General features: G+C 38.4%; 1 long non-coding RNA gene across 1 annotated transcript; it reads right to left on the reverse strand.

Annotated features, from left to right (window-relative positions):
- Positions 1-10,715: 10,715 nt before the first annotated feature.
- LOC144372458 (uncharacterized) lies at positions 10,716-81,115 on the reverse strand. The gene is made up of 3 exons (XR_013432461.1): positions 80,945-81,115; positions 16,587-17,136; positions 10,716-10,915 (listed from the first exon to the last, which is right to left on the reverse strand). It is a non-coding gene; the product is annotated as an uncharacterized LOC144372458 (long non-coding RNA).
- Between the last annotated feature and the right edge of the window lie 63,064 nt (positions 81,116-144,179).

The following is a 144,179-nucleotide window of genomic DNA, read 5'->3' on the forward strand; positions in this document are numbered from 1 at the left end:
AATATATTATTATGTAGAGCTCTCCTATACTGTTGGTGAGACCATATCCTGGGACAGCCACTGTGCAAAACAACATGAGAATACTCAGAGTATTAGAAATGGAGCTTCCATATCATCCAACAATCCCACTACTGGATGTGTATTCAAGAAAATAGAGTTAGTATGTTGAAGAGACTTCTGCATTTCCATGTTTATTGCAACACTGTTCAAATATCTAAGAAAAGAGCCCAATGTCAGTGTCCATCAATGAATGAATGCATAAAGAAAATGTGGTATATTCTGTATATACAATGGAATACTACTCAGTCACAAAAATGTTGAAATACTGTATTTGCAAAAACTGTGATGAACCTGGAGGGTATTGTGGTAAACAAAGCCAGGCATTATGCATTATTTTTGAATAAGCCAGGCACAGAAAGATGAATGCCACATGATCTCACTTACACGTGGAATAGAAAGCATTTGATTTCACAGAAGTTGAGAGTAGAATTGTGTCTAAGAGAGGCTGGGGAGGGGCGTAGGGATGGTGAGATAGAGGAGATTGATCAACAGGTGCAATATCACAGTTAACATAAATAGGTTCCCGTCTTCTATTGCTCTATAGGATAACTATAACTAACAACAATGTTTTATGTATTTAAAATAGGCAGAAGAGGATTTCCAATGTTCTTACCACAAAGAAATGATAAATGCTGAATGGTGACAGATAAGCTAATTACCATGATTTGATGATTATGTAATATATACATGGATCAAAAATCACAGTGTAAGGTGTAAAACCATTGTACCAATAAAAAATAGAAAAAGATATAATTACAATCTATAGAAGATATATTTCTTAGAATTGTTCTTAGCAATTCATAGTGTTCCACAGCAGTGGTCATTTCTTGGGGTTGGCAGTGTCTGGTGTTTGTGGACATAGAGGATGTGATTTATTTTAAGGTAAGGACTCTCTGGCTTGATTTTTCAAGGATGCAGGGACTGACAAAGTTATCCTTTTTGCTCTACTCTAAATTCTCCTCCATTCCAACAGGCCCCTCTTCTGAATCTTCTTTTTGGTCCCAGCTGGATATCAGCTAATCAAATTCAAAGACATTAGATGATAATGGCTTCACGCCTTCATTTTACAAGAGATAGCTAAATTTTAAATGAAGACTCTAGGGTAGAAATTTTGTCTTGCTTATCTATCCTCTCTTCCCAAGAACAAGAGCATTATTACATGACAAATCATGAAACAAAGGAATTGAAGAGATAACCAATGACACAGCACATTCTTAGATTCCAAGTAGCATCAATTAATTAATTTAATAACAATGTAGCTTTGCTGTAGCTCTGGGGTGATGAGGAATCCCTATTGCTACTCTTCATGATCTCCTGGCATTCTTAAGGAAATAAATCTAATTAATGAGAATTAATGTAAAATTTCAAGAGAAAAAGATTGTTTTCTTCTTATAGGAGGAGCATTAAATCCGATTACTGCAAAGATTCTGTTTTAAATGTTGGACACTCACACAGCTGAACTTGATTATGAAGAGAGAAATTGTTTGGTTCATTAGGCTTTAATTATAGAGATGAATTATTATGGATGAAAAGAGGGAGCCACAGAATTATGGAGATTGAATTCCAGTTCAATAAACAACTTCAAATATCTTTACTGGAGACACAAGCTGGTCATGTTCTTTTTTTTTCTTCCAATTTAATTTGATGCCTGTTGACAAATGATGTTAGAATATCCCTGGTAAAAAAAATCTTAATATCTTCAGTGCGTGAGTGGCGATCATTTAAATGATACTTTTCTCCTTAATTATATTTTCTGATGGTGGTATGAAGATAGATGGGTTTTACTTTCACTTCAATTCATTTTGTATAATGACAAAATGTTACATTCTTGTTTTGCCACTACCCATGAAGCCAAATTGCTTTTATAATAGTTCAAGGGCCTTAGGATGCAAAGATAAACTGAAAACTCTTGAGCTTCATACCGAAGACCTTTCAGAATCAGACACAACTGAAATATCTCATGTTGTCATTCATTATTTTGTTGTAAAGGTACCAAACTTCTGCTGTCATGATTATGTTATTCACCAATTCATGTCTCTAATACATATTTGTATCTGAGGTTTGAGGCACATCTCTTCCTATTCCAAATTTTTCTATTTCAAATTCTGCTTGTTTGAGTCCTAATTTTCAAGTCCCAGGTAAAATTTTACTTTCCTCTACTTTTTCTTTTTCCTAAGCATAAGACTGGGTATCGACCCTACTCTCTGATTTTGTAAAATATCTATCAGCTAGAACACTATTCTTAGTAGTCTTTTATTTTGAAGTCATTCAGCCAGATTGGAATTTACAGATGCACAATGTCTTACATTTCTTATGACTTTAAAATAGTAGTTCTGAAATATGATGAAAAATAATGCCTGTGTGACAGTTGAAAATTACATATTCGGTAATACCAAAGAAATATAGTGAATATTTAAGTGTGATAGTAGTATGACGGTTATGTGGCTATGAGGGACACATAACCGTCATATAACTCATATTCTTTTACATAAACACAATTGTTATAAATGAAATAATTTAATGTCTAGGATTTGCTTTAAATTTGTCCAGGAGAGGGGAAATTGGGTTTGGATATAGATGAAATGGAGGGAAGGAAAAATATTGTTCCTTCTTTCCATCCTAAGTTCTATGTCCCTAGAACAACGGGCAGACTAACACAAAAAAGGCAAAGATATCCTAGTTTTATTGGCATGAGAGGAACTAGTGAATATAGTGAATATAGTCATCCTTTTCTCAACACCCTGGGATCTAGGACTTGTTCCAGGACCCTTTGAAGATACCACAGTCCATGGCTGTTCCTGCCCCTCATATAATAAGGTGCAGTATTTTTGTATAACTTTTGCATAGCCTCCTGTACACTTTAAATCATCTCTAGATTGCTTACAAAGCCTGATACAGTGTAAGTAGTAGGGAAATAGTTGTACTGTATTATTTAGGGAATAATGAGACAGAAAAAGTCTGTACATGTCCCATACAGGTACAAGTTTTTCCTTACTGTGTTCAAGCCCAGTTGGTGAACCCATTTGCAGAAACTCTAGACATGTGGACTGACTGAACTCTTATGCCACAGCTGATAAAGAATGGAGAGTTATGGAGAAAAAGAGCTCTCCAAACAGGATAGGGTCTGATGGTAATAAACTGCCCAGGCTTAATGCCCGTATTCTTCAATGTACTAGTATCTACAGTGGCAAGGATGCTTCTTTTCCCCAGGAACACACAGGGCACGTCTTAGATGAGGGTTCTTGGGGAAGGTCAAAAATTTCTTTTCTGCATCAGCCACTTTTTCAAAGTAGTCTAAGATTCCATATAGTGAGATTTTATGATCTGAACTTCTTTAGAAATAAGAGTAACTATGATCTCCAGGCCGACCCACATGGATCAGCAAGGTTAACTGAGACTGACCAACTATTATTGTTAGTTATTAAATTGAAATATTGAGCATTTGTTTCCCATGCTATTTTATCTACCCTTATGTTTGAAATTTTTCTCTTTGTAAAAAATGATTTTTAAATTGAAATAATAAAATAAAAGCTATTGGGGACAGCAGAAGGACATGGGGTGGGGGTCTTCTGCCACCAGAAAAAATCATCACTTGGACTTGGATAGATCACTTGGCCTTTTTGAAACTTCCGTGTCACTTTTTCAAGATTTTCTCCTGAATGCCTACCCTCAGCCACTTCCAGCTCTGGAGCCATATAAATATAGGTGTTTAGGGATCCAAAGTTGGCTTTTAGACAATGGAAGGATATATATATATATATATATAAACTCTCTGGAGTGATCACATTAACACAAAAGAAGTGTGGCCCCTCTTGGGAGGGTAATAAATCACAGCTGGAGATGGATTGATAGGAGCTTGTTTTGAGAGCAGAGATTTGACAAGAAAATGTCCCCTCTCTTAAGATTGGAATCTCAGCCTCAGAATCTCAGCCCTTCATTCAGGTCCATGGGTTTACAAAGTCACTCTGGACACTGGGTCAATTTGAAATGTTAAATGGTGGAGTATGAAGAGACCAAGCAAAACAGGTGAGACCGGTAAGAACTAATCCAACCAGAACAGGTTGTGTTTCATGGTAGGAGAGAGCCAGTTCTGTACTTTCCATAGATGATTCCATGCATTTTCACTCTGTGACCTGGGAGTGTTCTTTAGGTGCAAATGGACACTTTCCATTCTTTCTTCATAGATCTATGTCTCATTGCCATGTTCTCTGTGGATACAGAGATAACAGTCCACCAGCTTTGTGATTACCCAAACCCCTTAAAATAGTTGAACCAATATAATGAATCATTTTAAGCCTTGCCATGGTTAACTTGTTTCATCAAGAAAGACTTATTCACACAGATAAAATGTAGAAGAAACATCGGGGGACACAGGACTTGAATTTCCCTGAATGTTCCGAAGGGAGTTACTGGCATCTTACAAGCGTCAGACATCTGAAGGCAATGACATTCACTATACTTGTTATTGCAATGGCGTTTTATCAATCACCAGTTTTGCTTACTGTAGGGTGTTCCTTTGACACGTCAAATATACTCCTAAGTGCTGCTGAAGCCTAGAATGCTAGCTATATGCACTAAGATTAATGGAACACAAAGCAAAATAAAATCCACTCTTCTCACTTTGACCTTGACAGCAGCTAATAGTCCAAAAGATAACTATTAATTGATGAAGCTCTTCCAATTGTGCCAGAGGTCTTTAAAAATTGTTGGTACTATACTCATCTCAATTGAAATGTATTTCCCTCATAACAGGTGAGGGGATATCAATAGACATTTGGAATTTCAAAAAGTGACCCCTGGCCTTTCTACTATCAATGGCTCCTCATTAGAATCACCTGGAGTTTGGCCAAACTCTGACATGTGAACTCAATTTACCTTGGATGAGGTCTCAGTTCTTTCATTCCAGAGCTGCTCAACACAAATGGAAGGATTCACCAGCCAGCAAGAAGTGGCTCTGTCTTCTCCTGGGTCTATACAATGGGGAGATGAGAAGGAAATATCACCAAGGTGAAGAAGTCACTTCATGGAGAAGCATAGAAGCCACCGGCTGGGCTTCCAATTCTTCCTCAGCATTTGAGAGCCTTCTCAACTCTTAATGCCTCTTTGAACAATGGCTATCACACAAGGTTGTGTTGGGAGTGTAAGTGACTCAAGTATTTAGAAACGCTATCAACTCAGTCACATTATATGTGACTGCTATTACCAACGCTATAATTGGGATCGTAAATGTCCCCCAAAGGTCCCCAAAGCAATCCAGGGATTGGTCCCTGAAGTGGCACTATTGGGAGGTGACAGAACCCTGAAGAGGTGGTGCCTATAGAGAGGTCTTTAGGTCTTTAGGGGTGTGGCTCCAAAGGAGATTGGGGGACCTCAGCGCTCGTGAGCAGTTTTGTTGCCCCAAGTGCTTCCTCCATGAAGTGTTGCCTCCTCTCTACCCCAGAGCAATAGAACCATCCAATCAGGGACTAGAACCTCCCCAAAATGTAAGCCACAATAAACTTTTCTCCTTATAAATCGGTTGTCTCAGGCATTTTCATTATAGTGACAGAAAGCTGTCTAACACAATCAATGTGCAGCTCATCTCACCATGAACTGTATAGAGCCCAGCCTAAGACAATTTCTTCACTTAAATCTGCAAGGGGAGCATTTTGTTCCTGATATGCTGGTGACTTTCTGGGTTTAATGTCTTACCTCATGCTTCTCTGATCCTCACTGTGTATATTTTGAACCACTGTCTTCACCCTAAACTTTGGCTCCAACAAGTTTGAGAGTTCATTACTCTCCTCTCTCTTATTTTCATCTGTTTAAAGTTTTTTTCATACCAAAAAAAAACTTTAAAAAAATATTTTTACATGAAATAAAATAAAATAATGTAATAATCCTGGAACTGTCTCTCCTTTCTAATGCATGTATCATCTGGTTTTAGAATGTTTTTTCAATGATTTGGATCTCCTATTTATTGTTATTACAAGTCATTATTCAATAAATCTATTATGATACTTCATTGTAATGCTTCTTCACTTGGATTTGCCGTTTAATCATTCAGTATTTATTTACTTGAGAATAACATGTCTAGAGAATTTGTTGGCCTTAGTAATGATATTAATACACTATCTTTAGTGTACGTCCCAAGAATGCAGACTGATAAATCTAGACATGTGTATTTGTTATAGATCACCCTTCCTGTTTCAGATAGTGATGTCATATGCATTTTGGGGGGGGGGGGCTGAGGGTCTCTATCCACAAGGCCCCCATTGTTTATTGTGCTGCTGTGTCAAAGAGTATTTTCAGACTCCCTTCTCTTTTTCTTGTGCCTCTGTAACATGTGGAGCAGTAATGAACATTTAGGGTTCAGAATAATAGCATGGACAACTGATAGGACCATATCATATTAACTCTAAAGCATCCCTTAGAGATTTTCTAGGCCAGTTCCTCATTTTGGTGATAATGGAAACTGAGGCTCAGAAAGTGACTGGACTTGTCCCAAGTCCCATCAGCTATCAAACCACTCAGACTATCTCTTCCTACTCACAGGCTCCCTTCATAGTGAGCAGCAGTGATCAAAGAGAGTGTGACAAAGATGGGCGTCAAGTACCATGGGGGTCAAGTGAGCATGGAAGAACAGATTTCAGAAAGTACAAATCGCAACTGGCCTGACTTGAGGCAATTTCTTAGCCAGTGGTTCTCACCACAGTGTGCACCACCAACCTGCTTGGAGAAGCTGTTAAATCACACATGGTTGGGACATGTACGCAGTTTCTAAGTCAGGGATTGGGGGAGCCTGAGAATTTGCATTCCTCACAATGGGACCATTCTTTGAAAACCAGAATAGGTCACATACAACAAAAATCTTGTCTCTTATTCCCTATAATTATCATTGTTGTTGTTGTTATTGTTGTTGTTGTTGTTGTTATTATTATTATTATTATTATGGTACTAAGGATTGAAATCAGGGGTACTCGACCACTGAGCCACATCCTCAGCCCTATTTTAAATTTTATTTAGAGACAGGGTCTCTCTGAGTTGTTTAGCACCTCGCTTTATCTGAGGCTGGCTCTGAACTCACAATCCTCCTGCCTCAGCCTCCCAAGCCACTGGGATTACAGGCAGAGGCCCCCATGCCTGGCTCTCAATTATTATTATTGCTGTTGTTAGTAATTGTTATTATTCTGAAGACTAATGTCTTTCTCAATACTTCTCCTTGCCTACTAGAAACTCGGTGGTTCATATTGGCACCTACTCAATAGGGTTGTCTCCCTCTTGGTCCTCCTTTTCACTGTTACCCTTCTTCATCTCATTACTTATAAACAGAGTCCTGTTGGAATAGCCCAGAGGAGCCACCATGCCAGGGTGGTCACTTTGCATCCTCATGCACAGTTGATAATTAGGATCTCATAGGGGGTCGGTGGTGAAGAGGTGGGAGAGGTATAGGATTTCTAATTCTTGGTTATGAAGGGTCATAGGATGACTTCCTACTCTTGATAAAAGATTCTGTTGAAGAAATCCTCTAGTTGTGACTCAGTGTCAAAGGACATTCAAAGAGCAATGCGACCTAGAGACATAGCTTACTCAAGTTGTTAGGACACTGATGGAGAACCCAATACATAGTGAGCATCCCTAATCTAAAACTCCCCAATCCAAAATACTCCAAAATCTGAACTGTTTTGAGCATCAACTGATATGACCTTACAAGACTGAAATGTCACATCTGACCTCCTGTGACGAACCAGTCAAAATGCAGGTTTATTAAAAAGATTACCTTTGGATTATGTATATAAGGTATATAAATTTAGTGAATAGTGTTGGAGTTCTATCCCCAACTAAACTCATTGTATACATATAAAATTCCAGAATCTGGAAAAATCTGAAATCTGAAACACTTTTAATTCTAAGTACTTTGGGTAAGGGCTCTTCCACCTATGTTAAGACTTGTTTCCTTGGTGATAACTTCCAGTCCTCTTTTCCTTATAATAATGATCCATGTAGATATGTTTCCCCTACCTAAAAAAGACCAAGAAAGCCCAGACTGAACATAAGAGGCATGTTGCCATCTATGTTATGTATAAAGTAATGCATAAAGGACTTAATAATGTATTTCAATCTAAGCAAGCACTTTATGACATCTATTCATAGGAAATACAATGGAGATACTCCGAAGTTGTGAAAGGATCTTTCTTTGTCCCATTGCTAAAAAAATCATTGAAAAAAAACATTCAGAATCAAACAGATAGAAACAAATTCAATCTCCTGGGGAGAAAACATAACTGCATTCAAGGCACTGATAAGAAAAATGTTTCAAAAACTATAACTACTTAAGGCTCATAATACCTGGGTAATCTGATTCCTCTACAGCTCCGTGACTTCTAAATGTTCCTTATTGATTAATGATGTGTGTGTGTGTGTGTGTGTGTGTGTGTCCCTCACTTATACAGTTTTGCCAACTCTGTTTTCATCTAATCCAGTGAATTTACCAAGGCTTCACAGTTGTAGAGTGCATAAGAAAACGAGGACACAGTAAGTTCTGTCCCACTGAGGGGGTCTGAAACAGAGGATACCCAGTGACAGACAGCCCGAGGGGTGACTCAACACAGCTCCGCTCCTTCCCCCTTTCTCCCTAGCCAATGCTACTACCTTGTGTCACATCATGTCAGTCTGTCCTTTCCAGTCTCTAATTCTTTCCAGCTGGGAACCAATCAAATCGTTGACACCCCTTCATGTGTCTTACAGCACTATCTAGGGATTCATTATTTAAGAAGCCAGTTGACCTGTATGTGAGCATGCGCGCACGCGCACACACACCCAGAGAATAAAGTTCCTCTTGTGCTATTGGTATGATGTCAGAGGCCGTTTCTCACTCCCTTCTACAAAGCTTTTCTTCTTCTGATTCAGCAATTAGTCGACTATTAATAAAAAGACATTAGGTTATGCTTATTTATTTTTAAAGAATGACATCATTCCCCGGCCTTAATGTCTAGCAATGGAGCAATTCACAGGTCTTTTCCATTTATGACGTCATGGCAGCTTATTGAACTTGGCAATTACCTTGCTGTTTTCACAACAGTGTGACCAAGGTGCTGAAAGGGGGTTAGTTTCAAGGGGCTGAATAAACATGGTTGGCGATGTGTCCTCTTATTTTGTTAAGTGAGTTTGTAACCAGTGAAAAATACCTACAGACACCTCAGTTCAGAGTAAGGGTAGCCTCATTTTCTTCTAGACCAAAGCTATGACTCTCAGTCTCAAAGGTTAGAATACATTTAGATCAATCGCCAAGCCATCAGAGTTGGTGGCCATCAGAGACCATCAGAAAACTAAAAATCTGCTAACTTAAAAATTATCTACAAACCTCCAGGGTCTAAGTTGAACTATTATAGCCACTGCCAGCTTCAACAACCTCCCAGATGCATCGAATTTTGAGAAGAAAAAGGACTTTGAGTTTCAAACGTAGACACAGGGGAATTGAACCCTAAAGTACTGAGGAAGCTTGATTAATTCTGCACAGTTAGCAAGTGGCAGACGGGTCTTATTTCCACTATGTGATAATGTCCCCCTCTTAAACAGGCTGCCTCTCTGGACTAATCCAGACACTCCTTTCACAAGGAGAACTTGTGATTTTTACCTGAATTAATCTGGCATTTTGTATTTACTTAAAAAAAAGAATAACTGTCTCATTACTGGACCAAATAAGTCATAAGGATACTTTTCATGTTGAATAACCCTACACTGTAATCCAAGGGTCAATGGCAAAACCTCTGTGGGCAGCAAACCTATGGAAAGGAGAGCATGTCACCTCCCCCCTTCCTAAAAGATTCCACATCTTAAGGACACAGATTAGTCTTCACTAAAAGAATCATTTCCACCCCCTGGTTTTCATTACGGTTGAGTGCAGAGCAGTGGCTTTTCAATAAAGGATAGGATTATATCCGTCATTACGCAGGTAATCAGATCTATTGTGCTCCCTGATGAAACTGCCAAAGGTCTAACTAATTGAGTATAAGGACATGGCCTTTGACCAAAGCCAGTAAAGGGAGACTTCTTTCTTCACACTCCCGGCTTCTGCTTAAAATAAAAGGCCTTGCTGTGACAGATAAGGCCCATATCCAGGAACCGATCAGCACATATGAGTCCTCAGAACCAAATCTCAGATGTAAAATGTGGACAGAGCTGTATACCTAAGGCTTAATGTTCTAGGAGTACACTTAAAAGAGATGGTCATCCATCTCAGTAACCTACGTGTTTCAAAGATTTGCAGTTTGGACTACTTTTACATGTCTGGGAGACAGAATATCATTATGGACTGTTAGGCAATCCAAAAATATCACTGTTTCCATGTGAGGATACTTATTTATTTTTAGACTTAATAGTGAGTGCACCATCTACATGAATTGGACTCACAAAATGAATCGTATTACCCCCAAATCCAGATAGTCGGTTCGCATGAAACCAAGTTTCATCAGTTGGGTATGGTGCTTGGTACAGGACACAAATGCTACACAAACACACCAGCACCACCCCTCCAGGGCTGAGAGGTGTGACCTCTTCACTCTGAGCTCCTCAAGCAAGACAAGCTAACAAGAGAAATGCATAACAAATAGGTTTGTCTAAAGTTGCTCATGTTCCATGACACAGCAGACTTCAGAAATGAAGACCCATGGGCCTAGAGAAAACTGACGTCTTTATTTGTAGATTCAAGGAAGATGAACAGCTAGGTAGAAATGTGATTTGACAGAAAGAAATGAGTTCATGGTATTAGACTAGGGAACCCAGAAAGGCCCGTGAGTTCAGATTTGTCTTCTTGGCCTCTCTGTGTAGCATTTCTTCCTCCAGGTATAGGGCAGGGCTCCTCTGGAATGATACCCTGGGGGGCAGAAAGGAGAAAATGATTTTTCTAGGTTTTATGGATGGCATTGGGAGAGAGGGGTTCTAGTTTCCATGATCTGCCCTGGGAAAGAGGAATCCTGATTTCTATGATTCTCTTTGGAGGAAAAAGAGGAGCAAGACACAGGAGGACTGGAAAAAATCAGGACTTGCCTCTGAGATCTTCCAATCCTCTTCTGTTCAAAGTGCCCAGCATGCCAGGGTGTTATACTTTGGGGTACCATGTTCTGAGCCCCAGCACCAAAGACTTTAACACAAGATCCTGTTTCTATACCATATACAAGGCCAATGCCATCATGGATGGGTCTATTGTGGTCCCACTAGAATTTTATGACTCAAAGAAAAGACTGAGGACCTGGAGCCACAATGTCAGTGGGAACTCGCAGAGGAAACAGAATCTTGAGCCTCAACTAGGACCTACTGCATCTGAATCTATATTTTAACAAGATCCCTAGGTGATTCCTATGCAAGTTAAAGTTTGATAAATCCTGTTTTTTAGAAAAGTAGTTATCAAATTTGTACACATGTTGGAATAATGGAGGGTTTTAGAAATGATTCCTGCCTGACTGAGCCTGACACATTTTTTTCTGATCTAATTGGTAGGAGAATGCAACCTGGTACAACTTGGGCCTTCAGGGTTTCATGTGCACCAGAGTTTGCAAACCTCTGCTATAGAGAGCAGTCAGTGTCTTTTAACAGGTTTTTATTTGTTCATTTTAGTTATATATAATTTGAGATTTCATTTGGATGTAATTATACAAAGTATGGAATAAAATTTACTCCAATTCAGTTCCCAGTATTTCTCTGTACCCTCTCCTCCTCCCTCCCTATTTCCTTTTCTCTACTTTACTGATCTTATTTCAATTACTATATAATTTACTTCTATGTATTTAAAGGTTTTTAATAAATTAGTGCATGCATACATACAGGTGAGATTCACTGTGCATATATGTACATAGGAAAGCCTTGTCAGATTCATTTCATCTTTCCTCCCTTTTTCTAATTCTCCTCCCTTTCCCTCAATCCCTTAACCTTATTCCACTAATGATTTTTTTTTCTGTATTCATGGAACCCATACCCCTCCCCCATACACACACACATTTTTCTTCCTCTTCTTTCTTTCTCTCTCTCTCTCTCTCTCTCTCTCTCTCTCTCTCTCTCTCTCTCTCTCTTTCTTTCTTCTCTTCTCCCTTATTTTGGTCTAGCTTCTGCATAACAGAGGAAACATTTGACCCTTGACTTTCTGAGTCTGGCTATCTCACTTGGCATGATGTTCTTCAGTTCCATCCATTCATCAGCAGATACTATAATTTCATTCTTCTTTATGGCCGAGTAAAATTCCATTGGGTTCTTTATCCATTCATCTGTTGATGGGCACCTAAGCTAGTTCCATCGCTTAGCTATTGTGAATTGTGCTGCTATAAACATTGATATGGCTATGTCCCTATTGTATGCTGATTTTAAATCTTTTGGTTATAGAGCAAGGAGAGGGGGACTTAGTTATATTCTGGTTTCATTCCTAGTTTTTTTTTTTTTAAGAATCCTCATACATTTGACTAGAGTAGTTGTACTAATTTGCAGTGTTTTCCAAGCTTTGCTGATAAAAAAGCACCTTGAGGTATTTGTTGGTTGTTCAAATTCTCAGGATTCCTCCTGGACTTGCAATTTCAATATCTCCAGGAGCCAGGATTGAAAGGCTACAAATTGGCTAGTTCCTTATGTAATTCTTAACATCAGAAAACAAAATATTGCTTTAGAATACTTTGGATACAGAGAGCTCAAGAAATAAGAATCTCTCTCAAAAGTATGCATTTTTCAGTCCTTCTTCTCTGGGGCATCTTTAGATATGTCATCTTCATCCATGAGGAACCATTATAAATTTATTGTGCTTCGTTCACTAAGGAATTACTTTATTAGCAACTACTATATTTTAGGGCAGGATCTTTAAATTCATCATTTGTTCATTCAACAAATATTAACGAAAGATGATAATGATTAGATAATGTTGTCAAATTCCTAAGGACACAATGTTGAACAAAGGCGCCCTCCTTAATCCTATGACATTTTCATTCTAACCAGGGAATAGAGAGTGAAAAATTATAATAAACAGGATAATTTATAAGTGCTGTGAAGGAATAAACACCACTGAATAGTAGAAACTGGCTTAGGGTGAAGGTAATCTGCTTCAGATAAGGGTGTATTAGAGTTCTCCAGAGAGACTTTACCAATAGGATGCATATATAAATATATGAGAGGGGATTTATTAGGGGAACTGCCTCAAGCAATTATGGTGGCTAAGTTCCACAACACATCTTCTGCAGGCCAGAGACTCTGGGATGCCAGAAGTGTGGCTTGGTCCAAACCCAAAGACCTCACAACTGGAGGACCATTGTTCCAACTCTCAGTTTGAGGCCAAATTCTGAAAATCCATGGCTAGGGTTGGGAAAGTAGTGTAAGTCCTGGAATTCAATGTTTGAGGAGCCAGAAGTTCTGGTGTTGATGCCAACTTTCAAAAAAGAGACCAGCTTGCTATCTATATTGGTTCTCTACTGTCCCCAGTCCATTGGATGGAGCCCATGCATATTGAAGGTGGATCTCTCCTAATTAGTCCACTTAGACTCATGGAGTAATCACCGACACACCAAAAATAACACTAGGTCTTCCTTCTTTAATCCAGTTAAGCTAGCACCTAAAACTGCCATCACAAAAGGTTAATGAGGACATCTTGTGTGAGGTAAGGTTTAATCTGAAATTTACAAGATGAGAATTTCTGGGGGGGGGGTCAGAAAACAAGTGATTCAAAAAGAGGAAGTAGCCAGTACAAAAGGTATAGCTGGAATGACCTCAGTGTGTTCTGAGAACAGCAGGTCACATGGTGGTTCCACGGTGAGTAGAAGAAAGGTCCCAGATGAGGTTGTAGGAACAGAATCAGATCTTACAAGGGCTTGTTGGATTTGGAAAAGGGGTTAGGTTTTATTCCAAGAACAGTGGAAAGTCATTTGAAGATTTTAACAGGGAGGTGACATGGCGGGGTGGACATTTGGAGAGTGGACTCTGTTACAAAAAGCAGGAGCCAGAAGACCAATTGGGCATCTGTCATAATGAAGATGAAGAAGATGAAGACGAAGATAACTTGGGCTGGAAAAATAGACACAGAAAAGAAAAAAAAATGTTTCCACTGTCCAATGTATGATACACCGAAATATGTCTATGAGTTGGCTTTTATTTCCTTTGTTAAAAAAAAAGAATTTGTTCCTGTAGTGTTTATTTGTCTTGTACAGGCCTGTTTTGTCTTTGCATAACTATCCAGAGTGAGTAAATTCTCAACACCTTGGGTGTGAGACCAAGGGAAGACTGTCCACTCATTCCTAATGACCCTTTCACTCTAGTTTAGGTAAAGATTGTCATTCATAAATCTCTCAAGTATTTGCTTTTCCTGATATTTCCCCCCACCCACCTCATTTTGGTTTCGAACCCACTTAATGCTTTTTGTGAATAGTGCAATGCTTTCCGTGTGAGTGGAAGGAGAATTCATACCGTTTTGAGCAGTTAAGTGCTTTTAAATATTTTAAAGTGCTGGGAAGATATTTAACTTTTTGGCAGGGAGATTTGGAGAACATGTTATTTCCAGCTGTGGAATAGATCCATGTTTGGAAGGAAGAAATTCGTAGCATCCAGAATATTACAGGCTACATCCAGGTGTTTTGAAGAGTCGAGGACTTTCCATTGTTTCTTCAAAATGCCACTCTTCTTCCTCCGTGAAAATGGATCCCCTGAATTGAGCCTCAGAAAGGGCTCTTGGAATCCTTCCAATCGTCTAGGAGGAAAAAGGGGCTTCTGAGAACATTAAAAGCAGGAAACCAGGAGCAAGAGAGTTTGGGCACTTGCAAAGGTGTTAAAGATGAACAAGACTTAGCTTTGTAAAGAAAGTGGTCTGGGGTAAGGTGGCAGAAAATTCCATTCTGGAAGAGCTAGAGGTAGAAAGAATGGGAATTAGGAGGGGGATTCCAGAAGTTATAAACCATCACATTTATGATGTTGGGTTAAGAAGAGGAGGGGGTAATAAAAGAAAAGAAACAAGACTAAGTCTTAATGGCTGAAGTAAAATAGTAGCTGTTGGGACCCCAATGAATAGTCAGCTCTCAGAAATTTACACTTAATACTATTCTGGAATATTGTACTCAATACTATTCTGGGAAGTTATACTCATGACTATTCTAGGATGCTGGTGTATATGCCTGCATTTTAAAGTTTTAAGGCCAGAAAGACAATTGGACAACATATTCCTTTAAGTTGCTTTCAGAGACAGGACCCTGGGATGATTGAACCTTGGACCATTTCAGACTGAAGATTGAATTTAATCTGCTGGTCTGTGATCCAATTAATAGCAAAGCAATTCAATGTAATTGACCCCCAAACAGTTGACTTGGTGACACAGGGATAGGACTTTGACAGCTTAGCAAGTGAGATCAGGAAAGGAAATTAATATGTGATTTGAGTTAATTTGGGCACCTGGTAGTTTAATAGACACTTTCATCCTTTGTTATTGGATTGAATCTGGCCCAATTGGGAGTTATTGAAAAATTTATTGCCGTAACCTGGCATCTGTGATGGGCCACTTCACAGCTCAAAGCTTCTTTCTGGATCACCTAGGGTAAATGATGCAACCAGGGCCCTGGCACACGTACACACACGCATTGAACTCACACAGAACCACCTTGTGTTTCTTCCTAGGAGGGTGGTGTAAAATGTGATAAATGGTAAGACATTTTGGAACCAAAAGCAAGACTCACCAATTCCCAGAAAGACCTGGGCTGGATATAGTACAAGCAACACACTTTTAATTAAAGAAAAAAAATGGTCTTACACATCTGGTTTCTTGCAGACTGGGGTCTTGCTTCTGATTTCATGTTTTCACGGCTGCTCTAGGAATGTGTGCTCTTTAATTCACTCTATTTTGAAAGATCTGCTTATTGTTTGGGATTTTAGACTGTGTCTTGCTAAGCCTCATCTTCCTCGATCTAAGCACATGTGATGAGTTGTGCTTATTGAGACATAATCTATGGGAAGACAGCAGGTTTAAATCTTTCATTCACTTGCTACTGCAGGATACGAGATTATAAAATTTCAAACAATATGGAAGGAGTTGAAGCAAAAGGCAAAAAACATTTTTCATTGAAACATGCATCGTCCGATTGCCTTCTAAAAAACTTTGTACCAATTTTTGCCCCCACAAACAATATGAGAAACTCCTTTCCTTTTCATAATTTTGGGTAGATTTTATATAATAGTTTAATGTATCTCTATCTAAACTTTGTGGCGGGAGGGCTCATTTGAGTATGGAGTTTTGGGTTTATTTGCTTTTTGTTGTTACCTAAATGGTAGTGCTCATTATTTTCCAAACCCGCTTTTCTCCTGAACTTGCTGAACAGCAAGCCCTCAGCTAGTTGGAGGTCTATATCCTTCTTCCTTCCCTGGCCCAGAAGTCTGCTCTAATTCTTAGATGGTGTCATCTCATCTTTCAAACCTTAGCTCCAATGAAACCTCTGGAAGAAATTCCCCCTGTAGATTTTTTTTAAGGAGAAATTCCAATTCACTCTAAAGAACTATCTGCTAGGGTTAGAATATGGTTTGTCCCCTCTGAAACTCACCTTTGAAAGTTGATTGCTGTTGTGGCATTGTTGGATCAGGTCATTAAGAGGGATAAGTCTCCTTCTCTTGGGATTTGACATCTTCTCACAGGACTGGATTAGTTATAATGTGAGTCTTCCCCCTGTGTTTTTTCTCTTTTAGGCACACAGATACACTTCCATTCTTCTATCATATTATGTCACAGTATGAAAGTCCTCTACAGATGTTTCTGCCATGCCCTTGAACTTCTCAGCCTCTGACACTGTGAACTTAATAAACTTCTTTCCTTCATAAATCAACCAGTTGCCAATATTTAGAGCAATGAAAAACATACTAAGACATGGTGTATCACATTTTCCCACTATTTTCCCTTAAAGAATTACCAGAAATCTCTCTGATCATTTTCTCTGTTTGTTTGTTTCATGCCTTTCTCCATCAGTACCTTTTCTTTGGAGACTTGTATGTCTTTTACAACATTGTTTTCCCAGTCTGGCACAGTGACCAACCGAATAATTATGAATTTTGTTGAATTGACGGATGAACAGCTCTTTCATCTTATTCTTGAAGGCTCTAAGTGGAGAGGAGAGAAGCAGGTGAAGAAGATGTCATTGACTCCTCTGACATTATAGCTTCAAACCCACCAGGTTTCTGATGGTATTAACATGAGGTTCCCTGTGAAATCATTAGGATTTGAGGAAATGAGTTTCTCTTCATATTCTCCTTTCCTGATGAAATTGAGGAGGATTCTGCCACATTTTGAGACTAATTATTTTTTCCTATTTAGTTCAATGCAACTCCCAAATTATAACTTGGGCCACAGATAACTAAGATAATTTCCTTTTTTATTTTATTTTATTTTATTTTGCAGGGAGTGGGGGTGTAGAGGAGGGAAAGGATTTATTCATTTGCCTTGTTTGTGAAATTTCCCTGTTTCTAAGAAAAATCAAGAGAATGCAATGTGATATGACAGATGTTTTTCTCATTGATGGCTTGATTTTTTTTCCTGGTCAAATACTCACTGTAGACCATTTAGACAGTCCTGAAGAATATAAAGAAGGAAATGTAATCCTTACATTACCTTTTATTGTCAAAATAAACATTTTGTCTTAAGCTCGATTCCTCCAAAAGCAGATGCTGAGAGGACTGGAATGTAAGTTGTTTATTTTGGAAGTAATCCCAGGAATTGCCTGCAGGAGAGTGGGGGAGTAAGAGGAGGAAGGAAAGGAAATCAATTCAGGGTGTGTTAAAGAGCAGGTCACCCTCGTGAGCAACTGGGCTTAATCCTGCTGGAGAGAGCACATAATGCCCACCTCTGAGCTGCCTCATGTGACGGAAAAGAAGTTAGTGTATTCATTTCCCATTTCCAGTTCATGATTGGTGGAGGGCTGCTGCTAGGGACATTTACTCTCTCAGCCCCATTCCCATCCTTTGGGTCCTGCTCCCAGCACAGGCTGAACAAGTTACCATGGTCACAGAGAAGCCCTCAGGCAGAGAGTTGTGAGAACTTACAGCAAGAAACCAGCATGCCCCAGAGCCCTGTGTGCTGCAGAGACTCAGACAGGGTGTGGACAGCATCTGCTAGATGATCATTAGAGGAAGTCTGGGACAGACCCAATCCGGTGTCAAGTTCTCCCCTGCCTACACACAGGCCATGCTCAACAAATACAGAAGCATAGACACAAGCTTAGGAAACTCAAATTCAAGATTGAGCACACAAACAAAAATCAACATTGGCAGGCATAGGAGCGAAAGGCGTCCAATGTGCTTTAAGCAATAGACTTGGTCTTTTGTATCCTTGTGATGGGAGAAGGTGCCCCCAGGTGGTTGGTCCAAGAAGAACGTGAAGTGGGGCACACCTAAATACAACCTGAATCTGGGAGCCTTTGCTAACTGTCACCTGAAACAGCGCTCTAGTCTGCAGAAGCGTGGGTAAGAACAATCCATGTCTATCACAGTAAGTTACAAAGTTTCTGGGTTATTTGTTATGCAGCACGATTTCAACTAATATCTGAGTGGTACATTCAAGAGAGCAGATTTAATAGAGCAATGAGAACAATAGTTTAAAAATACCCTTGTAATCCTCACATATGAGGAATGAATAGGATCGATTTCCTTCTCCTTTTTTAAAAAAGGAATTAATAACTCGGGCCAACAACTTGATCTGACATTGAACACCAAGAAAGATAGAAAAAAGATAAAATTGTGAAAAAAAAATTGAAATATCATGAGTAGAGCCAAGGAGGGGAGCAGGGAAATATGGAAAGCAGTGGTGGGGGAAAAAAATCCCAGAATGAAGAATTCAACAAATATTTGAGCAGAACAGAATTTAAAAGTGCTGTCATCTAGATACATCTTGGCAAAATTTTATTAAAATAAGAACTTGAAAGAGAAAGAGACAGAGGGAAAGAAAAGAATACACTAAGAAAGTAAAGTAATTTAACTTTAAAGTTCTCATCAACAACATGGGATCTGAACAATTAAGGGGAAAAGAAAGACCTTTGAAAAGTCAAGAACAAAGGAAAATCTCATCAGTTCACTAAAGGATATTCCCATAAACCAGTAGTGAACATCATAATTACGAGTGAAAGAACTAAATTATTCCTTCTCTAGTTTGTTAATTTTTTTAAATTTTCAATGTGCATCACACATATCTTTCCAATATAAGTTGATATAGATTGATGTAGACATTTTGAATGGTTGCAAATTATTTCATTCTATGCACCAATGTATTCTAACATGTTTACTCAGCTCCTTTTTAACTGATATTGATTATTTCTAACCGGTCATTTATAAGGTAGGTGTCATTATTGTAATTTCCTATATACTCTATCTCTTGATATTACTAATATTTTTTATTTTGATTAAAATAATTTAAAGATAAATCCTAGAAGGTTTAAAAATACTCTTTAAACAATACTACTGCAGCTAATAATAATCTCATGTTTATCCATTCAGCAAATCATGCCAACTCTGAGCCACATCTCACCATGCACTTGGCACACGTCACTGAATAAGACCCATTTACTGTCTCATGAATTCTATGTATTTGTTCTTTTGTGAATTATCCATTAAACTATTCAACTAGTTAATTTGTTTCTTTTGATTTTTAAAAACTAAGCATGCATCGGGATAGTAACATTTTGTCATATGCATTACAAAAATGTTTACCTTGTTGTTTATATTTTAATTCTTCATCGTTCTTTCTTTGCAACTCAGTGAACTTTTGATTTTATGTAAACACATCTTTCAATATTTACCTATGTTTTTCTACTCACTTATCACCAGAATATGAAAAGTCACATACATTTTTCTTCTAATATGTTTATAATTACTTATATTTTAACTTTTAAATTTACCAAATAATACTCAAAATAGATTCATCTACTGCCTGGACATGACATCAGAATCATACAGAAGATGAATCCTATTGGATACCTTATTTGGTACTGGAAGTGCATTAACATATTAAGGGGGGTGTGTTTTCTCCTTGCTTCAAATTCTCCCTGTGTTAAAGCATGGTGATATCCACAGAACTTCACAGAACCACTGACCAAATGCTTTTCTTGGGAGCAGAGTTATTGCCTTTGAAATAAAGATCTTAGCACAGCCCACATCATCCTTCACAACAGACCTCCCAGAACGGCTTGACTTCCCCTTCCTGGTCTGCACCCCCTCTGACTTTGGGCCCCTGAAAGTGAAATGTCCTTTCCGCTGAAGTCCTTAGAAAACATGGTTTTTCTCCTGCCTGATTTGACCTGCTTCTTCACCTTCACTTGGCTAACTCCTACTTTTCCTTCAGTTTATGCTTCAGTGTTGCCTGCTTGGTAGAAAGCAGGCAGTGGATTCCTTTAATATTGATTGGGCCACTACTCAAAAGTTAACCTTTGGTGAACATCTTCTCCACACCTTCTAAATAAGGCTGCTGAAACACCAGTCCTGAGCACAACCAACCAGGCATCCCATCAAATTACAGAAGCCAAAAACTGCGGGTTGAGCATCCTTCATCTTAACATCCAAACTCTGAAATGATCTAGAATCCCAAACTTTTCAAATGCCGTAAGTGGAAAATTCCATCTCTGACCACATCAGATAACAGGTCTTAGCCAAAACTCAGGTGCAAGGGGAAACTGAGGTTGTCTATATCAGGATGTACAATTAGATAAAGGAGTTGGAGGTGAGGAGAGAGTTCCAGGATTCCCTTGAATTGTTTCAACGCAATTCAAGTGTAAAGATCAACATATACGATGTTTGCCTCCTAAAAGTCATTATAATGGGTATTAGAAGAAGAGGGAGAAATCCAGGTACAGACAGCAGGTCTGAGTAGACCAAATGACATGCTTGGGGACTCTTGGTTCTAAAGATATGAAATGAGGAAGTCAAAGTTTTCAAACCCCTGCACGCTTCAACAAGAAAAATCTATATTTGTCTTCTGTTCTTCATTCATGATGTAAGTCAGGTAAATACCTCTTCTTTACTTCATTTTGGTTCTCTCTCTCTCTCTCTCTCTCTCTCTCTCTCTCTCTCTCTCTCTCTCTCTTTATTAATTTTAGTTACAAACAGCACCAGGAAACACCCTGACATAATCAAAAGCGTGGAAACAACTGGCTCCAATTCAGTCTCCAGTTGTACCCCCATCCCAATTTCCTCCCTTTACTCCTCCAGATCCCTCTTCAATTCAGTTACTTAGTTACTTACTTTATTTACTTATTATTTTTTAAATTAATATCCTGCAGATACACCTGAAGCTGGGACCCAGGTGCCACCACCACTCATGCACATGTGAAAGTTTGGTCAGATCCATTCCACTCTTCTTCCCTCTTCCTGCCCTCCCTTCCTCCTCCTCAATCCTCCTTGTCTACTCTACTGGTCTTTCCTCTATTTTGATAAAATTCCCTTTCCTTCCTTCCTTCCTTCCTTCCTTCCTTCCTTCCTTCTTTCCTTCCTTCCTTCCTTCCTTCCTTCCTTCCTTCCTTCCTTCCTATCCCCCTATCCTTATTTTGGATCAGTTTCGGCATATTGAAGAGAACATTTGGCCTTTGATTTGGGGGGATTGGCTTATTTCACTTTGCACAATATTCTCCAGTTTCATCCATTTACTGGCAAATGCCATAATTACATTTTTCTTTATGGCCAAGTCATATTCTATTGGGTATATATACACCACATTTTTTTTATCCATTCATCTGTTGAAGGGCACCTAGGTGGGCTCCATAGCTAAGCTTTTGTGAATTGTGTTGCTATTGTGAATTGGGCCACATCATGTGGCTGCATCACAGTAAGTGTGTTGATTTTAAATCTTATATATATATATATCTCCAAGAGTGGGATAGCTGGGTCATAGGGTGGTTCCATTCCTAGTTTTTTGAGGAATCTTCATACTGTTCTGCAGGATGGCCTTATTAATTTGCAGTTCCAACTACAATGTATGAGTGTTCCTTCCCCCCCCCAGACACATCCTCAACAACATTTATTATTATTATTTGTATTGTTAATATTTTCCATGCTGACTGGAGTGAGAGAAAATCTTAATGTAGTTTTGATTTACATAACCCTAATGGCTAGCCACGTTGAACATTTTTTTTTCATGTATTTGTGGACCATTTGTATTTCTTCTTTTGAGAAGTATCTGTTCAGTTCTTTTGCTCATTTATTGATGAAGTCTTTGGAGTTTCTTGGGTGTTAAGTTTTTTTTTGAGTTTTTTTGCATATTCTGGATATTAATACCCAACCTGAGGAGAAGGTGGCAAAAATCTTCTCTCTTTCTGTAAGCTCTCTCTTCATGCTCTTATTTCCTTTGCTTTGTAGAAGTTTTTTAATCTGACATCATCCCACTTATTGTTTATTTTATTTCTTGCACCTTAGGTGTCTTGCTAAGGAAGCTGGCTCCTCTGCCGGCATGTTGGAATGTTGGGCATACATTTTCTTCTTCATGCAGTGAGTTATTCAGATTTGCAATAACTTGAACACTGTTTATTCTTTTTCAAGTATATGCCTTCAGCAGAACAAATATTTTTCCTATATATTCCTTGCCTTAATTGATAAGCATTAATAAATAAACATAAATTTAAAAAATAAAACACAGATGCACTAAAAAACATCATATAAAATTATCTTCAGGCTATGTGCACAAGGTATATATGAAACATTAATAAATGTTATGCTTGGACTTGGGTACCATCCCCAGGATATCTTTTTCTGCCTATGCAAATGTTTCAAAATCTGAAATCCGAGACACTTCTTGTACTGAGTAGTAAGTGTCTTGAGGGGAAGTCCTGGTTTTTTTCATTAATGTGTCCTCAGCAATTTAGAAGACAAAGTGAATATGGACAAAATAGTAAACCAACAACTACCAGGGGAAAAGTTTGAGACAATATCTTTTCCTGGAGAGTGAACTACACAAAAGAAAATGTGCTCATTATTCAAAGCCTTGGTGCCTTGGAAAGAAGGCACTGGCTGTGAGAACTTGTTTCAACTTGGGACAGCAGCCAGTGCTAACTCTATGACCTTGGACTTACAAACTGTCTCAGATCTGGTTTCCTTCTCTGTGAATTGCCATAATGCCTACACTCCCCCAAATCTCAAGATTATATTTCTTGAGCTCTTAACTGTGTGCCACACATTACAATTATTTTATTAAATATATTACCTAGTTCACTCTGCATGCCCAAAGGAGATATTATTATTCTGCTCACTGAAAAAGTAAGAGAATCTAAGGTCACGGGGCCCACATGAGGGTCCCTTACAGTAACAAGAGCACTGAGAAGCTATTTAGTATAGTCTGAAGCTTGGAGAGGTTAGACCAGTGAACCAAGTTCACAGGCTTGAAAATGGGGATCCTAACCTAGGACAGCCCAGCTGCATGCACAAGGTCCTCTACACTGGTTTCTCGCTCTGGACAGAACCAGAGAGCTGCAAGTGGCCAGGCTTTGTAAACTGTAAGGCATCCAACAGCTGCTGGTGATGAGGAGCCCACTTGTTACAGGACAAAGAAGGGAGTGAGCAGCAGCATCTGGATCTACGTTTGCCTTCAGGGAGGAATGAATGCCTGGGATTTCAGATCTGATCCAAGTTCAATGTCTCTGGCCTGAGGTTGTTTTTGATTCAAGGCCACTGCACCCTGGTTTCCATCAACACTGAAATAAATACCACTTTGCAATCTGCACCTTTTATTAATGGTGTGACTGACTTAATGAGGGCTCTGCTGACTCACATCAATCTTCTCTTTAGGAGAGGCCCATCAAGGAATCCTTGACAGCTGCCAGGCTGGATCTACTCTGTGTCAGCATTTGGCAAGTCCAGCCACCCTTGTAAGCAACTTCTCCTTCCAGAAGAGGGAATGGGAGAAACCCCAAGACTCGAGATCAGCACACACACAAAAAAAACATGCACACGAGTTTAAGGGCTATTTTATTGGGTTTCTCTGGACTCTGTTGTTATTTTTTAAGTTTCAGGCAGACACACGGTCATGAATAGATTCCTCTTAAAACTTGATCATAAAATATTCTCCAAATGGGCAGAGAGAGGCACTAATCAAAACTGACAGGAAAGGTCTGCACAGAGAAACAGATTTCAATGAGACACCGAGGATTTTTTTTTCATTGCAAAGTTTTGCTTCCCAGGCTGACTCACAGAGGAAAAGAATATTTGCCCCTGATGACAAGATGTGATTTAGTGCATTCACATCACAGAATGGCCATCGCTTACAGATGGCAGCATGGTCTCCCCAGAGGTTGGAGCAGAATCTGTGGTTCTGTCTACACACAATTTCACGCTGGCTCTATTTTCCTGGGAAATTGATTTTTGTTTGTGAACAAAAGTCCTTGCCCAATCCACTCATTTTTAGGTCTGTTTTTTGTCACTGTTCACACAAAGTTCTTCAAAATCATTTCAGGCCAAACATAATTCTTTTCACAATAAACTACATTGCTGATTACACATAAGGTTGCTGGGTGCTCCCATCCCGCCTCTTGGGTGACCCGATCAGGTTGGAAACTTGTAGCTAAAAATGCCACCTTGGGGACTGGCATGCTCTCTTTTCCACTACTGTAGTCGTGATAGGACTGGAGGAGGAAAGGTAAAAAATGGGAAAGACATTTTATAAGCATCAGAGTAAAGGGGAAGGTGTTATTTAAATGTGAGACTACAAACTACACATACAGTAGTCTTTCTGAAAGAACTATCAAAGCTTGCCTTTGGAGAAAAATGCCTGTTTATTGAGAAACAGCTCTGCATATTTATAGAGCCAGGGGTGGTTTGACAGTTGGCATGGGGTGCTTTCTGATTGGTGGATAAGGATCAGGAGAGCCAATAGGGCTACTCTGATTGGTGGGTAAGGATCATGTGAGCCAGCAGGGCTCACCATTGGATGGCTCTTCTTGGGGGATGGGGAAATTAGTCTTTTGGAGCAGGGGTGACTCCCAACAATTTCCCCCATCCATGATTTTGCTAAGGTTTACCCACAGTCCACCATATTTTGAAGATATTAAAAGGGAAAAATTCCAGAAATGCACAGTTGATAAAGTTTTAAATCCTATGTCCCTGTGAGTAGGGTGAAGAAACCGCAAGTCATTCTGTCCAATCCTACCTGGAATGCGAATAACCCCTGCGTTCTGTGTAGCCATGTTTTATATATATATGTAGATAGGTACAGACACACACACACACACACACACACACACACACACACACGTCCATGAGAGATTGCACTGGCTGTGAGATCAGTCATGTGAAATTCACAACTGGACTTGCTGGAACCCCTGGCCTTGGGATTAAAAGTCAGCAAAGTCAAGGGAGATAGGATAGAAAACTGTCCCCAAAACCTGATTCTTTATTGCACCAGGCAATGGCCACTGCATCATGTGTGGCACTTGACTAGATACAGAGAAGAAAAGGCGCAGAGAGGAATGTACTTGGCCAAGAGAGTCAATGTCTGAAACATCACCCACCTCCATCTGGCTATCTGGCTTCTGAACTGGTAACCAACTGTATTAGTCAACTTCAGCCTGAGATAATCAACTTATGAGGAGGTCTATTTCCTCCTGGCTTTAGTGGCTTCGGCCTGGGATCACCAGGCCCTGCTGCTTTGGATCTGGGATGGTGCATCATGGTGGGAACAAAGACATTCCACTCATAGTTAGAAGCAAAAGAAAGAAAGGCAGAGAAGGACCTGGGTTCCCTTAATTCCCCTCCATGGGCACACCCCCAGTTACCTCAAGACTCCCACTAGTCCTCACCTCTTAAAATTATCATCTTTCAGCAGCACCTCACTGGAGACCAAGCCTTTACACATGGACCTTGGGCAAAACTTGAAGGATTTAAATATCCAAACATTATTTAAACATCCAAACAAAATACATCTCAGGGGAAAAGAATATTGCATTATCCAAGTAGAGGAGGAATTAAGGGAAATGATGAAAGTCAGATGAGTAGCATGTGTTGGCTGGCCCTTCTGACCAGTGTCCTATAAGAAAGAGAAGACTTTCCCCTAACAACCAGCCAAGCTGCAAAACAGATGGAAAGGAACACAGCTCTTTGCAGGTTAAATATTTTCCACCGGAAGTATATAATCTGAGTCGATTGAGTTTGGCAAGAGGGAGCCTTCCAGGGTTGCAAAAGATAAAGCCAATTTTTCTTAAACTTTAACCTGAAGCAGTTTTAACTAGTAACTGGAAGCCCTGGAGTCAGCAAGAGAGAAAACTCAACCCTAAGTCCGTTCAAACATCCTCCATTCAGGGTTCCTTACCAGATGACTTCCCAGGTTCGTGGGAATGGTCACATTTCTCAGGATTATGAGCAAAGCCTGTTGTTTCAAATGACTTTAAAGTTGGGAGAGTGGTTGGACAAAGCCGAGAGGCCAGTAAATAAAAGAGTTATTTGAACAACTCAATGGAAACAAGATATTGGATTGTAGATATCTGCACATGAAGCCGATGGGAAGCAAATACATAGGAAACCTACTAAAATATTGAGAGAACTGTATTCAAAGGAATTACAAGCTTAGACTCAAAAGCCAATATAGGACCCAGGCCTTCAAACCTAGACCAGTAGGAAGGGAGATGATCAGTTGCACCACCTACCAAAAGAACAATCTCATATGTGACCACAAAGTACTATGAGCAAGGGATAGAGGCTAAGGATGCAATATTGGATGACCAAACAATCCACTGCACTGACTGGTAGCAGGGTCTCTGCTATTCTTCCTCTGGCTTGGCTTGTTACAGATCCAATTGTGGGAAGGGACGTCATTAGAAACACACGGTAACCACTGATGAGTAACTATTGTGTGCTTGTGATTTTTTTTTCTCCAAAAATAAGCTTCTGGTATTGTTCTTATTGGCAGATAAAATTGTATTTTCACATACAAATGTAATGTTTTTAAGTATATGTCTGGCCATTGTGTTTTCCCTTCACTGATATATACATTCAATATAGGGGGGACAGAAAATGTGTGTTTTAGGCTAGAAATCAGTGGCCCATGAGGAGCCATCCCAGGCCTGATGGAGAATGTTATACAATACCTAGAAATCAAAGAGTTTGGGTAGGACTTAGTACTGCCTCCCTATGGGAAAAGAGTATGTCATGTCATTAGTGAAATAACCCAACAAGGATATTCATATGGCCACAAGGGCAGACTCACAGAGATAACAAGTTGACACCAATGTCTCTTCTGGCTCAGAAACAAATAGGTAGCTGAGCACAGGGCTATTCAGAATGAAGATCCCATTTTACACTGCCCCGCACATTGACCAGTTAATTGTATTCTGATGTAAGCCAATGTAGTGTATGCAACTTCCTGGGAGTTTCCTCAAGGGAAGAAGTCAGATTCTTGGAATTCTCTTCTTTGTGCTGGATGAAATTCAGATGCATTGGATGGTGCTGGGGCAGCCATTTTTTCCTGGGAATGGAAATAATAAAAGTGATCTGGGATCCTAATGGCTGTGGCCCTAAACTTTTATATCAGCTCCCAATGGCTTATGTCTAGACATGAAAGAAAGAAGTAAAACTGCAGTTTGTGAAAGATACTGGGTTTGTTTTTTTCTTGGTCCTTACAAACTTAATATAACTACCATACATGTATATAACCTAAAATTGTTTCAAGAGATAGTCTAATCAACTAGCAGATGAATCAAAATAAACAGGTCATGAAAAGAAATCCATGATACGAAAGAACTGATGGTAAGTGCCAAAACAATTTGCTAGGATTTGAATATGAGGAGTCCTTCAAAAGCTCCTGTGTTGGTTCAGGAATATTCACAGGTGAAATGGTTGGAGTGTGAGGGCTGTAACCTGACCAGTCCATCCTAGTTTAAATGGACTAACTGAGTGGTAACTGTAGGCAGGTGGGATGTGGCTGGAAGAGATGGGTCACTGGGGGTATCCATCTTTCCTGTGGCCCCTCCCACCCTCTCTCTGTGTTTCCTAGCAGCGGTACACAGAGCAGTGCTCTGTCAACACACCCTTCCACCACGATGTTCTACCTTCTGTTAGGCCCAGAGCAATGCCTTTGGTTGACCATGGGCTAAATCTCTGAAATTGTGAGTCCAAAATAAGTTTTTCTTCCTCTATGTTAGTCTTGTCAGGTATTTTGGTCATTGTGACATAGAGCTGAATGGCACAGTGTTCAAATAGAAAATAAAGTGTAAAAATTTCCAAAAATAATACAATAAGTCTGATTACTGACTGAAGTTCCATGTGATAGTAATTAAAAAAAACATCTTAACATTATATGAGATTCTATTTATGACTATGATGTTAGTACTCACTTATCAGTGCCAGGAACTGCACTATTTTGTTTTATTTTGGGTTTTGTGGGTAGATGTGTATGCTGAGATCAAACCCAGCATACACCTATGCTGGGCAAGTACTGAGCCACACACCCCCAGCCACAGGCAGTGTTCTGTTCTAAATGCTTCCTACAGATTATCTCATTTTATGTGCAGAATGACACTCTGATCATTTTATTGTACCCATTTTAGAAATGGGATTATTTAGTCATAGAAAGGTTTTTTTTTATTACTTCTATACTTTAGCTGTCAACCCAAACATGGCAGTTAGCAGTGCAAAATATGAAATCCAACAAGAGGGCTAATTCCATCATTTTACATAGAGAGCACTCAGAAATGCTATGCGACGCCTACCACTGTCAATTAAGTTATTAAAGAAAAAAGAAACAAAAGATAAAAACCCTTCTAAATTACTGAAGGAAAAAAATATTTAGGAGAAAGAATAACAGCCAAAGGATAACAACAAAAAAATTAAAAGTAAAGAGAAAATAAGAGAGCTTTTAAAATACAGTGGAAATAAGATAACACTCATTATATTAAAGGCAAATGCTTAAACTCCTCTATCAAAAATGTCCTATAAGCTGAAGAAAAATATAAAACATAACAATTAAATCAATTGATCACAAACTAAGAACCAAAAGCCATTCTGAATATCAGCACTAAAGTGACCAAAAGGTAATTATAAATCAATAGATTGATGATATAATTCACCAGATGGTAGCTTATCACTGCAACAAGTATTACTCTGCACCAAAAAGAAGTCCAAATCAATTGTAGGTGAAAAGATTTTAAAAGCAACTTTAAAAAAAGTCAGAAAAGTACCATCATCTAATTTAGAACTAGGATTGTAAAATATCTCCATATAATTTAGAACAGGGATTGTAGTAAAGAATAAGATACATGATACAATGAGACCACCTATAAACTATGTCACAAAACACCAAAAGCAAATCAAGAGAAAAGAAGTTGGGAAAAATTGCAATACTTACAGTTGGAAACACTATGGAATACAGGACATAGAAAGAGCTCAAAAAATGTTAGCTAATTTCTAAAATAAAGAAAGAAGAGAACATGATACTAAAATTTACAAAAGAAAAAAAATCATGGGACAAATAGCTATGTTTTAAAGTACGGTACTACTCTAAATCTAGAAGCAATTTTGATCCATAATCTTTTTTTTTTTAAAGCACTTTCCTGTGTTGACAAGGACATGGGAAAACATTTATCTAGATACTGTTTCTTGGGACATAAATTGGTTTAAATTTAGAAAGTATTTTGACATTACGTCAAACATATGCCAAAACTTTAAGACTGTTTACCCATTTAATGCAACTAACAATTGATATAATTCAGTTAATTATTCAGCTAAGGATTTGGTTCTAAGGATGGTCACTGTACATTAACATAGAAAAACTCAGGGGAAAAAAATAACCCCAAAATTTAAAAGGAATAGTAAGTAGTCACTAATAACTATCATGGTATTGGAAAATGTTTTAAAATAATTAGAAAAATGTGTATCATAATTATATATATATTGCACATAGCATATGTTTAACCACTGAACGTCTTTAACCACTATTCCTAGTTGGACCATACCTCTGTGCTATACTTTGGATAGGCTCATGTGTGGAAGGTTTGTTCCACTGGGAGTTGATAGAACCTTAAATGAGTGGAGTAGTGGAAGGAAGTTAGATAACTGCCCTTCAAGGGGCTATTGGGGCCCTGGCCCCTGCACTTTATTCTCTTTGCTTTCCAGCCACCACAAGCTGAGCAGATTGCTCCTCCAGGCACGCACAGCCATGATGCACTGTCTTGCCACAGGCCCGGAAAAAAACAGGACCAACTGACCCACAGACCGAAACTCTGAAAAATGACCCAAAATAAACAATGCCTTTTGGAAAGTTCATTATCTCCATTATTTTTTTGTAGGAATAGAAGCTCACACATTGTATAAAAGGAAACGCACACACATAAAACCACTAATTTGTGAGGAATGATTTATATCAGAGTGGTGGTATTATGGACAATATATTGAAATTTATTTTCCTTTATTCTTTTCTGTTCATTTCCATTTTTCTGCATGTGCTCTAATTACAATCAGAATATTTATTGCCTTAAGATATTAAATCAATAAGGATTTAAAATGATTTTTAAAATTCCAACTCTTAAAATAAAAATGAAGGTCTTCGGTGTGTCCCCAAATTAATCAATTATTTTAATCACCGGAACCTGATCCCTCTATGACATTTCCTGTTGTAGCACTGATAAGCCACAAGGCATGGGAATTGTCCTCACACCCGCCTCTGCCTGTTGCCCTCAGGACCCCCTAGGATGAATGCACATCCGATTGATTGATTGATTACCTTGTCCCCTTACTAAATTTTATCAAAAGAGGAAACTGAAGTCAGAGATGGGCAGTGACTGCTCAAGGTCAGAGCAAGGTCGACACCTAAGCATGGTCTACAGCCTGGTCTCTCAGAATCCATGCCATTTAAAATTTCAACAAATATCCTCAGAGAATGCCATGCATTCTCTCCTGCCCGCTTGCAGCTCTAACAACAAAGAGGTTTATAGCATGAAAACGCTGGTAGGATTGGGGGTACAAACTCTGGCTTGTAGCTGAACTTGCTAAGTGGCTGCTGCCGAGCCATAAAGCAACTTGGTCCTGGCTGCCCTCTTCTTTAGACTCAAATCTGTAAAGTCGAGTCATAAAGTATAACAGAAGCTTCCTTTGATTTAAGGCTGAGGAGGGGAGAGCCTTGAGTAAGGAACAGAGATCTGAGCTGTTTACTTAAATAAGCGAATGGAACTTTAACAGAACAGCTAATAAATAAATCCTCCACGAGGTCATGCCAGGCTCCCTGGGGCCTGAGGTGTTGGGTCTGAAATCCAGCCAAAGAGACCAACGCGTCCATTTGGCCTCCCAGAAGTCTCCAGTGGGTCTCCAGGGTCCCCACAAGGCCTGAGGTTTGAAATTCCTTCTGACAAGCCAGGCCTGGGGGAGCTTGATTTCACCCACTCTGGAAGGAGAGACGGCAGGGGGTAATCTGCCAACTGGGGAAGTTGGTGCTCCGTGGCACTGAGGTATGTCTAAGCTGCTTTTCTCAGACCACAGATCTATTCTCCCTCACTGCTGTGTCCTCCTTGAAATCCAGCAGAGGAATAAGAAGACCTCAGAGGCAGACCAAGTGACATTCAAATTTTAATTGAATTGGTTTCCATATTTACGTTCAGTGGGCAAGCTGACCTTGGAAAGACTCCTGGCCCCCCTCAGGGAGTTTTCTTCCTGAACCCTCCATCCTTGCTGACCCTTCTTTGTGGACTTATCTTTCTTCCTCCCTTATCACCCATATTCCAATATCCTTTTGAGAAGCCACCCTTCACTTAACAACTGGTCTGATTTGAGCTGACCCTTAAAAGTCCATGTGCTGGAAACTGCATGCCAAAATTCAAAGGTGAATGGTCTTTGAAGGCAGAAACTTGGAGAGGCAATTAGGATGAGAGTAGGCCATGAGGGTGGGGGGACCCTGTGATGGCAATAGTGGCTTTAAAAGAAGAGGAAGGGAGGAGGCCCAAGCTGGCCTGTTTGTGTTCTAGGTGCATGTGACGCCCTCAGCCATGCAGCAAGAAGGTGCTCTCTAGTCACAGGTGCCATGCTTTGGCACTGCCCAGCCTCCAGAACTATGAGCTAAAAAAAAAAAATCTTTATTCTTAAAAATTATCCATTCTGTGATATTCAGTTATAGCAACAGTAAACAGCCTAAGACAACAACTGAGACCAAAGTAAAACTTGTATCTTTCACTTCCTTAAAAGATTTGTGTGAACCTACAGATCTCCACAGCTATTGTCATATAGCTTCTAATAGCATCTAGGTATGAACGCAATTTTCATTTCCCTGGATGCTTTTCCTTCCATGAGTATCCAGTAAAGAGTTCTCAAAAAAAAAAAGAGAACTTCAGCAAGGTAAGTGGAGAGCTGGTCTCACCCACGAGCTGAGAGCCAAGGGAGGCCTAGATCTCTGACCACTTCCTGGAGAAAGTATGGCCCACCCACACTCCCAGAACAAGAGTGAGATGCTGTTTGTCTTTGGTTGCAGCAAGATAGGTGCACCTCAGTGCTTTCTTCCAGTTCCTGTGTCTTTTAAAGCAAGGTGGGGAGCTCTGATGTAGCAATTACTTATGACTCTCCATTGCAGTATATTTACTAAAACAGTCTTACTAATGGGCTGTTTACAGTCATTTCCCTTTCACAGATTGGCCCCAAAGTGAAATGAAAACAAACAAACAAAAAAATGATACCCAAGGGTTTATCAATTTTTCTTCCTTAAAAACTGCTAGTGCCTCTCAGCAGGAGATGTTCACAATCCCAGAATTTATAACTGCTTCCAGCAGGATTTGACTGCCTACATTGACTCAGTTTATGGAAAAACCCCAGATCCCTCCGGCTGAGTCTGGTACCCCTTGCTGAGGTTGACAAAGTCACTGTTGGGTCTGTGAAATCACTGGGGGGGCTGCAGCTCATGGGGCACTGGAGTCTTGCAGGGAAAAATGAGGACACAGTCTTCAACTAGCTTTATGGAAATTCTAAACAAGCAGAGGAGGGGCTTTGTTCCCTGCAGAGATTTCCTTAAGTTTCTTTTTTTTTTTAATTTTTGAGGAAAGAAAACCTATCTTTTATTACATCTAGTACACAGGAAGTAGGAAACAGTCTGCCAGCAGAACCTGAAATCCAAAGCCAGAGTAAGAGAGTGAAGGGGCAGAGTCCAAGATCAGCTGGAGAGGAAAATGTTGGACAGAAAGCACAGATAAGACATCAAAAGGAAAGAAGGTCACACATAGCCAAATACCATCAGAGTGGCATGTGAGAGGAACCACCCAGCTAAGCCATTACCTCTAGGTTTAGGAGTGAGTTTGTACAAAGGGCCATTTTATCCTTTACGTGTGCACTTTGTAAAACAATCAAGCCCATAGTTGTGATTAGCTTTAATGATGCTTGCTTTTTTTCAGTTTTTTTAATTATGCAAAAAGGAATATCCACTAAAATCTGGGTAAACAATAAAACAATCTCTGTTTCCATGCACCTTCAGTCTAGTGGTAGACATGGAAAAATTAGGTAAAGATGAAGCTTTGGCAATCAGAGAAATACAAATCAAAACTACTCTAAGATTTCATCTCACTCCATTCAGAATGGCAGCTATTAAGGATAAAAACAACAATTAATATTGGCTAGGATGTGGGGGGAAAGGCACACTCATACATTGCTGGTGGGACTGTAAATTGGTGCCGTCAATATGGAAAGCAGTATGGAGATTCCTTGGAAAACTGGGAATGGGACCACTACTTGACCCAGCCATCCCTCTTCTTGGTCTATATCCAAAGGACTTAAAAGAGCATATTACAGGGACACAGCCACATCAATGTTTATAGCAGCACAATTCACAATAGCTAAACTGTGGAACCAATCTAGATGACCTTCAGAAGGTGAATGGATAAATAAAATGTTGTAAATATACACAATGGAATATTACTGAGCATTAAAAGACAATAAAATCATGGCATTTGCAGGTAAATGGATGGAGTTAGAGAAGATAAATGCTAAGTTAGCCAATCCCCCTAAACCAAATGCCAAATGTTTTCTCTGATATAAGGAGACTGATTCATAGTGGGATTGGGAAGGGGAGTATGAGAATATTAGATGAACTCTAGATAGGACAGAGGGGTGGGAGAGGAAAGGAGGGAGCATGGGGTTAGAAATGAGGGTGGAATGAGATGGCCATCATTACCCTAAGTACATGAATGAAGACACAAATGGTGTGAATATACACTGTACACAACCAGAGATATGAAAAAAATGTGCTTTATATGTGTAATATGAATTGTAATGCATTCTCCTGTCATATATAACAAATTAGAATAAAAAAATTTAAGGAAAAAAAGATGAAGCTTTGGAGTTCACTTGGTAGAGATCATTCAATGCCCTGTAGTTCCCATTGGGAAATAACAACTGCTAAGGGAGGTAGGAAGCTATCAAAACGTATCAAATATATTAGTTTGAAACTTTCAAAGGATGGTATATTAGTTAGGGCTTTTCAGAGAAACAGAACTGAAAGTATATATGTAATTATTAGAGGGGATTTATTACATTGACTGATGGGGTGAGTAGTTGACTAGTCCCACAATGGCCATCTGCAGGCTGGCTGAAGAGCTGGGGACACCAGTAGCTGCTCAGTCCAAGAAGCTGGAAACCTCAGAACCAGAGAGAGAGGCCCATGAAGCAGTTTCAGTCTAAGACTGAAGGCTTGAAAACCCCTGAAGAGAAACATGGGTGCAAGTCCATGTTCAAAAGCTAAAAATAAAAGTCTGATGTCTACAGGCAACAACACCAAAATATATACCTGATTCAAAAGAGTGGATGCTTCTGCTTCTTTGTTCTCTCTGCATCCCTGGCCTATTGAATGGGGCCACCCATCTTCAGGGTGAGTCTTCCCCACTCTGTTCTCCAACCCATATGCCAACTTCTCTGGAAACAAGGTCACAGACACATCCAGACATATGCTTTCCTAATTTCTAGGCATCCATCAATCCAGTCAAGTCGATGACCAAAATGAACCATCATGAATGGCAAGACATGGTCAAATACACATATAATGGTGATCAATTTTCAAAGGCTAGCCTGAGCTAAGGTGATGGCAATAGAGAAAATTCAAGATGTATTTTAGAAATAAGCATCAACGCAGCTCGCCAATGAATGATATATGAGCAGGCTTCTGCCATGATGAGGATTTTCACTTTTTCCAAGCAGTACCTTACTTCCTGCGTCCCCAGACTTAGGTGGAGCTGAGGGGGAGTTTAATGAGCTTCTGTCTCTCCAGTTTCACCATCAGATGGTGCACAACCTCTCTATCTCCCACCTATATCCTAGGCCTCGCCACTTATCAGTTGGGTATCCTGGGCAAGATATTTAGTCCCCATGAGCTTCAGGGTCCTCCTCCGTAAAATGTGCGAATGTAAATGACAGTCTGTCTATGGAGCTCCTGAAATACAGAAGGCACTCAAAAAATGCATGCCCATTGGTCCCTGCCTTCCCTCCTCAGCCCTGTCCTTATATCTTGAATTAGGTACATTCCTTATCTAAATATAACCTTATGTTTGTAGCCTTCTCTTATTCCTCATCCCATATAAATTTGCTCTTCTCCCTTCTTTGGATAAATGTTCTTCTTTCCTCCATACATCTAGCTAATTTCATTTTTTACACTTGTTCCCTGCAGTTTCCATACACATTTCTGACATTGTGTTTGCTTATGATCTGCATTGACAATGACCTCTCTGTACCCTGGTGGGAGAAGCAGTCAAGTTCTTGAACTGGGGGACAAGAGGTGGTATGTGTGGGTCACACACAAATGCACAAGCATTTCAAAGTTCAAAGCCAGGGCAGACAGGGACGATGCTGGTGCCAAAGCCAATTCAGAAGCTAAAATACAGAATCAGGAAAGCTGTTAGGTGAGAGGAGGCAGACACAACCTGCCAAAGATAAGGAATCTTGAAATAAAAGCAAAGCCTGTCGCAGACAGGAAACCACTCAATCCCTTCTCTGTCACTGTTGTGGCTGGGCTTGGTGACCACCTTCCTCCCCAGCCTTGCTAACTGTATTCCTGGGGTCCTGGGCTGCTGTCTGCAGCCACTGTAGCCATCAGAGAAGACCAGACAGCAGGTTGGATGCAGTCTGGCTTCCCATAGAGATATCCCACCTGCACTAGCATGCTCTGAGAGCTTTCACGTCCCATTTCTTCCCTACCTTTAAAAACATGTCTGAATTAAGCCAGAAGTTGAAACAACTTCATCTCCGAGAGTCCTTCCAATTCTCAAGTTTGGGGGTTATTACACTTGAAATGTATTTACTGAATAGGTAAGGGTCACATGCCAGCTGGGTGTGCAGTGGCCCAGGCCTGCAGTCCTGTGAATAGGGAATTGGAGGCAGGAGGACTGCAAATTGGCAACATAGAGGAATTATGTCTCAAAATAAAAATATTGTAGGGGCATGGAATGTAGATCAGTAGTTAAGTGTACCTGAGTTCAATCCCCAATACAGAAAGAGGTGGGGTGGGTGAAAGAGGAAGGAAGGAAGAAAGGAAGGAAGGAAGGAAGGAAGGAAGGAAGGAAGGAAGGAAGGAAGGAAGGAAGGAAAGTAATAGAAACCACATACATGGTAAGATACACCGAAACACCATAAACGACCAAAGACCTTCATTTCCCCTTGTTTAGGAAGTCACTGTGAGAAATTGGGTATGTGTGTATGTACATGTGTGTGGGTGTGAATTGTGAATGTTTCCAGAATTATTCTATCCATTTACAAGCTGGGCACCTTTTCTTTTCACTGGTTATTTTTTTAAATTTATATATTTATTTTAACTAGGTATATATGACAGCAGAATGCATTTTGATTCACTGTACATAATTGCAGCACAACTTTTCATTTCTCAGATTGTACACGATGCAGCATCACAACATATGTGCAGGCATACATGTACCTAGAGTAATAATGCCCTAATTTTATTATCTTTTAATGCTGAGTAATATTCCATTGTATATATGTACCACGGTTTCTTTATCCATTCATCTATTGAAGAGCATCTAAGTTGCTTCCACAGTTTAGCTATAGTGAATTGAGCTGCTATAAACATTGGTGTGGCTGTGTTGCTATATATGCTGATTTTAGGTCCTTTGGGTATAGACCAAAGAGTGGGATAGCTGGGTCAAATCGTGGTTCCATTCACTTACTTACTTTTAATCATAAAATCAAATTGCTATTTACTGAATGTTTGTGTCCCTCCAGAATTCATGTGTTAAAATTGTCACCCCAAGCTGATAGAATCAGGAGGCGGGCCTTTCAGGAGGTAATAAAGTCATGAGGGCAGAGTCCTCATGCATGGGAGTAGTGCCCTATGAAACAGGCCCCAGAGAGGATCCTCATCCCCTCTACCATGTGAGGTTACAGTGAGATCTATCTAGGGGGCACAGACTGTTACCAGACACCGAAGCTGCTGGTAACTTGATCTTGACTAACTAACTTCCAGAACTACAGAAATAAGTTTCTGTTATTTATGGGCTACCCATTTGATAGAATTTGTTATAGTAGCCCAAACAGATCAAGGCACCCAGCCTTACCCCACCCACTTTATAGAATTAATCTCTTCCTCTATTGTATCTTCATTATACTTAGATTGATTTCACTATGCTGATAATGTTTTTCTGCTTATGTCTATTTCACCTCTGATATATTTTTTATTTGTTTTAATTAGTTATACATGACAGTAGAATACACCTATATACTTTGATATATCATACATAGATGGGATATAATTTCTCATTTCCCTGAGTATACATTTTATAGAATCACTTTGGTCATACAGTCACATACATATATACAGTAATAATGTCTGTTTCATTCTACTATCTTTCTTATTCTCACACTCCCTTTCCTCCCCTCCTTTCATTTACCTCTACCTAATCTAAGGTAATGCTATTCTTGATATATATATATATATATATATATATATATATATATATATATATATATATATACCATAATTTTTGTGTCTCTGTTTGTATATAAAGTATGTTGATACCCAATTCAAGTCTTCATACATGTACTTTGGATAATGATGTCCATCATATTCCACCATCCTTGCTAATGCCCTGCCCCCTCTCTTTCCTTCCCACCCCTCTGCCCTATCTAGAATTCATCTATTCCTCCCATGCTCTCCTCTCCCTCCCTACTCCACTATGAGTCAACCTCCTTATATCAGAGAAAACATTCTGTATTTGTTTTTTGGGGGATTGGCTGACTTCACTTAGCATTATCTTCTTCAACACCATCCATTTTCCTGTAAATCACATCTAATATTTTGTAAATAAACAAAATAATAAACAAAAAGTTAAAGGAGAAAATGTTAAAGGCAGCATCAGGAATTGATGATAAACAGGGAATAAAATTTCTCATTGATACATAAAGCTAAAGTCCATTCTTTGTAAAGATTAATGAACTAAATGAATCTTTGGCAGGTCTGATTAAAAGAATAAAAAGAAGTAAGCCATTCTGATAGCAAAAAATGTGATACAATGATAGCTATAAGGAGTTTTATGAATCATGAAAATATTTGGTACCACTTTAGGCCAAAAAAATTAAAACACTAGATAAAATAAATGGTTTCCTAAGAAAATAGAAAACACTCAAGAAGAGGTATAAAGCTTGAATATACTAATAACCATATAACAAACTATAAAGATAATCAAAGATTTACCACTGAATTCTCTAGGACGAGTTTTATAGATAAATCCCAGCAAGCCTTCAAGAAACATAAAATTCTATGACATTTAACATATTCTGTAGCATAGCAAAAGTCAGGAAATGGGTCAACATAATTTTTATGGATAGTACATTACAAAGGAGACTAGTTTCACATGTACATATATAAAAGTCTTAAAAAATAAATTAGCATATTAAGTCCAACCATTTAATAACTGAAGAGCAAAATAAGTGACTAACTCACCACTGTATAATTCACCACGTTGGTTGATTATATGTGATCAGCTCAAAAAGATGCCAAAGAGTACATCTGATAAAATTCAGCACTCTGCCTCATTCAAAATTCTTCACTAACAGTATTTTATTAGAATGAAACATGCTTGTCATCTAAAAGGATATTTACCAAATCCTACAGGAAATAGCCCACTTAATGGTGTCATATTGGAAGCAGCGTTAACTATCAAAACAAGGTAAGGATCTCCATTACCACTGTCATTTCAAGGGAAGGCATCAAGTGACTAATTTTTATAATTATCTACAAAGAAAATCTAAAAAAATTGTTATAGGTCAATAAAATGCAAAAAAAATAGCATTTGGAAAAATATAGCAAAACCATTTATTTTCTTAGAAAAAGAAAAGTAAAATTATATTTTCATATAATAGTGATGAAGCAAATATTTACATTTTCTTACTACATAAAAAGTGTAGCTCTAAGAATTGTTTACAATTTAGCCCATTTTATCTTCACAACAACCCTGAATGTTATACACCATGACCGTCACCACTTCACAGAGGGCAGGAACTAAGCCTTAGAAGGTAAGGAAAGCGTTTTTCCAACATCATAGAACAATTAAGTAGCAGTACCAAGCTGTAAACCTGGGGAATATGGTTGCAGGCTCCATGCTCTGGAAATTAAATTCAAAGTGAAGATCTTCATTATACAATTTTCTGAAGTATACAATGAGAGTTTCTGTTAGATTAGCAAAAAAAAAAAAAAAGATAAAATGGAGCAGAGATGGTCATTGAAGGATTCAGTCCTACCTATACTGTTACTTGAACTATAAATATAAATAAGTGAAGCCCTTTTAAGGCAATTTCTTGTATCTACCCCAGCTGAAAATAAACTAGAAATTTATACTAAATTAAGTTGGTCCTCCTTATGTTTGGGATTTCACATCTGCAGATTTAACCAACTATCAATCAAAGACATTCAGAAAATAAAGTGTCCATGCTTGAATATATAGACTTTTTTCCTGTCATTATTCCCTAAATAATACAGTCTAACAACTATTCGCATACATTTATATTATCTTCACTATTATAACTAATCTACAAGTGGTTTTAAGTATATGGGAGAATGTGTGTAGTTTATATGCAAATATTACATCATTTTCTCTATTGAGCATCTGTGGATTTAGTATTCCCATGAGTTTATAGAATTAAATTCCCAAAGATACTGAGGAACAACTGTACATTTTTTGTACATACTTAATTCATAATTGTTAGAAATAGAATAAGATGGATAATAAATGTCTATCCATAAAGTAATTTTGAAATAAGGTATGCTGTATCTTTACTGTAAATAGATGCAATCGTTAAAAAGAATATGGTATAGAAAAATCACCAAGCCATTTTTTCAGACAAACAAGTCAAATCATAGAACATTATGCACAGTTTGATTCCAAACTATTTTTTAAAAGCTTGACACATATATAGGTACTAAAGCACAGAGAAGGGGCTAGGAGAATGTGGTCCCATGTTGGCAGCGAGAACTTCTGGGAAAAAGGCTGGGGAGGGCAGAGGTGAAGGAAGACTTTTTAGGGTTTTTGAGTAAGTGACTTTATACTATTTGAATCTCATCCAAAAGGCTATGTCTATAAATTTAAAGAAGAGTTATTAGAAGGAAAGCAATTGTAGGCAGAAAATAAAATATTACTTTCAATATCAGAACAGGGGAAAGGAAACATTCATTTGACCAAAGAATGTATTTAAGCAAACATACAAGTAGTTGTATCTTTTTTTTAAAGAGTAAGAGACTGGGGGTGGGGCTTGGACATGTCCATTCTCTGACCACTTCCACCAAATCCTTCATAAATTGTGAGGGGAGCAAATTCTACTGTACCTTATTGTCACACAGAAGAATGTAAGAAGCCTGGGAAAAGCAGACTTTTCTATATCATTTAAGAATGCTGAGTGGTACATGCTTCCTCTTGGTAGCAAGATTAACAAGAATTGTTTAATGAGAGTTGCATTTGAGAAAGCAAATGAATGGAAAACCCTCTAGCCCATTTCTGGAGAAGTGACTCACATCTTTCTCAGAAGACAGTGGGATGCTTCAAGTGTACTTCTCTAAGGACGTGTTGGGGAAAGATCAGCATTCAAGGAGATGAATCCTTGTGAATACAGCATCATCCATACCTTTAAGAAGAGCTGGGGAAACACTCCCTCTACTCCCATACTTCAGTAACCCCAGTGTCATATCACCTTGGGAGACAATAATCAGTGCTCAGGACCACAATGGCAGTTAGAATGTAGAAGACCAAAAAAAAAAAAAATGAGCATTATTGCCTGATGCTTAGTGGTATAAAGACTCTGGAAACATTTTTTCCTGATAGGAATCCTGGCTCCACAACTCCAAAGCTCTGTCAACTGTGTGATTTTTCTGATCCGTGGTTTCCTTGCCTTGAAAATGAGGATCAAACAATATATCCACTTTTTCCCAGGTTTGTTGCAATGAACCAAAGAATCTTATTAAGCACTCAGCATGGGATCCAGAGAACCGAGTGGGTTTTCCATATATATTATTCTATATTATTTATGGTGATATTATAACCACTTTAGGAACAAGGAGAATAAAGCACACCACAGTGAGCTTTTGGTCTCCAACCTTGTGGTTGGTTTTGCTCATTTGCAGAGCATAACCCTGTGTTCATGGGAAGCATGTTGTTATTGGGTATGTCCTGGGAGGCGCTTCTCAGCTACAGGACAGGCAAAAGCTGTATGGCCTAGCATGAAAAGCACTGGAGCAAGGCGATTGTAGATAAGCTCTCACTTAAGTGAGAGCTGCTGTTAGCATGAAATATGCTCCGAAACTGAAAGGCTTCATGTGACAAAAGAATGTAAAATATTCCAATAATCTTTATATTGATTATATGTTGAGAATTTAGTCTGTTAGATACATTGGATTCAATGTGTTATTAAAATGACTTTCGTCTGCTTCATTGCACTTTCTTTAGGCAGATACTAGAAAGTGTAAAATCGCATTTCCATCGGACCGCCCTGGGCTGTGATCTGTATGTCCTGTCCACGACATCTTTAACATTTTCAAACTCCTTCATGAACATTTCTTTAAGTTTCTGGAAAGACAGGTAAGAAGAAATTATTTTCTCTTTTACGAAAATGGACTGAGTGTTGAAGTGATTCACCCAAAGACTTTCTCTATGTAACATATCCCCACATGGAGGGAAAATATTAAGTAAAATAGAAGTCCTCATTAAAAAAAAATTAAAAAACAGTTTTCTACTATAAATTCTATCCCACTACTCATAGGCAAATACTGTTTATATAGTGGGTACACACCACATACACACATGCACACACACACACACACACACACACACACACACACAAGTTTTTCTTATTGATGTTATTAGTTCCCTCAGTGTTACCTGTGTAATCCGTATTAATACTGATTATTTTCCAAGGTTCTCTTATGGTGTGACATCTGCCTTCACCAGTTCATGAAGGAGGTGGAAACCCTTAGATTGACTCAATTATTGAGCTTAGTCCTGGGTTGTGTCAAAAATTGAAGGTTGTTTTAAGAAAAAAAAAAGGAAGAAGGATATATTTCTAGAAAGTAAGGTGGGTTTGATTTTAGCCATCTTTTCCCACAGTGGTCTTGTTTGTGAACATAAAGGCTACCCCTGGTTTGCAGCACAGCATAATCAAAGCATGAATGGTTCTCCTGCTATCAGGATTCTCCCAACTTCTTAACCATAGATTCTTCTCAGAAATGGTGTGTTGACTTCCCAAAGTCCAAAATCAATATAGCAAAGATAAGGAGAGTTGAAGTTGATCACATAGATTCTTTAACAGTAACTACAAAAAAAAAAAAAAGAACTTGGCATTTGACAATTTTTTTTCTATAAGGGGCTAGATAGCAAGTATTTTTGTCCTTGTGAGCCAAACAAGTTCCTGTGGTCATTACTTGTCTCAGCTGTTGCAACAAAAAGCAGCCATGGACAATACCTACATGAATGGACATGCTCATGTTCCAATAAAACTTTACAAAAACAGGCAAAGGGCCCATTTTAACCAATTCTGATATTTGCCAACTCTTAAATTAAGGTTTCCAGCTGAAATCACATCCCAGTGGCAAAGAGCCTACGAAATTTGCTCAAAAAAAGGAAATACATGTTAACAGAGGGTGCATTCTCTGTATACTCCACTAGCACAGGATTATTGGGGAAGAATCAACTCAAGATTGGGAGAAGATTCAGACATTTTTATGAAGCAATGCTAACAGTGTGATGGCGGCACTGTTGAGGTTCATCATTTTAGGGTTGCCTTGAGATGTTGGGTGGAGAAAGGGTAGAAAAGGTAGCCAGAGGTGGCCATCTGCTGTTGGTTTTTCCCCTGCACAATGGAAAAGACCTATAAATATTTAAGAGTTTAAAGTGGTTGTTACAGAGGAATGATTAAACCATTGGGAAACTAGATGGCAGGTCAAGCCAGCATCAAGAGGCAGAAATGTTTGGGTAAAGAACAGCATTTCTTATTTTAAAAGAGGAAGAAGAAGTGAGTTGCTCCTGATCCTTTGCTTACAATTCATTTCTCTGAGTTCCTTGATTTTCCTTCCAAATAACCTTCCGCCTCATATCAACCCTGTTTATCTACATATTGGCCTTTCATTATTGAGAGAAAAGAACCATGCCAGGCATCTTCTTATGTTTGCCCTTGGCGCCCTCCAAAGAGAAGGTGTTCAATATTATTTTCACTGGAATTTCAGACCAGAGACAAGGAAGCATGCATGTCCTGAACACAATTTCAAAACCACAAGGCTGTTTTTTCCCCCCAAGGGTTGGACTTTAGGTTGAATTGAAAGCCATCTCAATTTAAGAGATCACCTAGAAAAATGCTGACCCACCACGTGAATGGATGAGCATGAAATATAGTAGGCAAGCAGGTATCTTTTCTGAGAGTCTGCAATCAAAGGATAAATGGAGATGACTGATTCTCCTGAACAGAGCTGGCTTGTATTCAAGATAAATGGCCAGCAAGGTAAGGTTTGGTGATGAATGAACTGGGATTAGCATTGCAAGCATGATGGAGAAAGGCTTTCTATTCTTGACACTTAAAATCATTACTCTTGGTTAACATCTGCCACAATAAATCACTCTATCCCTGTGTTTTCTCAGAGAACATTGTTTGGATCTCAATTTTAGCATCGGTTTTAGTCTATCTTCTATTATCTAGAGATGTATAAGTTTCCACTAGACCAGGATTACCTTCAGAATGGGGATTGTTTCAATGGATTTTAGTATCATACTGAAAACTCCAAAATTTCTTCAGAGCATGATTTGGGGAGTGGCAGTCTAAGGCCAAAGAGTGTGAGGAAAGAGTCTGTTTTCTGGGTGTGTGTTGCAGACTCATTTTCACATAGATTTTATATTTATTTTCTTTTTAGTTTTAGGTGGTAGAGATTATGTAAAATCAGTAAATCTTTGATAAACCACTCTTAGCACCAATAGAGTCCTTAAAGTGTCTTGTACATCATTTTTTGAATTGGATATATTTATATTTTACTTGAATTCCTTTAAAATACAAAAATGATGGAGGACATATTTTTTATAACCTTTCTCTTGCAAAGAGTTGCTATGCTTCTTGGAAGACATATTTTGATGAATCGTATTGACTGTGTCTTTCTAAGAATGGTGGAATCTATGTATAAGAGTCTGTCTTTGGTGTTTCTGGGAGTGGGTATGTAGTAGTAACCCAGGGACTCAGACATAGCAGAGACACTCAGCATAACAGAGGCAAGAAGCACAAAGGGCCATGCTGTGGACTGAACAATGTCACCACCACCCCGATTCATTTTGAAGCTCTGCTCCCTACTGTGACTATATTTGGAGCCATATGGTATTATATGAGAGGTGAATAAGTTTACATGAATCCATATGGGTGGGGGCCCAATCTGATAAGATCAGTGCCCTTATGAGAAGAAAAAGCATGGATGAGCCAAAAAGAGAATTCCCGTGTTCCCTACAGCACACACACACACACACACACACACACACACACACACACACACACACATCCTGTGGTGACAGTTGAAAAATAGACACAAGAGCAGAAATATCTTAAGGTCATTTCAATTTATTTTCCCGTGGGATGTCCAATGTAATTTTTCTGCTGAAAACACAGTGACCTGAACCATAGAGATTTGTGCTCCCATGAGAAGGACTAAGTTGAAGCAGAGAAGTGACAACACAGCCAGGGATGACATTTTCCAGCTTCCTTGCACCTAGTTGGGCTCATGTGGCTAGTTCTTGCCAAGAGATCAGGGTTGAAGTAAGGTGTGCCCTTTTGGGAAGAAGGGGTTAAATATTGGATGCTCAGTCCTCTCACTCACAGGTTGCATTTTGGTAAAAAGAAGATGGTAAATATTTGTAGGCACCCCAGTCTCTACAGTCTCAACTGCAATTACAGGAGACTTTCTTCGTTTTCATTTGTTTTTCATAAGAGGCACAATAGAAAATACACAAACAGAGGAGCCTAGCCGTGTCCCAATAAAACTTTACTTACAGACATTGAAATTTCATACAATTCTCACATGCTGCAAACAATACTATTGAAATGTTTTTCAGCCACTGAAAAAATGTGGAAACCATCATTAGCCTGGAAATCCTACAAAATCTGGCAGTGGGCTGATTCCGGCCCATGATCCTTCATTTGCAGGCTTGCTCTTGGTGATTTCTTCACACTACATCACATGACCTGGACACAGCTCACTGGGGGACACCGAGGTCCCACGCAACAGTGGACGGATAAGAAGAGAGGAAGAACAGCTAGGTGAGCTGCTTAGGACAAATGCCCAAGAAAGAAAATCTCAGAGCAAGCAAGAAATAAACCACTGTTTCATGAATCCAGAGATTTGGGAGAGTCACAGGAGTCGTTAATCAAGATGTGCTTACTCTAATAACAACCTTCCTCCATTTCTAGTCCCAATAAGAGTCAATCAATTCTACTTTGTTCCCTAAATATTGCAGTCTTGAAAATGTCAATAAGGGGATAGCAGATATCTAGGCTATGTAATGGTTTGTGTGAGTTAATGTCTACATCAATGCATTCTTAAGATAATTGAGTCTTTGGAAATGAGAAAATCATACCAAAGCTTGCCCAGACTATGTCCAAAGACTTTTCCCTTCTATTTTAAAGTAACCTCTGAGGAATCTACGCTAACACTTCATTTAGCCACACTATTTCCCCTATTTCCTTGACAACCTGCTGCATTTCTTGCAGTAGCTGATGGGAACTTATTCTACTTTTTCTCAATGTGTCAATCCTATTCCCATTTCTCCTTTCATAAACTGGCAGACTATATCATTTACCATGAATCCAGGTTTGTATATCCCGATTAGTTCCTCCCTTCCATAGGCAGTAGTTTCCTCATTTCCATAAAACCTCTTTGCCTAAATACCAGTTCTTCTCTTTCCTTCCTTTCTTTTTTCTTCTCCTAAAACCAGGGGTCCCCTCTCTGACAGACAAGTGAATTTTATCTTTTCTTCCTTTACCTTCCTTTCCCAATGCACTTTTAACTCCTCTACTTCTAGTTGATTCTTTCCTTCTGCCTTCAGTAACACTATAATCTTTCCTAGTCTTCCTTACAAGGTAGGAAATAAAAGTGTTTTTGAAATTCTCTGCTCAAATTATGACTTCTCTTTCTCTAACACATTGAGTCAGTGTTAGATAGGCAGCTTCCCTTTCTCATGCACATTGCCATTCTTTGCAATCAGTTATCATTTTTAAACCAGTGCAACAGTGGCTGAGGTCACCAATAACCTCTCTGCTGACAAATCAGTGGGCTTTCCTAAGTCTTTCTCCATCAAAACATCTGCAATCTTTGGCAATCTTATAACATCATGTGTCCCAAGTCTAAAATGGTCCAACTTATTGCATATAACCTTGGATCCTGAATGAAATAATTCAACAGCCATTAGTTCTGTGTATGCCTCAGTAGAAGAGTGGTAGTTTAGAAATGAATCTGAGTGTTAATTCAGGCAGTAACAAAAGTTTGCACAAATTGCTAGAGCTGTCTTCCAGTGTGCATATGTGTGCTCTTTTGAATTAAAGTGATCAAGACATGTAGTCACCTCTGACAAAGCCAAAGTCCTTCAGGAAGTAGAGGGAAACGAGTGAGAACAGAAAAAAAAATGTCAGAAATGTAAGGAAAAGAAGAAAGCACCGTATTAATATACCTCTATGGTAGCACTTACTAGAACCAGATTAAATCAAATAAAATCACGATATTTGACTTTTTTTTTTGACCCACAAAAATGGAAGTGTCATCTGTTGATCTATTATGTGAAGTGGCTTTTCCTTCTAACTGCCAATCTTGAAGATCTGGAACTTGTTTATGTTTTACCTCTAGAGCTTATATGAGTGGAATGAATGCATGTTGAGCTGATTCAGAATTCAGTTCAGAGTAATGACTATACATTGGGTAATCTGGATTCAAGTTGGCTGTGCCACAACAATATGTGTCAACTTACCTAATTCACCTTTGATTTGAGTCAGCATTCCTTGTCTGCAAAATGGGGATGGCCCCTGCACTGTCTCCTTCACAGTGTTCTTACAAGGATCAAATAGTATTGCACATATGACAGCATTTGGTCATCAACAAAAAGCTCTGAATCTTTATATAATTTATGAGCCAGTATTCACACATTATAGATCCTATTCAGGTGAACTAACATTGACATGAGACAAAACTACCAGTGTAACCTGCTACCGTTTTCTATTTCACAAATAAATTAAAGAGGACTTAGAAGGGACCTACCTAAGGTCACATACCTATGATGTGTATATGCTCCTAGGAATTTCCTAGGCTATTAACCTATTAACTCCAAACACCACTTTTAAGGAAAGCATTTAAAAATTTGTATTGTTTTCATACTTAACTAAAAACTTTGGCCCCAAGAAGCATACTAGTAAGTTTTTTTTTAACATTGAAATATTCCATCATCTGCTCCTTAAAACTTAAAACTTAAAGCTTTGCTCCTGTTTTCCACCCACCAGTGCCTCCAGGTTGCAAGAGATCTCCTGGACCCCTCCTGCTACCTAGTCAAATGTTTTTGACTCAATTCCAAGGAATTCACCTCTGTTTTATTAAAATCATTTTATCATATTACAACCTTTCAAGAAAGACATGAACTCTCACAGGGAAATAAATAGAACCAATCTATTTTATATCTTCAAAGTCCTTAAATGATGAAGATATGAAATACCAATTTCTTTTTTTTCTTCCTGTTCATCATTGTGCAGAAGGATTATTGAGGCTAATTGAAGCCTGTTTCATTTTTTTTCCTGCTATTGATGTGGGTTTTAGCTGAAGTGGAATGAAACATATCGTATAGGAAGGGAGATTACTTTTACAAATTAATCCAATGTATCTTACTGAGTTCTATTTCCAGAAATGTGACCTAATTACACTTCATAATTAAAAATGAGAGCAATAAAGACATGCTAGCCCACATGCTTTCTCATAATGCCTGCTGGATTTGAATTAAAGTTTGGGTCTTGACCATTAAAACATCACAAGGTACCCTGTGGGGAACTGTGATGGAAAGCTCCCCATTGCATCAGCATTCTTGGGCCACTCAAGACAAGGTGTCAGCCCTGTGTGCTCTTAGTAAATAAAAGGCTCTTGAGGATTCTTATCGGCGCTATAAAAGAAGAAAACAGGCTTCTCAATATGATTGCCTGCAAGATGGGAAAGAAGAAAGGGAAGGGAGAAGAGACTAAGGAGAGGAAGACAGGCAGGCTTGTAATCCTGGTTCATTTCAAAGAAGAAGAATGGGTGAGAAAACAGGGGAAAAGAGATTCAGGACATGGGTGCAGGCCAGCTGTACCCTTGCATGGAAGGGCTGGCTGGCAGAAGGAGCCACAGAAGAGTCGGAATATCATGGATGATCTGAGCAAAGGAGGGAGACGTTGTGCTATGAAATTCTTAGCAAAGAAATCAAACTTTTTTTACAACATCCAAAAAGATGATGAGATTTAGCAGGGCAGATTTGACTAGATAAAGAACAGGAGTGAAATGTAAGTAATCGTAATAAAAATGTTGTTCAGATTTGCCAGTAAAGCAGAGCAGTGCTAAACTCTTAACTCTATTTTCTCCTGGAATGAGAAAATAGAGTTAAGATGATGAAATCCTGGGGATTATAATACAATAATTTTATTAAAAAATAGGGTGCCTTTAAGGCAACACATCTAAAACTATTAGTCTGCATCCCTCGTGGTCAGAGAAGAATTTAGAAAAAGGAATTTAGCAACTTATCTGTAATCCCAAATCAAACTGGAGGTCCATTGGTCACATCTCTGGATTTTATCTCCATCCAATCATCAGCCGGCAGCTGGAAGTTTGCTGGCAGCTGGATCATCAGCCGGCAGCTGGAAGTTTGCTGGGGCCCCTTTGGCTGTGGCTCTCAACATCTCCCCCTCTCTGTTTAAACAACAAGCATGTGGCTTAGGGACCGTGCCTGCCTTATATGCTGGAGCTAGTTAGGTAGCTTGGCCAATGGGTTCCAGCTGCCGGCTTACCTCCCCTTTCTGTTTTATAGGAACAGCGTCATACAGCAGAGTTTTCAACTTTATCATAATGAAATTTTGAGCTGAATTAATCCTTGTTGTTTTTTGTCCTGTGCATTGAAGAACTTTATCAGTATGCAAAAATCTTTCCTACTGGATGCCTATAGCATTAGCCTAGTGTGGCAATCAAAAATGTTTCCAAATATGTCCCTTGACACAGGAAGAATGGGGTAGCAAAATCACTCCCAATTGAGAATCACTGTTCTAGAAGAAGAGAAAAATGCTTTCATTCAGTGGAAAAGGAAGATGCTGTGTTGAGCTTCTGTCAAGTCTCAATAGGAAATCACAATATGGACTCCCAAGGTGCTATAAAGAGCAAGACCAGACCACACCATTTATAATGTAATACTGTGGACCAATATGAAAGCCGATCCCCAGCACAGTATTTAGTCACAATAGAGATTAAACACCAGACCATGAAAGGTCCAGTGATTATTCAGTCAGAGTTGGCTATGATCTTTAAAAAAAGTTTGCATAAGCAGCAACCCATCAGATATTGGAAAGGGCATTTGAGATGAGAGTCTCTGCAGATCCAGAAGGTCTGTGCTTCATTAATGACTCACCCACACTTGTCCCTTCAACACTTCCTTCATTTGCACCAACATCTCTCCTTCATGCTTTGTGAGGAGTTCCCTAGGAATAGTTGATAGATTGATAAGGGAAACCCTGGAGTCATAATGGATTTATAGCCTTTGTGTTCCATAGGTTCATGAGATCTAATTACAGACTGTTTCCAGATTCTTGGATTGGCACTGAAGATAGTGAAGAGGATAATTCCTCTAACTGGGCTGAACTCTGGGTGGTCTGGCTGGTCATCATTTCTGTGTAGAGAGAAAGGTTATCTGTGGAATGGACCTAGCTGGACTCCTGGGCAGGAGAGAATAAAAGGAAACTTTTGGAACTAATGAAGGAATTTGCATATCCACATGCATGTGTGTATACAACATATACATAATAGACACATGATCAGTTAACTTTCCTGAATGATACCACTGAAGAAAAAGTTGGAAAATATATAGAAAATATACAGAATTTTCCTTTCCTGATTGCAAAAAAATTAAAAATAAAATTAACAAAATATGTTTGTATCAATATGAAAAGATTGTTAGACAAAGAAAATTTTATATGTATAATAAAATTACATATTTCTGTAAGTAAAGATTTAATGTAAGTATGTAAAAATATAGAAATATTTTTAAAATTAGAGATATAATACTTTCAATCAAATTGCTATTTCTCTTTTGACCCTGAAAATATTAGAACTTTCATATGAAAAATATTTTGTGTGTATGGTGCTGCAGTTGGACTCAGGGCCTTATACATGCTCAGCAAGTGCTCTAACACAGCTGTAATCCCAGCCCATGAAAGAATGATTACATTAAATTAAAATGAAATTGAAAAATAAAAAAATAAGGGAGAAGAGATATTATTTTCTCCAAAGTTTGGCATTGTCATAGAAAATATATATTCTTAATGGAAGAGAATATATTTATTCATAGCTTTAGAAAGAGTGAAAGTAGAATCCCAGTTTCTGGAAAATAACATGTTGTTTGATTATTGTTTGAAAAATTGGGAAAGAGACAGATCCCCACCTGACACTATATACTATTATGGATGGACTGGAGACTTGAATCAAATGCTTCATAATGCCCCAAGAGATGAATGAATATCTTCTTAGTCTTGAAATAAATATCAAAATCTATACAAGAAGATAATTATAAAGCCTGAAAATTTCAGAAAAGAGAAAATTCTCTGCATGATAAATTATAAACATAGAAGACTGGAAAAAATTAAATGCACACATAAATATATAATATATGAATAGATCCATACTTCATAAATCAATTAGAAAATAGTTGAACAAAAGGTAGAGGCACAGGAAAATCACTCACACGGAAGCTAAATCAAAACTGCTACACAATAGCACAAACAGAACAAAACAAAACAGTAGAGTAACCAAAGTCCACAACAACTTATTATCTATTTCAAAATAATTAGGAGTGAAGATTTTGAAGATTCCAACACAGAAAAATGGTAAATGTTTGAGAAGACAAATGCTAATTACCCTGATTTGACCAATATGCATTGTATTCATGTGTCAAGTTATCATATTCTAACCTCTGAATGAATAAAAATTCTGTCAATTGAAAAATTTTAAAAACAAAATAAAGCAAAACAAAATATCAGCCTTTGTTATAAACTGGAATCTCAGTATTATGCCCTTTATTTAATTCCTGCAAGGATATGCAGATATAATGTTTGCCAGAGACAATTTTTATATTAGTTGGTCATGAACGGATGAATTCCAAGGGTGGTAGAGGAAATGTTCTAATTTACTCCATTTAGTTGGCTTTCACTTAATAGAGAATTCTGAGAGTCCAGCAGACCACTGTGGAAGCCAAGGCCCAGCCCAGGCCCAGCCCAGGCCCAGCCCAGATCTGCCTACACCGACATGGAGTGGTAATATAGGCTTCACCTTTCTTCCGTCTGTTGATCTGCCATTTGCTTTATATATTTAGATTCTCTGATGTTGGGTGCATATATATTTATAACTGTTTTATATTTTTGGTGAATTTATCCTTTGTCATTATAATGATACAGATTTTTAGTTAAAGTATATTTTTGTTTGACTTAAGTATAGATAACACTGCTGTCTTTGGTTCCTATTTGTGTGGAATGCCTTTTTCCATCTGTTCAATTATAAGCAAAATGGAACTAATGAAGGAATTGGTCTCTTGTAGCCTATGGTTGAGTTTTTTGTTTGTTTGTTTTGTTTTGTTTTTATTTTTTCCATATTTTTTACTGGTTCATTATGGTTGCATATAACGGTGGGATTTGTTGTTATATATTCATACATGCATACAATATAACAATATAATTTGGCCAATATCATTTTGCAGTATTTCCTCTTTCCCTCTCCTCCTCTCTCCTCCTGGTCTCTTTTCTCTACTCTGTCTACTCTGTGATCTGCCTTTGGTTTTCATGAGATACCCATCACCATCACCATGTTTCTTTACCTTTTTTCTTCTCTAGCTTACACATGTGAGAGAAAACATATGACCCTTGACCTTTGGAGTTTGGCTTATTTTACTTAAAATAATGATTTCAAGTTTCATTCATTTTTCCTAAAAATGACATAATTTCATTTTTCTTTATGGCAAAATAAAACTCCACTGTGTATGTATACTACATTCTCTTTATCCATCTACTTGTAGATGGACAACTAGGCTAGTTCCACAGTTTTGCTATTGTGAATTGTGCTTCTATAAACATGGAACTGCTTGTATAACTGTGTTATGATGACTTTAATTCTTTAGAATTAAAGAGTGGTATAGCTGATTCATATGATAGTTCCATTCCTAGTCTTTTGAGGAAGATCCATATTGATTTCCATAGTGGTTTTTAGTATTTTACAATCCCACCAACAATGTAAAAGTTCCTTTTTCTCCACATTCTTTCCAGAATTTATTGTTTGTATTCTTGATGACTGCTATTTTGACTGGTGTGAGATGAAAACTCAGTGTAATTTTGATTTGCATTTCCTTAATTGCTAATAATGTTGAACATTTGTTCATATATACATTGGCCATTTGTACTTCTTTTTTGAGAGTGTCTGTTTAATTCCTTTGTGTATTTATTAATTGGGTTATTGTAGGTTTTTGCCATTAAATTTTTGAGTTCTTTATATATTCTTGATATTAATCCTCTGTAGCTTTCATCACATTCTGTGGGTTCTCTCTTCATATTCTCAATTGTTTTCTTTATATGCAGTAGCTTTTTAATTTGATACCATCTCATTTATTAACTCTTTTTTTAGTATTTATTCTTTATTTTTAGATTGGCACATTTTTTTTTATTTTTATGTGGTGCTGAGGATGGAACCCAGTGCTTCATGCATGCTAGGTGAACACTCTACTACTGAACTACCACCCTAGCCCCTAATTTATTAACACTTAAAATTATTTCTTAAACTTTAGATGTTCATTTGAGAACAACATCACCTGGACCTATATTCTGCAGTGTTGAACACACATTTTCTTCTAGGAGTTGGATAGTTTCTGGTCTTAATTCCTAAGTCTTTGATCCATTTTGAGTTGATTTCTGTACAGGGTGAGAGATTAGGGTCTAGTTTCATTCTTCTACATATGGGTAACCAGTTTTCCCCACAGTATTTGTTTAAAAGGCTATCTTGTCTCCAATTTATGTTTTTGGCACATTTATCAAGGGTTACATGATGATAGATATGTGGGTTTGTCTCTTTTATTCTGTACAATTGGTTTATGATTCTGTTTTTATGACAGTGCCATATAGTTATTGTTACTATAGCTCAATAGTTTAATTTGAAATCAGGTATTATGAAGACTCCAGCGTTGCTCATTTGTTTTCAAATATGTTCAATCACTCAGTTTCTCTTTATTAGAGATTTTAATTCATTTATATTCTAAAATACTATTGCTAGATAATGCTTACTATTGTATTTTCTGGTTAGTTTGTTGATTCTTTTTAAAAAAATTATAATAAATTTATTTATAGATCTAATTAATTTTATTCTGAACTCGTGAATTGGGGAAGTTTGTTGATTCTTTGTTCTTTTATTCCTCTCTTTCTGTATTATTTTGTAATTTGATGATTTCTATCATAGTGTGCTTTCAATTTTTAAATTTTTTTGTGTTTCTAGTAAATATTCATACTCTGTGGGTACCATGAAGTTTATATAAAACACTTTACACTAATGATATTAATAATAGGACATGTTACTCTGATAACATCTGTGTTTTGATCACTTGCACAAACTTTGCACTTTTACTCCTCCAATTTGCTTTTGTAGCTTATATTTCTTGAAAATAATTTGGAACTTTAAAAAAATGTTTTTAAATTTTTATATTTGAGATGTAATTTCCATACCAACATTTCAGTAGAGTGTTGTGGGGTTGACTATATAATTACTATTACTAGTGAGTTTTATATTGTCATGTATTTTCATATTGCTGCTTATTGGTCATTCCCTTCAGCATGAAGGATTTCTTTTAGCTTTTCTTATAAGGTAGATTTGATGGTAAAAAAAAAATCCTTTACTTTTTGTTTATCTGAGAAAGTTTTGATGTCCTCTTGATTTTATTTTAAAACAGGATACATGTTCTTGGTTAGCAAGTTTGTTCTTTATTCCTTCCTTCCTTTCTTTCTCTCCCCCTTCCTCTTCCTCCTCCTCCTCCCCCTCCTCTCCTCCTTCTCCTCCTTCTTTCTTTCTCCTCCTTCCCCACATCCCCTCCTCTCAAATATCAAACTCAGGACCTTGTGTATGGTACTCTAATGCCCTACCACAGAGCCACACCCCCTCCTTTAAATTTTAAAAGATGCTATCCTATTTCCTTCTAGTCTCTGGATCCTGTTGACAATTTTGTTAATATTATTGTGCATGTTTTCTTATATGTAACAAGTCACTTTTCCCTTGCAGCTTTCAAAATTCTCTCTTTTCCTTTAATTAGATCTTTACTTTTATTTTTTTCTTTCATTATTTATTTGAATATGTTTCCAATTTCTTTCTCTCTTTTTATATGTTCATGGATAATGCATACAGTATACTGCTGATGGCATTCCATAAGCTCCTTTGGCTGTCTTTATTGTCTTTTTTTTTCTTTTTGTTTCTTTGATTGGATGATTTCCAGAGATTTATCTTCAAGTTCACTAATCCTTTTGTCTGCTTGAGTTTGTCTGTTGTTGTGCCCTTCTGTTAAATTTTTGAGCTCAGATATTATAGTCTTCAGTGTGATGATTTATGTATGGTACATTTTAATATTTTCTATCTCTTTTCTGAAGTTCTCAGACTGCATTTCTCTCCTTCTCTTGATGGGCAATGTTTTGAATGTTCTTTAGCTAAATTACATATCTACACTTCATTATGGTTGGGGCTATGGCATGGATTTGCAGACTCCTGAGGGACTAAGTGGTTAGGTTTTAGCCCCCAGTGTGGTGATGTAGGAGTTCATGGAATCATTAAGATGTGAGACACAGTGGAAGATCCTTAGGTCACTTCAGACATTTTCTTCAATGCCTGGAGTAAATTCTTTTGAGAGAAAGTTGTAAAATTTGGATTCTGACGTTTGGATTTTTTTCTGCTTTTTACATCACCATAAAATCACTGGACCTGCATTCTTATAATAGAGTTGTACGGTAAGGTGATGCAGCTGGAACTGGGAAAGACCCTTACCAGAGCCTGTACAATGCTGTCTGAATTTTCAGTGTCCCAAACAATAAGCAAATTAAACATCTTTTTCTTTATAAGTACCTGCCTCAAGCAGTTTGTCATAATAATGAAAAGCTGAGTAGATTACTTGATTTCTGGAAATTGATCTTGTTCCTTTATTTGGAACATATTTCCTGGTTTTTTTTTTTTCATTTTGACTATCTGTGCTAGCTTCTGAGCATCAGATAAAGAGATCTTTTCTCCAATTCTTAGTACACTGATATTCCCAATAAGCCTGACCAGATATTCTAGGTACCTCTAATAGACTATTTGTGTTTGACATCTTTTTTAAAATAAAATTCACCCAGACTCAGGTATGCTGCAAATGTAATGCAGAACAAACTAATATAGGCACTGTATCTTACCACATCAGAAGGAAGCTAGGAGTTGGAGTATTCTTTCTGAGTGTAAGGCATGACAATCATGGTGGGGTTAGTCAAGCCAGATTTAAAGTTAGGTAGTCAGTGTAGTTAAGTCGGGTCTAATATCGAGTGAAATCTAAAATGGAGACCATGCTTGAAATGACTCAGGGAAAACACAGGACAATCCATAGAATGTTAATGAAGTCCCAAAAAGGCCCTAGGCCAAAGTTCACCTCAAAGAAGTGTTAACCAATAGCCCCAACAGATTTGGAGATAGCCCATCCCAGAGAAGTGATAATCCCATTCCAAATGGTGATAATTAGGTCCACCTGTGTCCTAACCCTTCCCCCTTGCATTCCATCACCAAAACTATAAAAAGGGGAAACAACTGCACTTCCATGGATTTCACCTCTTGGGTCCCCTTCTTCCTCCGGGAGAAGTCTTTTCTGCTGTCCTTTAATAAACTTCTAATTTCTACTCTGACCTTGCTTTGGCATGTGCTTTTCTGGTGTTATTCTTCTACCACCCTTTCACATGGTCATACCAGGACCCATCAACCACTGGGAGAGACAGGAACACTGTTAGTTCTCAGTATTGGGCTAAGACCACGGCATGAGATGATTTAGACACTTTGAAAGAGGTGTCTGTTTTTTTATTAAACTTAGTAAAGGAGAAGAAATTTCCTACTTTTGAAATCAGTCCATCTTTATAGTAGGAAGCAGCGATGCACTTACTGTACGTGATGTTGCCCACATACATTTATGTATAGGGATTCATTTTAAATCATTTAGGTGATGAAAGGCTTCACCTATTCCTGATAAAGAGTACTTAGTTTCAGATTCAATTGCCCTCTCAGGCAGTTAAGTCTTAGGGTCTTCTAGTTGCTTGTGCCTTCCAGCTGCCTGGTGGAATCTGCAAATGCATTCTCAGTAAGGGATTTCACTGCTGCAGAAAGAGAGGGCCCTTGAGAACTTCCATTTTCACTTAAGGTAAATAAGGAATAAATATTCTTTTCACCAATTTTTAAAGAATTGGATGGATTCCGGAGCTAGCCTGTATCATATTTAAATTTCATGCCACTTATGTTTTTGTGCATCATGGCATTATGGGTTTGATTCTAGGCATTCATTTCAAACACAATAGTAATCTCAACAGTGTTTACTATGTTGTAAGCATCGCATGAAGTGGACAAAGACTTGATTGAAAGATGATTGAAAATATTGTTCAAAAGAGAAAATTCCAAAGACTAAGTAAGCAAGTACATGAAATGTTCTCTTCTGAATCATTATGAGCAGAGATATGTGTTTGCAGTTAATCAAAACCCTGGTATGTATCATGCTGACTGATGCACATGTAAATCAGGGGAGTCCAGAAGCATAAGGCTAATAGGAGAATCAACAGGAGTGTGTGTGTGTGTGTGTGTGTGTGTGTGTGTGTGTGTGTGTGTGTTTCTCACTACCAGGGTAATTGGTTCCTGCAATTGTGTGGCCTGTAAGTTGACATGTAAATCAGTCTGGAAATTCAGACAGGATTTGATTTAGTCTTTTTTTTTTAATTTTTTTTTTAGTTGTAGATGAACAGAATACCTTTACTATATTTATTTTTATGTGGTGCTGAGGATCGAGCCCCATGCCTCGCATGTGCTAGGCAAGTGCTCTACCATGGAGGGGAATTTTCTAAGCAGATGATATTTATGCAAAGACCTGAAAAGCGAGTAGGGATTAGCTATGACAAGATGGGAGAGGATGCTTGAGTGTCATGAAAAGCATGTGGGAAGATCCTAGGTATGAGGAAGAATTGTGTGTCAAAGGACCTGCAGGATTTTCAGGTTGATTGCTGTGAGAACTGGGGGTTTCGTTGGAGGTTGGTTAGAGATTGGATTGGAGCTGAAGCAAGGCCCAGATGACTAAAGGCATAACAAATCATAGAAAAAAACTTGAACTTCATCTCCAGCCAACCTGTGGATGTGTTTAAAGCAGGTCTCTAAGTTTCTGACGATTTTTAAAGCAAGTCTTAGATTTTCATTTTAGGAAGAGTATGAGCTATGAACATTAGGAGGCTTTGGTGCCCAAATCTAGGGTTTGACTTCTTGACCCAGGAACAAGTTGACTTGGGAATGAAGTAGCCTGGCTGAGGCCACTGTTCAAGGAAGTCCTGTTCAAGGCACAACATGTGGCTTTGGTATCTGATGGAGAAGAGGGTTTGTAAGTGTTCAGACAAGAAGCAGCTAGGCAAATTGGGAGACAAAAGAGAACAGTGACCTGACTTGGGTATTGGACAAAGTGATGTTGTATAATGGGAAAATTAGAAAGATACTAAAGAATTAATCAAACTTTACTGGAGATTACATATGGAGGCAAGGGAAGTAAAAATGATACAAGTTTTTAATTTAGCCTACTGTGTGGATTTCGGAGACCTGGAAGCCTTGCTGGGAAGCAGATCTTGCACTTTGCTTTCAAGGGCAGAGGAAACATCCTCCAGTACGTTGGCAGAGCAAAGAAACTGACTTTCATTTTTAAACTTGTTTACCTCTATTCTGGGTCCTCCCTCCAATTTGTAGCAATACAGACTCTACTTTGAAACATGTGGCCAAGGAGTTATCATGCAATAAACTCAGAGGAAATAGAATATTAGAAGCCATGGATGTCTGTAGTTTTCAAACATGTGAAATACTTGATTTCAAGAAAAATAGCACATTATTTTGAAAGACATCTTCACTTATGTCATTTATATCACCAAGTTAGATAAAGTTTGAAAATCTCTTTCTTTACCTTGCAGTTCTGTTTCCAGATAGATGGTGGCAATAAATGCGAAGGAAGGTGAGTTTTTAGCATTTGTGGTGAGGGCATTTGAATAGCTATTTTCAAATCTGGAAAAGCAATGAATATTCTCCATTTATTCTTGCCATTCTTGGAAGATCCTTTAATTTATGTTTGTATATTATTCTAATGAGTTATTTCATTTTATTTTATTTTTTCACTTAGAGACAACAACTGTATATTCACAAGGACATGTGAAATATCCCTTCCTGGCATTCTGCTAAGGATTTCTTGTTTCATCTCATTCACTGAACTTCTACACTTTCAGGAAAGTTCTTTAGCTTGCTTGATTAGTTCTGTGAATGTCCATCATAATCCATTCTCCTCTTCTCTCTTTTTCTTCAGAAATCATCCATATACTTTTACAGTAGCTCAATGCTAATTTTCGAGTTTTTCACTGATTTGAGCACAAAAAGTAGAAAGAGAAGGAGAAGGGTATTTGCCAGCAGCTACCTGGGAAGGAGACAGACAAGAAATAGAAAGGATAACTGGTTGAAAAACTAAAGTTCATCAGCTGAGAACATTAGAGGCTCTGGTGTCCAAATTCAGGGTTTGACTTCTTGACCCAGCAACAAGTTGACCTGGGAACAAAATAGGCTGGCCCAGGCTGCTGTGGAAGTCCTGTTTAAGGCACAGCATATGATCTTGCTACCTTATAGTCAAAGCTTTTTCAGCCTCACTGCATGTTACTCATCATGCTTCTCTTTATGAGGGTATTTTACTTCAAGGGAGGGGTGTCTTTCCAGAGAAGCAGCTCGCCTGCATTTTGCCACGTCACCATCATTTTGAATCATGTCTAAAATTTCTTGCATCCAGGTTGTACCTCAAAAACATCAGAAATATTCTCTGATTTTTAGGTAACTGGCTTTTCATCTGAAATAAATGTAGATTTTGGAGAAAGGCAATAACATGATAATACTTTGAAATTAGATTAATGTTGCAAGGACAGAAAGGAAGCTTTCCTCCCTTCCCTGAGATAGGAGATGGTCACAGAATCCCCTGTGGTATAATCTAGAGCACTTATTCCAAACTTTTTATGAAAAATTTTAAACATACAGAAAATTTGGTAAAATAATATAAAAAAAACATACAAATACTTCAAGTTTTAAAAACATTTTGCTCTGTTGGCTTTGTCTATCTCCATCTATCATCTTTATAATCTGTCTCAAATCAATCAATCACTTACCTATCTAATCTAATCTAATCTATCATCCATCATCAGACAAACTGATCTGCTTCAGAGTAAGCCTCCGATAATGCTTCATGTCTAAGGACATAGCATGAATCTCTCAAAATGACATCCTTCTACCATGTTTCCTACATGTTTCTCATCACTCAAAAAAGAAAAATTAGAAGCTATTAAAGATAAACATAACACAGAGTTACCAGTATCTATGTTGGTGCTTTTAAAAAGTAAATGAGCACAGACTAGTGATGGACAACTGTAGTTCCAGTGACTAAGGAGGATAAGAAAAATGGATCATAAATTCTAAGACAATATTATATATAATATTGTCTTATATATGTTGTATTGAGCAACTTAGTGAGGCACTTAGCAACTCAGCAATACTTTGTCTCTAAATAAAATATTAAAAAAGGACTGAGGATGTGGCTTTATTGTTAAGCACTCCTGGGTTCAATCTTCAATACATTTTTTTATTGGTTGTTAAAAACATTACAAATCTCATGACATATCATCTTCCATACATTTGATTGAAGTGGATTATGAACTCCCATTTTTTACCCCAAATACAAGTTGCAGAATCACATCGGTTACACATCCACATTTTTACATAATACCACACTAATGACTGTTGTATTCCGCTACCTTTCCTATACCCTATTATCCCCCCTCCCCTTCCCTCTAATTTTCCCTCTCTACACCATCTGCTGTTGTTTAATTCTCTCCCTTGTTTTTTTTCCCCTTTCCTCTCACAAACTCTCATATGTAATTTTGTCTAACAATGAGGGTCTCCTTACATTTCCATACAGTTTCCCTTCTCTCTCCCTTTCTCCCACCCCACTCGTCTCTGTTTAATGTTAATCTTTTTCTCATGCTCTTCTTCCCTTTTCTGATCTTAGTTGCTCTCTTTATATCAAAGAAGACATTTGGCATTTTTTTTAAAAAAATGGCTAGCTTCACTTAGCATTATCTTCTCTAATGCCATCCATTTCCCTGCAAAATCCATGATTTTGTCATTTTTTAGTGCTGTGTAATACTCCATTGTGTATAAATGCCACAGTTTTTTAATCCATTCATCTATTGAAGGGCATCTAGGTTGATTCCAAAGTCTAGCTATTGTGAATTGTGCTGCTATGATCATTGATGTGGCAGTATCCCTATAGTATGCTCTTTTTAGGTCCTCAGGGAATAGACTGAGAAGGGCGATAGCTTGGTCAAATGGTGGTTCCATTCCCAGCTTTCCTAGGAATCTTCATACTGCTTTTCATATTGGCCGCACCAATTTGCAGTCCCACCAGCAATGTACAAGTGTACCCTTTTCCCCACATCCTCGCCAGCACTTATTGTTACTTAACTTCATAATGGCTGCCAATCTTACTGGAGTGAGATGGTATCTTAGAGTGGTTTTGATTTGCATTTCTCTGACTGCTAGAGATGGTGAGCATTTTTTTATATACTTATTGATTGATTGTATGTCCTCCTCTGAGAAGTGTCTGTTCAGGTCCTTGTCCCATTTGTTGATAGGGTTGTTTGTTATCTTATTGTTTAATTTTTTGAGTTCTTTGTATATTCTGGATATTAGGGCTCTATCTGAAGTGTGAGGAGTAAAAATTTGTTCCCAGGATGTAGGTTCCCTGTTTACCTCTCTTATTGTTTCGCTTGCTTAGAAAAAACTTTTTAGTTTAAGTAAGTCCCATTTGTTTATTCTTGTATATAACTCTTGGGCTATGGGCATCCTATTAAGGAATTTGGAGCCCGACCCCACAATATGTAGATCGGAGCCAACTTTTTCTTCTATCAGGTGCAGAGTCTCTGATTTGATATCTAGCTCCTTGATCCATTTTGAATTAACTTTTGTGCATGGCGAGAGAAAGGGGTTCAGCTTCATTTTGTTGCATATGGATTTCCATTTTTCCCAGCACCATTTGTTGAAGATGCTATCTTTTCTTCATTGCATGCTTTTAGCACCTTTATCAAATATAAGAAAGTTATAATTTTGTGGATTGGTCTCTGTGTTCTCTATTCTGTACCATTGGTCCACCTGCCTGTTTTGGTACCAGTACAATGCTGTTTTTGTTACTATTGATCTGTAATATAGTTTGAAATTTGGTATCGCTATACCGCCTGATTCACACTTCCTGCTTAGAATTGCTTTTGTTATTCTGGGTCTTTTGTTTTTCCATATGAATTTCATGATAGCTTTATCTATTTCTACAAGAAATGCCGTTGGGATTTTGATTGGCATTGCGTTGAACCTGTAGAGAACTTTAGGTAATATTGCCATTTTGATGATGTTGATTCTGCCTATCCATGAACAGGGTACATTTTTCCATCTTCTAAGATCTTCTTCTATCTCTCTCTTTAGGGTTAAAGCAGATACAATTAAAAAAGCACTAGCAAATTTGAAAATTCAAAAAATAAAAAAAATATATCAATTATATAGTATGTAATTGCAAATATAGGCATATATAATGATTTCTCGCTTTATGGAAATACACTTTGGAACATTTATCCTAAAAATCTTCTGCAATTTTCCAATTCTCTGAGTGCAATGACAGAATCTAGATGGTATAGACTAGTACATGGCTAATATATTTGCTAGATCCATGGTTGTACATAAAGTCAACTGCTGACCAAAATACCATGATGCCACATGATTGATTTTATGAAGTAAAATCAATCAGGGTAAATCTCATAATAATATAGATGGTGGAACTACAGAAAACACCATCAACAAAACTCTTAAAACATGCTAGGATATTGGGAAAAGAGTGTGATAATAAAATGCTATTTTATCCCTTCACTCATAAAACATAACAACATATTTTGACATATTAAATGCAGAATATAAGTTATTAATAAATAATACTGAAATATATAAGAAAGAACAAAGCCCAAAAGTTTATATACAAACGATAGGGTGCACACCTGAAATATCTACTATTCTGGAGTCTAAGGCATGAAGTTCAAAATTTAAGGCCAACTGAAGTAATTGAGCAAACCCCATCTGGAAATAAAATTTAAAACAGAGCTGAGAATATGCTCAGCATTAAGACACTTTGGTTGAATTCCTAATATCATAAAAGAAAAAAATAGTTTTTTTTTCAAAATTATATAATATAATAGACTTAAAATTATGAATTACAAAATATTAATAAAAAATGTATTCATCAAAATGATTACATTAAAAGCTGCAAAACTGACAAGGGAAAAAAACCCTAATTTCCTTACATATAATCAAATGCTTATAAGAAGAACAAATAAAACAGATTGCAAAAGAAAAACAAGAAATTATTGAAGAGTCACATTAAAAAGTATATATGTAAGTGTTCAATAATCATAAAAACTAAAAATCTTTAGAAATTAGATAACATTGAATAAAATCACATCATATAGATGAATTAAATAGTATTGATGAATATGTGGAATAAATGCATTCACAAAAAAGGAAAATAATAATTTAAGCTTTTATTATCCATTTGCAGAAAATATTTTGTAAATCATATGTATATGACACACCCACACAGTAATCAAAGACTAAAATTACAGCAACTGTACATGAGAATACAGCCACATTCTTCCAGAGTTGAAACCAAGGGGCATGGCTAAAGAGGAAGAAATAATTACTAAATTTTTTAAAATGTAAATTCTAGGAGCTAGAATATTTGTTGATATATTATATCCAGTTTGACAAATACAATAAAATACCATGTATATTTTATGCTGATGTCACATGAATGTTGCATTTCATATGCAAGTATGTTTACAAAAGAATATGCAGTATTTGAGAAAATAAAAATACAGAAAAGAACATAAAAGACTCAAATATTCAACATATTTACAAAGGATAAAACTATTATACAAATGATCACTTTTCTCAAGGTACCCTTTAATAAAAACTGGTCATAATTTTACCATTCTTTACTTTTTGTTAAAGAATAAATCAAAGCAACAACTTCTAAAATTTTCCTGGAAAGTTGACTGTATATAAAATTAGACAAGAACTCTCTCATATATAAGAGCAAATGTACTAGTGATCATTACCTGACAATAATGCATGTTAAAATATTACAACAGTGTAGTAATTTTAAGATAAAGAAATCACAATACAGAAAACTACTTAGGGCAATTTATATGTATGCAAATATCTTTTTACTGATAATTATTATAAGTGTATAAATCAAAACATATCAATAAAATATTTAATGTAAGTGAATGCTACAATCCAACCTCAAGGTAGATGTTAGAATAAAAGGCATAGATTACAAAAGCGACTTGTATGCAGAATGTGTGTGACACTGGAATTATAAAGAAGCATCCACCAAACATCAGATATAAAGAGAGATGATTTTAAATAATAAAATAAAAATAAATAAAAGCATAATATAAGCCTCCCTCCATTTATGGATACACCAAATAAATACATACTCCTGTTTTGAGTTCATCTAAAACCCATAAAGGATTTAGAGGCACACAAATTGGAAAATTGAAAATAAAAATATCGAGCAAGACATAAGTAGAGGGGCTGTGGATGTGGCTCAAGCGGTAGCGCGCTAGCCTGGCATGCGTGCAGCCCGGGTTCAATCCTCAGCACCACATACAAACAAAGATGTTGTGTCTGCCAAAAACTAAAAAAATAAATATTAAAAACTCTCTCTCCTCTCTCACTCTTTTAAAAAAAACCTCTCTCTCTCTTTCTCTCTCTCTTTAAAAAAAAGACATAAGTAGAATGCACTTGAAGATTTTTCTAATTTGAGCAATATGCAAAATTACTGGAACAAAATGCCCAAATCCAGGGTTAATATAAATAAAGGAAGATTGATTTGGGTTTGAAATATATTATTTAACTCTAAATTGCCTGTAGTTTAAATGCTAATTTATCTGTACACACAGAGGAAGAAATAAGATATACATGAGTATTTGCTCCAGGAAGGAAAAAAAAATAAGTGGTTTTCTATGGCCATGCAAGATCCAGTGGCTTTATTCCATTAGATCAGAGTGAAAGAGGTGTTAAATCTTAAGGGAACCCCTTAATCCCTTAGAGGAATTTACCAACATTTTCTAAAAATGCAAATAGCTGTTGCTGACAGTTGAACTTTTATCTAGACATTACCAAAATATTAAAAGAGGAATACAGATCACAACTGAAAGCCAAAGTGGCAGTTTAGCACTTCTTGAGCTCTCTCACCCAGCTCACTTTACTAATAACATCAGACCTAACCCATTCTTTCTGTAAGCAATTTCTCCAGATATTAGCTTTTTCCACTCAATGGACTACACCTGAAACCTCAAAGCATTGAAAGCACTGGTAACTGTGCAGGTGCAAATCTCCCTAGCACAAAAAGAAGTGTTTTCACATTGGTGTGCAAACATTGTAATGGGCTAAAATCTTGATTATTAGTGAAGAAAAATGGTTACAATCACAGATGCCTCTTTATTTCTAAAATAGGTGTATATCAATTTTTTTTTCCAGTGAGCATAAGGCACCCTGGAATCTAAAAAGCTTGCATCAGAATTTTAGTTCACCATCCAACTATAAGATCTTCTGCATGAGCACAGCTGTTAGAATGGCTACTCTCAAAAAGTGGAAAAGTAAGTAGTACTCCAATTATATGAATATGGAAGAAAGAAACACTGTACTAGACTATAAAATTAGTGAAGACATTTTTAATAAAATGGAAGATGAGAGTTCTATAAGTTATTTCTTGAGAAACTAAGCTCTCTACATTTATACTGCTCTTGAACAAGAAAAGCCCCAAGTACTGGTCTGGACTTATGAGAGACATTAGATATTCCAGCTGTGGCATCCTCATATTACATAGTTCTGAAACACAGTTCCAGGAAAATACCAGAGTATGGAATGAGAATGCTCTCATACACATTTCACAAATGAGCATAAAGACATTCTGACAGGTTGTCTGCCTTTGGAGACACAAAGGAAGAATAGAAACACATGGTTTTTCCAAGATCAAGTGATTCTTCTTTACTTTTCAATTATGTAAAATGCTTATAAACAACAAAAAAAAATTCTTTTTCTACAGTACTGGGGATTTGAAAGAGCAGCATGTTAATTCTGGGCTACATACCCAGCCATGTTTTAAAATTATGAGACAGGTTTTTCTAATTGTCTAATTAGTCTACCTAAGTTCCTGATGTTTACCTTGAAATTGCAATCTTAATGACTTAGCCCACTTGAGTCTCTGGAATTAATATGCATGTATAATTGCACCCAGAGAGATAAAAATACTTTAAAGTCTCATCCAGTTTTTGGTCTAACAATTGAAAATACCATGTTCATTTCAAATATAATATGGGTAAAATAACTGATAATACTGCAAAAATGTAACTGATAATACTGGAAAAGGGGGAAGTTGTCATTGAACAGAAAGCTAAAATTTTATCTATACAAGCAACTCACAATACAGAGGCATAAATTTAAAATCACACTCTGCAACTGTCTGAAGATAAAAAAAAAATTTAAAAGTACCAGGTATGTAGCAAAGTGGTACAGTACCTCTGGCTAAATCCACAATACCACAATCTCCAAAAAGAAGGAGAATGAATTAAGGAGAAAAAAAAATGAGATACCTATATAGTGTCTCACCCTGCTCCTGGAGGAAAAAACATATGGATTTGTGATTATAATGATCTCCTCACTCCAGAATCCACAACACAATCTGAGAAGATTTGGAAATATTGCCACAAATGTTCTCACATAGAATTTAAGATAGGGGCTGAAGATATTCTATAGGATACTATAGGACTTCCACTGTCTACTGTTAATATATGATCCAGTTGACTGGCCAGTGGAAATTCATGGCTGACCTTTCTCAGAAAAAGACACAGAAATGCAGAAACCAAAGATTACACCAGGGATTCTAGCAAACCATTGCCAGTTCCCACCATATTCAGTGCAGCCAGTTTCAACCTGACTCACCATCCAGTCTCAGGATTTCACTGCACACTCAACATTTACTCTATTTTTAAAAACCACATGTACTCTCTATAAATCACAAAGTACCTATACAAGAGAAAAAAAATCATGTTCACTGAACACAAGTGATGAAGCCTAGAAGTGGATACCCACTCTGGCAGACTTGACACCAGATGGTCAAAACTTGCTTCTCTTTACTGAATATGTGTAGATTGGGCAATGCTTATATAAGGGGTCCTGATTCGACACAACTTATGTCTTCATATGCTCAATCTGAACCTAGTAAGTTTTTTGAGAATCAGGAGATAACCTCAAATTCAGAAATAAATGATGTCACAATTGTAAGGTCTTGTCTGTATATTTATTTATGTATGTATGTATTTATTTATTTATTTATTTATTTTGAGGATCTGGGAATTGAAATCCAGATCCTCAGGCTGCATCGAATATATGGCAAGGTATCCTTGGAGAAGTAAAATCCAGCCAACCCAGAAAAGCATTTGCATTTAAACTTGCATATTAGGCCTTTTGAGTGTGTAGATTATATATGAAAATATATTATTTATGGATGGAAATAATACAGTGACAATCTTGTAAAATTTCAGTTAACTTCTCTTGTATGGAAACAGATTGAACATTAAAATTATATGAGGTGGAAAGATAATTATTTTTTTAGAATTCATATAAAAATAGTAAAATTGAATTTTATAGTATAACCCATAATTTCCACTATGTGAAAATTACCATTATGTATTCAAAGTATTACTAATAAAGTATATGTATTTTTGGAACAGCACCCTCAAAACTATGTCAAGACTCCAGAAAATCTCAGTTCACAGAACGATATTTGAGAGTTATGCTTATCCTGAGTTCAGGAAGATGAAGGACATAATCACTTCTTTTTATTCTACAGGTGAATGATACATTTATTTTTTTACCAAGATTTCTCCTGAGATATAAAAAACTAGAGATAAACTGCCCTGAGTCAGGGCAAGGAGATTTCACCAGAAAGTGTATGGTGTGTGTGTGTGTGTGTGTGTGTGTGTGTGTGTGTGTGTGTGTGTATGTATGTTTGTAATATATATATATTTCCCCAGATCCAAAGATTTTAGTCTATTATTTAAATTGACTAATAGAATATTCTTATTTTTATTACATGGCCTTAGACCCAATGGCCTGTCTATAATATTTTCTTTTTCTTTCTAGGATGAAATCCCCTCAAGAAAGTGAGCTTGAAATGAAGATGAATTGTGTTGCTATCAAGATGTCATACACCTGTAATCCCAGGTAGGGGATTTGAAATTTTGCTTCTTTAAGAATACTACTAAAGCACAAGAAATAGAAACAAGAGTCACTAGGTGGGATGAATTCAAACTGAAAATATTCTTCTCAGCAAAAAAAAAAAAAAAAAAAAAAAAAGGTGAGGCGAAAAGTGATAGCAGAGATAGCAGCAAATTTTTATCACATGCACATCAAGTAGAAACCTAATTTCCAGGATATATAAAGAATTTTAAAAACTTAATACTAAAAAAACAAATTTGCTAATCATTAAATGAAATGGACTAAGGAACTGAAGAGACACAATTTTTAGAAGATAAACAATCAATAAATCATTAAAAAAATGTTCAACATCTCTAGCAATTAAAGAATTGCAAATCAAAACTACTCCAAAATTTAATCTTACTCCAATCAGAATGGCAGTTATTAAAAATACAAGCAAAAATATATGTTGGTGAGGATGTGAGGAAAAAGCCCCATTGTAACAATGTTGGTAGGACCCTAAATTTGTGACACCAATCTGGAAAAGAATAAGGAGATTCCTAAGAAAACTTGGAAAGAAACCAAAATTTACCCAGCTACCCAACTCCTCAGTTTAGACCAACCAGAGCTAAAAACCGCATAATACAGAGGCATATCCACATCAATGTTCATAGCAAAACAATTCACAATAGGTAAACTACAGAACCAATCTATATGTTCTTCAATAGATGAATGGATAAAGAAAGTATGGTCTATTTACACAGTGGAATAATACTGAGCATTAATAGAGAATAAAATTATGGAATTGGAAAGTAAATGGATGGAGTTGGAGAATATCATGTTAAGGCAAGTAAGCCAATCCTCCTAAACCAAAGACCTAAGGTTTTCTCTGCTAAGTGGATGGTGATCCACAACCACAACGAGGGAAGTGGGAGGTAGCATGGAATAAATGAAGAAACTTTGAATAAGACAAAGGGGAGTGAGGTGATGGGAGATGGTATAGATGGCAGAATGAGATGAAAATCTTGTTGTACACAAAGTAGAGTTACATGGGTTTTGTAACTATACTTTCTGTACAACAAGAGAAATAAAAGTTTGTGCTCCATTTGTGTACTATGAAGTGAAATGTATTCTGCTCTATTAGCAAGTTAGAACAAATTAATAAAATTAATTGATTTTTAAAAATTCAGGAAAGAGACTTGCATTTCCCTAGATCTATATATAAACATACATGAGGAGATTATATATATCATGAACATATTTAGTGTATATAATTTATAAACAAATTTTTTCATATTTATATCAATTTTTTAAAGAAATGACAACAGAAGCATTACAATTCTTATTTCTTGTATAGAACACAATTTTTCATATCTCTGGTTGTATATAAAGTATGGTGATACAACTTTGTGTCTTTGTACATGTACTTTTGATTATGGTTTGCATCACCTTCCACCATTCTTGCAAATCCCGTATCCCTTTTCTTTTCCTCCCACCCCTCTTCTTTATTGAGAATCCATCTATTTCTCTCATGCTCCCCCTCCCTACCCCATTATGAGTCAGCCTCCTCATATTTGGCATTTTTCTTTGAATTGGCTAACATCACTTAGCATTATCTTCTCCAATGCTATCCATTTACCTGCAAATGCCAGACATGATTATATACCTAGAAGACTCAAATATCTCCACCAGAAAACTTCTAGATCTCATAAATAAATTTTGAAAAGTAGCAGGATATAAAATCATCATTCATAAATCAAAGGCATTTCTGTATATCAGTGAAAAATCTTCTGAGAAAGAAATGAAGAAAACTACCCCATTTACAATAACTTCAAAAAAAAGAGTCTTGGGAATCAAGTTAATGAAAGAGGTGAAGGGTCTATACAAGAAAAACTACAGAAACCTAAAGAAGAAAAATCAAAAAAGACCTTAAAAGATGGAAAGATCTACTTTGCTCATCAATAGGCACAATTAATATTATCAAAATGACAGTACTACCAAAGCACTATACATATTTACTGCAATTCTGATCAAAATCCTAATGGCATTCCTCATAGAAATAGAAAAAGCAACAATGAAATTTATCTGGAAAAATAAAAGAGATCAAGAATAGCTAAAGTAACCCTTAGCAGAAAGAGTGAAGCAGGTGGCATCAGTATACCAGACCTTAAACCATACTACAGAGCAGTGGTAACAAAAACAGCCTTGCATTTGAAAAAAAAAATACTGCAGATGAATGGTACAGAATACAGGTCACAGAGACTAACCCACAAAATTATAATTATTATATATTAGACAAAGGTGTCAAAACATGCACTGGAGAAAAGATAGCCTCTTCAACAAACCACCATCTCTCACGATGCACAAAACTCAACTCCAAGTGTATCAAGAACCTAGGAATTAACCCAGATACTCTGTGTCTAATGGAATAAAATACAGGCTCTAATCTTCATCATGTGGGATTAGGCCCCAATTTCTTTAATAAGACACTGATAGAACAAGAATTAAGACAAATAATCAATAAATGGGATAGAATCATACTAAAAAGTTTACTCTCAGCAAAAGAAACAATCTGTGAGGTGAAGACAAAGCCTATATTTTAGGAGGAATATTTTACCCCTCACATATCAGACAGAGCACTAATCTCTAGGGTACATAAAGAACTCAAAAGACTAAGCAAATAATACTAATAGTAATGATGATGATGATGATGATGATGATGATGATGATGATAAACCAATCAAGAAATGGGCCAAGGATCTGAACAGAGTTTTTAGAAGAGAATATACAATTAATCAACATTTTTTTAAATATATATGATTGGTTATGGCCCTCCCTTTTCAGTACCAAGAACACTTCTGGTTCAGTTTCTAAGGAGGGGAAACACGAGCAAGTATTATTCTCAACTCTCCTTTATAAATTGTCAAATACAATTATCTATGTCATTTTCTAAACATAGCTGGACATCGGAAATATAGGTTTAGAGCAGAGAACATTTTTATTAGAAATGCAGTGTAAAAGAAAGAAAAAAAACATAATTATTTGTACCACATTGAACCACAAGAGAAATGGAACCTGGAATTAAGAAAAGAAAGATTCAAACTTTTATACTTTGGAATGTGGATTACATGGATGCCTAAAGTGAAAAGGTTATTACAAGCTTTTGAAAGAAAATTTATGTGAGTGGCAGATAATGGTTAACCAAATAAAATCTGCAGTGTATTCCAGGGGCTTTGTCAGCTGTGCACTACAGAATATACAGGTATTTATAGCCTCATGAAGAGCATTATTCATCTGTGCCCTCTATAATTATTCCCATAGTACAGATGAAAAAACATGGGTATCTGGATACTAAATGGCAATTCAGCAGCCCAAAGAAAACTACCCAGAGACAGAACTGTATGGAATTTCTTCAAAGACCATCAATGTATTGTCAGCTCCTGACACAGGGATGTCAGTCTGGGGAAATATTATTTTCTCTGCATTTTGAAGAGAGTGCATTGAGAATATATTTCAGGGGCAACATAAATACTTTTTTCTCTTTCATATTAAGAAACTCTTCAGAAACAGAGCTCACAAGACAGATTTCTTAGAAGGGTAAATGACTCGAGATTAAAAAAAAAAAAAAAAAAAAAAAAAAAAAAAACCTCAGTGGCCCTGAGTGATTCAGTAAGGAAATAAATCTAAAAGGCTTATAAAAACTGAAAAGCAAAAAAGTAACTATTTCTAAAATTAAACATGTTCATTAGTTGCTATCTCCACAACATTTCATAAGGTAAACAACAAATTATGTATGAATATTTCTAGGATTGGCCAAATTTGTTCTATATGATTTTATATTAAATTCCAAAGTCTGCATAATAGAATTCATAATTCACTGCCAAAAATATTACAGAAAAAAATTTTTAAGGTGTGTATGTTTAGTAAATATCATTTAACAATTTTATTATCATATGATATTAAAGAAATTTATTTATTTTCCTGCAGCCATAGTGTAGAGAAATTTCTTATTTATTTTTCCTGTAGTAATTAACAAAGATAAGCCCTAGAATCCACTTTAAATAATCTACCCTTACAATTATACAAGAAACCTATAATAAATGATGAGTAAAAAAAAAGTCAATTTTAAAAAATAATTTAAAAGTTTTTATTTATTTGAAATCAATCTCTAGCTGCATTTTTGAATCCTTTTCTCATCTTTTAAGCCAAAATTATATAAAAGACAGAAGTTTGAACTTCAAATTTATAAATCAGATGTTTCTTAACTATAAAAATTCAAAATCTTCAGAAATTTAAGAAACAAAAAATAAAACCCATCATGAGAAAAATTAAGTAATATTGATGAACATTTAAAAAAATTAATAATCATTAACTCAAAAGGAGTTTAAATTAGTATCTATTTGTGGAAACTATTTTGCTATTGAATATACATGATACTCCCCATCACAGAGACTTACTGAAATTAGAGCATATGTGATCATGATAACATGTAAGTATGCAATGGTACTCATCCAAACACTTGAAGCCCAAGGGCATGGCTCAATACAATATACATCTTGGAAGATATAAATAATAATCTGTAGGAAAAATGGTCCCTTGGGACAGTCACATGTCATAATATATCCAGTTTAAAAAAGAGCATAAAACACTGTGTATAAATTTTACATAGGTGCCTTATGCAAGTGGTATTTCACATGTGTACATTTTTAGAAACAAAATATGTAGAACTTATGAGAAAATAAAACTCACAAAAAGCACATAAAAGACTGAATTATACATCCCATGTAAATAATAAAACTCATCATTACAAAGGTGATGATTTTCCCCCAAATTAACCGACAATATATCTCACCAAAACTTCTAGGTACAAATATGAATATATCACAGTGAAGTCTACTTTTATGTGTATTCTATAAAGCATTAATTCAAAAAACTATATATAAATATATGATAGAAGAAAATAGGAGAATAGGGAAAGGGGAACTACTGGATACTGAAGAGGAGCAAATTATATTTCATGTTTTATGGTTATGTCAAAATAAACCTTACTATTAAATACAAGAATAATGCAATAATAAAAAAATCATCAAGCTTTAAATAAAGTAAGAAACCAAAGCATAAATTTTTAAAATTTATCTACAAAGTTATATGTAACTTTAGCCAAAAACCTTTTCAATTATAAGAGCAAAAAAAAGAACTTATCATGGTCTACTATTCATATATGGTGTGAAATTATAATATTGCAATAATAAAAAAATTACAATATAAATAAGATCCCCATATGAATACATATGTATGTAAAAACAGTGTGCTTTATTGCAATAGCAAATACTAGATAAATCAAACCATAACAAAAATAATCTCAGCAACTTAGCTAGGGCCTTTCTCAAAATAAATGTAAACCTGCTAGGGCTGTTTACTGATGAAGAGTCCTTGCTTCCCCAATGCTGAAGTATAACACCAGAGTAGTGCACCAGGTACATTTAGAGTGGAAAGTAAAAGCTTTATTAAAGGACAGTAGAAAGAACTTCTTCCCAGAAGAAAAAGGGGACCAAAGAGGTAAAATCCATGAAAGGGATTTTTTTAAAACTACGGTCTTTTTAGCTTTTTTATACCTAAAGTCTTCCTTCAGCTATCCCACATTCCTGTCACATTTCTGTCCTTTGTTCTGTTATCTTGCAGTGTTGGAATGTAGGTTGGAAGACCCAAAGTGTGGAGGTCAGGTGGGCTGAAGGAGTAATCTGGGCTGGAAAGGCTTTTGGATTAGCATCACCATGATAGCTGTGAGCTGCTTCATTAAAATTTCCTAGGGATGGGCTCAGGGCCTTGGGGACATTTTCAATTCCTGTTATCCTGGACTCCCTTCTCAATATGGTGTTCATTCTTGATTTTACTGGATATTAGACCGAATTTGCCTAACTGCACTAACTACCTATCTATAAATCTGGCTTCAATACCAATGATATGGCTAAGTAGTACAGTATCTCTGAGTTCACCTAACTTTAACAAAATAATAATAATGAACAAATTAAAAATAAAAGAATCTCAAAATAAAAATTAGCTAGCTCAAAAGGAAATTAGGTACCTCAAACTGACAGTTCTTCTCCTGCAGGAAAATGGACCTTGGAGATTTGATTTTGATAATTATTCCACCTTTCAATCTCCAGCATCTGGTAAGACACTGGGATGCAGAAACACACCTGCTACATAGTATTTTATGCAGATTTTGAGAATTCCCTTTGAGTATAAAGAAGGCAGCAAAGAGTCTCTGCCACTGACATGTTCCCCATCTGGTTGGAGGAGTTAAGCCTGCAGACTCCAGAGACTGCCCAGAGTCCCAATCTGCTAGCTCCTGTTTTCAACACAGCCAGTCTTGTGGTTTCAATAGTCTTTCTTCACCAGCCTCCCTTGCTAGGCCAATGCACACTCACCATTTCCTGGTTCTCAGAAGTAGGGCTACTTGGGATCCTCAGTTTCTGCAAAGCAGAACAACATGTGACTCTGAAGAGTGAGACTACAGATGGCAATAATGGAGGACTCAGGAGATAAGAAATGAAAAGCCCATCCTCCCTGATGACACACGATTGGACAATTCCCACAAAATGCTCTTGATTGGAAAAGGCTTCAGATCATGAACATTGAATCTGAGAGAAGTGAACAATTTTTTGAGTGACAGGGAATATTATCCAATCCAGGCATGAATAAAGGCTAGAATCTCAGGTCTTTGAGTGCTGTTTTTTTTTGATCTGAGAAATGTACCCCAGAGTCTCAGGCTGCTGTGATTTTAAGGCAAGGTTATTTCCCATAAGTGGGAACTAACCCAACCAACAGAAAATTTTCATTTAAACTTACATATAAAGTAATTTGAGTTTATGGGTTATATATGCTTGCATATTATTCAGGATTTAATATAAAATAATGACAATAATTATCAAATTTTATATATTTATTTTTTGATCTCTGTTTTTTTTAGGTGACAGGTTGAACTTTGAACTGAGAGGAAAACCCCTAAAGAAAAAGTGCCCAATAAAAACAACACAAAAGTAGATGGGATTGTGGCTGAGCAGCAGAGTGCTCACCTCCCATGTGTAAGATCCTGGGTTCGATCCTCAGTACTACATAAAAATAGATAAATAAAATAAAGGTATTGTGTCCAGCTACAGCTAAAAAGAACATAAAAAACATAAGGTAAAAGTGAAAACCAGCCTCTACCTCAGAGCAAAGACTGTCCAAAGAAGGGGGCATGACTCTTATCCTTGGAAAGACACACCCGAGCACTCCTAGGCTCATACCCACCCTGCTGAGTTGTTTATCTACAAATAACAGGAAAGATCTGCTGTGCCTGGTGTCCCTGACTCAGTCAGGCTAGGTGGGGATTCATAGCAACCCCCTAGCATCCACCAATCAGCATGAGACAGGGAAAATTCCTGGGATTCCAAATGACACTTCCAGTAGTAGTTTATGGTGGTTGATAACATTTTGGGAAACCATATAGTGCAGAATATACCCCCCTCATGGCCAAAGCCAATCTGTTCAAATGAATCCCCATCTTGTACTAACCAATCATCCTTACCCAACTTGTTCCCACCAGTGAATGTGCTAATCATATTATAGAGTTGTCTATGATTTTCCCAAGGTATGTGATGATTTGCTAAGAGATGCTATAATGTATGTGGGGTTCCTGCCTTCCCCAAAGAGTTATAAAACTTCTGAAAACTCTGGGCTCAGGTCCTCTAAGCCACCAGTTGCTATGTGTGTGGAGGACTGACCTAGCTTGCAATAAAAACCTTTTTGGTTCTAACATTGATCTTGGTCTCTGGTGGTCTTTTGGGGGTCCTTCATTTGAGCATAACAATCTCTCCTGAAATCCATGGGAAAAGAAATCAGCACTCCAGTTCTCTAGGACTGTAGGTTTATAGCACAAAACTCAGTCAGGCTAGGTGGGGATCAATACCAACCCCCTAGCCTCCACCAATCAGCATGAGACAGGGAAAATTCCTGGGATTCCAAATGACACTTCCAGTAGTAGTTTATGGTGGTTGATAAAATTTTGGGAAACCATATAGTGCAGAATATCCTCCCCTCATGGCCTAAGCCAATCTGTTCAAATGAATCCCCATCTTGTACTAACCAATCATCCTTACCAAACTTGTTCCCACCAGTGAATTTGCTAATCATGTTTTAGAGTTTTTTATGATTTTCCCAAGGTGTGTGATGATTTTCTAAGAGATGCTATAATGTATGTGGGGTACCTACCTTCCCAAAAGAATTATAAAACTGCTGAAAACCCTCGGCTCAGGTCCTCTAAGCCACCAGTTGCTATGTGTGTGGAGGACTGACCTAGCTTGCAATAAAAACCTCTTTGGTCCTTACATTGATCTTGGTCTCTGGTGGTCTTTTGGGGGTCCTCCATTTGAGCATAACAATCTCTCCTGAAACCCATGAAAAAAGAATTCAGCACTCCAGTTCCCTATGACTGTAGGTTTATAGCACAAAATGTTACAAAAGGGGGGTGACTTGAGAACTTACACGAACAACAGGATTTTCACAAGCATAATACAAAGACATGTAGTAGGTTAATGGTCAAAATGGTTTAGCACTTAGGGAGCAAATTTAGATCACAACATCAGAATGTATGATGCACCACTAAAGTTTCAGAGTGAGTTGTTATTTGGTCAGGGAAAGCCAGAATTTATGAGTCATCACTAAAGATTCAGGGAGAGTTGTTATCTCATCAGGGAAAACCAGACATGGGTGAGTTCAAGGCACTGCTAGGGATTTCAAGCAAGTTTACAAATCACAGTAATTTATAATGAAGCAGAAATCAACTTTTCATGCCTTTATGATGAGATGACTCCAAGTCCTAAAAGGAAATTAGGCTGGATTTTTTACTTGCTATGGCCATAGCTTTTAAAATATGTGTTGCATACTTTAACAAGTATGATAATTAAATTGTTAATATTAATTACTACTAATTTTTTAAAAGACTGAATAAAATAGGAAATTAGATATTTGTTATTAAATGCATAAAAATTTTGATTAATATATTGATAATATAAACATGGAAAATATTGAAAATGATAAAAAGACATTTAATATAAGGGATTCAATATTATAAGTCCTTCATGTTCAGTGTGTCAGTGCTTCAATAATTTTTTTCATTTTTTTAGGTCACTTGAATTACACTTCTGCAAATGTTTGTTAGGTATACAAATTTAAGATTTTCTATTTTGTAAAGTAGAAAAATGGCAGATTTGAGCTCCTGTCAGGATTTTAAAACTTGTAAGCCATGTGGGGCATCTTAGCACTTTTTTTTTCATATTTGCACATAGTCCAATTCTAGAGAAGAATGAGTTGGAGACATAGTCTACTCTTCTGAGCAAAATAGAAATTGCCTTAGAATATTTCTAAAGCTTTTAACTTTTCTAACATTTCAGAATTTTTGGTGATTTAAAAAAAATATTTATTTTAAGAAATGAATTGTTTGAAATTAATTATTTATCTTTCCTGCATTATTTTTCACTTTCATCGATTTTTTTAGGAGAACTAACAGAACAGAATTCCAAAAGTTTTCCATGTAAATTTAAAAGTATGTTTCTAATAATCAAGATAGAAAGCAGAAGCAAAACATTATCTAGTTTGGTGGTTCTGCCTCAAAATAGATAGTTACTTATTTATTTCTGCTATTATTCACTAGGTTCCTAAGGTTGCAGAAATCACCAACCAACACAGAGAAAAGTCTTTTTAGTTTTTTTTCTCACAACCAATTCAAGCTAAAATATATTAGTATCACAGTAGTTTCATACCACAATGTGTTTCTAAATAATAAAATATGTATACATAAACATATAAATAAATATAAAATAAAATATAATATTAGATAGATTATTTTTTCCTGAATAATCATTTTGTACATATTTCCCTTTAGACACAGTTCTGGAACAAAGTGTCACAAATAAGACATAAATCCTACATTGCTACACAGAGTAATTAAAGAACATACTAAGAGCTTGGTATAAAACTTGCCATAGAGACATAAATAACTAGAGAACATTTTAGATAATTATACCTAAGTGCTAAGCAGCAAATTCATAGTCTTTAAGTATATGAAGAGACAAGTTATCATAGCAAATTTTATAACTCAGTTGCTGCTAATATAGAGAGATAGAGAGATTTATTAAGAGATGGTTTTATGCAGATTTTTGGTTTAAAAAGGGAAAGATCAGATAATGTAGGTGATTTAAACATGAGCAATAATATTTTTCTGCATTCAGTACCTTTTTTGCAGATATATGAATTATAATTAATTCTAATTATAATTAATTCTAACCAGTAAAATGCAGAAATAGTGTAAAGATTATTCACTAGGAGTAAAATTACTTAAAAAGAGAACCAAAACTTCCATTCCTGTCCAAATGTTTATTCCTGACAAAAAGACTGCTTTTTTGAACCATTTTGTAGATAAGATTTTTTGTAATAAATATTTTGGTGATGTTTTCACATATCATTTAATATATTTATGCTTCACATTTTCTCTTTTGTCCTATTTTACTACCTATATACTGAAAGTAAAAATTTCTAAATCCTAAACTTCCTTGATATTTGAGATATCTTTTAATTTTTAAGCTTACATCATTTCTATAATGAATACTGTGCTTTCAGTAAAAGAATGACTATTTGTATGCACCTGGGTCATTTACAGGAGTTTTACTCATCCCCAAAAATGGGGATGACTAAATAGCTCAGCTTGTAGAGTGCTTGCCTTCTAAGCATGAGGCCCTGTGGTCAATCCCCAGTACAGAGAGAGAGAGAGAGAGAGAGAGAGAGAGAGAGAGAGAGAGATTAAAATTGCATGTAATTTAAATTCAAGTTAGTCCCACTTTTATTTTTTCCTGCCACACCAGAAGAAAAGAGTTTCCTGAAATGTTTGGAATGTTTCTGTGAGTTATTTATTTATTTATTTTTATTTACTTATTTTTATGTGGTGCTGCGATTGAACCCAGGACCTTGCACATGCTAGGTGGGTGCTTTATCACTGAGCCACAACCCCAGATTGTCTGACCATAAATAAATAAATAAATAAAACAAACAAATTAATAAATACATAAACCCTCAATTGATGACCCATTACAGTTTTTAAAAATCCTTAATTGGGACACATAAACCTCATTTAGGAGAGATTCATTCTTTTTAATGTCACCTAATTTTATTCTGCTTTCTTCTCATGAGAAAATCTCAGAATGATAAATTAAAATCTTTTAAAAATGCTCTCCAGTTCTTGAAGAAAAACATCATAAATAATGCATACCTTTGAAATAAAACATGGGAAAATAATGATCAATAATGCTGAAAGTGGAGTTTTGAGATGAACCAAAATTTCTCAGTTTGCCAATTGAATCTGGGTGCTTGTCTCATAAATTTTGAACAAAAAAAAATCTATTTAAGCAAGAAGAAATAGAACATCCACCATGTGGTATGAGGAAAGGTACAAAAAAAAAAACCTCATATTTGTGTACAATCTTAGAAGTTTACAGATAGTTTTGGGCAGAAAATGGAGCATAATGCATTTAGAATAGGCTTTGGAAAAGAAAAGAAATCCTGACTACCATCTGGGTTCACTTTCATTCTTTCTGTGAACCATCCTTTTTCTTCAAATTCAATCAGGAATATCCCCTAGGACAAAGGACTTTGTTGAAGGCTTCAACGCCTTTTACATTTGAAATACACCTTAATGGTGCTCATTAACATCTTTCAGTTAGCCATCAGGTGTGTTTGAGTGAGGCCCATTATCCACATTACATGGTCATTATACTATCTATTCTATTTTATACTTATTCCCTGTGAAAAGAGAACCCTCGATTTGCATATGTGGACAGAGAGCTAGAAAACTAGGGGTTTATTCTGAGACCTATGGAGAGCTAAACTGAAGTTCTGGATTTCAGATTTTTGTTTTGGATTTGAGATACTGCTTTTGCTACATTTAAAAATCCCAGGACTCATGAAGAGAATGAGTTAAAAGCCAGCATCATCAAATTTGTGAGGCCCTAAGAAATTCAAAGGGACCCTGTCTCTAAATAAAAATATTAAAAAAGGGGGTGGGAATGTGAATCAGTGGATGAACACCTCTGGGTTGAATTTCTGGTACCAAAAAAAAACAACAGAACACACACACACACAAAATAATAATTAGAAATAAATAAATAAACAAACAAATAAACCCTCATGAGAACAAGCCCTAAAATTAACAGCTTCTCTCATGCATGAATACAATAAATGGATTTGGAGTTCTCTCTTGATAATTATCTCAGTCTTCACCATGCAATCTGGAGACATGCTGGACTCATAGCACATGGAATCCCACAAAGGGCTTTAGAAAGAAGCTGAAAACACCATACAATTATGGAACAAAATGCCCAGGTTTTCAACTGCTGATCTCAGCCTCACTAGACTAGTCAGAGGGAGGTGAAGGCTAAGCTACCACAGAGAGACCCTCTTGCCACAGACTCTGGAGAGAACCAGGAGGAGTCCCTAGCCATGACTGCCAGTTTCCACCATTGCCACTCCTGTCAGCTTTAAGCCACCTTCCTAAGCAGTCTCAATATAACAAGGCACACTTACCATTTCCTAGCTCTCAGGGTTCTCAGCATTCTCCCTGTGGTTTGTTTTCAGATTCTGCACAGCACAGACACCTGGGCTCTAGATCCAGGACAGAAGCCTACAAAAAAGATTGAAAAAATGGCGGGTTCCAGACACCAAGGGAACAGAAGATTGTGGAAGCCCTCCCCCTCATCCCTGGCTTCCTGAGGATTGGACAGTTCTCAAATAAGTGTCTGACTGGTCAAGGCTTCAGGCACTGCCTCCAACCTGAGCCAAGTGGGCACAGAATCAAAGTCTAAATGACAGGTTGCTCCAATGTCATTGTTAACCGACTACAGATCAGGGCTGAGAATATAGCTTAGTCAGTAGAGTGTTTGTTTTGCTGATATAAGGCCATGGATTCAATCCCCTGCACTACACGCACACACTCTATCCCCCCCCAAAAAAAAGATTAAGTAAAGGACTTTGGGGACTAGGGTTTTGGATCATTGGTAGAGAACTTTCCTAGCATGCATGAGGTACTGGGTTGAATACGAAGCACAGCATTAAAAAGCCACCCAAGAGGGGGATGTGGCTCAAGCAGTAGCACACTCTCTGGCATGTGGGCGGCCCAGGTTTGATCCTCAGCACCACATACAAACAAAGAAGTTGTGTCCGCCAAAAACTAAAAATAAATATTAAAAAAAAGCCAACGAACAAACTACTAATGATACTGTGTCCATCTACAACAAAAAGTATTCAAGAAAAAAAAAGACTGTGTATTGGACTTGTGCACCCTCACTGCAGAACTCATACACACTTTTTATAAATAATATATACATATATGTCTTCAGACAATGTATAAATTTCTCCTGGGATGTCTTTTCAAGTAACTTATATTACAGGTATGCTTCACAACCTGAAATCCTCTTCACTTCACTTCTTCTTCTTCTTCTTCTTCTTCTTCTTATTATTATTATTATTATTATTATTATTATTATTAGCCTGTTAATTGCATTAAATGCCTCTGTATGGGGTTCTTTTAAGGAAAAGTTTTCTTCCAATAATAGGACCTAGCCCAGAGAGAAATGTATTGACACTTATAATTGTTTATAAAGTTATAGCAATTTGTGAATAAATATGTATATATTTTTTATGAAAATGATATCACAATTACTTTAATATATATTTTTTAAAATTTTTCTATTCTTTGTCTCATAAAAACAACAGTTTGAACTTTACGCTCTTTAGCAATGTTCTTATATCCCTTCCCCCAAAAAAGTGACTCACAAATATAATTCAAATTATTGAGACTCATAAATTTTTGATCTTTTATTTTAACTAGTAAAGTCTAAAGATTTTCTTTTTATTTTCACCTTTAAATGAAGTACACTTTTATAGCTTTTTTGTTGTTTAATTGACCTTTAATATTATGCAATTTTTACCCTCATTCTGATCACTTTGGACTATTGATATTTTCATGGAGGGGAACTCAAAGTGGTCATGCACAAGGTAGGAATGGATATAGTATGATAAGATTGGTGATTGCTGAGTATGTAGATTTAGCTATACAAAATAAGTATTGGTGGATGATATGGGGATAGAGAGAAAAAGAGCAATGAAAAAAAGAAGAAAAACTTGAACAGTAGAGGGGTTCACATGCCACAAGTCTACAATGATAGCGTGAATATAGAGGGTAGTGTTCTTGGAAGCAGCAATAAAATTTGAGGGAAAGAAAATGGTAATTTTTTGCACAGTTCCCAAGTGAGAGAGCCAGGTGAATGGGTTCTGTGTTCAACTCTTCCCACCTAGGAGTGGAATTTATAGTTCATAAGGTATGTCTCAGTAAGTAGTAAAACATCATTTCTATGTACCTTTACACTTTTTTATGGCTACAAGTTGACTTTGACAATTCCAGTCACATTACATCTTTGCACTTATTAGCTATTAATTAATTAATTCATTCATTACATTATTTATTTGTTTTTTATTAATTCACCTTTTCTTTAGTTGTCATTGTTTTTACATTACTAGTGATGTAAAAAAGCTAAAATCTAAAAGCTGTGTCAAAACTCCTCTTTTTTCTAATATACACTTTAATAAAGTATTTCTCTCTCACTTTTATATTTTGGAGAGTAGACTAACTTCCCAAGCAGTAGTTAATAACCTAGATGAGTTTTCCAACTAGCTCACTATTACTTTTAAATTATTTACATCCTTGACATTAACAGTGTCACTGATTACTTTTTTAAATTTTTGCAAGATCTCTCTCTCTCTCTCTCTCTCTCATATGACAAATTGAAATCAGATATGCTTTTTTACTAAGAAATACTCTCAGCCTTTAATAAAATATTCTACAAAGAAAAAGGGTTTCACTGATTTTCTTAGAGCCTCACTAAGTTCTTGAAGCTGGCTGACTTTAATCTAATGTTATAGAAGTATGCATTATATATATATATATGAGAGGGAGAGGGTAGTGTTCATTTGACTCTTTCTCTTTGGGACTGTGCCACAGTTACCTTCTTCTTTCACTTCTACCTTATTTCTGCCTCCAAAGAAGCTACCCTTTCCCCTCATACTATCATTGATCCACCATTGGACTATTTAAATATGAACTCTTGAGCTGGTCATTCTTTCCCTCTTTTCTTCACAGCACTTTTTTCTCTACCTGTACCTATTCCACCATTACTTATTCATGAATACTCACTACTACATACTCAGTATCCACCAATGTCACATCCTGATCCATCTCTGTTCTGCTTTTTCCATGGATCATTTTGAGATACCCTCCACCCATATTTCAATAGTTCAGAGTAAGGTCAGTTAATGGTGTTATATATAAAGGTTTTTAAATGTCATTTACATAACAATAAGCCTATTAAAATTGGGATGTATTTTGTCTTAGGTTAAAAAAGAAAATTTACAGACTGCACTGTTATACTCAATTGTTTAAAATTCATTAATCTCAATAATTTGGAAGAAGTAATTATATAAAAAGGAGAATAAAGAAAAGAACATAATACATATAATTGACAATTGATGGAGTAGAAATTGCTGTTATTTCATCATGAAAACTGTATATATATATGAAATACTCCTCACCAAGCAGCTTAGACCTGTGGAAATTATTGTATGTGTGTACAATGACAGCGTACAAGTATGTGATAGCATAAGACTAGAGCTTTGTCAATACAGTAGAAATCTTTGGCCTAGGAGGAAAGAGGAGGTGATTCAGAAAAATAAAAATAATAAATTTTGAGAAAAAAAATGGTTTCTGGAGCCCAGAAAGATTTTTGGTTTAATTAGAGTACAAAATACCACATAAGTATTATACTGAAGTTACATCTGTTAAATACATCACATGTATAATGGATTTCAAGGAAAATATGTGAAACTTATCACAAACTAAATCAAAATTTACAAAAGCACATAAAATAGCATGTGTGTAAATAAAACTAATCATTATAAAGACAACTATTTTAACTCAATTTAATATATAATATTTTCCTATCAAAATTTTAGCATGTTTTTCTTTGAATACAAGAAAAAAGCTGGACCTGTTGGTGCACAATTGTAATCCCAGTACCTTGGGAGGTGTATTGTGAGCTCAAAGCCAGCATCAGCAAAAGTGAGGCCCTAAGTAACTCAGTGAGATACGGTGTCTAAATGTCATACAAAATATGTTTGGGGATGTGGCTCAATTCCTCTGAGTTTAATTCCAAGTACCAAATAAAAGAAAAAAAAAGAAAGGACCAAAAAACTTATCTTAGAAATAAAATATATGTAAAATACCCCAAAACCTTTAATAAAAAAAATAATATACTTATTGTTATGAGACACATTTAATGTATATTATAAAACTATATTGCAATAATACAGACCAATATATTATAATATAAATCAAATCTGAAATCATATGTAGATCAATAGTATTGTTAAGAGCAATAGAAAGGCATATGTAAAACTGACCATATGAAAAATAACATTAGAAGTGAATGAATGAATCTATCCAACATAAAGTTAGAATTGGGACACAGAGGCAAAGTTCACTGTTAGAGTGTGTGTGCAGAATGTACAAAATAGTCAGTTCCAAACTTAGCAACACTATAAAAAGCAAATATTAAGAGGGAATAATGTTGAAAATAAAGCAGAATATTAAATGAGACACTCTCCCTCCATCTATAGATAAATTTAAGGAAAAAACTACTGTGAGTATCTCTGGCAAAATCATGAATGAGTAGAGAGATTTAGATACACTGGATATTACTCCAGTCTTAAGAAATGTACCATATTTGGGACAAAATTCCCAATTACCATCATCACCTCTAGTGAACAGAAATGTGAGAGAGGGGTTGAGGATGTAGCTCAGTTTTTAGAGTGCTTGCCTTGTATGCACAAGGTCCTGGGTTCAATCTCTAGCACCACAAAAAAATTTTTTTAAGAAGAAGGAAATATGAAAGAAATGATACAAAAAATGGTGATATCTGAGATCCATAAAATTTTTTACAAGTGCTTCATCAGCTGTGACCAAGACACAAAAATACCCAAATATCAAAGCTGTCAATTTATCTCAAAAAAATCTGCCAGCATATTTTCCCAATTGCTGTTGCTGACAGATGAAGTTCACTCTAGCTTGTATTATAGGTGAAATAGGGAGGAATCCAGTAAACTACTCTTAGCTTGAGAGAGATTTTAGCACTTCCTGAATCCTGCCCCAACCCTGATACACTACTAATAAGGCCAGAACTACCAATTCCTCCTAGAAAAATTTTTTAGTTTTTTTTGTGGGTGTGTGAATGTGTGTATTGAATGTTTCACATTTAACATATTTTGTTTATGTTTCTATGTCCCTGATACACTAGTAATAATGCCAGAACTACCAATTGCTCCTAGAAAGATTTTTGTGTGTGTATGTGTGGATGTGTGTGTCGATGCGTGTACTGAATATCTCAACTTTAACATATTTTATTTACCTTACTATGTCCTGAAGTTTCAAACTCTAGAACAAAAGGTGATTGAGCTTATGTCAATCTCTGTAGATTTTAAACAAATGAATTTACATTCTTTTCCCAGCATTTTTATGAACTATGATACCAAACAGTTGTTCAGAAAGGAGCTTAATAAACAATGATCCCTGGGCTGGGGATGTGGCTCAAGCGGTAGCGTGCTCGCCTGGCAGGCATGCGGCCAGGGTTCAATCCTCAGCACCACATACAAACAACGATGTTGTGTCCACGGAGAAATGGAAAATAAATATTAAAAAATTCTCTCTCTCTCTCTCTCTCTCTCTCTCTCTCTCTCTCTCTCTCTTAAAAAAAAACAATGATCCCTGTTTATTCCAACAAATCTGTACAGAATAGTCCTACATTGGCTACTTCATATAAACTTTCCTCAGGGATAAAATGCATAAGTCAAAGAGATTTTCTGTAGCCTGGGCAGTGTTGTTGAAAAGGTCATTATAATAATCTGAAAGAGCTAGGTGTGGTGGCCAATATACTAGAGGCTGGAGAGGCAAGTCAGGAGGATTGTGATTTGAAAGACAGCCTTAACAACATAGAAAGGCTATAAGCAACTTATTGAGAGATTAGTGATATATCACCTGTCTCAAAAAAAAAAAAAAGGACTGGAAACATAACTCAGTGGTAAGCATCCACGGAGTTCAATTCATAGCACCAAACCACATCAAACTAAACAAATATCTGAAAGATAGTAGGGACTTCAGAGTATAGGTGTATATGCATAGATAAAAATTTTGGTTACAATATAAAGTTAATATAGATACTTTTGAAAAAAAATTTCATGGTTCTTTTTTTAAAGAGAAAGCAAGAGAGAGAGAGGGTGGAGAGAGAGAGAGAGAATTTTAATATTTATTTATTCATTTTAGTTTTCGGCAGACACAACATCTTTTTTTGTACATGGTGCTGAGGATAAAACACAGTGCCACACAAATACCAGGCACACTACCACTTGAGCCACATTCCCAGCCCCTATCATGGTTCTTAAGAGCTCAAAATAAAAATGCCATATAATCCACTAATAATAATTTTTTTGAAGCAGGGTATCATTGTGAATGTCTGTACTCTCAGTGGCTTGGGAGGATGAAACAGGAGGAACTTAAAAACAGCCTCAGAAACTTGGCAATGGCTTAAGTGACTCAATGATATCCTGTCTTATTAAAAAAATAGGGATGTAACACAGTGGTAAAGTGCCTAAATAAGTACAAATAAATAACAATAACAATTCTTGGTTTAAAAAATGCCCTATAACCCAGTAATTATAATTCTGGATAAATATCTAAAGAAATTGGAAAATTTTTGTTAAAGATATTACTTCACTTCCATTTTTATTGTAGGTTAATTCACAGTATCTAATAAAAGGAATCAAATGAAGTGCCTTTTAGATGCAAGGTATTGATGAAAAGGTTTCTTCCAGCTGCAGATCATCCATCTGCTTGCCTTAAAGGCTGCATACTTATAATTCAAACTGCTCCCTAAAAGGCAAGACTCAGATATGGATTCTTCTGAGTATTCCAAGAAATTTTGGTACCTCTGGACAAATTCTGTAAGACTTTTCCAAAACTAAGGAATAGGTAAATTTTGGAGTTTGAAATGTGGACAACATACAGTAAATTCCTCAAGGAGAAATCTTAATTTAGACACTGTGATAAGGTGTCTGGTCTGGGGAAGAAAGAGGAAGTAAAATCAGAGTTTGAGATAAAACTAGACTTTACTTCAGTGATTTATAGGTTATTGATTTAATCCAAACAAATATTGGAAAAGGGTTAAAGCTACTAATTAAAATTTATGTAAAACAGGTATTTAAAAAGTACCAGGAAAGAGCTGAAGGTGTGGCTCAGTTGTACAGTGTTTGCCTAGCATATACGAGGCAATGAGCTTAATTCTCAGAGCCCCATATAAATAAATTCAATATAAATAAATATTAAAAAAAAATACCAGGTAAGGATTTAAGGTCGTTGCTCAGTAGTAGAATTCTTGGCTAGTATGCATGAGGCACTCTGTTTGATACTGGACCCACATTAATAACAATAATAATAATAATAATAATAATAATAATAAAGATATTTTGTTTATCCACAACTAAGAAAAAATATTTTAAAAAAGTAAAACAGTGCTATGGCCTGTAACCTTCTAATTATCTGTGTTCTAATTAAGCCCTTGCAATTGAACTTTCTTGTTTTTTAAATTAAAGTCCAGTTCCACATTTATTTCCTGCGGCACCAGGACAAAGCAGTTTGCTTGAGTATTAGGAATGCTTCTAAATGTCACTTTAATAAAGTTGTTTTACATATTTAAAAACTCAGTTAAAAGCAAACTTGGTGGCAGAGGCCATAACCCCTGTGGCACAGAAGAATTATACATGGGTATCATGAGTTCAAAGCTACCATCAGAAAAAGCAAGGCACTAAGCAACTAAGTGAGACCCTCTCTCTAAATAAATACAAAAAAGGACTGGGGATGTATCTCAGTGCCCCTGAGTTAAATACCTGGTACAAAAAAAGAAGAAAAAAAGAAAAAATTCAATTGGGGACAAATATATTAAAGAAAGAAAGAAACAAACAAACAAACAAAAAACCACCTAAATTTTGGACAAATTAACTACACTATGGGCTGGGGATGTGGCTCAAGCGGTAGCGCGCTTTCCTGGCATGCGTGCTGCCCGGGTTCGATCCTCAGCACCACATACAAACAAAGATGTTGTGTCTGTCGAGAACTGAAAAATAAATATTAAAAAAAAACTACACTATTGTGAGGATGGCTTTAGGCCTGGCCTAAAAAAACTCCATATTAAAAACTTCAGTTTGAAACATGTAGCCTCACCAGGCATGCCTAAAGAAGCCTGCAGTATTGCCCTCAGACATAAACAAATCACTTCCCCTCACCTTGATAAACAGAGTGAGGCCTCTGGCAGGTTGTCCTCACCTAATAAGAGGAAAGGGTGAGAAGACCAAGGTGCAGACCACCAGACCAGATGTTTCTGGCCCTAGAGTAAATGATGTCATGGAAAAATCTGGTGGTAACTAACAAGGATTGAAAAAAGGGTAAAAAAGCTGCAAAATTCAGTATAAACAGTAGAGCAAATGAACAGATGTTCAGCCAGCTCAATAAAAAATGCACTTGAGCTGGGGAGGCTGATGAGGACTTGGAATGACATCTCATCACTTCTCATCATTTGTATTATCCTCACCACTCTTAAACTCTACAGCCACACCTTAGTGAGAGGGGGAAAGGTAAAAGATTATGTGATGTTCTTCTCATGTGATGAAAACTTAATTTCAGTGGGGAGAAACCCAATGGGGAAAATAAAACCAAGAGGCAAGATCTCCCACACACCCAAAATATATACTTTCATGACTAAAAATTTTATCAAAATTACTTTAAAATATCATTTAACTTTTGTGCTCTCTGGTCTTATGAGAAAGAAAATTTTACTTTAAACTTCTAAGCAATGTCCTAAGGCATTAATATTTTCCCAGAGAGAAAAACAATATAATGTATTAGTATAATTTAAAAATTTCTAGTATTCATAATAAAAATTAAGAAGGACAGCTTAAATCAATTTAATAACTTAAACTACTATATCTAAAATATTATTATTTTTGAAAATATAAACTGACAAATAAATAAATGTATTTTTCAAGCTTCATCCTAAAATTCATTCTTTTTTTTTTATTGTTGGTCGTTCAAAACATTACATCTTTCTTAATATATCATGTTTCACAATTTGATTCAGAATGGTTATGAACTTCCATTATTACCCCGTATACAGATTGCTGAATCACATCAGTTACATCAGTTACATTTCCATTGATTTACACATTGCCATTCTAGTGTCTGATGAATTCTGTTCTCTAACCTATCATCTACTATCCCCCCACCCCTCCCCTCCCCTCCCCTCTTCTCTCTCAACCACCTCTACTGTAAAACATTTATTCCACTTGTGTACTTCTTCCCTTACCCCTTACTTTCTCTTGTATGTAATTTTATATAACCCTGAGGATCACCTTCCCTTTCCCTGCAGTTTCCCTTCTCTCTCCCTTTCCCTCCCCCCTCTCATCCCTATTTAATGTTAATCTTCTTCTCCTGCTCTTCGTCCCTACTCTGTCCTTAGTTACTCCCCTTATATCAAAGAAGTCATTTGGCATTTATTTTTTAAGGATTGGCTAGCTTCACTTAGCATAATCTGCTCTAATGCCATCCATTTCCCTCCAAATTCTATGATTTTGTCATTTCTTAATGCAGAGTAATACTCCATTGTGTATAAATGCCACATTTTTTTTATCCATTCATCTATTGAAGGGCATCTAGGTTGGTTCCACAATCTTGCTATCGTGAATTGTGCTGCTATGAACATCAATGCAGCAGTGTCCCTGTAGCATGCTCTTTTTAAGTCTTTAGGGAATAGACCGAGAAGGGGAATAGCTGGGTCAAATGGTGGTTCCATTCCCAGCTTTCCAAGAAATCTCCATACTGCTTTCCAAATTGGCTGCACCATTTTGCAGTCCCACCAACAATGAACAAGTGTACCCTTTTCCCCGCATCCTCTCCAGCACTTGTTGTTGTTGGACTTCATGATGGCTGCCAATCTTACTGGAGTGAGATGGTATCTTAGGGTAGTTTTGATTTGCATTTCTCTGACCGCTAGCTATGGTGAGCATTTTTTCATGTACTTGTTGATTGATTGTATGTCCTCCTCTGAGAAGTGTCTGTTCAGGTCCTTGGCCCATTTGTTGATTGGGTTATTTGTTGTCTTATTGTCTAATTTTTTGAGTTCTTTGTATACTCTGGATATTAGCGCTCTATCTGAAGTGTGTGGAGTAAAGATTTGTTCCCAGAATGTAGGCTCCCTGTTTATCTCTCTTATTGTTTCTTTTGCTGAGAAAAAACTTTTTAGTTTGAGTAAGTCCCATTTGTTGATTCTAGCTGTTAACTCTTGCGCTATGGGTGTCCTATTGAGGAATTTGGAGCCCGACCCCACCTCAACATTGTAAAAGCAATCTATGATAAGTCACAGGCCAGCATCATTCTGAATGGAGAGAAATTGAAGGCATTCCCTCTAAGATCTGGAACAAGACAGGGATGCCCTCTCTCACCACTTCTGTTCAACATAGTTCTCGAAACACTGGCCAGAGCAATTAGACAGACGAAAGAAATTAAAGGCATAAAAATAGGAAAAGAAGAACTTAAATTATCACTATTTGCTGACGACATGATTATATACCTAACAGACCCAAAAGGGTCTACAAAGAAACTATTAGAGCTAATAAATGAATTCAGCAAAGTGTCAGGGTATAAAATCAACACGCATAAATCAAATGCATTCCTGTATATCAGCAACAAATCCTCTGATACGGAAATGAGGACAACTACTCCATTCACAACATCCCCCCAAAAAATAAAATACTTGGGAATCAACCTAACAAAAGAGGTGAAAGATTTATACAATGAAAACTACAGAACCCTAAAGGAAGATATAGAAGAAGACCTTAGAAGATGGAAAAATATACCCTGTTCATGGATAGGCAGAACCAACATCATCAAAATGGTGATACTACCAAAAGTTCTCTATAAGTTCAATGCAATGCCAATCAAAATCCCAACAGCATTTCTTGTAGAAATAGATAAAAGAATCATGAAATTCATATGGAATAATAAAAGACCCAGAATAGCAAAAACAATGCTAAGCAGGAAGTGTGAATCAGGCGGTATATCGATACCAGACCTCAAATTATACTACAGAGCAATAGTAACAAAAACAGCGTGGTACTGGTACCAGAACAGGCGGGTGGACCAATGGTACAGAATAGAGGACACAGTAACCAATCCACAAAACTACAACTATCTTATATTTGATAAAGGGGCTAAAAGCATGCAATGGAGGAAGGATAGCATATTCAACAAATGGTGCTGGGAAAATTGGAAATCCATTTGCATCAAAATGAAACTGAATCCCTTTCTCTCACCATGCACAAAAGTTAACTCAAAATGGATCAAGGAGCTTGATATTAAATCAGAGACACGGCGTCTGATAGAAGAAAAAGTTGGCTATGATCTAAAATTCATTCTTGACCTCTCAGGGATATCTATGTTCACCACAGCTACATTCCATGTTTGAGATCTATAAATACCTTGACCTCAGCAAGATAAAAAAATTGACAACTCAGTTCTGTGTCATAGGTTATGGAATAAACATACCAAACAACATTCTCTCAGGGCCAAAGAACAGGAGAGACTCTGCACTTTGAGAGATAAGCCATCTACAACTCAGAAGTGTACAAAAGTGGAAACTGTTTCTCACAGGATTCTGGGCACAGATCCATTTTAATTTTAGATATAATACTTTAACCAAAAGAGATTGGTATCACTGGAGAGAAGACTCTAGGTCATCAGATCATCAGTAACCCAGTAACTAGAGTCTAAACATTTTTAAAAAATTATTTTGCAGTTTTGTCTTTAGCCTAATGCAGAGTTGTGATTTCATTTTTCTTCTTTAGTATGGGCTACTCTGAGAATATCATAAAACATTAAAGGCATAGAAGTCTACACATATTTCCATATAATTCAATAAAGGCTGTCAAGAGATTAGAGTTCAAATTTAAATTACTAAAATTTAACCAGTACCTATAAGGCACAATATATTTTTCACATAACTTCTGTTCCACATGTGATTGAATCCTGGCATTCAGCCCATGTTTAGTGAATTAGATATCTATCACTGAATAAGAAGAAACCATATAAAATTATTGTCTCAAGTGTGGGCTTATCATCAATTAAGCCTGGGTTCATATGGGATCTATTTACTGCATTAGGTGATAGTTGGTAAGGTTACTAAACTTCAGAGGGAGATATGGTTGCAAAAAAAAGCACCCTTTTTCTCAGTATCAAATAAATTAAGGTGGGCTCATTCTCATTGAGGTGACAGTGTTATGAAAGTAAAAACAAAGTATTCAAAGTGTTTCCTGACTAATACACTTTCATAGTCACAGATTTACATAAGTCACTCATAAAAAATAAGAGCTTAGATCCAAAATTTGGGAAATATACTCTGCACTTTGGCTACAAGAGGAGTAAAAACACATTGTCAATTTTATGTGTACAGATAGGGCTAAAGAATTGCTCATATGTTGACACTCGGTATCATTCTGCTTTTTGTAATGGATGAGGTTTACATAGCTGTTCAGTGTGAAAAAAATATTTGAAAGGTCTCCTGAATATTAAGCAACTTTACTGGAATTCAGGATCAATTCTCTGTGACCCCAAAGCCACAACTCACATCCTCTAGACTACATGAATTATAAATCTTTCATTATTGTTTTAGAAGTTAGATAGTGGCACAAAAAAGCAGAATATTTTTTTGTATCAAGGACTGGACTCAGAACACTTTATCACAAATCACATCTTCAGCCCATTTGTTTTTAAAGACAAGCCAAGTTCTCACTAAGATGCTTAGGCCCCACTGAGTTGCTGAGTCTAGCCTTGAACTTAAAATCCTTTTTCTAATCCTCTTTAGTCACTGAAATTATAGACATGCATTACAATATTGGCTCTTGTTTCCTGGTTTATGAATAGGCAAAATTGAAATGATAAGCAGAGAAGCAGCTGTTAAAATCACCCCTTTATTGATTCTGGCTTCATTCCTAAGGTTTAAATATTGAAACCCATATTTGAATGTATTCTGAAGGTAACATTATCTATTATAGTCAACAGTCTGTTGATCTCCATTTTATCCAGAAAGTTTTTAACTGCTTAAACTTTGATTTAATTTGAAAATGTTACTCAATATGTTTGAACTTCTGGTTTTTCTTCTGGCATTATTAGGATACTAGGTTCAAACCATACAGCCTATGGAAAATTATGGTGTGGTTATAGCTAAAGAGAAGACTATATGATAAATAAAATTTTAAACTCACGAGGATGATGTATTTTTTTTATTTTTATGTAACCTTGGTGAATAAGATACAGAGTAAACAACCAAACCTTAAATCTTACAAAGAAGGCTCTAACTCTAGTTAATAAAGAAAAATATCAAATACAAAAAGTTGTGTTGCAAAATCACATAGCACTTGGTTTGTTATCAGCAGCACAGGAATGGGTTTCTGCCATATAATAATATCAATATGACTTCAATACATATGATATCTTTAGATGCAGTCACACAGCAGTTGATCAATGATAAGTTGTAAGAATGATGAGCTTGTTTAGATACCATCTGGAGATGGCTTTTAGTGATCCTAGACAGGGGGATTGTGTTCTAGTCATATCACAATACAGCATATTTTTTGAGGCCTGAGGATGCAGAGTTCTTACCTCCTTGGTGAAGGTTCATTGCAGAAGACTTCAGGTGTGTAGATTTTTTAATGATGAAACCTGTAAGAGTGAATCATTGGAAAGGCCAAACATGGCTATAGCTACTCTGTTGTTGATTCTTCCAAAAGGTTACTGTTATTTTTATTATGATGATTATTATTAGTATTATTATCATTTATTTAAGTAATTAATATCTTGATTAAGTGTATACATTCATTGTCATAAACATTTTCTTCTGAGTATGTGTTCACTATGTAAAATATTGATCATGCACCTTTGTTTTCTGGCCTATGTATGAAAGGGCCTATGGAATGATGCAGGATTCTGAGGGCTGAATGCTCTGGGCTACCTGGGGGCTATTGTTACCTCTGCATAAGCATGACTACACCGTCAACTCTTCCTCACATCTTTCAATTGCTAGAGACCAAAATTTTACATCCTGGGTCTCAACACCCACAGAGCAACTCGCATAGTCTTTATTATATTTGCAGGTGAGAGATATCTCAGTCCTGGTAGATTAATGGAGATTTTTAGGGGAATAGTGGCAACTATGGACATGAAGAAGCATACATCACTTTGTTGCCTCAGTCCAATTACAGTGAACTCCTGTGGAGAGCTGTTACATAGTGGGATTTGTTCCTTGTAAACAGAAATAAGGATTCTGTCTGCACTGTGTGCAAACATAAACCTTGGAAGTTGAACTATCAATGAACTGCTGAAGCCCAGGCCTCAGCCCCGGGCCAAAGAAAAAAGTGGCAGCAGTAGCATAGATGATTTGAAGAAGTAGTCAAATGAGTCATGTGCAGCTGCTCTGGTAATGGGATGAATGGTTTCTATAGATCTGACAGCAAAAACTGATGCAAGTGTATGAGAGACTACCAGAATGAGAAATTGCAAAATAATCAAGAAGTATAGGAATCCAAAGTATATCCAGTAGAGTAAGATCTCTGTATTTTTAAAATACCCATCAACCTTCTCCATTGTGATGATTGAGTCTGGGGAGAAGAAGAAGGATAAAGGCCTTCAAGTCAAGTCAATGGATGATGCATAAAATGAAACGACAGTAGCCAATGGCCCCAGTGAACAACTGGCATGGTCATCCCAGGTATCCAAGTTTACTCCATTTTAACTGTTAAGCAGAACTGGTGGACTTAAAAAATAATTTACCCAGGGGGCAAGAGAGCAAGATTATTATTTTTTGTCTGTAAGAATTAGAGATAAACAGCATTCTCTGTTGCACCTTAAAAATGGAGAGGTTAGCATTGCTCCTTACAGTAGAAGTTGTAAAATGCTCAATGCCATGAGGCATTTAAGGACAAAAAAAAGACCAAGTATGTTAGTACCTGGCCAGGCTTCCAGAGGGCTGTATTTTTAGCAAGTAACCAAGGTCTTAAACAATCATATTCAATCTATGTACTCAAGATCAAAAACATTTATTTGTGAACATGCTCTTACCTCAGTAAAATGTTGTTGATATGCCTTTTTTGTCTGACCTGCATTAAAAAAGTTCTATTTAATAATTTGGGTGGCTGAGGGATAGAAGCTAGAGTTTGGTTATGGGCTATTGCTGCCTTCAAAAGTAGCATGCCTACCATCCCAAAAGTTCCTCACATCTTCATTCAATTGCTTGAGCCCCAAACCTTGCTTTTTTGATATAAGCCCCTGCACAACAGCCACAGATGTGAAATCATTTTTAATTTGAGACTATCACAAATCCTCTGCTTTATTCAAGGGGTATTGTGTTGTTTTGTAGACATACTCCCAGATAAAATTCATATAGTGGATATTTAGTATATTATTTATTTTAGATTACACATATGGCCTTAATGTTATCTCACCCTCACTTTTTTAATGTAGTGTTTCATATTATCCATTTACAAAACTTTTGTGATACAGATACAGTCCTTTTGTTGCAGTTTCCATAGCATCCTGCATTTTCATCATGACTGAAATGAAATATGCCTGTTTTCAAATTTCTCCTGATAAGAAATTTAAAAAATATTGCTTGTTCTTGATTTTTCAATTCAATTTTCAGCAATTTCCCAAGTTTATTTTAATTCCTTGCTATAAGCTTTAGACATTTTTCTTAAACCTATTATCCTCATTGAATAAAAAGTTCATCAGATGTAAAAATTTTGTTTTTCTTTTTTTCATTCTTTCTTTTCTTTTTTTAAGGGAAGAGGAATGAATACTTAACCCAGGGTATTTCTACTAAACCCCTATATCATCAGGCTTTTTAAATTGTATTTTATTTTATTTTTAGTTTTCACACAAAGTCTTGCTTAGTTTCTTAGGGCCCTCTCATATTATTTAGGCTGAATTTGAAATTGTGATTCTTCTGCTTAAATCTCCCAAATTATTAAGATTGCTGACATGAGCCACATATGTGTGTAACCCCTCTCCCCTTTTTGAATAAATGTCACTACTTAAAAATGTCACTACTTAAAAATAATGATGAATCATGGCTTCTAAAGGAGGTAAGTTCTGCCTTTGTGTCAGGCATATTTGATCTTGATATGTACTTAAAAATTGTGGACACACAACACAGCATCTTTGTAAGATCCTGTTTCAAAATAAAGAAAAAGAAAAGAAAAAAATTGAGAATATAGCTCAGGATTATTAATTCTCTCAGTTTAACCACCAGCACTACACTCATATAAACACACTCACACACACACACACACACACACACACACACACACACACACACTGTACTTGTGGGATTTTGAAAATATTTTTTGACACTGAACAGCTGTATAAACCTCATCTATTACAAAAGGCAGAATTAGTGACATAATATCAATAGTCCTTTAGCCTTATCTGTGTACAGAAATTTGGTAATGTGATTTTACTCCTACTCTAGCCAAATGCAGAATACATTCTACAAACTTTGGGTCAGGGCTCTTCTTTTTTTATGGCTTTTATAAAGTTGTGGCTATGAAAGAGTACTAGTCAATTATCAAGTTAAGAAATATTTTTTAATGTTTTTGCTTTTTCTTTTAGAACACTATCTCCTCAATGAGAACAAGCTCACCTTAATTTATTAAATTCTGAGATATCATGTGAAGAAGATTCAGGGTGTTTTTTTTTTTTTTGGCAGCCAGATCACCCTCTGAAGTTCAGTAATCTTAACAGCTAAATATATGCAGCAAAAATATTGCAGATGAATGCAGTTCAATCCAAATGTGAACTAGTAAGTTTTAGAGTGACTTCTTATACATTTATAGACAAAAATATACCCACTGGAGGAAAAATGTCAGGTTTTAATTATATGTGGTACCGTGAATATCTGGAAAACAGCAGATATCTTATATAAAGTAGTTTAATTTCTTTTATTTAAGTTCATATCCCCAGCCCTGATCCTTAGTCTTTTAACAATGAAAATGGACCAGCTTGCATTTTGGACTTGATTCTGGGCCCACTTGGCTTAGGTTGGAGGCAGTGCCTGAAGACTTGTCCAATAGTCTCTTAGGTGCCATTCTTTTAATCATTTTGTACGCTTTCTGTCATGGATCAGGAGCCCAAATTTCTGTGATTAGAAGAAGCTGAAAACAAATCACAGGGAGAACTCCGAAAACCTTGAAAGCAAGAAAATGATAAGTGTGCCTTGTTATATTGAGACTGGATAAGTAGGTTGTTTGAAGCTGGCAAGAGTGGCAATTGCGGAAAATGAAAATTGTGGCTAGGGACTTGTTGTGAGGGGGCAACAATTGTGATATATGCAGTACAGGAGAGAAAGAATTTCTATGCACTTCTGCCCCTTTCAATGCTTTATTCATTAAATTACTCAACATAATTTCACTGTATAGTTTCTTAATCAAGAAAACAACAATTCTTAATGCTAGGTACTGCAATAGACATAATCCATTTAGAGCTAACAATTATAAATTAATTCTAAGCCCTGCAAAGCACACGTGTTAATGACAGGCTAATTACAGACATTCCCTCTGCATGCTAAGTTCAAAAGTCTCAAGCATTAGGCTTTATGTCCAGCATATGCACACTCACTCAGACCAGGGTGATCAGGACAAAAACCAAGGCGGAGCTTTCTTGGTGTGGATCAGATGACTGGTTGAGACATGGCTCTTGATATAGCTAAGGTTTAAGATGTTCTTGAATCAAACAGTGCTTCAGTTTAGTGGGGATACCCTTTTCTTACCCTGTTCCACCAATACTTATGTGATGAACACAGAAAAGTACATTTTACAGCCATAAATTGTATCTTGATATCCATTAACCAGCTTTAAAAAAACAAAAACAACAACAACAACAACAAAAAAAAAAAAACCTTGTTTTAGGTTACAGGGAGGATTAGTCAAGAGGATGTGGAAAGTTTTGTGGAAAAGTTCATAACAGTTAACCATAAAGGAACTGAAAGCAAATTTTACCTAGTGCTCCTGGGCTGGTAATGTCATTGTTATGTATAAAGAGCAGAATCCCAATGTAATACATTTAAGTGGATATATGGTTGTAAATACTCGCCATTTTAGCAGAATCTTTTATTTATTTTTTCTTGCAGAAGCAAAACCATCCTTGACAGTTGCCCATACTTGTCAATACTGGCTCTTCACTGGTATCCTCAGCAAATCAATGGGCACAAGTTTGAAGGAAAGGAAGGGGATTATATTAGAATTCCAGAGAAGTTATTGAATGTCTCAGATGCACAAATAATGGCTGGGAAAAATTCATGTAAATTAGTCCAGTTTACAGAGTATAGCAGTCAGCAGTGGTTTATAACTGGTAACAATCTTCCTGCTTCCTGGTGAATGCAGATAACTATTATGAAAATGAAATATAGTTTAGTATGTGAAATTCATTCTTAACATTGATTCGAAAATGTCATTGAATTTTCTATTTCTTTTGTTATTACAGGTATTGTCTTTGAGTGTGAAAGATCAGAGTTCACAACTCCTGACTAACAACAATGAAGTCCTCTACAGGATTTATGCTGCTGAGCCTAGAATTGTTCCTCAGAAATCTCTCTGTCTCCTTTGGAATCAGGCTACAGCAAGGTACTTATTAACAACTTTTGAAGATTAGAGTTTAGTCCTTCCACATACCAGCACCATTAAACCTATTTTTTTTGAACTTGATATAGAGGTGGCACTCAGTGACCTAACACCACAGAATAATCTCTACAATAAGACAGAGGAGCATAGGGAATGGTCTAGTATCGTTCAGATGGCAAGCTTAGCCAAGTGATTTTACTGTGTGTAGCACATTTATTTGTTTATTATTGATCCTTTTGTAGGTTGTGACATGAGTCCTGCTCAATTCAGATAACTTTTCTGAAGTCATCAGTTAGTTTGCTGGAAAGGAAGGAAATTCATTATTTGTCTTCCTTTCACCTGGGCTTGTGGTTCAGGAGCTGACACTCTATGTTTAGAGAGAACAGCAGGATTTATAATTCTAGTCCAAACATGTTGGATATATTTTAGGATTAAAGCCAGGTATAGGAATGGGAAGAAAAGCAATTATTTTTTTTCTCTTGACCTAAGGTCACAAGTTTCTGAGTAGTTACTATCACTCAGATCTCAATCAATGGTGCAGGGCCAGGCAATGCTGGCCAAGAAGGTCTAGGATTGTGTATATTATTGAGTTTTAGCCACAAAAGCTAAAATTATAACTAAATTTAATGTCTTTGTTGGGCAACCAACTGTCTGATGAAACAGCAAAATTTTGGTTAGTCTCTTTTTTTTCTGTGAAAAAAACATTTTGAAGTGAAATTCCTATGCCTGAAGGCATATCTCAAACCTAATGCAGATGGTCCCTGGCTTAAGATGTTTCAACTTAGTATTCTTCTATTTTAGAATAGAGCAGAAGTGATATACATTCAGTAGAATTCATACTCAAATTTTGAATTTTGCTCTTTTTCCTTATGGATGGTATGTGGCATGATACTGTCTCATGATGCTGAGCTGCAACACTAAGCCATGGCTCCTGGTCAACTGCATGATTATGAGGGTGCACTGTGTAGCTAAACTATGATATGCAGGAGGTTGTATAGGTTAAGTGCAGTTGTAGCTTGTAATACTGTAGACTTATGATGGGTTTATCAGGAGTTAACCCCATCATATGTCAAGGAGCATCATTACATAGTCTGAAGTCCTCAATGTATAATTAGAAATAAAGGTTTCAAGCCCAAATGAAAAGTCTCAAGCTCAGATCCACAGTTGAGGTTATGAAGTTATATGTCCTTAGAAAAGTCATAGACTCAAGATGCATTAAAAGGGAAGGGAGCATAAACCTGTAATCTCTGGGAATGCAAAATGAGTGAAAATTTATAGAGTGAAGCATTTGAAGGACATTGGAAAACATATATAATTGGCTCCATTTTTTAAAAAAAAAAAAAGATGAGGAAGGAATCTTAGAATAGCATACAAGTAAATTATGTGGTTCAAAATACAAGAACTTATGAAATCATATGGAAGGGCAAGAACTACATATATCATGGCTATGTTATCTCATAGGATTTTAGAGTGATAGAGAAGAGTGGGTCTGTCTTACATTTATAGGCAGGGACTGGTATTACTGTCGGAAGACCAGCTTCTTTGGTACTGAGAATGCTGTGGCAGGTGTAGTTGTATTTAAACTGTTTCTTAAGGTGTCTGGTGGAATTTGTTGGCTCACATCCTGGACAAGATGTTCCCTTTGGTGTTCCTTCTTCAAAACATGGTCTGCTTAGGTCTTGAGTAAAGAACACTTAAGTTCAGCAAGTAATTTTTTCTTCAAAAGACATTTCAACATCTTAAGTACTGACGAAAGAGGAATAGTGACTATTGTGTTTTGTTCCAGTTGGTTGTCTGACAGTCAGTTTTGCAAAGTGGTTGAGGACACTGCAGATTATGTGAAATGTGCCTGTTCACACATGTCTCAGTATGCTGCCTACGCCCAAACCGACAACTTGTCTTCATACAACAAAGCCTTTTTCTCTTCCGGATTTATATGTATATCAGGTCAGTGATAGTGTTTTCAAGTCAATAATTTTAAATAATTGTGAGAATGAAGGTCTGTTTTTCCATAATTTTTCCCCAAAAAAACAATGTCAATTGATATTTAGAAAAAATATTTACTACACTTATTTCTGAGTTCAAATAGTATATATTCGGTTTACTTGTCTTTGTACATTATACAAATGAAATCATATAGTTAATTTTGGCTTTGACTTTTCCCATTCAATATTTTATCTGTGAAAACCATTCATGCTTTACATACGTGGGTTGGTCATTTAAAAAATATTTTCCACATTTTTATTGGTGTATCATAGTAGTACATATTGATGGAGATATTTGTTGTTACATATTTGTATGTGCACACAATTAAACAATATAACTTGACCAATATCACTCCCCAGCACTTTTCTCCTCCTTCCCTCCCTCTCTGCCACTGTATGGTTCTTTAATATATGCAAGATATGAATATCATTATTCATTTCCTGTTGTTTTTCTATTTGTTTTATTCATTAATTCACACAATAGATATTTATGGAGGGCCACTTATACTACAGAAAGAGTAAAAAGTATAGGACTTAGTCCCAACTCCTAAGGAATATATATAACACAGTATAAGAAGCTAGATAGTAAGAAAGGTTATAATTTGCTGGTTTAGAGGACAAGTTCTGTGAGATAGAATGTCAGGATTATTTGAGATAATCCAGTCAAAGAATTTTGTATTTGCAATAGTTAAAAAAAAAAAACAACCCTACCCTTTGGTTGATTTTTATTCTACAGCTTAACCATTTTAAATATGGCAAACACTGTATTAAAAAAATCATCTATCATTATTATCCTATGTACATATAAAATTACATAATTGGTGGGATTCTACATCATGTATAACCAGAAGAATGTGAAATTATATTTCATTATACATGATGTGCCAAAGGACATACTGTCATATATAACTAATTAAAACAAATAGAAATTATTTTAAAAATTATCTATCATTTTCCATATCCAAGCCTTAAATTGTGTTAGTACTTGTCAAACTAATCAATAGAATTATTCTCAACTACTATATTAATTATATGGTTGGAAGTTTGAGAATTCCTTACTGTATATTTCTGTCCCCCATCTTCAGCACTTCTGTGCCTTAATTCACTTTTTAAAAGCTCCACAACTCTTTCTGTGAACAATATGTTTATTCTACAGAGAACTAGGTATAGAGTAATGGTTTAAAATACAAAACCTGAAGCCACAGAATGTCTGGTTTCAAATACTTGATCTGCCATTAGTGAGTGTGAAACCTTGAGTAAATTACATAGTTTCCACATACCTCAATATCCTTCCGATGATGTATGATTATAAATGATATCTACTTAATAAGGTGGGAAATATATTGAATCAGACATTTCTGATATTCTACTTTGATGATGTTTTATCTGTAAATGTAATTGGCATTGAGTTTTTCTGGAGACAGAGTCAAGCAATTAATTACTGTTCTTAGTTCAGTTGCTAAAATATTTCTAATATAATTTGATTTTATATAGCTACAAATTTTCCTTAAAGTATCTTAATTATGAACCTAATTTAGATTCAATAGCAAAAGTTAATAATTTCTTATTCTTTTTAGGGGGTTACCCCAGCCCTATTTTGTGTTTTATTTAGAGAAGATAAGGTCTCACTGAGTTGCTTAGCACCTTGCTGTTGCTGAGGCTGACTTTGAACTCATGATCTTCCTGCCTCAGCCTCCTGAGCCACTGGGATTATAGGCATGCCCACACTCAGCTAGTAATTTCTTATTCTTAGTAATGTCTTTCATAAATTTTATAATTTCTTACTTAATAGATTCTTCTTTGTCCATTACAGTTACAAAATAGGTAAGAAATTCCATTTTACTTTAATGCCAATGAATTTATAAAGCGAAGAAATTTCATAGGCTGATGAAATGAAATTGAAAGGTACAATATTGGAATAAAAATCCTGTCATTTTACATTTCTCCATAGTTATAAAATTCAAGTGTTTTTATGACCCACAAAATTTTCTTGTTTTGTTTCAAATATTGATCATCAAAGCAAAGAGTTTTTAAAATGAAACAGAGAAAGTCATCCTGATTTTATGGAAACTAGCAGAACTATAACATTTTTCCTGGGAGAATTGTTAATAAATATTTCTTTTCTGTAGCTTACTCTAGAAAAAGGCAATATAGATTTGCTGATGTATTTGACAACCAACAAACACCAAAGCATCAGTATCTGCATTTATTACTTTCAAGTTGGAACTAATTTCAGTAATTTGAAATTCTTGGTTTTTCCCCCTTGTCCATGACACATTGTTCTGTAATTTGCATGATCTGTCAATAATGACACTTAAAGTCCTGTCTTTGTGCTTCAATTTTAGCTTCGAAAAGGGGTTTGTGGGAGGAGAAAGCCTATCCTCTGTTGGGCCTCAGGAACCAGAAAAGAGAATGTTATGTTTTATCTATGCTATAATTTGGGTCAGATCCTATTGAATATCCCTCTAAATTTGATAGTAATTAACTAATTATTTTTATGAAATATAGTAATATATAGTTATAAAGGTATTTAACCTTTCCTTGTTTTAATCACAGTAGATCAAAGTTAATATATTTTGTAGCTCTATGCAAAATCAGAACAACCAAAACAATCAATGTGTAAAGTAGGCACAGAGGCCAAAATGCTTAGCAATCCTCAGTTTAGAAAGATGAAAGAGGCATATACCAAGACTTAACCATTTAAACAATGCCAGAAATTTAAACAAGGGTCATTCCTTGAGGTGAGATGGATAGGAAGACAGAATGAGAAAATGAGTGCTGTGTTCCTTGAAATATAGCTTTATGGAACTTAGCCACAAAACAACATGGAAGAAATATAACTTAAAGCCAGCTTCCTATGATTATGCAATATGTTTTCATGTAATTATTCAGGAACTTCAGCATGGTTTGGGCACACATTACTATTTGGATGATAATGTCAAAAAATTTCCTTCATTGTGCCCTGCTTTGATAGTATATTATCAAAGACAGACTTTGGATTGTGTGTGTCCTGATTTTAACATAAGCCCCATCCATAGTCTTATATTCTCAAAGAGAACCTACAGTATTTCATATTTCATGTTTTAATATGAGTGAATATGTGAGGTGCTTTTGATATGCTTGTAGTAAGTCTCCCATGTTTACAGTGGTTTTAAGCAGAGGCAGAGCTGGGCCAGGCCTCATATGTATTTAACTTTTATTTTGTTCTCTTAAGGTAGAGAAATCCTTTAATGCAAATTAAAGCTTTCCTTTTTAATTGACTTAACTTTTACTTACCTTTTTATAGGCTACTAAATATATTATGCTATATATAAATGCCAACACAGTTTCAAGTTCACTGCAAATAACTGTTTATAAAATGCTAAATATAAGGCTTATAGGTTAAGTAAATTAACACAACCCAAAGTCCTTTGAAGCAACATATTTTTTTGTTCAATGCTTATAAAAACTGCAAGAATATTCAGATTGCACTTTTTGTTTTACAAACTAAGATTCTAAAAGTTTTTCCAAAAGAAAAAAATAACATTGCAAAATGTTACATATTTACTTCAAAATTGTTTTTAAAAATAAGATAAAATTTTCTATTAAGTTCTTACAGAAACTAAAGTAGATACTATAAATGTGATGAGTAATATATCAAAACATCTTTATTCTATTAAATGGATAAAATATGCTTAGAATAGAAAAATAATATCCTTAAATAGAAAAAAAAATATGTTTAGAGCTTAAAAAAACTACAGTTGAAGAAGTCAGAAAACATATTTTTAATTCTGACATGGCATACAGATGTTTGGTTGTTACATTTGTATAGGATATTGTTTAGCATGACTTTGGCTGCAAATAATAGAAAACAACTAAAAGGTTAAAACAGATTTAAGGTTCCTGGTTTAATAACTTGATAGTGTCATTAGGAGCCCAGCCTCTTCTCATATTTCTGTTTTGCTTTCCCCAAAAACATTTTTCTCCCCTGAGCCTTGTCCCTACATGGTCTTGAGTTGGTTGCAGTAGTGTAAGCATCACACTAACAATGTCCAGGCGTACCAATGGAGAACACTGTTTTAAAGCAGTGAGATCTTCCCTGAAAGCCACCCACAATGTTTTCCTCTACATCTCTTTGACTGGAATTGTGTTGTGTCAACTTTCATAAGCCAGTCTTTTTATGGAGGAAAATACAGACAGATTTGTAGTGAAACAAGCTCTCAGAGAGCAGTGAGTATCTTTTTGAACATCGCCCAACCCAATCACTGATATACACTAGTTTTCATAGATATTTGTTAAATTAATAAATAAATATTCCTCTTAAATTTAATATTATAATTTTTAATACTTTTTCTGAAATAGTACATATTCATATTCAAAATAGTTTAACACAGTACTCTCCCTTAGAGCTTTCTGTGATGGGTGAAAATGTTTTATACTGTCCAATACAGTAGCTCCTAGCTACAGGTTGTTGATGAGCCCTTGAAATATGTCTAACACAACTGAGAAGCTGAGTTTTTAAAATTTTTCATGAAAATTTAAATTTAAATAGTCATTTGTGACTAGTGGCTATTGTGTTGAACAGCACAGGTTTAACACCCTGATGATCTGGAGGTGGGTCTCCTTGACAACCTCATCCCTCTGGAATAAATCCTTTCCCTAATACACAGTTGTATGTATTCCATGGTGCTTCATACAATGTTCCTATTAGAAATCTTTTCAGGGTTGACTATTTCCTTTTCCAGACCTTAGCTTATTGGTAGCAGTAACAAAAGGCATTGTACTCATGGAAGAATTGCAGAAATATGGGAATAAGTAGATATGAGTAACAAAAAAGTAGAAAGCATGCCAGGTACTGCCAGCATTAAGTGGGGGAAAGAACAACTAACCTAAAAAGCTGATAACTTATTTAATAATAAAATAATGAGAATTGGGCTGTGTTTGGATTATTTGTAGAGAATGTCAAAATTCATAAATTGATAGATTAGTAGATGATAAATATTTTAACTAAAATCTGTGGCAAAATATACTAATATTTATCATGTGATGGAATAAACTTCTGTTAAATGAAAAGTGTACCCCTTTTGTAAATGATGCTCAAGAACAGAGATGTTTTCTGGATATGCCAGTTTATATGCAAATAATAATATATTTATATACATGAAAACATTAAAATATTATATAGATAAATAAAATATTAAGTCAGGTGTGATAATAGGAAAAGACTAAAGGTAGTCTCTTGAGCTTTTCTTACCTAAATCAAACATTATCTATCTTATCATTAAGGGTAATTTATAATTTACCCTTATTAAGTTTAATTTATCTTCCTTCTCAATTTTGAATCATGCAGCAAAGTCATTTGTGTCAAAGAACTAATTAAATGTTCTTTTCCAAATGAACCAGGATATACTGCCAGGAAAAAAAATAAAGGAAAATTAGTGAGTTGCTTGTTTTTCTATATAATTGTGAAGAGATCAATTTTTAAAACCTATAAAGAGTAAACCTTTAGAAGTACCTGGAGTTGTTATACTTTATTTTGTCTAAAAAGTTTTATCCATGTTTATAACATTTTATACATTGTGATTTGCCTAATTACCTTAATGAATTTTAACAGAAAAAATTCTATGTTTAAAAAAATTAACTTATAAGTTTAAAGTTTATATGCTAAATGTAGTTATTCAACTTCAGGTAAGAAAGTAAATATGTTATTTGCTTAAATTAGTATGCTAGTATATAGTGTTTTAGAAGCTTAAATTACTATATGGTTTTTAGAAACCTGGTATCTAAAGTATTTATTTTTTAAAACCTTATGTAGTTAATATCCTGCCCAATGACAGCTAAGTTTCCTTAGTCTAGAACACAGGCTGCTTAAGGTTTGTAACAATATTCTTCTCTCCTAAATAAATAATGTAGCAAATAATCATGACATATTACAGTTAAGGCTAATAGAATCTAGCCTGATTCCCTGCCCCTGACTTTGGAGCTTGGTCTACCACCAGGTGTCACGTTAGCATTTTAATTGAAGCTCAGGATACTTGGTTAAACATTACTGAGCTTGTCCTATTTAATCCACTAAATTTGTATCATGAAAAGGGAATATGATGAGGAGCCAAATTTTTAGATAAAAAGTCTTGACTAATACGGAAACTTCCTTCTTGTGGGGCTCTTTGTCTACCTGACTGAAATATTTTTACCTTATTGAAATATAAAAGTATATGGGAATATTTCCCCCAAAGGAAATCTGAGAGGCGTTTTTGAACATAAAATGTGTCACAAGACCCCATGTGGGCATTTTGCAGATGCCCAGTCCATTTGTACTAACATGTGATATACTCTGAAAGCTTGCTCATATAGCTTCAGAGAAGATAATGGAAGAAAACAAAATGTTAAATCAGAGATCTGTTTGCCAAGGAAGCATTGACATAATTAAGTGAAGTGCTGCATGCAAAGTATGTTGCAAAACACCATGGGAATGCCAATTGTTGCAATGCTTCAGTAATTCTTAGACAAAATAATCCTTTTGAGGACAAGGCTAGGGTAAAGGATTTAAGTGAAAAGCACATGGTTGCTATAGGCAGCACATTTAAATTTTAAAAGGCAGAAAATATTTTAAAGTATGTATGTATTCTGCTTTTAAAATCTAGCATTAAAAGAAAAATATGTGTCAACCTGCTGACAGTGGACATCATGAAGATAGACTCAGCCCCCTAAAACCTGACCCCTTGCCTCATTTGAATAGCTTCTCCTCAATAAAAGGGGTCAGCATGTGCTCTCTCTCTCTCTCTCTCTCTCTCTCTCTCTCTCTCTCTCTCTCTCTCTCTCTCTTCCTGTGGACCCTTAAGGTCAGATGAGCCATCACAGCGACCCTGATGAAAAAGAGGAAAAAATATGAGAATTGCAAAGATTGTGGATTAGTGCTGAAGTTCTAATCATCCTCTTGAAATAGTGTAAATAGGTGAATTCAAGTAGACTTAGAGATAATAAGAATAATTTTCTTCATACCACTTAGAAATTTAAATCTTTAAGTTAAAATTCATCCTGGGGATAGAACACATTTTCCCCCTGGTTTTGGAATGCAATAGTGTAAAGTTGACTTTAAAGTTCATAATTACCTTTGGTACAATTATTTACTGTTTCTAGTAGATTAAAAAAAAAAGGTGGAGGGTAATTGCCAAACCTGAGGTTTGGTAGTTTCCTTCACAATTTTATGCCTGAAAATCACCTCTCTAAACATCTCTATTTAGACAAGCCACCCATTCTTAGAAAAAAGATTAGAATTTGATTACTTTTTCTTAAACAGTAAAACTTGATGAATTTAAACATAGAAAACCAAATCCTTTTTAAAATTAATATGCTAAATTCATTATTTCATCAGGGATGCAAACATGTAGATATTTGAAAATTAAAGTCATTCTTTGGGCTTAATTGATATACACAAAGAATTTATACATTAGGTAAAATGTACCTTTTCCCAGGGGTGATGTGTTTTGCTATGAGCCATAGTAACAGATGATAGGCCTATGTGCTAAACTGTCCCAAAGATTTCCACTGTGATACTGTTTGCCTCTTTGTGGATTACAAAACCACACATGGCCTCTTTTGTTTACTCAGGTCTTTGCTTGGTGGTTCTTTCCCACATCTTCTGTGCCAGGTACTCCATGTTTGCAGCTAAACTTCTGACTCACATGGTGGCAGCCAGCTTAGGTACACAGGTAGGAGAGCTCTGGCATGTCTGATTTATATGAGGTGTATGTTTCTTCTGTAATCCTTGGAGTGACTAAATACAGTGAATCTCAACTGAATTGAAATAAGCTCATTTAGTTTTGCAGTAGAAGAGAATGAGGAAGGAGAGCAATATAAGGAAATGAGAAATTAAGGCCTAGAATCTATATTTTGTGAACTTCCCTCAAAGAGAAGTATCTTGATGTCACCTACAAGAAAATGACAAACATCTTATTGTCAACCAATATATTGATAACTTATATATGTTAATGTGAACATATGTTGTTTAATCTGGTGGAATAAAACATAACTCTGTTTTAAATTCTTCACCTAGAGGGTGTTAAGATGATATGTACTGGGTTTAGGGGGTATAATTCAGCAGTAGACCATGCTTGCCATGTACATGGTTCTAGCTTTAATCCCCAGCACCATAAATGAATAAACAAGATGATATACACTTTAAAACATTGGCATAAATAAATATTGTTTCATTTGACCTAAGAGAATACAGTTTGAAAAAACAAACTCATTTGAAAAATTGTTCCATTTCTCAAATTATTCATTTTTGTGCAATTTAAAGCATCAGAATGAAAGCACAGTTGAAGACAGAGAAGGCAGATCAAAGGATGAAATTAAATTCCTTTTCTATCCTTGAGTTACAGTGTAGGAAGTATACGTACATGTATATAGCTATAATTCAGTGTGATGTGGGAACACAGCTATTTGCAAACTACTCTGTGAATATCATGGATAAGGACTTAATCCATTCTGTGAAGGTCAAGACATCCACACAGGAGATGATATTTGAATTAGACTCAAATGAGTAACCAACTCATTCACACAGTTTACTGATAAGGGGAAAGAAAGGCATAGACATTTATAAAGACAAAGGGAAATAAACATAATCATTTGTATGAATCTAGCAGGTAAGAATATGCTATGTAACTCTATTACTGAGAGAACTATTCAATAGTATATTTATTTATATATCAATACTATTTTATAAAATTAGGAACTCTCCTTGTCTGAATGGAGGACAGTTCTAGAAGACAGACAAGGCTATGCTTTTTGACTGGGTGCTGGTTATACACAAGGCATCCAGTTTGGGGAAATGTGTTGTACTATTTACTTACAATTTGCTTACTGGTTTTTAGAATGCTAAAGTGTACTTTATTGAACTCTGAACAGAGCCTGAAATTTGAAATGGAAAGTTATCTGGTACATTGGCATTCTGTTGCCTTTTTGGATCCAGGGACCTATTAATTTCATAACTTCATATTTCAGAGAACAATCAGGTGCTAGATTCCAAGTAGAGGGTCCCAGATTGTGTTTTTTAACATACCTGTGAACTACAGAAGATATCAGCTAGGGGGCTTGCATTGAATTTGACAAGGCTATTTATATTACCTCAGTAGCCTGTCTTAGCTCTCTGATCTTGCCTTTCTTCTTGGATGTAGGATCTTAGAAAATCCGCCTTCCATAATTAGAGTTTACTTGGCCTGTATTCACCACCCATTTTGGTGATGTTTTGGCAGCAGAATTTGTACAAGACTTAATTATAGCACTGCAGTATTATAGAAAATTCTTAGGTGTTCTAGCAGACAAATTTGCTCATGTCTAGGGATGTGAAAGACCAGAGTTTATGTGTTGAGGCATTGCCTTCCGATTCACATTGTACTTAGAACTGATTTTAGAGAAAATAATTAGTTGAATGCAGATTTTGAGCATATTTTTAGAATAGACAAAGCAATGTGACATGAAAAAAATCATATAATGTATGACTAGTGTTATGAAATAATTAAAAAATAATTTTCCTATTTTGTTTCTGGGAAACATTGGTATGTGATTGATAGAAAGTATTGTTTTCTTAGCATGCTTTACTTATCTCCTCTGATTTTTAAAAATACCCTCAAAGTCAAAAAGAATAATTATCTCCCTTAAAATATTTTTTATCTAAGGCTTTTAAAAAAATCTTAGACCCTCCAAAATACGAAATGAAATTGATTGCAGGAACTAGGCTCCACTCTTTCTAATGTTAAAGTTGTTCACAACTCCAGTTATAGTATCTTTCCAACAAGGATGTATAGTTTCAGCCTTAGAACTCTCATTTGGGACCCTCCATCAGAGTTATGTCAATATCCTTAGAGTTTAAATTTACTGTAGAGAAGTATTCAAAAATACAGACTTGGTCTGTCGTTCTTGGTAAAAATCTTATGATGTTGACTTCAAATGTCAGAGTTGCACCTATACTCTGTGGACAGGTCTGCCAAGATAATTTGGCTTCAAATATTTAATTGAATTGACTAGTGAATGTGAGGCCATCCTACTTGATACTTAGACCTTCATTTTTCTCAGCACCCTCTTGGAACAAAGAAGTTATGGGCACGGGGGTGGGGGGCTTCAGATGTTCTCCCATTGTTTTTCTGTACCTGTTGCAGGTACAGTGGTGCTTCATTGCTTGGTCTGTGTCAGTGCTGTGGGGTGCCCAGCAGAGGCAGAGGCCTTACTTGTACAATTCTCTTTCCTCTCCACAGTGGCAGTGGCTGTAACATTCTTGGCTAGGTCAGATGCTTTTACACAGTTTCTAAAACATTCTTAAGTGAACTTGTCTATGTTTAACAAACAGCCATTTGGGGGATCCATAGCTGCCTTCATAAATTGTTTTCCACAGATGAAGCACAATGAAATAGAGCAACTTGAGTTTTTACCCAAGTACTACCTGTCTCAGAGAGAAGAAGTTTGAGAAATCACTCCACATTTTATCCCAGGAAAGGGTAACTTAAGCCCTATTTGGGGGTCACATTTATGGCCATCGGACCTGCCAATGAGTCAAACCAAGTGTTTTGACAGCCTGGTATCTGCCTGGTCTATTCCAGCTTGGTCCATGTGATGTAGCAAGTGACAGAGTGCAAAGTTTTGTGTCCAGCCCAGCTTTTACAACTGTGCCCTATGTCAAGCTCCTTGATGGCTCTCTGAGACTAAGTTTCCACACTGGGAAAGTGAAACACAGTAATGGCTTTGTAGCAGCCTTTAGTGATATTGGTAAACCTGTGCTGGTCACCAAGCAGCAAATGCAGATTCCAGTTCTACAGGCCCCAGGAGGTAGTTCAAATGCACATCTCCAGGTCCCGGGGCTGGGCTGGATCCATCATCCTTTCTGGCACCTAAATGTGGAATTTTTCATAGAATAGTAATTTAAATGGACTTTAATTAACCATTGGCTCATTTTATTTTGTAAGTGAGAATATTGAGGCCCACCATAATACTTCTCCAATCATATATGACTAGAGCTGATATCTATGGTTTATAAATTAATGCTATCAGAAATAACAGGTACAGGAAATGGATGTAGCTATGGACACATTAGAGGTTAGGGACAAGGGCTTCAACTCACTGGTGAGGCAAAGCGAGGCCTGAATCTCAATCCCAGTTCAGCTGCCTTTCCACTGTGACTTGGGACAATTCTATAACCGCTCCATGCTTCAGTTTCTCCTTCTGTCAAGTAGAGTTAAGGGGCTGGGGTTGTGGCTCAGTGGCACAGCACTTGCCTAGCATTTGTGAGGCCCTGAGTTTGATCTTCAGCATCACATATAAATAAATAAAAAATAAAGGTCCATCAACAACTAAAAACATATTTTTAAAATCAACAAATAAACTAGGGTTAAAATACATACATCGCAAAGGTATTGCAAAAATTTAAAATGAGATTTTGTATATGTGTTAGTTTGCTAATGTTGCCATAACCCACTCTCACAAGCCAGAGGAGGTTTAAACTTCTGACACGAATTTGCTCACAGCTCTGGAGGCTAAAAGTCCAAGATCCAGGAACTGGCAGAGTTGATTTCTTCTGAGGGCCATCTCCTCCCTGCATCATTACATGACTATCTTAATCTTCTTATTCTAAGGATACGGTTCATATTGGGTCAGGGTTCACTCTAATGTCCGCATTTAAAAAAAATCTTAATTACCTCCAAAGATAGTCATTTTTGTAAGTGCTGGGGTTGAGTACTTCAACCTATGAATGGGAGTGGGGCATGATTCAGATCCCAAGAATAAATAGCACTAAGGAAGCACAATACACATACATAATATCTGCAATTAACATATTCTGTCTTGTTCCAAAGAGGACAAAATTAGGAGGGAAAAAAACAACAATGATGAAAGCTAATATTCCCCCGAGAGACACTTGCAGACTTGATTATTTTTAGGGCCACACACTTGGCCCGAAGGCTCTGGGAAGCCTCTTCATCTGCACACCCAGTACATGGCCTGTAGGCTGTGTGTGTGGCTTTTGAGCCCTTAAAATGCGGCTCTTGTAAATTGAGATGTGCTGTCGTGACATTAGTAATAGTTTGATATTTTTTACATGTTGAATGGATAAATTTGTTGAAATAGCGTATAGGAGTAAACAAAATATATGATGAATATTAATTTCAACCTTTTAGATTTTTTTTCTCTTTTCATATGACTTCTAGAAAAAAAATTAAATGACATCCATAGCTCAGGGTTTATTTTTCTTGAACAGCACTGCCCTAGAAGGTGGCAAAGGTGGTATTAGTGAGCTATATTAGAATTCTTAAGCTTGGTTCGTCATCACAGATACTTAAGGGAGGAGGGGTGGGGAGATTATCCTAAATACTGATTCCCCAAAAATCCTCCCTTAGAGATTCTATTTCAGTAGGTTTGAGAATCTGCATTTCTGAATATGTGCCAGGCATTGCTAAAATATGCATGTCTTATCTCCCTGAACGCCCACAACCAACCCATGTAAACAAATTAATTTTGCAGATGAAGAAAGAGGGGTTAGGGAAGATTAGGGTATCTGGCCCAAAGCCTGTCACCTAGTAAGTCATGGAACTGGGGCTGATTCCAGAGACCCCTGATTTCACAGCACTTAAGGGGCACCACTAAATTCTAATGACCCTTGAACCCCATAAAATCCAAATCTCCTAATCCAGAGTGCAGGCTCCTGAGCCTAGCTAGCTGCAGTACACATCACCCATAGGCAGAGCTATACTTTTGGTGCTCTGGGCTCTCAAATAGAGGGCCCCTGTCCAGTTCCTACAGGGACATCTCTGGAGAAGGTGTGGAGGTTGGGTCCACACTTGGAATGATCGAATCATATTCTCATGGGGAATCATAAGGAGAGGGGTAGGTGATGATCCTAAGTTCCAATTGTCCAGATGGAAAACTGTGGAAATGAAATTTGCCAAAAATTACGACTGGAACTGGGACTAATTTCCCAGGTATCACCATGGGAAAGAAAGTCCAATGCCTTTTCTCCGCTCCTGATAGTGTTTCATGAACTCCTGTTATCAGCAGCTTCCTATTCTGAAAACAAAACTTCCCATGAAAACCCAAAATACAGCCAGGACTGATGGTGCATGCCTTGAATTCCAGAGACTCCGGAGGCTGAGGCAGTAGGATCTCAAGTTCAAGGCCAACCTCTGCAACCTAGCGAGACCCAATAAATAAATGAATAAAAAGGGATAGGGATGTGGCACAGTGGTTAAGCACCCCTGGGTTCAATCCCAGTACCAAAAAAGAAAAAGAAAAGCCAATATATAAAGAGTGTTACTGGTGCAGGAGTGGGCCGGCTAGATACCTGCCCTCTGATCATCCTGGATCCCCAGGCAGGCATCCCCTAGAGCTCTGCTCTGTAATGCAGTTTGAAGGCCCTAACCACCCTCATTTTTCCACCCATAACATTTTGTGTGTTAGATGCAAGGAGCACCCAGCACGTGCCAGACACTTTCCTATACATGTCCAACAGGCATGAATTCCTTTAATTCCTACAACAGCCCACAGTGCAGTCACCATCTGCATTTTGCAGATGAGGAAACTGAGGCACTTCATGGTTCCATGACATGGCCAAGATCTCACAGTGACGAGTAGGTGCCAGAGGTAGGATTGAACTCAGGCTGTCTGATTGCAGAGCCTCGGCAATGAGTCCAACAATCAAGGCAGTTCACGTCCTTGTTTCCATCTAGATTACAGTCAGTGGAGGTGGACAAACAACTGATCCACAAATAACTGAGAAGTCAGCACAACCTTGAGTGCAAGGAGGTAATCAGACTGAGCTGTGATAGAAGGGAAGGGCTAGGAAGGAAGGGTGCTGAGGGAGCCCTTCACTTGGGCTTGATGGATACGACAGGAAGGAAGGGACGGGGAGCCTTCCAGACAGGGAAATGGCAGGTGAAAAGACCCTGAGAAAAGGAAGCTTCAGGTGCTTTGGGAAGAGCAGGGGGACCATTGTATCTGAGCAAGGTGGGACCAGGAGGAGGAGAAGTGGGGGTCAGCAGTATTCGGCTATGGGCTCATTCAGATGCTCTCATGCACAGGAAGTCCCTGGAGGGTTGTAAGCAGGACGAGATCAGCCTTTATTTTTTTTTTAAAGATCACTCTTCGAAGCAGGGAGGATATTCTCTTAACAAATGGTGCCGGGGCCATTGGGCATCCATTGGCCAACTGGAAAAAAAAATCTTTGATCTAAACTTCACGCCTTATAGATAAAGAATTAATTCAAAGTGGATCACAGATGCAAATGTGAAATGTTGAACTATGAAGCTTGTAGGGAAGAAATAATAGGGTAAAATCTTCAAACCTTGGTCTAAGGCAAAGAGTTCTTAGACAGGACTCAAAAAGCTTGATCTATAAAAGGGAAAAATTGATAAATTGAATTTCATCAAAATTGAAAACCTCTGCTCAGCAAAAACCTTGTTAAGAAGATGAAAAGACAAGCTGCAGATTGGGGAGGGAGAGTGTCGGCAAACCACCTACGATGAGATCCAGATCTTGAACGTGGCAAATAGGAAAGTCCACCTGCCTGCTGAGGGGCAGGGCATTGCAAGGGGCAGGAGTCCGTGGATGGTTCCTGCAGGAATCTACACAAGAGAGGCTAGTGGCTTGGACTGGACCAAAGAGTCTAGTCCAGAGAGTGTTGGGTCAGGATGCCTTTAACTGTGGAGTTGCAGGATTTCCCATGGCTTGGATGTGGAATGGGGAACATGGTGAAGAATTAGGGATGATTCCAAGTGTTGGGCTTGAACAGCTGGGTCCAGGAGAGGCCATTCACTCGGCTGTGGGAGCATAGGCAGCCAGGGAGGGAAGAAGGGGACATACAGGACTGTGAGCTGCTGGGGATGAACCCCCATTCACTGACCACCTTCTCTGCATGTCTCTTGGTCTGACCTCAGATGGCCTAAGCCTTGAACAGGGCTGAGCTCTGTGTTCTCACTCTATCCTTAAAAACTTGACACAGCAGCTTTCACAATGTCTGTGAGTATTACTTTTACCAAAAATCGCCAGTGCGGCTCCCCTGTGAGTGAATGGGCTCAGAGGATGTGACCACTACCCTAGCCCCAACACCTTCACCTACACACCTGTCCTGCATGCCCAGCCCTGTCCTGTCCATCCACCACCTCACCTGTCTCCAACCTCTCCCGCAAACAATGGCAGAGTCAATATTGCCCTCAAGAGAGCAATGCCAAGGAACAAGCACACACGAAGACCCCCGAGCAAAGCAGAAGTCCTGCGGCCAGCCACTCAAGAATGGTGTGGGGAGGAGTCTGGGACCCCTTGCAGAATTCTGCGGCCATGGGGCCGCAAACCAGGCCACTTCTAGCAGGAAATCAGTGGGCAGAAAAGTCGGACCCATGTGACCTTCAGAAAACTCTTTGAATGTAGGCAACTTGGGAAGCAGAAGCTGGGAGAAAAGTATAGGATAATGGGAACCCACTCCATGCCCATCCAACCCAGTGATGGGTGACAGGCCTGAGTTTCCTTTTGGGAGACAGTTCCTGTAATCCTCTTCCTATAATCCTGCTCATGGCTCGCACCCCTGCTTGCCCTGAGTCAGGCCCTGTGCTAAGCTTCTCACACATGTTAGCTTATTATACCCATTTCACAGAGGACAGAACTGAGGCTCAGAGCAATTAAATAGCTTGACCTCAGCTACTTGGTTTGGTAGAGCCCAAGAGTCAAATCCAGGCTGCTGTTAAGTAAATAGCTGTTCAGGACAGAGCAGGTCCTGCTCCCTGCTGGGACCTCCCTCTGCCCTGTGGACTGAGTCCATCACCTACATCCTGACTCCTGAGCATGGGCACCTCTGACCTTCCCCTAGTTGGGACTGCACCCACTGCTTGGAACCTGGTGAGATTCTAGGATGTTAAGTGACTGACCCATGAACATGGCTGAGCCTGGTTTCAAACACAGGTGTCTCTAACTCTAAAACTTGCTGAGTGTGCCAACCTGAAGTTGCTTTCCTGTATCACTTGGCCCTGAGTGGTGGTGGGGGGCTGTGTGTTTTTACCCTGTCTCCCCAAGAGTGAGATGAGTTTCCACTTCCCTCACTTGCTCTTGCTTGTGAGCTGGGGACACCCTGGCTTCAATGGGGTGGGCATGGATGTCTCAATAATTTGGGCAGGACAGAGTGTATCTTCTCATTGCAATTGGGGTCTTCCCCCCGCCAGGGGAGGCAGCATGATCTGGCAAGTCAACACCACAGCTTCTATGGCCAGACCCCTGTCCTTATGCCAGTGGTCACCCACCAGCTATGGGACATGGTGCAATCTGCTCACTCTTGGATCGAAATTCCCTGGTCCATACAACAAAACAATGAGCGTCCTTCCACACAGGATGGTGTGAAGAGGAATGAACTGGATTTTAAGGTGCCTGAACACTGCCTGGCCAGTGAATTTTCCTTGTTGTTATGTTCTTATCACCATCTGGTCTATTCTATTCAAACCCCTTTGCTGCATAATCCTTCCCTCATTCTCACATCAGGAGGCGGGACTTTCTGCATCTGCTTCTCTTCCCTGCCTTCCCGCTGCCCACCCCCAGCCCAGGGATGCTGGAGAGGAGCTGGGGGTCTCAGGCCTGTGGGCCAGGAGAGCAGAAACCCCGGGGAAGGCTGGTTCTTCATTCCCAACACGAGACAAAGGCCTGAGCTGGCTTTGTATCTAACCAAACTGATTAAGCTGCATGTTAGCTGGGGATAAAGCGTCTTACCGAATAACTAGACTTTTGCTGAGCCAGGATGATAAATTAATTCTTAATGCATTGATAATAAAAAGAGATTTTTCTTTTCTCCCCACCCCACCCCCTGCCCCCTTCTGTTATTTCCCAGAGGCTTGGGGGCTTTCTCTCTGTGGAACACCACCATCTAGAGGGAATATGGGGAATCACACTCCAGGCAGAAGCATTTTTTTTTTTTAAGGAACATCAGAACTTAACACAATCCACAAGAGGTTCAAAGTAGACACCCTGGGAAGCCAAATGTGTTTACAAAATGACTTCCAGTAGTTACTTATTACCCTGGAAATGGCATCCTTCTGAATGTGTGCTCTGATGCACGCCTCAGTTATTCCGAGACTCCTCTATCAGATGCAGCTTTGGCTCCTGTGAATATCTTACCCTCATTGAAGCAGTTTTGAACATCTACTCTGTGCTAAGTACCATGCTAGCACTATAAGGCATACGGAGAGGAGCAAGGCACGACCCGTCCTTATGATGTTAAGATGCTAAAAAGTAAAAGATGACTTTAAAAATAACATAACTCAGAGTAACCTCGTTGCCTTATGAAGATGCAGATGGTTATCCAGAGAGGGAGCTTGGTGGGATTAGAGGAAGCAAGAAAGGAAGACGTTACCATGTCTACTCTATGGGTCTGGGTATTGTCTCACTTAATGTGCTCCTCACCCCATGAGATTAGATAATGTTTCACATCTCCCCCCCAAAAAAAAGTGCACAGAGGCTCAGAGAGGTTAAGTCTCTTGCCCAATGCTACCCAGCTGAGAGATGAAGAAGCCAGAATTCCAACCCAGACTTGTCTTATTCAAAAGCTTTCTAAAATGCCAGATTGCCCATTGAAGGAGAAGAAATGGATGAGGAAATCGGTTCTTGAATTATCTCAGTGGTGACAAGTATTTATCCCCAGGAAGTGAATCTGATTTTTTGAAATAATCAAAAAGTCTTTCTAAGCTAAGTCATCCAATGGATAATGGGATTTGAGGATGTATTTTTAAAGTGTGAATTTAAAGCACATTTTCCCCCTAACTCTTGATAAAGTGGCTACAAAGTATTTCTTGAAGTCTGGCAAATAGCAATGGCAGGCAGAGGGGGTGTGGCTGGCGGAGATGACATTGACAGGACCATCCTATCAGGTGCCTCTGCCCTGTGTGCGTCTAGTTCCAAGGCAAGATCTTATTTGCAAGTACTGATGGAGGCTCTGCAAATCCTTCATGTTTCTTCCCCAGATCTAAACAGGAGCAGCTCTTCTCTGTTTTAAAAATAAAGAAACGAGTTTGAAATGAGAGGGAACCCATGAGGCAGCTCAGTGAGGCTCAGTGAAGCCAACAAACAGGGTGCAGAAGAAACCCAGCCTCCCTACCTCCCTCTACACCCCAGTAGGGGGCGTTGTAGAGCAAGGGAGTTGAACTCCCCATCCTAGGATCTCACGCTGGCACACACACCCCACGGTGGATAAGACAGTCTGTGTAGGAAGAGGTATTCACAGAAAGCTTCTGCAAGAGGTGTTGCCAAAGTCCACCTGAGAGGAAAGGAACAGTTGGTCACTGATTAGTGACTTCCATAACCCCAAATCTACTACCTGGGAAGACTTTTAATGATGTCACAAAGGCTGCAGAGGTTGACCTTTTTTCTGATGTGCACCCAGTCTGGATGCTCATTTTCCATTCCAAGGTAGCAAGCCAGCTGGGGCGGAGCAGTCTGGATGCAGGTGGTGAGATATGGACCCTCTCTGTGCACAAGAGCCAGGTCTCCATGTAATTGTGATTGACCTCAGGCTGCAGCCCAGTTGCTCAATGGACATGCCATGTGAGCTGGGGGTGTAGGGTGGAAGTGGGGGTTTTCCTTACTACCAGAGACTGTACCATAGCAGTCATAGTAAGCCAAAGAGTAAGTCCCTACAACTTTGCCCCTCAAATCCCAAGATGCTCCCTGTTGCCCATGCTGAGGCACAGAGAAGTTATCATGATGAAGGATGATAATGGTCCTGTGAACCAGTGCAGCATTCATACTGGATCCTTTCCCCATCTGTTCATCCATTGGATAATTCAGGGGGTGGAGTATAGGCAGAATCCAAGAGAGGAGGGTGAAATTTATTCTGAGAAACTCCAGGAGTTCAGAAGGATCAGAGGATAGACCCGAGGGAGGTGGTGAGAGATGAGGTCCTACACAGACTGGGTGGTTTATAGACAATCCCTTCCCAAAGGCTCACCTCGGAATAACATCCACAGATACATTTGGAGGTGGGGCACAAACATTCAGTCCACGGTGTCTGCCTTGTAGGAATGGCGGAAGGCCTGAGCCAAGGCACCAACCAAGGGAAAGCACAGATGGTGGAGACACTGATCTTGGGTGAGACCCCTCGTTAGCAGGACATTATGCTAGGTCACCCCACAGCTTCCTGAGTACTGCTCTTTGGGAGATGCCTCCTGTGGATTTTCTGTCCTTCATTTGGCTATCATCAGGGCCTCTCCCACTAGCTTGGATCCCCATAATCTGAATGTCCATTAATGATCCCTAATGAGTCCGAGACTCAATATTCATTGATGAAAACATCATTGTACCCAAGAAGAAGTAAAGTGGCTGCCTTGTCAGATGACTATTCTGTACTGGGGGGAGGGCCCTAAGGATATCCAATCCAGGGATGGTACACGTAGCAGACACAGCTGGTCTCTCCTGTCCCGAATACAGATGGCACTTCTTTCCTAACAGAATCTTAGTTTTTCTGAGGTTTAGAAACGGAACCAACTAAAATGCTTCTTTCTCCAAACTCCCATTCAATGAGGTGCTTCCATGTCAGACAATTTTAGCCAATGAGGTGTAGAAGTCTGTTAGAAATTCTTGGAAAACGTTTTGTTTCTAGACACAAGTATTCTTCTCTTCTTTCTCCTTCTTTCTTAATTCTCATTCTTCAAAATGGAGGCAGGAGGCTGAGTGGGACAAGTGTGGTCATAAGCAACAAGGACAACAATGACACTGATGGCCCCTTAGTGAGCCCTCCTACCACCATAGATACATCAGAGGCAGACATCACAAGTCAATCCCAGCACTCTTTCCTAAGGATCCTAGACATTACTGAAGACTCTCCTTCAACCCAGAACTCCAAGAAGTCACTACCAATTGATCAAGATTGGCCTTTGGATAAAATCCATTAGCCATATCTTGTTTTTTTGTTTTGTTTTGTTTTGTTTTGTTGTTGTTAGAGCTTTATAGTTATACATAATACTTGGGTTCACCCTAAAAAACTCATATATACATGGAAATTGATCTCATTTCATGATCCCCCATTTCCCCCTTCCCTCCCTCCTCTCTCTCCTTCTTCTTCCGTTCAATCCTCTATTAATTTATATTTGATTGGTTCTTTATGTTTCCCTATCCTTCTCTCCCTTTTCCTTTATTTTACTCTAGCTTCCATATATGAGGGAAAAACATTCAACCTTTGAGTTTCTGAGTTTGTCTAATTTTACTTAACATGAATATTCTCTATTTCCATCCATTTACCAGCAAATGCCATAATTGTGTTCAGTTTTTATGAACTTCATTATGTGTGTATATGCATATATATATACATTAAATACATTATAGTTTTTATATATACATATATATCAAAGTTTATTAATCCATTCATCTATTGAGAGGCATCTAGGTTGATCCCATAATTGAGCAGCCCAGAGCGACCCCAGGAGAGGGACAACAGAATCAGGAAGACACCATTTCCAGTGGAGCATGCAGTACTCATTTCCTGTGGTGGCAATAATAAATCATCCCAAACCAGGTGGCCTGATGCAACACAGATGAATTCTTTTGCAATTCTGAGGCCAGAATTCTTCCACAGGCCCCACGGGGCTAAAACCAAGATGTGAGCAGCACCCTGCTCCCTGCAGAGGTTTCCCACTCTGGCCCAGGTTTCGGTGGCTGCCACGTTCCTTGGCTTGTGGCCACATCACTCCATGTGTTCTTCATGTTGTCTTCTTTCCTCTGGAGCCTAATCTCCCCCTGCCTTCCTCTGCCTGTCTCCCATAAGGACATTGTGGGTGATCTGTTGATGATAATCTCCTTATTGCAAAATCCTAGACTTCATCCCATCGGCAAAGTCTGTGTTGTCACACAAGTAACCGTCACAGGTGTAAACCCTGCTAAGCTAGGACTACGTGTCTTTAGGGGGCATCCTTCAGCCTACTGCAGGTGCTGAACTGTTATTTGATAAATTTGGTAATTCCAGTTTGAGCACAGACCCTGCCTTAGACGGGGGGGGGGGCGCTCCTTCTGATAAAGAACACCAACATGGTGGACATGGGCCTCCACTTGCGGCACTTTCAGGGTAGCTGGGGAGGCAGATGCATAATCAACTAGCTGCTCCCAGGAGCAGGAACCTCTCAGAGACCCAGGACTGAGGACTCTGGACTAATTTAGGGACCAGGCTGCCGGGCTTTTGTTCAAGAGGTCTTAGGGACACTCTGTGTAAGAGTGTCCATGTGACATCTGAAGCCAGTTGCTAGGGACCTTCACACAACGAATTGATCCCTGATGCTCTGGAAGCAGAATCTGAGAACAGCTGATGCTGAAGGGTAAGAGAAGGAGGAAAAGATAGACAAGGAAGAGATTCACACCCTTTACCTGATGGAGAGCAGGGATGGATGGGGTGGAGGGGGAGGAAAAGAGGGAGGGAAGAAGGGAGTCTATTCCACCTTCCCACCATGCTTTTTATTTTATTTGTTTATTCAATTAATAATTTTTTTGAGAAATTAGTGTATGGAAAAATTAAGCAGAAAGTTTAAACTGTTCTCTCCTCCAATCTACTTTCCCCTACTGTGAACATCTTATATCTCTGTGGTACATCTGGTACAACTGATGCACCAATTTTGCTACATTATTACTAACTAAAGTCCATAGTTTGCATTAGGGTTCACTCTGGGTGACAAATATTTAATGACATGAATCCACCATTGCAATATCATACAGAGTAGTTTCACCATCCCCCAAATCCCTTTTCCACCCCAAATCCTGGCAACCCCTGATCTTTTTTAACTATCTATATAATTTTTCCAAATGTCATATACAGTTGTTTAAATCACACAATATGTAGTCTTTTCAGACTGACTTCATTCATGTATCAATGTATTTGGGATTCCTCCATGTCTTTTTGTGGATTGGTAGCTCCTTTTTTATCACTGAATAATATTCCAGTTATGGATATACCACAGTTAGTTTAAGCATTCACCTATTAAAAGACATTTTGGTTGTTTCCTATTTAGGATAATTGTGGATAACGTTGCTGTAAATACTTTGTATGTGTGTGAATGTAAGTTTTCAACTCATTTGGGGATATGTCTAGGAGCTTGATTACTCGTACATATGGGTAAAAATACATTTGAGTCAGGTACGTTGGCAACAGCAGCTAGGAAGGGAGGCTGAAGCAAGAGTATCACAAATTCAAAGCCAGCCTGAGCAACTTAGTGAGGCCCTAAGCAACTTAGAAAGAACCTTTCTCAAACTAAAAAAATAAATAAAAAGGGCTAAGGATGTGACTCAGTTGTTAAGCCCCCCTGGGTTCAGTTCCCTAATTCCCTAATGTATATTTGGTTTTATAAGAAACTGCCAAGTTGACTTCCAAAGTGGCTGTATCATTTTGTATTTCTACCAGCGATAAAGGAGAGATCTCTGTTCCTAAACATCCTTGCCAGCATTTGATATTGTCAATGTTTTGGATTTTGGCCATTTTAGTAAGTGTATAGCAGTAGCTCATTGTTTTAATTTATAATTCTCTAAGAACATAAGAGGTACAACATCTTCTCATTTGCTTTATCTGCCATCCATCCAGATCCAGACTATGAAATCAGCGATTAAAAACAAATGGACCATCAAGCCAAGAAAAGACATCGATAAGCCTTAATTGCATCAATACTTGCTATTTTTTTCTTGGGTGACCTGTCTGTTCAGATCATTTGCCCATTGTTTTAACTGGGTTATCTGTTTGCTACTGCTTAATTTCAAAACTTCCTCATCTATTTGTGGATACGAGTCCTTTACCAGATACCTGATGCACACATTTTTCTCCCATCTGTGTCTTGTATCTTCCTTCTCCAAACTATCCCACCTGTTATTTTTTTTTTTTTTGGCTTGATGAAAGTTCTAGGAGTGTGCAGTATGCAAATACTTGAGGAGGAGAGAAAAGATGTTAGGTGAAGTGGTGCTGAGATTCACTTTAATTTCCTTCCAGAGATAAGAGGGCAAAACGCAATCCATGTTCAATCTTAATTTTAATATGCTTGCTCTTTGAAAGGGCCGTCCCTCAAAGGGGCCACCAGCCCGGGCTGCAGCCTCCACAGGGCTGCATGTCTCTGCAAAATAGATCCCACTTTGTGAATCCATCCATATGCCCATCTCTCTGCCAAACTGTGACCATGTAGGAAAAAGGACTCAGCTCCTCCCTCACCGTCCCCCTGTGCCTGCTCTGCAGCAGGCAAGTGTGGAATGTTGAAAGGACAACTTTAACAAGAATAAAATCAAAAGCATCATCATCCCTCTGTGCCTGTTCCTTCCTCTGGCTTCTCTGGACCAGCTGAGAAAAGTTCAATGTCCAGCATTCCCACCAGCCATTTGGCCTCCCTCTCAGCATGCCTAGAACGTCCCCTGAGTCTTATCATTCTATAGGTCAGTCCATTCTCTGCAGAGGCAGCCCCTCTGCCCCTCCCTCAGCCGGTGTAATTGTGTCTCCTGTGGACTCACCTGAAACCATTCTGCACCGGAACCAGGGGAAAGGAGACTCAAATAACGTCAGGCTCCAAGTCAAGAAGAACTCAAGAAACATGGAATTGAAACATCATGCAAACGAGTTGGAAAAAACGCAAAGGTTGAAAACTTAAGGGATGGAGAAGTGTTCGTGTTTAAATATTCCACTTTAATATTTCAGGAAAAAAAATCAATGGGTTCAGATTTTTTAAAATTCAATCTTAAAAGCTATGCCCTTGAGCTAGTTCCTCTCTTAGATCTCAAATTCAGCATCAGTACAAAGGGCAGACTGGCCATCTGGTTTCCAAGCACCTTTCCATATCTTATCTTTTCAGAACGCAAGCAATTTCTGTTCTTTCTGGAAGGTGTTTTCATCATTAAAAAAAAAAAAAAAAAAAGAACCCCCAAATATTTCTTTTCCTTCAGCAATTCATGGATTGGCCACTAGATGGCAGAATGAGACCACAATGTGGCTGGCTGGAGATCTGTATGCAGCCTCGGTGGCAGCAAGCTAGTAAGCCTTTCTCCTGCAGGCATCTGATTAATAATAGAGCTGTAATTATCTTTACACAATCCTGATTGCAGCTCTGTTGTAGCCTAGCTGTTAAATTAAACTACACAAATAAATATGCTGGGCAACTCTGCCTCCCTGCAGTCCCCACTCTGGGTGGCTTTCAGGCTTATTAACATATCAAAACACAAACTCAACCCTCCCAGCTCCCTTCATTTTCATAACAAAAGGGACCCCCTTTCATCTCCCCAGCAACCCATTCTGTATTTAAATAGCTCTGTGAAGACTGATAACATTATTACTTTATTTCCCCAGTCTAGCCCAGGGGATACCTCCAATCTGTTACCTCTGGAAACTGGATGGATGTGTTTTATTAGGAAAATGAATCATCCTCCACCCCAGCTTCCTTAAGCTCAGGGATGGATGTAGGTGGGAAGGAGAGCAGGCGGGACACCTCTCTTGGAAACTCTAGAAATCACTGATCAACCCTGCTGTTTCCCTCCCAGGCCGATCAGTGTTGTCTGATCTTTCAAAATGATCAAAGTGGAAATGAATGAAAAAGTAAAGACAAAAAGCAAACACAATATAACATCCAGATGCATTCTGCACGGGTTTGGGGTCAGAGGCATGGGTTAGAGTTACAAGAGTAGGGTCCTGGCACTTGGTCATCTTGGAGTGATTAACCACAGGACTCTGGGGAATTAAGACTTCTTAGGAGCTGAGAGTTTACTTTAAAAAAAAAAACAACACTTCCCCCCAGGCTCTTAGGGGGCTGCTGAGTACACTTAATTTATTTTGCCACATAGCCTCTGAAGGAGCACATCTGCAAAGAGCATCCATTTGTTTCCACTGAGGTGTTAAGCTTTAAGAACTCATCTTCCTTGCCTTGCAATCTGTTCATTGAAGGATGAGGAACCAAAGTCCAGGAAAGAGAAGAGTGTGACCCAGGGTCTCAGGCTGAATCCTTTGCAGAGTGGGACAAGGCTTCTCTGGGTCCTCTAACTCTACCACTTCTAATCGCCTCAAACTTGATCTCCACAAGTCTGTGTCCCCCTCAGGAATTCTGAAGACCTGTGCAAAACAACCCTGTTCCCTGGATCTAGACAGACCAGGTCAGTAATAAACAAGAATTAGGAGAATAAGTGAAAGATTGCATGAAAAGCCCAGAAAGGAACCGCTTTATATCCGAGAGAGGCTGCTACCCAGAGCTGGTCCCCCAACTGGAGCACCCACAGCCCACAGAGAAAGTAATCCAACCCAGAGAGTCACCTGCAGTAAGACTTCAGGGACAGCTTAGCTGATCCCCCCAATCCTGTGTCTTTCTTCAACTTGGCTCAGGGTGGGGACAGGTCTGAGCATAAAGGCAGTGGGTGAGGGAATGGAGAAAGCAGGGCAGATATTACAGCCCACTCTCAAGAATACTTCTGGGTAATTTTATAAGGAAAGGTTTATTTATTTGACTCAGGGTTCCAGAGGTGGGGAAGCCCCAGGGCATGGCTGGGTTGGATTCCTGGTGAGGGCTTGAAAAGCCAAACTAACCTAAAGGGGAGCAAACCTGGGGTATGCAGCAGTCTGTAGGCAGAGGTGGAATGGCACCTTTTCAGAGGGGTCTGTGTTCATAGGCCTTAATGAGAGTTAACCATACCAGGATTGTAGTGTGGCAGTCAGGAAGCTAATTGTGCAAGTTAAAAATCCAACTCAGGAAAACAGTTGCAAAAGCTTGAAACTCATTGCTCCTGGGTTGAAAAATCCAGAGCCCAGAACCCATTTGTTTTTTTTCTCCTCTGGGACTCAGTGTTACTGGGAAAGGGTGAAAGCCCAGAGCCCAGGCCTATGTTCAGCTTCTCTCTCCTCAGGGGACCCATTGTTCTCCCTCCTCCCTGGGGGCTGTCCTTCCCCTTTTGGGGGTTAGGGTTAGGGTTAGGGTTAGATGAGAGAGTCAGGGGTCATGCACCAGAGTCCTCGGCCAGGCCCTGGGGTACAGCTCTGGCTTTGAGGGTTTTTCTGGCATCTGAATGGCACCGCAGGGCGGGGCCAGCCTCTTTTCAGTTTCTCAGCTTGTCTTGATTGCCTGTAGGAGGCTGGGATGGAGAAATGATTTAAAAGGACAGCTTCCAGGAACAAAGTGGAGTCATTCTGGACCACGGATCGGCCTTCTTAAAATCCTCCAATTTTAAAGGAGGTGTTGTTACAGCATAGAGTAACGATTCCAGCCTTTGGAAGAGAGAACTCACTTACTCTCTTGAGAGTTCACCCCTCTCAACCACCTATCACCTCCTAAAGGCCTGACCCCCAACAGGCCAAGGGCGACCAAGCTCCTCTTGAGTCCGGGAACTAGCCATGGTCCTAGCAGCAGGGCATCTGGCACTGTGATAGGTCATGGCAGGCCATACAAAGATGTCACCCTTTCCTCCTTCAGGGAAACAGGTCCATCCAGGGACAACTCCGTGAGGTGTGGGAAGGAGCCATGTAGATGGGGGGAGCCCTGAGTAAGAGCCCTGCGCAAGGGCCGCACGGTCCAGTTCCTGCACGGATGCTTGGGACCTGGAGCTTCTGTTAGGTCCCCAGGCTGAAGAGGAGAAAAGGGGATACCCCTCCTCCCTTGACCTGGTGACCCTCCTTCCACTTCCACTCCTCTCCTGCTCACCTCTGCTCCACTGAGTGGGCGTCTTCCTTTAGTGAAGGGAGACCGTTGGACTAAGCAAAGGCGAGGTTCTTGGGGGAAGGTTGATAATGTACCATAACAGAGAAAGGTTCTCCCTCCTGGAAGGTGACAGGGCCTGGAGCATGACAGAGGGGCCTCCCGGGGCGGGAGGATCACCCCGCTCCCCGTGGGGTCACAGTTTCCCAGGAGGCTTTGCTCTTGCAGCTCATGCCCAGCTCTCTCAGGTCAGGGTCATGCCACTTCCCTTCCCGCTCACCTCCCCAGGAGGCAAAGGAAGTTGGACCCCTAAATGCCAGTTTGTTCCCTCCTCACCCCTGGGGAGGACATCCAAAGGCACAGGGCCCCCCTCAGCCCAGGGCCTGGAGGAGCGCTGTTGCCCCTTGGCCTATTTTTCCTGGAAGAGAGGTGAAAAGACATCTGGAGGGGCTCTGGAGGCTGCCGTCGCACGGGGCTTAGGTTCCCTCTCGCTGAACTCCCGTGGGGGGGGTGAAGGGGGATCATGCATTTATGAATTGCACAAATATTAATTAAAAGTCTGTTGTGTACAGAGTATTACACTAATCACTGAAGAGGCCCAGGAAGGAAGACAAAGACATAATGAAGCCTTGTATTTGTCATCCCAGAGCCCTAAGGCAGCTTTCTCACGTGGCTCAGAAGCTGGGAGGTGGAAGGGACGCACGGAACCCCCCCCACCTCACTGTCTCATTTTGTAGATGAGAACAGAGACCAGGAGGGGCAGAATCCTGGCCCCCACCCCACACCAGGAGCTGAGTTGGTGAAGTGTGGTCCTGGCTTCTGTCGGAAAGCTCTACTTGGAAGAAAATGAAATGGCTTTTATTTCTCAGGATCTTTATTCTCTGGAGAGTCCCTTTGGGGTAGGACTGTTCTGTGTCTCCTCTCACAGAGCTTCAGCTGGAGCCGGGAGCTTCCTGGGATTGCTCAGGATGCAGGCCAGGGCTCCTGCCCTGAAGGACGGGAGAGTGAGAGGACCCGAGTATGCGGCCTGAGGTTTCAGAGTCTAGACCTGGGAGGTGGGTAGTTAGAAAGGGAGAAAGCCAAGCTGCAGGGAAGCAGGCAGAAGTCCTGGGAGGCAGCCCAGGAAGTGGATGGGGAGCAGGAGTCCCCACGCAGCTTGGCCGTCAGAAGGGGGACTTTGCAGTTAGACGGAATGGGTTCAAAGTCCAAGTGCATTACATGGAGGGTGTGTGTGCTCTGGAGAGTCACTTTCCTGAGCCTTGCCTTTCTCATCTCTGAAATGGGAATAATGGGGTACCTGCCTCTTAAGGTGGTCGAGGGCCACGTGAGAACAGCAGAATGCCCGGCTCATGCTGAACATTCCATTAACATTGGCTTCACTCGTTCAAAACCAAAGTGCCTGGAAGTCATGAAGAGGACGTTAGAGGACAAGGTTGAGGCTAGGCACACGTCAGAGCTGGCCTCAAGGATCATGGGAGAGTGTCCTGAGGACCCTGCAATCATGGCACAAGGGAGCCTCTGCCACTCTCAGACCCTTGGCCTTAGGGAAATCATCGTCCTCCCTGGGCTTGACTTTCTTCATCTTAAAGTGAGGGGTTGGCCCAGATGTTACCTTGGAACACTTTAAAATCTCAGGTCTTTTGGGCCCACGGGGAGAGAATTGGGAGAAGCTGGGTGTGTTGGGGTGATATGTCCTGATCAGGAGCAGCAAAAGCCTTGACCCACAGAGCCAGTGTGGACAAGGGATGCCCAGGACCTGGCCAGGGGCAGCGAGGACCTGCAGACCCCCCCCCCTTGGTGCCCCATGGCCACAGGAGAGCAGAGTTGTACTCTCTGTCTCTCCGTTACAGAGCACATTCATCTCCAAGATTCATGGGACCTATACAAGGACACTAGGAGGCTGAGTAGAGATGGTCTTCACAGCAGAGGACACCATGGTCAAGTTGGCATGGGTCTATTTTCAGTCCTCTCAAAGTATGTTCCTAATTCTCAGTGACTTTTTTCCCCCACTCATTGATTATTCAGTAGCGGGTTATTTACTTTCTGTATACTTGTGAATTTTCCAACTTCCTTTCTGTTCTTAATTTCTAATTTCACTTCCTTGTAATCAGTGAACACATTTTGAATAATGTCAATCCTTTCACATTTATCAAGGTTTGTTTTGTGGCCTAGAATATGGTCCATCATGGAGAATGTTCCATGATAAAACAGAGAGAAAAAAAAACAATCATGAAGGCCCTGGAAGGTTAGGCCTGATTTCTGTAGAGTGTCCTTCAAGTCTTCTATTTGTTTGTTAATTTTCTATGTTCTCACCATTATTAGAGGTGTAGTATCAAAGTCTGCAGCTCAGTTGTGGAACTGTCTCTTTCTTTCCTCAGCTGGGTCAGATTCAGCTTTACATATCTTCATAATTTTTACAGCTATCTGATAGGGTAATCATTTTGTCATTTTAAAATGATGTTTTGCAATGATAACTTTTTTGTTTTAAAATCGATTTCGTCAGATATTCATAAGCCACTGTAGTTGTTTTGTGCCTTTTTTTGCATAATATCTCTTTTTCTATTCTTTTACTTTTAACATTTTTCTATCTCCAAATCTGAACTGTGTCTCTAGTAAATAGCATATTGATTTATTTTTTTTTAAATTGAGTCTGACAGTGTCTGAAGTAGGAGGAAGTTGGGTCTGCCTTGATGAACCCCAAGAGTCCCGGGGTTGCTCTAGGTCTTCCTTAGGTAGTATATTGCAGCAGATATGGATGCAAATACTTCTCCTCACCAGGGTTAAGCCTCTGGTGCTTCTGCATAGCAGGCATAGTCACCCCTGGGTGGCAGTGGTTTTAGCAGAGTTCTTTAAATGCCTCTTACCCATCATCTCTGCTAAGCTGTACACCTTATTGGGTCTCAAACCTAGTAGATGTGGGAGGATGGTGACCAGGGCACCATCTGGTCAAAAGTGATCTGCTGTTTCTACATTTAAGACCAACCAGACCCCTCATGCCTGGGGACAGCTGTGTTCTGGGCCACTCTGCCCATTTCCTAGTTGCTAATCTCTAAGAAACACCCTGTATGAATCCACAGTCCCCATCCTGAAGTTGTTTCTTGTATTGTTCCAGTCATTTAATCTATTCACCTTTGTGCTTTATTGATATTTCCTTCATGTAGCCATCTTATAGAAGATACTAAGTTAAGTATGGCTCTGTCAATTTCGCCCCCTCTAGAGGAGATCAACTTGTCCACCAGCCAATTTTCCAGCATATACTCTCATTAATGCTAACAGGAGAGACCACAGGGCAGAGGTGGGCTCAGTAGGTGGAGTGAAGGGTCAAAATATCCTGCTTCAACCAGGCACAGTGGGCCCACCTATAATCCCAGCAGCTCGTGAGGCTGAGTCAGGAGGATTGAGAGTTCAAAGCCAGCCTCAGCAAAAGTGAATTCTGAGCAAATCAATGAGACCCTGTCTCTAAATAAAATACAAAATATGGCTGGGGACATGGCTCAGTGGTTGAGTGCCCCCGAGTTCAATTCCCAGTACGCTAAATAAAAATCCTGCTTCAGCTGCTGGTGAAGAGAAGTAGGAATCAGCCCCAGCTTACAAAACATCAGGGGGCAGGGCAGAGACATTCTGGGTAGTGCAAATAGAGTGTCGTTAGAGAAGCCTAAGCATCCATGTGCAGAGCTGCAGGTGGGTCCCTATGGCAGGAGCATGAGGTACAAACTGGAGTGGACAGGGGTATGACCAAGATGGATCCGGTCCCATTCTTACTTTCTTATGTCTAGGATGATCTGAATGCTTAAAAGACCCTGGTCCACAACTGGCCTTTACAATCTCTCTGTTCATGCTCAAGTGAGATCCAATTCCAGGCCTGCTTCTCCCAGAGTCCCTGGTGCTCAGAAAGCACCCGGATGTCCTCAGGGTCTTGTAAGTTCCAGTCTCAATCACTGGCCCTTCCTCAAGGCAGGGAAGTCAAGCCTGATATGCTCACTCATTCCATGGGCTCCATCCAGCTACCCCTCCCCACCACTGGGCCACCCAGCAAGGATTCATGGGTCAACTCATTTCTCTCTATCAGCCCACACAGATCCACTGTCCGAAACCCTGGCAGGGCATCCAGCGTCGGGCTTCAGGGGCTGTCTGAAAATCAGCAAGAATCAGTGCTACAGCAGGCCTCAGCCTGGGCAGGCTGCTAGGGGGCTGGGTTTGCAGCGGTTATGTCTGAGTAGAGCAGGAGAAAATTGCATTGTCTGTCACTGTCAGTGTTATCACCAGCAAACACAAACATTTTAGAAGCCAAGATGGATAACTCTGGCTACAGGCAATGCCCAGAGATGTTGCTCAGTGCCTGCCCAGGCTCTCAGGGACTATTTCACTCCCCTGCATCAGTACCCCCATATCTTTATGACCCATCAGAAATCTCCAGGGTGCTGAATTTCGAATCTTCCCTCCACTGAATTCTGTAGCCCAGCCAGGAAGAGGCCCCCAAACATGCTCATGGCCCCTACCTCCTGGATCTGATTTGGCCCTCCTCTTAGCCCTTGTGGCGGGCACGATGACTATTAATGTCCCCACTTCACAGATAAGGAACATAGTGCATCAGTTGGTGATCTGAGGCTATCAGATGGAGGAACTGGACAGCAAAGCAGATGTATTGGTTCCAAGGAGAAAGTGCTTCCCAGCTTACCAGTCCTTCTTTGCCTAACAAGCGAACCAAGAAATTTAGTATCTGGAAGCACAAGGAGTGTCTTTCTTACCCCTCATGTCTTGGCCTTCCTGGATGCCCCTTAGAGAGCTCTGTGCACTCCCAAGGCTTCCTGCCTCCACCTGAGCAAGCACCCACTCTGGAAGCTAACACAGGGATGAGTAGATGTCAGGTAACAGGTGAGAGGGAGTCCCTGGGGTGCCAAGGGGATCTTAATGCAGATAGCAAGGTGTGTGTCTTCTCACTTCTTGCAATGGCACAGTCCTAGGGGCACTAGGATCTGTATGTTCAGAGATACCAACAGAGTCTTAGAGAGGTGGAGTGATTGTTCTCCACAAAGCCAGTCCCATTTGGTCCTAGAACCATACCCACACTGTCTTGCAGGGGCTGAGCCATATGCTGCTGGGTCTCCAAGGGAGATTTGATGAGTTAATTAAAGGGTGTTATTGGAATGTCATGGTTGCAACATATCCCTGTCATCCTGCCCTGAAGGAGAGGGAAAGATCTGTTCCCATATTTCCCAATGGATTTCTAGCCTCCTAGTTCCTAGTTTCTGTTGTAGCCAAATTATTGACACAAATTTTGGTCCTTGGGTGGCAGAGCTCTCTCTTTTTCAAACATAGTTGGGCCCCCCATCTCCATTATTCTAGCTCATTCTTCAAGCCTCAGGGAAACCAGTGGCCACCCAGACACGCTGTTCTCTTCCCTGTCTCTGAGCTCTGATGGCTACCATCTGACCCACCCTCTCTTCTGTCCATCTTTCCTTTCATTTTTTATCTTATTAATGCAGTTCTGACACTCATGGCTTGTCCCCCCTCCTAGCCTGAGGTTCTGGCCATTTTGGTAGCTTCTTCAAAGTCTGCCACAAAGATACTCACTGGATGCCTTTGGGAGGTCTCTGGGAGTGAACAAGATCCAGCCCAGCTTCCCACCTTCATAGAGACATCTGGATGGGAGCTCTGGGCCAGGCTTAGAGGATGGGGACTTGCTACAATTTCATTGAGTGATATCTCTGCAAGGGCTGCTCTCCTGGCTGTCATGCACTTGGGGTTTAGAATGTGTCCAGAGCTGTGGTCACCTTTATTGAGGGTTTTAAAGTCACAGCATCACTTTCTTCTCAACTGTCTTCAACAATTTTATGGGGAGGGGAGCTAAGACCTATGACCTGGAACATTTATTCTGTCTCGGGCCCCTGGTTCTTCATACTGAAGCAAAGAGCATTTTTGTCTTAGAAGCTCAATTCTCTTTGACCTCGTCTTCCTGGTGCAGTCATGCTGTCAACTTTGCAGTTTTCAGTTGGAACTGGGATCGTTCTTCCCATCTTAGATAAGGGCAGCCAAGGACAAAAAAAAATCATGGTGGTTTGGTCTTTTCTTCTCCAGAAACTTCAGAAACATTTCAGGTCAAGCCTGATATGTGAGCTACAGGTCAAAGACATGGACACGTTCAACCTTGAAAAGGAGAAAACTCAAGAGCTGACTTAAACCACCAGAGGACAGTTCTATAGAGACTCAGTGAGACTTGGTCAGCTTCAGGGGGAGGACCCAGAAGACCCAGCACCAGTTGGTGTAAATGCCAGAGAAGAGTTAAGCATTGTCTCAGTTTTGTCCTCCCGTGCCCTCAGCCCAAGAAACAGACCAGAGACAAGAATCATCAGGTGCAGATGGTTTACTTGAGAGGTGTGAGGTTAGCAGGTAGAGAGGCTAGTGTGAGTGTTGCAGAGGGGGGGTGGTGGTGAGGATGTCAACAAGGGACTTGACATCAAGCCAATTTCCACTGAGGGGGATGTAGCTTACTGCTCCAGAAATTATTTCAAGACCTGTGTACCCCCACCAACACCGCTAAAATCCCCCCACTTGAAGGTAGCGAGCTGGTTAATTGTATCCCAGGTGCTTCTGTGTTAGTAGGCAGATTCAATTCTGGCAGCCCAAGGGTAGATCAGGTGCTGTCCTTGGGAATATACAGAAACAGAAAGGGTCCTTGGATATGGAGAAGAGATTAACAGCAACTGCTGCGAGCACCACATACAAGTTATGTAATGATTCAAACAATCCAGAGGAGGAGGGGGCTCTCTGTGAGGTGGTGAGCTCTCCACCACCAGCCCCAAGGCCAAATGGACAGGGCGGGGGTCTCCAGTTTTGAGTAAGGAGTTGGACCAGATATCCTCCCAATTTGACTCTATAGGCAAGGTCTTCAGGTCCTCATGCTACTGAGAAGGTCCCCTGGCTTGCCACAAAAATGCAAGTCCTTCCTTTTTTAGTCTTAAGGGCTAATAATCTCAATTTCTTACACACTGCTTTTTTTTTTTTAGAGCTTCATGGTCATTCATGGTACTGGGCTTCTTTCTGACAAACTCAACACGCATGGAAATCAATTTAAGTTCACGATCCCCTCTGTTCCCTTCCCCTTCTCCCTACCCCCCTCACCTTCCCCTTTCTCTACTGGACTTCCTTTTGCTCTTCTATTAATTTGTATTTGATCAGTTCCTTATATAATCTTATCCTTCCCTCCCCCTTTCCTTTATTTTACTTTAGCTTCCGAATATGAGAGAAAATATTTGAACTTTGAGTTTCTGAGTGACTCACTGGTTCTTATGTGGGTGGATTAACACTGAACCAGCAAGCTGTGATCCCGCCCTCCTGTTTGGTTCCCGTCAATTTTTCATTGAGTTCTTCCTCGCGCCCGGAAGTGGGCTTGGATTGGAGAGGCAGTGTCATTTCCCATATCGAATTGGGTGGAAGTCTAAACGGTTTGCAAAGTGAGTTACTTTTAGGTCTAACTGGGACTTTGGTTCACTTTCCAAAGAAGTCACCGTTTCCTGTTCCTGGGGAGAGTGGACACTGCATGCAGGTGGATTCCTTCCCATAGTTTTTGGAATCCACTCGATAAGAATGGCTACCATTGGACATTCTACTGCACACATTGGCTTTCTCTGAATCCTCACAGCCCAAAGAGCAATGCACTCTTTATATCCCCGTTTTAGATGAGGAGGTTGAGGATCAGAGAAGTTAAACAGACCTATAATCTGTTGCAGCTTACAAGAAATAGTGTGAGTTAAACCCTGATCCAAAATTCTAAGAATTCTCCTAGTCCATTCAAATTCAAGGAAGCCAGCCAAGCCTCTCCCAGGGACTTTGACTTTCTCTTTAGGAAAGAGACTGAGGGTTCTACTAAGGTCTTTGGAACAGGGGGTTCCCAAGGTGGTTTAAGTGAATGGTCCTGGCTTAAAGAGAGCAAACTGGGGACACATCCTGTCCATAATAGGGATGTCTGTGCTGTGGGAAACGAATCTGATTGACTGATTAAGAAGTAAAATGGGCATATATTTGATCTATAATCCTACCGCTAATATTCCATCTCACAGAAGTAAAACCTCAAATGTACAGGGAAAATGTAGAATAGTAGGGATACAGTTGGGTTTATTATTTTTATTTTATTTTATTGGTATTAGCAAAAAAGGAAAAAGAAATGGAAGCAATTTTGACATCTGCCAATAAAGGAATAGATGAATAGATATGCTGCATTCAAGCAACAGTTTATTAGGCAACATTAAAGACTGTGCTATAAATGCTAAAACTTAACAAATCATACATTTTATTGTATTTCACATTTCCTCAATAAAGCCACTTTAAAAAAAATCACATTAGATCCATGTGTGCATCTTGATCATGAAGATGTCCCTGATACGTGCCTGGTTGAGTAAAAGCAAGCTTCAGGGTACAACGTGTGATTCCATTTGGGGCACAGTCGTGTGTGCATCTGTACGTGGGTTTATGTGAGTATCAGGGATGTTGGAAAGGTCACTCTATAATGATCTTGGTGAGGAAAATATAATGGGCAGGAAAAACAGGAAGACTTAAACTTTTCTATATTTAGTTCTCTATTATTTGCCTTTTTACAACATGCTTCAATTGTTTTTGTAATAAAAAATATTGTAAAAAAATAATAGTGTCGATGAATCACCACAGAAGCAAGCCTGTCTATGGATCCAACTAATATCACTAGCCTCTAAGGAGACAGGTGCCTGTGGGTTTCACCGTCCCCTGGGGTTGCCAAAAACACTGAGGCAGGGGATTGTCCTGGCTCCAGCCACTGAATATACAGTCGTCGATGGGACAGTCTGAGTTTGCAATAGAAAATGTATTTCCTTTCCAAATGCCTGCATGATAAAATATGGAATTTTAATAATTTCTCAGGGTGGGGATTATAGCTGCCTAGCTTTTATCACTGCCTCAGGCATTGGATTGACCCCAGCAAGACCTCACATTTCCTCTTCACCAGCAGGATGATTTTCTACTTCATCATTTTTTCTGTCATTGTGGAAGGAAAAACAAATTTCCCAGGTAGCCTTCCTGCAACCCCAGCCCAGCAGAATGATTGGGAGCAGGATTTCATCCATTTGTTCAGCCAGCAAACATTTACTGAGCCCTATTGTCCCAGTTTTCTTACTTTGCTTGTATTGAACACTGAGGATACACAAATTCCAGGAGATCTTCTGGACAGCACACTTAAAACTGAAATTACTGAACAGGCAGTCTGGGAAGATGATGGTGACTATGAGAGTCGAGAATTCATTCCTTCCTTCATGCATGCATGCATGCATGCCAAAGGCAATTTTGGAAAAACAGAGATCTCGAGCTTTGAAGATGGAAAAAAAAAAACTGTGAAGTTTTCCACAGAAGGAAAATAAGATTCATTAGCTGTGGTTCTTAAGTACAGAACTAGGACCCTGGAGTCATACAAAGGGGCAGAGTTGGTAGAAAATGTGATGAGGTTGATCCAGAATCTATGCAGATGGCAGTATTCCAAGAGTAAGGGGGATGTGAAGGGCACCTGAGAGGGCAGGGTGGGTAATGCATGAAGAAAAATTATCATTGCAGGGGCAGAAGGATGGAAGGCAGGGCACAAGAAGGGCTGGCCTCAGACCAGAGCTCAGACTGTCCATCCTCTGTACCACGAGGCCAAGAGCATGCAGATGTGACTATCTTGGGAGGTGGGAGATTGATAGATTTTTTTTTCTGGCTCCTTCTATTTCCTCAGTAAAATTGAATTCAAGGCTCTCAACCAAAACCAAGGAGGGGGTGCTGTCCTGGAAGTTCCAGGGCAGAGGAGAGAGTGGGAAGAAGTCATCTCTGAGGACAAGAGAACGGCTTGACCTGGGATATAGGACAGCACTGTGGAGCAGAGCCCGGGGCTCACTGGATGTTGGTGGCCATAGTGAAAGTGAGATCAGTCGGCATGATGGTGCGTTTTTCTCCAGATGCATTCCCTTCTCAGATCAGGGGGAGAGTAGAAAGGTAATTTCATCTCACCAGATTAGGATTTAACCAGGCAGCCCTAAAAGATGGAGAGAAGGTGACCACTGTGACAAGTCCCAGAGGCTCAGTGGGGTATGGAGAGGAGTGACAGATGGAGAAAAGATGGTAGGTCCTTAGCCACGGCAGGAGCGGGAAATGGTTAGCCCCATTTTGCCAGTGAACTGAGACTCAGGGAGGCAAATCATAATCTCTAGAAAAGTCATGTTCCTGGGACTTCAGGATATGAGAAGGTGAGAAGCAGAGAGTAAAGTATTTCTACTAGTGATGCCTCCCTCTCTGTCCCCTTCTCCCTCTCAGGGAGCTCAGCACTGTGGTCAGCTCTCCGACTTGTCCGGGACTGGGCCCTATCAGGGTGCAAGACGTTCAGCACTAAAACTGAGAATGTCCCAGGCAAACAAGGTCGATAAGGCCCCAACCAACACACATGTGCATACACGCAAACGCACATGGGGAAAGAATTACAATTGATAATTCTGTTGACAAGGCCATCAAGGGGTTCCTCTCTTCTGCAGAGGTCAGAGTTGGAGGTGAGGGGGGCAGGCTCAGAGGCAACAGTTACATTCTATGCTACCATCTTATAAACACATCCAAATTATATTTTGGAGGGATAGGTAACAGCCAAGTTGCTCAAAATTCAAAGGCTTCCAAAGAGTAAACAAGGAAGGTTCCTGCCCTCTGGCTGGAGTCAGAAGTGGGAGGAGTGAATTGTGTGTGCTTCCACTGAGGCAGAATGCATAGCCAGCAATCACCCTAGAGCCTGCAACTTGATCTTTCTGTGTGGGAAAAAAAAAGATCACAGAGTTCATTCTCTCTGGGCACATCACCACCAGAATATAAGCGCTGAAGGTCAGGGACTGGGGCTGTTTTCTTACTGATAGCTCTTCAGCACTTAGAACAGTGCCTTGGAGGAGGGTGGAATCCAAGGATGTCCCACTAATTGAAGGAGTCCTTTGTTCTCCATGGCACCCCACTGAATGCATGTGCAGCAATGTCTAATTGTACCCTTTTCTGCTTTCCGATTTTTTCCACACTTTTGATCTTATAATTAATGTCTCAGTGAATAACCGCACACATATGCCACTTTACATGTGTGTGAGCTGATCTGTAGGATCAATTCCTACAAGCAGAATTGCTGAGTCAAGGGTCTGTGCATCTGTAATGGTGATGGACAGGACCACATTATCCTCTATGTAAATTTTCAGTTATTTCATGGTTTGCATTCGTCATACGTTTTTCCTATCACCATTTGTCTTTGGTTTTAAGCCACCTTCAAGTGTTCTGTCCATCCTGCCCTTCACAGTTGGCCACTGTAGCTTACCACCTCCCAATTTTGGGACCATCCTTTTTTATGGGTTTTGCTGAGCATCCTGCCCAGGAGCCTACCTTCCCCAGGGTGGGGGAGGGCGCACGGGAGAAGAGGAAGTCCTGCATCCAGGTATCTGGGATTCCTGGAGTGGTGTGCATCAGGAGAGAGGGCCAAAGTACTATTTAGAGAGAAGCCAGGAACATCTGAAAACCTCACTCAGTTCAGCCTTTCTCAGAAGCTTTTGCTTAACATCCTTGGAAGGGGGTGATAGCATCCCATTTACTACTAAGCAAACTCCTCCCATCAATTCTGTTTCTTAAATCCTCAGCTCCTTCTAATTGCTTATTGACTAGTCCCAGGAGGACTCTAGCATAGATGGGGGACGCAGAGATATTTGTTTTCTGGGCCTCAGGAGAGAGAGAAATTTTGTTCAAACTTTGCAGACTCTTGATTCTCAACTAATTTGGACCCAACTCTCTTTCCGTACCCCTCCTGATACTCAGTCTCCCTCCAACACTCAATTCCAGGGTGATGCGGGAACTCCCAATGATATTTTAATTCCTTCTAATGAGTAGCACTTCTGTGGCATTGTCTGGCTTGAAAGCCAAAGACCCTCAAAAGCCTCCATAGGTCTATTCTCCAAGGGACATTTGAGAGGGAGTAACCAGGGGTTTTGTTCTCCCTAATAAGTCTCTGCTAGATATTTCCCTGTAACTGGAGTGTTGTGATGATCCTTGGAGGTGGCGGAATATACATAGGGTGGCTGTGCCCTTGTGCTGTGAAGCTCATTTATTCAGACTCTGGTGCATGCACTGGTTCACCCTGTTGGCTCACTTCTGAGCAGCAATTGAGCGTCCATTGTGAGGTGGGCATTGTGCAGGACAGGCAGAGGAACACAAGTTTGAACCAAGATGAATGAAGATCAGGAACCAGGCACCGTTGCCATGGGCACTGTGAAGAGCTGGATCAATGTGAGAACACATCAAACCTCTTATCCAAAGGAAGAATGGGGGAGGGGAAATACATTTTTCAGCTTTGATATTTGGTTCCCGTGTCTTAATCTTTGAGCTCCCCTCTATCAACATCAACCACAGAGAGATAAGAGACAGTGTCAGATGCAGTGGGAGATACAAACAAGAAAAAGGAGGGAAGAAAAGATAAGAACTGAGTTCAAATTCTTCAACCAGGACAAATCCAGGTAAAAATGTTCCTGCCACATCTCAGGAAAGGGTTCATGAGACAAATTAGCAAGATAAGCAAAGGCTCAGGAGAGAAATGTTTTCCATACCAAACAAAAGCTAATTTTTCCAGCCTCTTCAAGCATTTCAAAATCATTCATTTACATTCAAGTGGCTAATCAGATAATTTTAGATCAGGCACGTCTATTCCTGAAACACATGGATGGTTGAGTGAGGAAATGGATGAATGAGTTCCGTGAACCGGGTTTTTATTATTGTATGGTTTCAAAGTGACAAAGCAGTGCGGTGGATTCTCAGTTCCGACTTTTCCGATAACGCAGCCTCATTCTCCCACAATTAGTCCTCATTAATGAGATCTCACTGTCATCGAAGGCATTTGAGATCTGAGGTCCCTGGAGAAATGGTTGCGTTGGAAAATCAAAGTCAGAAGTCTATTAAGCAAATTAATAGAAGAGGCGCAGTTTCAAAAGAAATACTTTGCCAATCAAAGGAGGTAGGAAGGATTTTTTATAAACATATTTTTTAAGTCATCTATTCACAGGTAAACTATACAGGTGCTAATTAGAAGCCATTCTTTTGAACCCATAAAGTCTGTCCCCACCGGGCCCATATTTCAATCTTTGTTAATCACCTGAAAGCCCTGAATGTCGCTTAATATAATAAAATAGTTAAAATAAAGTATCCCAGATTTCTGGCTAGAGCGAGGCAGTGAGGCACGGGAAAAATCTCGGGCTCTCCATTTAAATGCCAGCATTACCAATTTCCAGCAAATGCACGGCAGGCTTCAAGGTTCTAAACTGAAGAGCTGCATAATTTGGATCAACTTTCTTAACCTCTTTGAGCCTCAGTTTCCTTACCTAGACTAATACTATTGGAGCGATAAGAGCCATCCATATGCAAAGTCACACACACACACACACAGCATGAGGCTTTACTGCAGGTGCGGACACACAGCAACTCACAGACTGCTCTTTGCAACCCTAATGGGGGTAGTTTGCTAGCCTGCGAAGAGGAGGAACTGGAGAGAAAGGCAGGGTAAGGAATTGGCCCAGTTTGAATGGCTCGGATAGCAGATGCAGACTACGGCCAACCAAACTTCTGGAGTCTGTGGGTGTAACTCTTACCCTGCACTACCTCTCACATGAGCTGTTTAGAGAAGCCTAGAATCTCACCAGCAATATAGTACCCACCTATCCAATAATGGGTAATTTTTTTTCTTTTCCACTTCTCTGGAGTTAGGTGAATAAAGTTGAATTTGCTCAGTGATGATATTGTTGGGGATGGGGGGAGGGCCCAGCAAAGACTGGGAGCTTTCAAGCCCAGAATTGAACCTGCTGTTAGGAATTCTGCATCTGGGGCCCTGAGCAGTTCTGGGGCCCTCATGGCCTGCCCTGTGCTGCTCCTTTGTAGATGATGATCCCTTGGGTATAGACCCTGGAGGCTTCAAGACGACTCTTCCTGAGCCTTTCAACTCAACAGGATCTGCCCCCAAGACACATTCCCTCCCTAACTCACAGCTCCACAGATATAACTCACTCTCCCCTGACTCACTTTGGAGATGTTCCCTAGGGCCCTGGACCCTCCTCAACAGCTAGACGGTCCCTGTACTGTCACACAGACCCCATCACCACCTGTGGGTCCAAATTTTAAATCATATGTACACCCAGAGAAAACCAATTTCCTTCTGTGATCAGTTCTCTAAGGAAAGGTCAGGCCCAATAAATAACTGTGAGGGAGGCAAAGATGTGGTCCCTAACTGCACGCTACCTGGTACAAGGGAGCTGGCCTTCCACAAACGGTGCTTCTCCTTTGCTGTTAAAGCAAGGTCACAGAGGTTAACCCTTAAAAGAGTAACATGAGGAAGGAGGAGCGTCAAAGCAGAATGTCATTTTTAGGTGAAGGGAGTCCCATCTCATCCTGATGCCATGGGGAGCTCTGGGGTATTGTTTACACGGCAGGATTTGTCCCATCTGGAAGTAAGCCCCTGGGACTCCACAATCTCCCAGGAACTTTGTGTGTCTTCTGAGGGAGGTGCAGGTGTGAGCCAGGCAAAGCCTGCAGAAGGAAAGACATTCCAGAGGGCAACAGGGACCTCAGGGGATCCTGGAGAGGACTAGCACAGCCCCATGCTCCTTCTCCCATACACCTCCCTTGTTATGTTTTAATATTCGGTTTGCTTACCTTCTCCCTAACTAGCCTTTGGAGGGCAAAGACTTCAAACCCCAAGGTGCCTGAAGAACACAGATACTTGTAGGGGAGCAAGAAACAGCTTCATTCTGCCCTTCTTGTTATTTGGCTGGGCTACGAATTAAAATGACCCATTGCAGAGTCACAGGAGAAAACATCCTTTTAATTACGCATGTCAACCATGGGGTCCCACAAAATAGGTGAGTTGAGGAAGGGTAACTGAGGCTGAGATAGCTTCTGAGCTACTGCAAGGAACAGCCACGCGGGGCTCTGGAGAGGGGACAGTGGGAACCCAAGTTACCAAGCAGAGGGGAAGTAAACTTGCAGAAGAAAAGTCACCCAGGTAGTAGAAGTTGTCAGGCTCCGAGGAACAGGTGACAGCCTCCAAGGAATAGGTGACTACGCTGAGAGACACCTCCAGTCTCTGCTTTGGTTGATGTGATTCCTTCGGTGCAGATTTGTGACAATCGAGTTCCCTTTGAAGAATCTGTCCTCAGGTACATCAGGGGAGCTCAGAGAAAGCCAGTACCGCATCCATCGTTCCCATGGTACCCTCAGTTCAAAGTCATTGGCGCACCAAAGTGTCGTATTTTGGAGTGGCATTTCCTGAACTTCTTCATGTTCCATAACTGTTCCCATGGTATCCTCAGTTCAAAGTCATTGGCTCACCAAAGTGTGGTATTTTGGAGTGGCATTTCCCGAACTTCTTCATGTTCCATAAATATTTGCTGATGCCTGGGAGATAGGAATAAAGTCTGGCTCACCCACAGACTACTGACAGGTGCCTTATCTTGAAGAAATTCCATCCTCCACAGAGCTGAGGAAGCTCACATCAAAGGGCCACTTTAAATTTAGCATAAAAAAAGTCAAACGATTTATGCCCATTTCAGGTCATGATAATGTACTATTTATTTTAATTTTAATTTATTTTATTTTCTAGTACTGGGGATTGAACCAAGAGGGTACTTAACCACTGAGCCCTATTCCTGGCCCTCTTTATTTTTATTTTGAGATGGGGTCCAATTTTTAAATTGCAGAAGATAGCCTAAAACTTGAGATTCTTCCTGCTTCAACCTCTGGAGTCCTAGGGTTAGTGATGTGCCACTATTTCTGGCTACAAATATTGTTTTGCCAATAAGAGTTTAAAAGCACATTTGGTGCCCCACACAGATGTGGATTTCCCATGTTGTCCTCTTCAAGACTGAGAAACTGAATTTGGGACTCTCCAGGAAATTCGCCAACCACTTCTAAGCCATCTCCCTTTATCTCAGCTGTACCTTCTCTATTAATAAAATTGACCAGTTCAAGGGTTTCCACTATTTTTTGAGTAAGAGACCTGTTTATGAGAGCAAAGTATCTTAAAGGCTCACCTTTGTTATGTATTCACCTCTCTAGTTGATTTTGGTATTCATTGAGAGAATATATAATGACAAAAAGCTCCTAGAAGATTCAGCAGTTTTTTAAATAAATTTGCATTCATGAGTCAGAGCAATTTTTCAATTAGTAGCAGTAGGCAAGCAAGATGTATTATTTACTTATTCTACTGAAAAATTATCAGTGCATGTGGAGATGGTCACAGACCAGGTGTCCCTCAGCTTCCCTTCTGCCCTGAAGTGATCTTCTATAATCAGCTCCTAAGGA

The sequence above is a fragment of the Ictidomys tridecemlineatus genome, unplaced genomic scaffold (genome assembly GCF_052094955.1).
Source record: "Ictidomys tridecemlineatus isolate mIctTri1 unplaced genomic scaffold, mIctTri1.hap1 Scaffold_106, whole genome shotgun sequence".
In the NCBI taxonomy this organism is placed as follows: Eukaryota; Metazoa; Chordata; class Mammalia; order Rodentia; family Sciuridae; genus Ictidomys; species Ictidomys tridecemlineatus.